We start from the raw sequence: 144,179 nt of genomic DNA on the forward strand, positions 1-144,179 counted from the left end.
TTTTTTTATTTTTTATTTTAGAGAAAGAGCGGGGGTAGGGGCAAAGGGAGAGGGAGACAGAGTCTTAAGCAGACCCCACACTGAGCTCAGAGCCCAACTTGGGGCTCAATCTCGTGACCCTGAGTTCATGACCTGAGCTGAAACCAAGAGTCAGACACTTAACTGACTGTGCCACCCAGGTGCCCCAAGTTCTTTAAACAGAGAAATCAAATCCCAAATCCAGCCAAGGAGAAAAAGATCTCAAGGGATATTCTCTTATCTCAAAAAAAAAAAAAAAAAAAAGCAAAAACCAAAACAAAAAAAACGGCACTCACTCTCAATCTTTCGAATGTGAGTATCTTTAGTCACTTTCAAGTATAGCTTTATTTTTTTCCCCAAGTATAGCTTTAAATATATTGAGAGCTTTGCTTTGAATAATGGTGCTGGATTCTCCATGGTGTGTTTCCCAGGCCATTTTCCTTGAATGTCAAATTGCTCAGGAAGCTTCCTTAGGAAAGCCTTACTTCCAGAAGAACCAATCCTTAACACTTGAGCTGAACAGAATAGAGGCTTGATTTTAAAGCATTTTGTCAAGTTCTAGCTGAATAGAAGGGACAACTCCCAGGGCCGTCTTTGAAGATCCAACTTTATAAGCAACTGGTTAATCAAAAGAAAGCTTAAGAAGGGAAGAAAGTTCATTGACATGGCTTCTTAATACCTATCTGGTTCCAAATAGCCAACATCTATATTAAAAGGCTAAAGTTAATAACTTTTTTCCTGTCTGTATCAGTCTTAAGATCTAGCAAGATCTACAATCCCCTAGAATTCTTTCAACTAAACTCTTCAGCAACATCTATCACCAATCCACAGCACAGAGGAGGGACAAAGCAGGATACAAAGAAACTAAAACAGCAGAGTCCCTCACCTTAACAGAGTTTTAAATTCATTGCTGCCATTTTAAAATTTGGATAGTTTCCCATAAATATCCAGATTTATGGCTTTTTTTTTTTTTTTTTTTTTTTTTTTATTGTAGGATCCAGCATCACTGGGCACTCATTTCAGTCTGGCAATAATTGATTGGCAATGAGTAGCTACTGCTTAATCCATGGACCAAACAATCTCCAAAATCCTTCCAAGAACAAAATTCTGAGTGTCTAAAAAACACTGTACTTAGTTGTTAAACTTTTCATTCAAATAGCATTAACAAAATAGAATTCATAAGTGTGAAGCTCAGAACACTTCTTTGAAGTGAAAGTGAATTTCAGAATTATGATTATTAAAAATGAGAGGGAGGTTCCTCTTGTACTAAACAGGATTACCATGGCAACAACACATTATCAGTAAGGTAAAACTAACCTATCCCATGATGGTCTAATCCCAGCTCACCTTTCCTACTAGTGAATGAACAATCCAATGCCTGGTGAATTCTGCTTCATAATGATAGGAAGAGACAACATCAAAGGATCATAAAGCAACATTGTTATGAATGCTTGGCCACCACAAGCCAGTTATCCTTGCGGTAACTCTTCTGATACCTCCTGTTTAAAACCCAAAAGATCAGAAGGATGCTGAGGGCCTGCTTTCATAATGTATATTCATACTGAAAATCAAGATTCGTTGTCCTGCTCCATGGGAGCTCACCTTCCTGAGCTCACCTTAGGACACCTGCGTTACTGTTTGACAAATGTACCATCCCAGGCCTTTGTGGAAGCCTGCCAGGCCCCACTACCAATGTGCTTACTGAAGGACATTTGAGAAGGGTGGCCCACTCAGAGTACTCAATCATGGTGAACAAGGCCAAGAAGGCCATCTTTGTCCAGGTTCATCTCTCCAGACCCCCAGTCTTGAACTGCAGCGTCTTAATGACCTCTTGCAGGGCCTCAGAGGTCTTATAGTCAAGCTTCTGAATTTCACTCTCGAAACTCTGCACACACCACCCCTTGGACCAAGGGTCCAAGGAGGCATGAGGAGTGAGGAAGAGCAGGTGGAGCTGACCAAGGTGGACTGTGGCCCAGGGCCAGGCCAGGGCTCCTGCTGCCATGAAAGAGGAGGCTGCCCAGTACATGGTGCTCACAGGGCTGGACACAGAGGCAGACACCCACACCAGGCACAACCTGACTGGCCACAGCCCCATCCAGCAGCACCAGGTTGGCTGAGCCTAGAGAGATGTGGGCCCACCTCATCATGGACCAGCACTCTGTACAGGTGTGCCCTTATCACCATGATCATAGGAGCATCACCTGCCATAGCCAGCTGGCCTTCATGTCTTCATGTTGCTGCTCTGGGCTTGCCTCATCTGGACCATGTGTAGCTGCCACCGGCCGACCGTCCTTGGAGCACCTTCCATCCTGCTCTACAGACTGGCACTGTGTGGCCTATACTACATGCGGGCCACGGAGCAGTGTCCTGAGCTCCCCACAACCCTGGGAGGAGTGCTGCACGGCGGCTGCCACCTCCGCACCCAGGAGCTCCTCCCAAGGGGAGAGAGGCGCTGGCGCGTGCAGGACCACCTTTAGGAAAGCGAAGCCCAGGCCACGCTTCAGGGCCCCTCGGAGGCCCGTGCTGCGCCAGGCCCAGCCTCCATGAGCACAACCAACAACACAAGCAGTCCCCTCATCACCGGCTACAATACCCACAGCGGCAGCGAGGAGGTGGTGCCGAGGCCAGGACTTCCTGTGCGGCTCTGGGAGCTTCCAGCCAGCACAGGCATCCGGTCACGCATGGCCTGTGCATCCCAGAGCTGGAGGAGGCCCAGCGGTTCACAACAGGACAGGGCGGGGCACTGCGGCTGCTGCGGGCCGTGTACCAGTGTGCGGCCGCCCACTCGGAACGAAGAAGTTTGACTTCTTTCCCTGGAAGTCACGCAGTGATGCGCCACTACGAGAACAAGCCCTACTTCGTTTCATGCATGCTGGGCCTGAAGAAGACTGAAGGCTAGCTACATCAGGAATGACCTGGTGCGGCTCATGGCTCTCTCCGGGAGGGTCCAAAACCCAGAGGACCCACAGGGGCATGAGGAGGCAGATGCTTGGGGATAGAGGAGTCACCCCCAAGAGAGAGTGAGGGCGACTAGCTCCACCTGCAAAGCTGCTTCTGTCTGTCCCTGGCCCTGAGTGTATATCCGCAGCAGGTGGCAGCAGGTCTGGCAGCTCGATGACCCACCACTCAAGGAAGCCAGCAAACTCTGAGCCCACACATTCCCTCCAAAGCTAGATGCACATGTCGTGGCAGTCACCCTCCTCTGGGCTGCAGCTGCTTCTTAGGGTTGGCTTCAGGCCTGTTGGGTGTAGAAATATACTTGGGGAAGAGATTGGGGATGATTATTGACCTATCCGAGGTGCTGGCCGGCTTGCTGTCCTTGCATCCTGCTGTTGGGGCACAGGTCCATGGTGTACTCCATGGTGCTGCATTTGGCCAAGTCCCCCTGGAAGTTCCAGGCTGGCTGTTCTCTGTGTGAGTAAAAAGCATTGTTCCATCCAGTGCTTGGTTATGTTGTGTTTTCCTTGGTGACTCTGATACCAGGATGCAGTGGACAGACGTGTTTGGACGCTATCCTGGGTGGCTGGCAACTGTAATGATCTTTCCTATCCCCCATGTCCTTGGAGTCCTCCCCTGGGATTGATTACTGGTAACACAGTGTTCTGGACGGACTGCTAATGGATACCTGGGTTTCGTTTGGGTGATAAAATATTGTCTAAACTTAGATCATCATGATGGTTGCACAAGTCCACAAATATACTAATAGATGACATGGTAACGGTGTTCTTTGTCGATAAGAATTCACTTCAAACTCGCTAAAAGAGTGTTTCCTCTAACACTAGTTTCAGTACTCTATTTGCTGATCCACCAGAGATAGGTTGGATGTCAGCTTAATGTCATCTCAAGCCTCATTTTATCTACAACTAATGCAGGCTGGGAATGCAATGTCAGGCATTAAGCTTAAATTTCACTTAAATCAGATATTTCATTCATTTTTTTAAAGATGATTTAAATTTTAGCATACTGCTCTTTTAGTCCTCTTGATAGTGTTGTTTCTTCTATTAAATTACTAGGTCCATTCAGAAAGGGAGAAGCGAGAGATGACTATATCCCCAAATACTTTCCGTTGTTCAGCCCAGAAGATGGATCCATTTTACCCCTAGTCTAATGGTAGTGAATGTTGTATGAATGTGGAGCAGAGTGGTACCTCAAACATTGCTACTGACTTAGCAGTACATTGCTATTAAAAGCAGTACATAGGGGCGCCTGGGTGGCTCAGATGGTTAGGCGTCTGCCTTCGGCTCGGGTCATGGTCCCGGGGTCCTGGGATCGAGCCCTGCATCGGGCTCCTGGCTCAGCAGGGAGCCTGCTTCTCCCTCTCCCTCTGCCTCTCTCCCTGCTCATGCTCTCTCTCTCTCTGTATCTCTGTGTCCTAGATGAATAAATAAAATCTTTAAAAAAATAAAAAAAAATTATAAAAGCAGTACATAGTTGCTATTAAAAGCAATGTACTCTTCCCTCCCTCCCATATACCTGCGGTCACTTTTGTTTGGCATGTATGCTCCATCACATTATTACAAAACTGTACCCCAGAGTACTGTTAACTCAGTTTTCTCTTTGTATCACTACATTCGATGTATTTTTCACATCAAGGTGTTTCTATAGACTGGACAGAGTTAGAGTTCAGCTTCTTCTAGCCAAAGTGTTTAAATTTGACTAGACAGCAGCAATTGCTTTTTAATCTAAGCAAACTGATCTGTCAAAGGCAATCAACTCAGGGAAGTTATTCCAGGAGGATCCTAATAATCCCGATGAATCACACTGCCCTATGTGAAACTCAGCTGCTGAACTCTTGACATAATGTCACAAGTACTTAGAGGAATTAATACATACAGCTGAACTCTATGTTGACACACAAACTCTAGCCTCTCATGCATAAGTTAATGATCACTGCATTTGGTCCAGGGAGGAATAATGTGTGTGGTGATGTCAGTTCATGTTTATTTTGTTTTTAAGATGTTATTTATTTATTTGAGAGAAAGAGAAAGTACAAGCAGGGGGACTGGGAGAGGGAGAAGCAGGCTCTTGGCTAAGCAGGGAGCGCCATGTGGGGCTCGATCCCAGGGCCGTGGGACCATGACCTGAACACTTAACTGACTGAGCCACCCAGATACCCCTCAGTCCATCTTTAATGATGATGTTACATCCCCTAGGCTTCATGTTGCATAATGTTCACAAGCAAGTATGTTTAATTCCTCTAGATGTAAATAAAGGTTTGTTGTGATTTTTAAAAATCACCTCCTATCTTTTAAACAAGGATTCCTACCCTTTTAAAAATGCTCCTACCAATTTAGGGCTTTCCTGTTACCAGGATCTTTAAGTAAATTTTCTTGTTTAATTATTGCAACAATAATTGAGAGGTCAGTAGAGATGGTAACATCATTTGTATCATTAGTAAGTCACAGAACTGAGACTCAAACCTCAATCTGATGGCTTGATGTTTTGAGGTCTTCCTGATGCTGTAAATCTTGTCTTTGGAGCTTTTGTTCTAGTGTTAGGATTACTAGGATAGTGTGGGATAGCATTGTGGAGAGTCTTGTCCCCAAATAGGGCAGCTCTGTCAGGCTCCCTCTGCTCCCCACAGCGAACCCTACCAAACTTAAAATAAGGAAACAGAATAGATGGGGAGGCAGCAGTAATGAGTGGGATCTCATGGAGGGCTGGGCTGAAAATTTTCCCTAAGTGATGGCACAGGTGTTCTTTGAGAATGACCTCCTCTTACAGTTGGAGGAGAACTTTAAGAGAAATAATGACACACACTCAATTCAGAGGGCAATGAAAGAGTCGATTGGCTAGAAGATAAGCTTGGAAGAATAATATATAGTAATAGTAAGAATAATAGTAGTAATATAATTGCTAATGTATACTGAACACTTAATATTTTCCACTATTGTAAGTGCTGTATGTATGTTAACTTATTCTCATCACAACCCTGTGAAGTAGGTAACTGTTACTCTGATGAAAAATTGAGGCAATTGGGGGTTGATTGACTTACCTGTGACCATGCAGCTAGTAACTTGGGGAAACTGATTCTCCAACTTGTGCTCTAATTATTGCATGGTAGTAATGATGAATTTGAAAAGACTTCCTGAGTTATGATAAATTTCATTTACTTTCCTGACTTAAGGACAATAACACGTATTTCCATCTCGGGCAATATTTCAGCCTCGAAGAGTCTGACTGACCCTTCCATTCGAAAACACCCAAAATTGATGCATAATATTAAAAGGAAAAAACTTTTTAAAACATGCTAATAAGCTGGCAAGAAAGTGAGGAATACTGAGGTGCCTAAAGTCACATGAAAATGTGGACCCACTGGGATCAAGCCCAGCATTGGGCTCCCTGCTCAGCGGGGAGCCTGCTTCTCCCTCTCCCACTCCCCCTGCTTGTGTTCCTGCTCTCACTCTCTCTCTCTCTGTCAAATATTTAAAATCTTTAAAAAAAAAAAAAAAGAAAAGAAAATGTGGGCCCAGTTCTCACTCTGATAATATTCAATGATCCTGTAGACCTTGATCTTTGATTTCTCATAGGATCATGGGGCCTGGAGACACAAGTGGCCTGAGGTGGGGAGTCTAATAGGAGACTTCAATGACCCATACATAGATCTACTTCCTACATTAGAGATAAAAAGAAAAACTAATTTCTTGGGGCATCTGGATGGCTCGGTCAGTTAAGTATCTGCCTTTGGCTCAGGTCATGATCTCTGGGTCCTCAGATTGAGCCTCGAGTTGGGCTCCCCACTCAGTGGGGAGTCTGCTTTTCCATCTGCCCCTCCCCCCCACCTCCTGCTCATGCTCCATCTCTCCCTCTCAAATAAAATCTTAAAAAAAAAAAATTTTCTCAATCCCCAGGTGCTAGTAGGGGAGAAAAAAAAAATCTCTCCTAAGGTTCATAACCACAAACAGACCTTTATTTGTGTTTCTATGTCCAAATTGACACCACTAGAGTGGTGCCAAAGAAACTTCAGGTTAAGAATATGGTTTAAAATTGTACTGGGTTGGTAATGCACTCAGATGCCTGGCAGAATCAAAAGCAACCCCACTCAAAAGGGGCCAACTGTAAAGTCAATTCCCAAAGAATTCCCACAAACTACCAAAGAATAAAATCTCAGAGCAGAGTATCACAAAACACATAAAGGACCATGAGTATAGGGCCATTGGAAACTATAATCGTGAGAATTAGACCCCAGAAGACACCAGATAGTGCAATTATGCAATAGAGAATGACAGGTGTAACCTGGTAGTATTTTGCTTCAACTGTACCACTTATCTCTTGCTCTCTATCCCTGGGCCTCTCTGATGTCAGTTAGGATGTATTCAGAAATCGACTAGGCACTCATGCACACACGTCTGGAAGTATGGAAGACTGCCTTCCCTGGAGCAACCTTTGACCAATGGACTATGAAAGCCAATGGATAAATGCTCTCATCTTTCACTCTCTTAGTGGACAATTCTGAGATACCAGCTCTTCAAAAGGTCCTGATGGCATTGAGTCCCAGTTGCCCACAGTGAAGATCAATCCATACGGCATCCTTATATTGGCTTTCCCTCCTTCCTTGTTTCCCTTTCTCCAATCTCACACTCCTGTTCCCTGAGTTCACTTCCCCAATAAACTACTTGCCTACTTGCCTGAGAATTTTAAATACGAATAAGGAACAAAAGACTAAAACATGAAAAGGAAGACTCAGAAAAAGAACGATATAGAACTTCTAGAAATGAAAAATAATTTTAACTTAAAATTTATATTTAAAATTTAAAAGATGGTTAAACAAAAAAATAGATGCAGCATAAGAAAGAATAAACTGGAAGATGAATCAATATTTTGCATAATGGAGAACAGAGACATAGCATAAAAAATATACAAAAAAATATACAAGAGATAGAAATATCGACATCTACAAAAGTCAAATTGGAATTCCTGAAAGAGATAGCACATGGATATAAATACAAAATATTATTATGTAAATTTAAATGAAAAACAATAAATGTTTTTAAAAAGTAAAGATTATTAGATTGGGTAAAAATAAATAAAATCCACTTATAAGTTGCTTTAAAAAGAATGCTGTGACATAAGGTTAACAAATAGTTGAAATCAGAAGGATGAAAAAATATATACAGAGTGCAGATAACCAAAATCAAGCTGATGTTACTATATTAATATCAGATAAAATAGACTTTTAGGACAAAAGGCATTGAGATAAACTACATAATGAGAAAAGGTTAATTCACCATCAGATACAAAAATTCCAAACCTAACTCTATACAATATAGCTTGAAACTATATAAAGCAAAACTTAAAAGAATTATAAGAAGAAATATATAAGCTGGACTTAGACATAATAGATATCTTTTCCCAATCTGTCATCTTTCTCTATGATGTCCTTCAAATAAAAGAACCTCTTAATTTTGTAGCAAGCAATTCATTTGAGTTGTTTGGGTCTTAAAAGTTTTTCTGCACCCTCAGGTCATATAGTCTTTAAATGGTTTTACGATATTATCTGTAAATTATTTTTTTGCATTTTTGAGAGTTTACATCTGTTTTAGCAGCTATTGTAGGTAGTACCTAATTTCCACTTAAATTTTCTGATTATTGCTGATAAAGACAAATACTATCATTCTTATCTCCCATTAGGTCTAATTGTTGTTCTGTTCAATCCACTTATTTCTTATGTATGCAATCATATCTGCAGGTAACTTTATCTCTTTCCCATCCTGATAACTTTTAATTCTTTCCTTTACATAACATTAGCCAAACCTTCAGTATTATGTCAAACATTAATAGTACTATTGAGTATTCCTGTCTTGGGACAGATCTTGACGAGAATAAATTTTCCCCATTAACATGATATTTGCTGTAGAATTTTTGGTATACAATGTCTTTATCAAATCAAGGAAATTCTTCTAAATTTTGAATTTTGACAGTTTTTATCAAAAGGGGTTGAATTTTGAGGTGCTTGGGTGGCTCAGTCGGTTGGGCGTCTGACTCTTGATTTCAGTTTGGGTCATGATCTCAGGGTCGTGCGATCAAGCCCCACATCAGGCTCCATGCTCAGCGTCAAGTCTGCTCGAGATTCTCTCTCTCCCTCTCCCCCGACCCCTCCTTCCACTCGCGTGCTCTCTCTAAATAAATAAATAAAATCTTTTAAAAGTGGGGGGACAGTTGAACTTCATCAAGTGCTTATTTCTGCATTTATTGATGTAATCATATGATTTTTCACCCTTATTCCAATAATGTTCTGACCTCAAAAACTGTTGACAGTCAATGTTTGTGGTTTTAGGTTACTAAATTTGTGGTAATTTGTTACAGCAGCAATAGAAAACTAACATACAATATGTGATTCTCATAATTTTATATCTCCTTTATAAATTGTAGCAGAGAATGGTTAAGAAACTTGCCCAAGTTCACATGGCTGAGGAGTCTGGCTCCTGGTTAAAAACCTATGTGTGGGGCGCCTGGGTGGCTCAGTTGGTTAAGCGACTGCCTTCGGCTCAGGTCATGATCCTGGAGTCCCGGGATCGAATCCCGCATCGGGCTCCCTGCTGGGTGGGGAGTCTGCTTCTCCCTCTTCCCTCTCGTGCTCTCTATGTCTCATTCTCTCTCTCTCAAATAAATAATAAAATAAAATCTTTAAAAAAAAAAAAAAAAAAACCTATGTGTGTAGGGCGCCTGGGTGGCTCAGTTGGTTAAGTGGCTGCCTTCGGCTCAAGTCATGATCCCAGAGTTCTGGAATCGAGCCCTGCGTCAGGCTCCCTGCTCGGCGGGAAGACTGCCTCTCCATCTCTTTCTGTCCCTCCTCCTGCTTGTGCTTATGCTGTCAAGTAAATAAAAATAAAACCTTAAAACACACACACACACACACACACACACACACACACAAACCTATGTGTGATTTTTCAGATGTGTCTATGGGCAATTACAAAGTCTTTACCTGGCAGGCCTCATGGGAAAAAGGCCCCTACCCAGACTTGGCACATAGCCAGGGCATTGCAGTCTCTGAAGGCAGTTGCAGTCAACAACTCAAGACTCCCCTGCCCACTCATGCTCTTCATATAATTGCACTCCTAGCCTGGTGCCTTCATTTCCGGGTCTACCTGAGGCCTGGGGCAGAAGCCTTCTTCAGATGCTTCTGCTGAGTCCTCCTTTTGAGGGGCAGTGGGGGACACCTTCAAAACAGTTTGTTCCACTTTGACTTCTCCACTCCTAACCCACCTCCTTCACCCTCCCCCCAACCATAGGGTCCATAAAATTGCTAGAGCCTTCAGTTCAAGGCTCCCACAAGAGTGGGACATCTCCCATGTCTGTGCTGATGCACCTGACCGTGGATTACTGTGACTTTCCATGAGGGAAATGTAACAGGGGGAGTCAGTGCCTTCTCATTTTAGACTCATATATAACCATCCCTGCAGGTGATTAAAGGCTTTCATTTTTGATTTTGATTAAACTCTTTCATTTTTGTCTTGGTGCATTAATCAGCTATTCTAATATCTTAAGCTCAGCTCAGCTAATAGTAGGAAAGCTAGAATTCAAATCCAGGCAAGCTCTGCTCTACTGCCTCCCTTTGTGTTAGACCACTCTCATCCTGGGCAATAGAAGTTGACTAAAGTATACGGAGCAGGTAAACTCAACAAGAGTTGTGATGGGTCGGATGTAGAAGATAAAAAAAGGGAAAGAATAAAGGACGACTTTTTGGTCTTTAGCTAAGAGCAATGAAGTAGATGGTGGTGCCCGTTTGCTGAGACAGGAAAGATTGGGATGGGGGTGACAGGTGGCAGGGAGACAGTGGGAAAAACAAGAGATCCTCTATGGGTATATTTAAGGTTTCAGATTCTTCATAAATATCTAAGTGAAGGTGTCATGTAGGCCACTCATGTGGAATTTTGGAATCTGAGTATCAATTTTACTTTTTTTTCTCTATTCCTAGATATTAGGAAAAGAGAAATATTGTGTAAGAGAATACTGTGCGGGCACCACCTTAAGTTAGGCACTCCTCCCCACTCCTCCAGTAAGCTCTCAGAAAGACTGAGATATTGCCACTCTGCCGAGAAAAATACAGAGCCATCTTCAAATATAGTTGGTATATGGACATAATAGTCTCCAAATTATGGAAACTACTAGAACAGAATTCTCAAGGAATGACGAGAATCTAGAACTGAGCAAACTAGTAATTCACTAATTAAAAATCTGAGAACGTGGGGCACCTGGGTGGCTCAGTCGTTAAGTGTCTGCCTTCAGCTCAGGTCATGATCCCAGGGTCCTGGGATCAAGCCCCGCATCAGGCTCCCTGCTCAGCTCCCTGCTTGTATTCCCTGTCAAATAAATAAAATCCTTAAAAAAAAAAAATCTGAGAACGCAGCGACTGCTATACACTAGCCTTATGTTATTAAGTTTATCATTTTTAACTTGATTTTCAGTCATTTGTTCAGTCAACAGGGTGATCAATTTATTTGTCCCCTAATCTAGACAGCAATTTAGTAATTCAGGCCAAATATTTGAAGTTCCTTGGATATTCAGTTTATGTTAATCCCTTCTTCCCCTACACTAATACATTTCTGTGCTGGTTTTTACACTTAATCATATGCTATACTGTGCAGTTTCAAAATATGCTTTCCATCTGCCCAAACGAATTTTATTTCCTTTGAGGGTAAGGACTATGACCCAGTCGCTAAACCAGTGTTGAATACATTTAAGGGAATTTGTTGAATTCATTCGTAAAGTTGTCTCCGCTAACTGTATATCCAGCACTCACCTAGGATGACTCGCCCTCCATTTCACTCAAGCTAATTCAATTCACACAAGTATACACTAATAGTCAATATATTCTCAGTTTATAGTTTTAATGGTATTACAACATTAGATTCATATTTCCAAGCACCAAGTATGCTTGAAATTGAACATTTTTATAAAGATAATAAAACTTAATGACTACCCATGATCTATGATCTGACAATACAGCTGTTCTTTTTCATCTTGAGATGGTAAAATACCCACCCTAGCTTACTGTGGCACAGTGGGAGAGAAGAAATATAGTCCTATTAATCACTCTTAACTATCAGCTTATTAGGTTATAGTTTCCCAACAGGCTTGTCTTACATGACTGTTAATAGGCTGCAGGTGTTTTTCTAAAAGAGTCTTTTTATAATGCAGTTATGTCATAAAGAGACGGCATGGAGTAAAAGAAAAACTGGTGGGCTAAGAATCATAAAACCTAGGTTTTAAATTCTAGTACTAAAGGAGCCCCGAAGCCTGAAGCAAATCACCACCTCTCTGATCTCCACAATTTTCTCATCTGTAAAATGAGAGGATTTATTATAAATGAAATAAATGCATTTGTGCCATTTATACCAGATCAGTAGGCAGGTAACCATAACCCAGGACCTAAGAATTTCACAAAGGACATTCTAACAGAAATCTCTCTACATTAAAATAGCTTAAGCTAAAGTGTAAAATTGAGATTTGTTACTAGTTAACTTTAAAAGTAAATTTTGTTACCTAACCACTGGGGATGTGCACAGGGACAGAGGAGTTTGTTTCATATGAGAAAAACAGTGAACTAATACATGTTAATATGCCTAAATTGTGCTGAAAATAGCCAAAATTTTACTTTTAGCTAAAAATTTTTAAGTGGAAATTAGGTACTACCTACAATAGTTGCTAAAACAGATGTAAACTCTCACAGAGGCAACTGTTCTACATACATTTTGCAATCGATGAAAGGGTTACATTCCAAAAACTTAAGTCCATTTTTGGAAAACTTTGTAAATGGAAGCTAGGTTTGTAGCTTAGCCCATGAGAGTATAAATGTTGACACAGCTGGACTATGTAACAATATTAAATGCTCAAATTCTGGGTCCTGAGAATGGGGTTTGTGTTATGTAGATGAGTTTCCTCCCTTGCTCTTGGAAAGAAGACTCAAGTAAGCAATGATTAAAATTGATTTACCTTTGTCACACCCTTCTACCTCTAACCTTTTTTACATTCTGGTAAGGCACACAGCTCTAATCCTGCTGCTGGCACAATGCTGTCCAATCCTACCTACCCTTAAGTTTCAACAGCCCTTCCTTGAACCTTCAAATAGTAATTCTACAACCATGGAGCAATTGACAGACATTTCAACAAATAACCCAGAAAATGTTACCACTCTTAAACTATAACTAGTGTTGAAAGAGACCATCTGTTACTTATAAAAGCAAAAATATTAGAAATCTATGTTAAAAACTTTAGAGACATACTCAAATAAATGATACATTCATACAATAGATTATGCCAAAATTTTAAAAAATGTTTAAAAGTTAGTTGTAATGACATAGGAAATATACAAAATATAATGCTGAATAAATAAAGATACTTAATGCTATGTTCTTTATGAAGTCAATTATGGAAAAAAATGCATTAAGACTAGAAGCTAATAAAACTTTTGGGTAGTAGACTTGTAATTTATGGCTTCTTCCCAGTTAATACATGAATCCATGCTTTCCAGATTTTCCCATATCAAATAAGCATTTTTAAAAAAAAGGCAGGGGGGCCCTGGGTGGCTCCGTCTGGTTAAGCATCTGCCTCCGGCTCAGGTCATAGTCCCAGGGTGCTGGGATGGAGCCCCGCATCAGGCTCCTTGCTCAGTGGGGAGTCTGCTTCTCCTTCAGCCTTTCACCCTGCTCATGCTCGCTCTCTCTCTCTCTCTCAGGCTATCTCTCACATACATAAATAAAATCTTTAAAAAAATTTAAAAAAAAAAAGGAAAATCAGAGAAAAAAGTATAAATTCAAATAAATCTCTAATTAGAATTTTAGAGAGCTATAAATAGTGCCAATTATCAGGCAATGTGGAAATAGAGCTTTGTGAGCAAAAGAGCATTCCTTTCTTTGTTTGCAAGAGTTTAATTAAAGACTTATTTTGTGTGCATGTGTGTGTGTGTGTGGTTTTTTTTTAACTGAAGGTCCCTTACTGGTCCTGCTTCCATGAGTGGCTGCCACCAGGGGGAAAGGGGAAGGGAACCAAGCGGGCAAGGAGGGGTCATCTCCACAACATTCTATTTATGCACAGAACAAAACAGACAAGCAGAGAGTCACTACTGAAGTTAGAAGTTACCAGCATTGGAAAAGGAACAGGTGGGGAATTGGGGTGTCTTAAAAAAATACAGCCCCCCCTCACCAAACTGGGGTGCCTCAGGGCGGGGGGGACTTGGTCTGCTTCAACCCAAGAGGAATCAGATCAAAAGTGGTTTGGGAAAGCTAGAACCGTCAGGGATGGAGGGAGGAGGAAGGTCCGGGGGCCAGGGGGCCGTTTGTCAACTGGGCTGAAGGGATTGCCCTCCCCCTGCTGGGATCCCCCCAGCCCCTCAGGCCTGGCAGGAAGGGGGCAGCCTGCAACCCCCATGGGCAGGCCTGGGGCTGCCAGGCGCTCCAGGCAGGGGGCTGGAGGGGGCTCACAAAGGCTTGCCCTCTAGGGAAATAATGGCACTGCCCCCCAGCTTCTCTGCCAGGGTGCAGCGGTCCTTGACTCCTCGTAGCAGTTTGCTTGTAATTCACGCTTGATCACCACCAGCTTCTTCATGATGGCACCCTTGGAGCTGGCATGGATCATTCTGCTCTTAAGGGGTGCAGACTCAGGTGCCCAGAGAATTAACACCAGGTCTTCCTTCCTGGTCTCCTTGGTCTCATAGGTTGTGTCATAGAGGGCACAGTGGCAGGTCTCGTCCGGTAGTCTCTTGACAAAGGTGGCACGGGGTGGTCTACAGTCTGGCCCACATCCCCTACCAGGACCTCCTTGCCCTGCTCCAGGTAGGACATTCTCGTCCCGGCTTAGGCAGAGGAGTGCTGCGTTTCTCACCTCCTCTGGTGTTGAGGACTTACGCACTTACCCTCATGTCACCAAACACCTTGAAAACCAGACTGCCATTTCAGAGGCCATGTTTCTGAAAGCGAAAGGGAGATAACAAGGAGAGCCAGGAGAGAGGAGGGCCACTGCCACTGCTGCTGGAATCTGGCTGAAAGAGACTTATTTTCAGTTAACCACATTATAAAATATTAAGTTTTGTGGTTATGAAAATATTGCTTATTGCTACTGCTATGGCATTTTTATAGATCCAATAAAACCTATTTACTGATGCTTACTTCCCTTGATTAAAGAGACCAGTGTTTCTTTTTACATGAATCACACAGAAAATAACACAGGCATGGGATTTTGACAAACAGGAAAAAAAGGTTATATAATGAAAAAGTCTTCATCCCATCTTACAATGCTTTCCCACATAGAGCAGTAATCCATGGCCCAGAAATCAGTCTTGTGTAGAACTGCCCCACGTATATTGTATTTATACACTAATCACTCTTCTATACACCTTATTTCACTTAACATACTTCAGAAACATTTACATATCAGTATGTATAAATCCATTTTATTCTTTGTAAATACTATTTAATATTCTACTCATGGCTGTAATTTATTAGTAACCCCTTACTGATAGACATTTAAATTATTTCCAGTTTCTCTCTATAACAAACAAAGCTTCAGGGAACATACTTGTACAAATATCTTTATGTACATGAACAAGATTATCCATAAAATATATTCTTAGAATTGTCGAGTCAAAGAGTATATGTACATTTAAAAAAAATCTGACATTGCCAAATTGCCTTCCAAAGAATTTGTACCAATTTATACTCCAGGGGAACATTTCTGATCAACACAGATTCTTTAAAGCATATTCCAATGCTGTCATTGGCCAAGAAGGGGGAAGCAGGGGGTAAGAAGACAGTAGACTGAAGAGCATGAATATTCAGTCACTGAAAGAAGTGGCTTCTCCTCAATTGCAGCCAACTATGCCTTCTAGGAATCAGTGCCCAATACTGTTAGTGTCTTGATCTCTCAAAAGCCTAAAATCTAGACTTCTGCATGAAACCTCCAGATTTTTTAAATGTTGACAACTCATTTTAGATTTTTAGAATTGGCACAACAAATAAAACTGTGAGTGGAAATCATCTACTGGGCCTCCAAATTGTGACCTATGCTTTAAAGCTTTCATTTCTGCCCCCATATCCAACCAACAAAGACTGTCATGGCTGTAGGCTGCATTTAGCATTATGTTTTAAAGTGGGATTTCCTTAGATTACATTTTATTTCTGGACAAACTAGAAGATTTTATGAACTACATCGTCACTATTCCCTCAAACTATGGGAACAATTTAATCTACTCTTGCCCCGATGTTTTTATTAATCAGTGTCCTACATTATGGTCCTTTGCCCTACATTTTTATTCCTTTAGAGTGCTGCGTTCCTGTTTTCTCCATTATATGGAACCACTACATATTTTAAGGGCAGAGTCATTTTCCTATGAGAGTAATCTTTTACCCAAAGGGGATAAAAATCTCTAGTCCTTTTTCTATACTACTGTGCATTCAACATATCCATCTACTTATAGAAGAAATTGTGGGAATAGAGTATATTAAAAAGACTTGTCTCTCAAATAGTATTTTTAATCTATAAAACATATATTAACTACATTCTTATAGTTAAAAAATAAAGACAACATAAAAAATAAACCCTGAAGTTGCTAAATCTGTATCAAAAAATATTCAAATTCAGGGGTAAAATACCATGAAATTTTTAATATTTTATTATCTCTTCTACATAAATACTTGCAAAAGGACCAATCTGACAAAGCCCACTGTACTGCATGATTATAAACAGAAATGTTTGTAAACACTAAAATTAGAAGCAATATATGAGGTCAGTTACCTCACTGAAAATTCAGAAGGCAACAATCTCTTATACAAATGAATTTTGAAAATCAAATTTTAAAAATTATTAGCTTCATTTATTGTAAATATGCATGTCTTAATTTTAAAGCTAACTGTCATTTTTAAAGAATTCCTAGTTTTAATATTAATTTGCTCAGAAATTCTTTTTATATATAATATATAAATATAAATATATATTCTATATAAGTGAATATATATGATATATAATATATAAATATAGATATAGATATACCTGCAATAACAAAAGAAGACCAAAAGGCATGTATTAAAGAAGCTTTATAATGTAACAAAGCTTTCAATATATATTGAAAATATGAAAGCTACTCATAGGAAAAAATCTGCATGAATCATTTTACCAACATTGATGCCACTGTGTGTAATTTTACCAACACTGATGACTGTGTGTACTTTTAGTTTCCAAAGGCAAAGTCCTAGACACTACAAGTTCCTCTGTTAGCACTTCTAAATAAATGAGTGTTCCTACTTCCCTCTAAAAGGTATACTGTAACAACTCAAGTGTGTCCTTCCAAAAAGAAAACTGATTAGATCACCCTAAAATTTAAAAACCCAAAGCTCTGTATTAGGCACATCATTTATCTCAACATTTTAATCATGAAAAATAAACAAGAATAAAAAATTACATATTTAAATTGTAATGTGCACACTGGATTACTTCCTCAAATGTGTTATCAGAACTCACAGATAAAACAAAAGTAATAAAAAGATTGTGTTAAAATATTACATTTAATTTTACCTAAAATATAAATTAAAATAGGGCATAAGAAAAACTTCTGAGACCACAATACATATATGGAAAACTGACCATTGAAAGATGCAAATAATTCATACAATATAAGCTTTAATATATAAATTAAATGTCATTTCATCAGCTGTTAGTCACATCAGTCTAAACTTTACCTTATATATTAAAATATTAAAAAGCTAAAAAACATCATTGCAATATAGATTCAATATGGGAAAATACGTATTTGTGGCTTTATACACAATCTAAATTAATCCATTCTATACAATAGTTTTCCAAAATATAAACGGCACTTTACATGCAACAGAACATACCAGGCTGGGTGTCCTAATATAATTTAATATATAGGAAAATAAAGAGAAAACACCCTTTTAACAAGACAGTTACATAGTGGAGGTGGAATGTAGAATAAGATTTTGCCTTAACACAATCTTGGGTAAGAGTAAAGAAATATGAAAAAGGACAATTTCTACTACTTTCAATTAGCATTTTTTAAATTGAAGACTACTGTGATTTTTTATTTTCTAACTGTATCACAAACAGAAAACATGGAAGGGAGGGGAGAAAGCGTGATCCCCTTTATGAATTTTAAACATCAGCCCTGCTGCCTATGGGCTGCATTTAGGCTCCTTTTCTGTTGACAGTTTCCTAAATTATTTCTGCCACTCTGAGTTGCACATCAGTAATCCGATGAATTTCCCAGACTCCTTTACGCCATTGTGTAACCATAGCTGCCACAATGTAATGCCACAAGAAGTCTGTCCTTGAGTATTTCTTTACTTGGGTATTCAGGTAACTTGAGCATGTTGATGCTTTAAAAGAAAAATATACCACCATTAAATGGGAAATCTATGAAATTTCTGATTGTTTTGTGTAGCAGTGAAAACACTACTCAAAATTAACATAAAACCACCCTCTCAAATTTGCATTCAAATTGGAAAACCCTGAAGTAGTATTTAAAAAGAAAAAAAAAAAAAAAACTGCTGCATTGCAGTTTCCTTTAGCATGCAAATGTAGTGGAATAAAATAAGTTCCTTTCAGCCTAAAATAAATAAGCAATAAGGGAATTTAGTTTGAAGTGATGGTGTAACTCAGTGATACTTATGACAGTATAACTTCAGTGATACTTGAACTACATTCAATTAAATTATAGGTAGGTAGTTTCCTCCAATATTTTCCCTACCAAAAAAGGGAGAGCAAGGGATTATGTTGGTACTTATTTATCAGTGATTCCAAAACACTGAAAACAGGTTACTGTTGAGGTTTTCCTCTCAATGCAGGAGTAGTCAGACCTTTAATCATTCAAAATTAATCAAGACACTTCACAATGCATTTAAATGAACAATTTAACATACCATGTGCTTGAAGTTGGTAGGAGATTTGGAGTATATGGCACAGCAGCAATTGTAAAGTTCTGCAATCCACTTCCACCCATGATATTAGCAAATCCACCATGTGGGACCCTGGAACTAAGAGTTCATATCTTAGTAAGTTGTAATCACGGAACAAAAATCTTTGTGATAGATAAAATATATTCAACTCTAGGGCACTGACAAGGTAACATTTTTGGTTCTGCAAAACTCCAGCTCATTATTAAAAGATGCTTTGTGGCCAGTTAGCATGCTTCCATGGAGACTCTCCTCCACATTTCTGTAAGCCATACTGTGCTTTCACTTGGCCATTGCACATAACTCTATTATTGCAAATAGCATACCACATGTACAATTATTTTCTTCTATGTGTCTCTCGCTACTCAACTGGGACTAATTTGAGGACCATATCTGTATTTGTACCCCTGGGGTTAGCAAAGTGACTGGCATCTAACAGACATTCATTAGATATCTGCCAAATACATGAATGTTTGCTTGATTAATTCAAGCAATATAGAAGCTCACAGACATAATCCAAACAATTTCCTGTATGTGAAAAATATCTAGGGTCTGATGGGGTTCAGGGCAGGCCATCCCCAAATATACCACTAAGGCATACTGATTATTTCAAATTAAAGTTACTTAAAAACAACCAGTGCAAAAAGGACACTTTAACCTTCCCCTGTCTCCCTGAAAGCAGGAAATAAATCTCCCATGTGAAAGGTACTCTCCCTGTACCAGAAGGTAAAGAAACATCCTATGACCAGAGATAGGGAATTCAGGGCTGAGAAGACTATAGAAACAAACCTCATTACTTCTTCACCAATTTACTATCCTAAGCATAAACTTCTTTGTCTTTTCAATTCCTCAAAAATGTATTGTCTCTTTGTCTATCAGGTATAAATCCTGCTTACTTTGGTCACTTCTCTGAGACTCATATTTCTATGAGCCCCAAAACATATGGATTAAATTTGTTTTCTACCTGTTAATCTGTCCATGTCAAATTAATTCTTAGACCAAGAAGAATAACTTTAAAAGGTAAAGGAAAATTTTTCCTCCCCAAGAGGTCAAAGGATTTTTGTTTTGTTTTGTTTTTCACTGTGGGAAAACTAGAATATTCTTTATATTTCTGTTCCACAGATTCACAGTATCAGATGTATCTTTTTTAATGTCACCTAACATAAACATAACAAGACCACATTCAAATTCAAAAACCCTAACAAAATGCATAAACAGTACTAGAAAATTTAATCTTGGGTACATGGCTACAGAGAATATAATTGCAACTTCCTAAATCCTATTGGTCACATTTGAAAGACATTATTTCAAATTAGCTTTTGTATGTATCATGATTAAACACACTGATCCTTTAAAACATTTTGTTTTTAAATTGAGGTGCTATGGTGTTTTTTAAATAAGAATGATGACTAAAAAAAAAAAAAATTTAATGTATAGGTACTAAAGGTATACTCAAAATCAGAAGTCTGACTAGTATTAGAAATGTCTTCTAACACAGTATTCTTAGTACAAAGCATAATTCGGTTCATTTAAAAAAACAACAACAACTGTTGAACCTTAAATAGCCAAAACAATCTTGAAAAAGAATAAAGTTGGAGGTTTCACAGTTTCTGATTTCAGTACTTAAACTACAAAGCTAACTATGGTTATGAGAACAATGTAGCACTGGCATAAGAGGGGATATACAGAAATGGAACAGAATATCCCAAATAAATTCTTGCATATATGGCCAAATGATTTTCAACTACAGTCCTAACATTCAATGGAGAGAGTGTGTGCAGGGGGGAGAGGCAAAGGGAGAGGAAAAGAGAATCTCAAGCTGACTCCCCACTGAGCACGGAGTACAACATGGGCTCTCAATCTCACAACCCTGAGATCATGACCTGAGCCTAAAATCAAGTCGGATGCTTAACCAACTGAGCCACCCAGGCACCCCTAGGATGACCATTTTAAAGAAAAAATACAAAAACTAAAAAAAAAAAAAACAAACAAACAAAAAAACCCCAGAAAATAATAAGTATTGGAAAGGATATGTAGAAACTGGGACTCTTATGAATTGCTGGTGGGAATGTGTAAAATTTACATCAGCTGTGGAAAACTGTATGGCTGTTTCTCAAAAAACAAACACAGAATTAGAGTATATAGCCCAAAGAATTGAAAACAGAGACTAAAAAAGATTATTTGTATATCCATGTTCATAGCAGCATTATCCACAAAAGCCAAAAGGTAGAAGCAACTCAAGTGACCATCCATGGATGAAGGAATAAGCAATATGTGGTATATACATACAGTGGATTATTATTTATCCTTAAAAAGGAATGAAATTCTAACATATGCTATAATGTGGATGAAACTTGAGGACACTAGGCTGAGTGAAATAAGCCAGTCACAAAATGACAAATGATGTATGGTTCCATTTATATGAAATACCTAGAGTAGTCAAATTCATGGAGACAGAAAATAGAATGCTGGTTGCCTAGGGCTAGAGGGAGGGAGTATGAAGAGTTAGTGTTTAATTGGTACAGTTTCAGCTGCAGAAGATAAAAAGGTTTGGGAGCTGGATAGTGGTGATGGTTGCACAACAATGTGAATGTGCTTAATGTCACAGAACTGTACTTAAAAATGGTTGAAATGTTAAATGTTATGTACTTTCTGCCACATACACTGTAAAAACTGTGGAAAAATGCACCAAAATTTTCTGTTTAAAATCATAAATGATGGGCGCTTGGGTGGCTCAGTCATTAAGCATCTGCCTTCAGCTCAGGTCATGATCCCAGGGTCCTGGGATCGAGCCCCGCATCGGGCTCCCTGCTCCACGGGAAGCCTGCTTCTCCCTCTCCCACTCCCCCTGCTTGTGTTCCCTCTCTCGCAGTGTCTCTCTCTCTCTCTCTCTCTGTCAAATAAATAAATAAATAAATCTTTAAAAAATATAAAATCATAAATAATATGTATACATTCACAGGGGAAAAAATAACAATCCAATATAAATAAATCTCTAAAAAAGAGTTTTATTTTATAGCTAGGAAGTTGTTTGGTTGCTATTAAATGCTTTACTGATGAAATGCCTGAGCTTACCTTAGAAATCCAAGTGAGTATTAAAAGTCTTGTTAATAAACACTAATTGCATGAGCAATTCCTACTTAGGGCAAAAGAGTAGCTAAAGAAGATCTGGACATGTGTGTAAACTGAAATAAAATTCAACATTAGTCTATGCCTATTAAAAAGGCAACCAAAAATGAAAAGGGATAAAAAGCCAAGCTGTTCTAAATTTCCTGTAGAGGTAGAATTAAAAGTAAGTACACCACTTTATCAGGGTAAGATGAGAAAATGAGACTTGATACCGATTCTTACACAAATTAAATACAGTATTTCAACATCTGAATGATCAATCTAATGTTTTTCATGTCACCAAATTTTGAAAAATAAGCTTAAAAATCGAAAGATTTCCCAATTTTAAGATCTAAATTAAAATTATACTGTAAACTGATATTCACAAACAATCTCTGAAACTTTATTCCTCTTCTTCTAAACTACAAACAAATATGACTCGGCTCCATACTTGAATAATCAGTGAATCTTAAGATCATGGCTCATCAAGCTTAAGTATGTACGAGAAAAATAAATGAAATGGTCTTTGGTTGATATTATGACACTTGGAATTATACAATGTAAAATTACAGTCAATAAAATGACATACTTCTATTACATACACAAAGAAATCACCAAGTCTGATTTTCATTATTCTTAAGGGGTAACGAAACAACAGCGCAGTAAGTCATTTAATTAAGACGATCTTATAGACCAACAAAATAATGTTAGAACATAAAATACTTAAAAATTACTTTTGGCATTGATTCTTGGTTCTAATAACTGGAACACATTTGACTTTCCAGTAAGGTTGCACTAAACTAAACTATGGACACAGAGTAAGTGAAATTTTAATATCTAAATATAAACAGATAATCAGAATTTTCCAGAAAGTGCTATTGAAAAAAAAAAATACAAACTAAGTTTAGAATGGCAAATACTATACCTACACTTAAGTCTAATTAATTGAAAGTTAAGGTTTAAAAAAGCTTAAAATTTACTCAGTCTGAATTCAAAACAAGGGCTCTGTAGACTTAAGTGTTGAGTGGCTTCTTTGGCATGATGGGAAAGCTTAGCTCTGTGTTGTTCCCCTTAGCTTCCTTGGCTTCTATGTTTTACTCACATCCCTCACCTCAGTTTAAATGGATTCACGAGCTACACTTCATGACCAGTTAAATAATAAACAGTGCAATTCTTTTCAGTACTGCTAACAGTGACTATATGATTGACCTGGGAGAGGCACTGTGTATTACAAATACAAGAGCTTTTTATTCTACAAGAGCAGCAACTTAACAGACATTTTTAGTTCCAGAGAACTTGAGTAATTCTAATTGTTATCTGCACTTTAAAGACTCATACCAACCAAATCATGGTGGTGGGGATATAACGATCCATTAAATGGTTTTTAGATATAAATCATTTAGAAAACAGTAAGAGCCCTACCTCAATACATAGACCAATATAAAATCCAGATGGCTTAAAAATTGGAAAGTAAAAACAGGAACTATAAAAAGTTACAGAAAAAAAATGTAGATAAACATTTAATCTTGGGAGTGGGGAAGGATTTATAAAAACCACAAAGAAAAGTACTGATACTCAACTTACAAAATTAATACTTCGCATTTTATACATTTTATAAAGTAAATTTATAATTGAAAATACATGGAAATCTGCATATTTAACTTAATGAAGTTAAAAGGCAAATGATAAACTGGGAAAAGTATTTGCAGAGTTAATGTCCCACATAAATAACATTTAGAACTGAATTTTTTAAAATGACAATAGGGGCACCCAGGTAGCTCAGTCAGTTAAGCATCTGGTTCTTGATTTCAGCTCACGTCATGAGATCAAGCCCTGTGTCTGGCTCCATGCTCAGCGGGGAGTCAGCTTGGGATTCTCTCCTTCTCCCTCTTCCTCTCCACCTGCCCCTCCCCTGGCTCTCTCTCTCAAATAAATCTTTAAAAATAAATAAATAAATGACAATAGAATACCTAAAAATTAAGACAGGCAATAAAAATAAATATAGAAGAATTATATAAATAAAAAATTATATAAAAATAGAAATGAGGGCGCCTGGGTGGCTCAGTCATTAAGCGTCTGCCGTCGGCTCAGGTCATGGTCCCAGGGTCCTGGGATCAAGTCCACACCGGGCTCCCTGCTCAGCGGGAAGCCTGCTTCTCCCTCTGCTCCTCCCCCCCCACTTGTGCTCTCGCTGTCTCTTATGCTCTCTCTCAAATAAGTAAAATCTTAAAAAAAAGAAGAAAGAAAAAGAAATGATTACATCCTGTACTGAGAGTAAAAGGAATAGGCCCTATCATTCCCTGTTGATATGAATGCTGGTATCTTTCTGAAGGGTAAATGAACAATATGTATCAGGTTATAAAAATTTATATACTTTCATATCCAAAAATTTCCCTTCTAAGAATTTTTGCTATATAAATAATCAAACTAGCCCACAAGTGTATAAGTGCAAGAATTCCTTATTTGTTTAGCATTATTTATAAATAGGAAAATTTAGCAATTAAGGACAGTATCAATGAAGGAAGGTCCATAAACTGAAGAATAGGTAGCCATGAAAAAATGATCTATAAATGGAAAAATTTTTAATAATATATGGCTAAATTCAAAAGCTATAAAAGAGGAACAATGTTTTTAAAAAGTAGAAATTTATGGGGCATTTGGCTGGCTCAGTTGGAGAAGCATGAGACTCTTGTTCAGGTCATGAGTTTAAGCCCCAGGTTGGATATAGAGATTACTTAAATAAAACTTAAAAAAAAAAAAAAGTAAAAAAATTTATGTATGTGGGAGAAATTCTGGAATCTCAAACACTTGAGATTAGAAGTGATTTTTTTATTGAAATTGTCTAATCCTACATAGAATATATAATTTTTAATTCTTTTCATTAAATTACCCATATCTCTGGGTATTTCTTGGCATTAAGAAGCCAAAAAAACCATAGCACAACACTAAAACAAGGTTTTCTTTCATATCTTTAGCCTATAATCTGTGAATATTCATGTTCTCTCTTCTTTTTTAAGATTTTGTTTTTAAGTAATCTCTACACCCAACATGGGGCTCAAACTTACAACCTCAAGATCAAGAGCCTCATGCTTTCCCAACTAAGCTAGTCAGGTACCCTGAATGAATACTCATGTTTTATTTATTGTGTAAAATTAGATTATAGTGTGACTCCAACTATTTTTCTAATTATGTAGTTAAAGGACTTAGAAAATAAAGCAAAATGTTAAAGTATTATCTCTGAATAGTGGAATTACTTAATGGATTTTCATTTTCTTCTATCTATATTCTTCATTTTCCAAATTTTCTATAATGGTTATGGACTACTTTTAAGATAAGAAAATACTGGGGCGCCTGGGTGGCTCAGATGGTTGAGCGTCTGCCTTTGGCTCAGGTCATGATCCCAGGGTCCTGGGATCAAGTCCTACATCAGGCTCCCTGCTCAGCGGGAAGTCTGCTTCTCCCTCTGCCTCTCTCTCTCTGTGTCTCTCATGAATAAATAAATAAAAATCTTTAAAAAAGAAAAAGATAAGAAAATACTGGACTTTACATATATATTTTATAGAGATATACACTCACAATTATGTTTTTAAAATAGAAAAAATAGAGAAGTAAATACACAAATTGTTTATAATAGTTATTGCTGGCAGGGAGTAGTGTTCCTTATTTGTTTTAATTTTATGTGTGCCAACTTTTCTAGAAGAACCATGTACATTTATAATGGAACAAATGAACTATATTTCCATAAAGAGGAGGGCACAGATGAAATTCTAAGATGCTAAGAATGAAAATCAGATTTTTTTTTTAAACATCTTTCAGAAATGTAACTTAAAGGAGGTTAAAATACTAGTTTGCTAGTATCTATGGTATTTAATCAGTCCAAAAGTAGACTTTTCAAAGATATGTGGTATCACAAATTATTTTTTAGGCCATGAATCTTGAGATTTTAAAATCTGTTAAGAAGGGCGCTTGGGTGGCTCAGCTGTTAAGCTTCCGACTCTTGGTTTCTGCTCAGGTTATGATCAGAGGCAGGGCTGTGGGATCAAGCCCCACATCAGGCTCTGCACTCAGCACAGAGTAAGCTTGTGATCCTTCTCTCCTTCTGCACCCCAGTAAATAAAGAAAATCTTTAAAAAAGTTGGTAAGAACTGGAGAACAACTGCTGAGTACGGATATTATGTGTCATGTGTATGTGTGTGTGTGTGTGTGTTGTCCAGCAACACACAAATATTAAAAATTTGGCACTACCATTGACTTACCTACAGAATGAAGACAGAATGAAAAGATTGCCAAATTATAAAATACAATATATATGCTGATTGTCCTGATTGGAACAGTTTACTTTTTTATACATTAATATACATTAAATAAACATTTGAGCACTACCACATATTTTATCGTTAATAGCTAAATAAATCTTTAATACCTAAAAAATGGAAAGGGAAGTGGAAATTGACAGTTCCAAGTTGTAATGCATTTTGGTTGTTTAAGCCATCAAAACTGCAACACATTAAATTCTTTCCACATTAGCATAAAAACACTTCTTACCTGCCAGTAACAAACTGCAAGAGAAGAACTCTCTCCTCTGGAGTAATGTCTTCCACAACTTCCCAGAACCACTAACAACAACAAAAAAATTTAACTCATATTTCAGAGTAATTGTAGACTTCTTAATACCCAAGAAATATGTAATATTCATAAACATATTTTATTCTATGAAACTCATTTATCAAAAATGCTTTCATACAAAGCTTTCATATGCAATATTCCGAGGAGAAGAATTTAGGGAAAAATTTTACTTTGTTAATTAATGTAGGTTTTCATCCAATAGTGCTGAAAAGCTTATAAAATTAAATGGCAAACTTAACTTCATTCTAAGCTCTAGAGAGATTTTACCTGAATAACTGGATCTTCTCTTTCATAGCCACTTGTGTATTCTGTATTTCTTATCCAATCACTCACATCAATTTCTGGCATGCCAGAAAGCAGTAGCTCCTTTGGGGAAGAAGAAAAGTATTTCATTAATCTTCATTATGAAAAAAAAGCTATTACATTAAAATAGCAAATTTGCCTTAATTAGAAACTAATCTCATGTAAAGCTGATTTATTTTTGTGACAGTTTCTGCATGTCACCAATAACAAGAACTCTTCATATTGATAATCTCAAATATTGCTGAGATGTGGAAATGTCTCCACATGATACAATTTCATTAAAAAATGAGACAAATAGATAAACACATATGCAACAAGTTTACATTTGCAGCAATTTTATGAATGTTATTATATTTGGTTTATGTTTAATTGTATGAATTTGTTAAATTCTAAAGAGACCATATATGCTCAACATGAAAATGATAACAAAGACCTGAGTAAGTCCTGGGTTAAGCAGAGGAAAAGATCATCAAGAAACTCTAGTCACTAGGAAAAAGGAGTAATATAATAAAAAGCAGTAAAATAATAAAAATAGTTTTTAAAAAAACAGAACAGATTCAGGCTTTTCAAGAACTCTATTTCGGAATGATTTGGATCCTCTAAAGCCAACATTCCCCAGTGTGAGAAAAAAATGCAATTTCCTAATGACTTTTGGTAGTCTTTTTTATGTGAAGATCATCACACACAGTATTAATCAAATAAATAAAAATGAAATTAAGAATGTCAAAAATACTTAACATTATGTTTTCCAAGAGAAAAGAGAACATGGAAAAAGCTTGTCCAGATGGCTCAATGAGCCCGTATCTCACGACTGGATGTGTTTACACAGACAGATAAGGCAATGACTATACTACACTTAACCAAATACTGACAAGCCACATCAGAAGAGTTTGTTGTCACAGACATAGATACAATGTGGTTCAAAATCACGTCTCCTACAACTACTCATACATACACCTGACTAGTACGGAAGTGTGCTCTGAAGAAAATTAATGAAGGCTAGTAAGAGGCTCTGACAACTCTTGTAGTTTCTAAGATCTATTCAGAGTCTACAAGGTGCTCCCTTTTTCAACAGATCTGAGGCTGGATTTTCTTCATTTAGTTCAAGCAAACAACATATTACAACTGATTATATGTAGAAGCAGATATGAGAACCTACTTGTCTTCTATTAAGTAGATATTAAATAAACCTACAAAAATGTAAAACAATACCACTCTTCCCACTATTTTTAGCTTTATCCTGGAAAATGCAATTTTCAATTTTTAAATGCTCTTTATATTACTATGTAATGGATTGTTATTTCTACATTAAGTAAATATTTTACATTTTTTATTTCAAATGCAATATATATCAATTAATATAACCCACATGAACAAAAACATTTGTTGTAAAGGTGTCCTAAAGCCAAAAAGTTTGAGAACTGCTGGCCTAGGGTATATTTTAATCCTCCTTTCCATAGTATTATAAAATACTTTTACTAGATGGACATTCTGATTGTCTCCATTTTAACAATCCAAATATATTCTCCACCATTCTTTGCACTATTCTGAGCCCCAGGAGACCAATTCTTACAGACTGGCTTTCTTGCCTATCAGCTTTAGGTTGGGTTCCATCACTGGGAAACAGGCAGGATTCTGGAGGTGAGGATATTTTCTGCTGCCACTTTGCTTCAGCACATCTTTGCCGTAGCCATGTATCCTCAACTATAGCTATTATCAGATTCCCCCTCATTGGTACTTCAGGCTCTCACTGGGTCCTCGCAATACAATAGCTCCCCACTCTTACCCACAATTTCGCTTTCTGTGGTCTCAGTTACCACAGTCAACTGTGGTCCAGAAGCAGATGATCCTCCTTCTGATATACCGTCAGAAAGTCAAGAGTAGCCTAACGCTAGGTCATGATAGCTATGTCATTCCCCTTACTTCATCTCATCACATAGACATTTTATCTGACATCATCAGAAGAACAAGGGTGAGTACCACACAGTAAGATATTTTGAGAAACCACATTCATATAACTTTTATTATAGTACTTTTTATAATTATCAGTTTTTATTATTGTTGTTGTTAATCTCCTACTATGCCTAATTTGTAAATTAAAACTATACCCTAGTATGTATATTTAGGAAAAAACATAGAATATACAAGATTCAGTACTATCCATGGTTTCAGGCATCTACTGGGGGTGTTGGAACAGATTTCCTCTTGATAAGGAGGGATTACTGTAATTCCTCCACCTGTCTCTTCAATTCTACGGATGATAAAGCTTTCCACAGTTCCTAGTCTGTGGATGCCTCACCATACTCTTGTTATTCTTAACACTGCCACACCTCTGTAATAGTCCCTTTGTTAAAGTTTCGATTTGAGCCATCTGGGGAAATTCTGTTCCCTGGCAAGACACTGATACAGATCTGCCTAAAGGGAGTAGGGATGAATTTTACATATTTCTTACAAGCCATGAGAGTTTGTTTAATCCTCTTCCCTTCTAGACTGGGGAAGATAAGCTTTTAATAATGTTAAGTACGCTTTCATTATTAATAATTATGAATAAAAATGAGACTATATTCTCAAGAAATTTGAAGCATTTCATGAATATCATATTATTATGACTTTTGTGAAGATGAAAGATCTTTATTATCCCACTTAACACCTGGGCAAAAAAAAAAAATTATTACACTGACTAAAAACAAGTAGATGAAATGGAATTCCACAATAAAAAGAACATATAGCAAGAGGATGTCAAGTCGCAATCAATAATTTATTGTTTTTTAAAAATATGACAAAATAAATGAATTAGTCTGCTGGAAATGGCTATAACATATAAATCCCATGCGAACGGCCAGCTATGGAGCCATGCAAATGTTCACAGCCATTAGCTTACCCAGTGTTCATATGCCTCAATGTGTTAATACCAGATGCACATCTAGCTTAGATGTCTGTGCCAACTTTTTTAAAAAGTTTCCTATCCTAATGTAGCACAGCCCTCTATGAAAGACATAAAAAAAGTCATACAAAAGGTTCTAAAACCAAGTCCCATTTGTAACTTATGCCTCTGAGAGAGTTTGGCAATACTGATGAAGACAGACCAGGCTCTAGGTCACAGAACATGGGTTCCCAGTCTGGCTCTAACACATACTCTATGAACAGGAGGAAGTTCTGCACCTTCTTTGGATTAGTTTTCCTCATCTATAAAATGGGAAAATTGTACTTGTACCAGAGGTCTGTTGTGAAAATTTTAAAAGTTAATCAATATAAAGTACTTGGCAAATACTGCATTTTTAATAATAATTTTCATCACTGCATAAATCAGGATCATGCTGACAACACTGCTCTTCCCAAATAATCCCTCCATCTCAATCAGCTCAACGTAGTAAAGCCAGAGTCTAAGATGAGGAATCCTGACCTAACTTCTAATAAAACCACAACTGAAAACTTAACTGTAGCAAACCTAAATATGAAAGATAAAGGAATAAAGAAAGCTTTTAGAAGAAAACATGGGGAAACACCTTCATGACCTTGGAATAAGAAACAGGTTCTAAAACACAAAAAAGGACACAAAAAAGATCCATTCATTAAAAAAGGAAAAAACAAGTAACAAACTGAACTGTGTTAAAACTAAAAACTTTTATTCATTAAAAGATACCAGAGCAGAAGATATGCACAATATATAAATAACAAACACTCCTATAAAGAATCCTATAAATCAGTAACAAAAAACCAGAAAACACAATAGAAAAATGGACAAATTACTTGAGCAAACACTTTTAAAAACAGAGTACAAGTGGCCAGTGAACACATAAACACACTAGGAAAATGAAACACCACTACTGATCCACAAAAATGGTAAAAATGAAAAAGACAGAAAATATCAAGTGCTAGTGAAGATATGGAATACCCAGAACTCTCATACCTATTGGTGGGAATATAAACTGACACACCACTTAAACTATTTGCAAATATCTACTATAATAGAATAAATGTACACCCTATGTCCCAGCAATTCCACTTCAAGAATGCATACATATATCCTCCTAAAGACATGTACTAGAATGTTTGTAATAGCACTATTTCAAATAACCCAAAGCTGAAAATAACACCCACCAAATGTTCATCAAGAATAGAATAGACCTCTCTCTCTACATATATATATACACATACACACATACACTGACACAATGAAATACTATAATACAATAAAAATGAACAAATTACAGCTTCATGCAATAATATGTACAATTCTCACAAAAAGTTGAGCTAAGGAAGGCAGATCTATTCTAGGTGACTGTTCCACTTACATTAAGTTCAAAAATGGGAAACCTAGTCTTTGGTATTTTTAGAACTCAGAAGGGGAAGCCTGGGTGGCTCAGTCCATTAAGCATTGGACTCTTGTTTTTGGATCAGGTCAAGATGTCAGGGTCATTAGATGGAGCCCCATGTTGGGCTCCATGCTCAGCAGGGAGTCTGCTGGAGATTCTCTCTCTCCCTTTGCCCCTCCCCATTCTCAGGTTCTCTCTAAAAACTAAATAAATAAAATCTTAAAAAAAAAATAGACTGATGAATCACTGAACTCTACCCCTAAAACTAATACACTATGTGTTAATTAACTGAATTTAAATAAATGTAAAAACAAGAAAAATAGTAAAATAATGTTAATGGGGAAAAAAAGTCTGAAGAGCGGTTCCGCATGAAGAGGGATAGTGACTGGAAAACGACAGGAGTGGACATCTTGGGGTGCTAGGACTTCTCTGTTTCTTGATCTGGGTGCTGGTTTTATGGGTGTAGTCAGTCTGTAAAAATTCATCAAACGATACATTTATGATGTATATACTCTTCTCTACATACATTGTGAATCGATATCATAAAACCTAGCAGTATCAGTAAATTAGGGGGCAAAGTTTTTGTAAAATTCTGTTTTGAACGTCACAAGGCCAATTTAGTACAAGTATAGTACAGGAAAAAGTCAGCTTTCAATCATGTTTAATAATAGTTCATAAGTACTCCTCCATTTTTAAATGCTAAAAATAACTTATTGCTATGCAAAAACTAGACAAGTCTATACTAAACAAAATCATTAATCTTAAACCTAAAAATGCAAGCAAAAAAAAAAAAAAACCCCTCAAAACTGACATTTAATGAAACTAAGTCACAATGGACTTCAAAATTAACTTGCAAATTTTATTCACTACTATACTAAGATATACTATGAATGATAAGCCAAAAATACTGGTATATTATGTAAAAATTAAGAGGTATAAACCAGTGTACTTATTCAAAGTTTTATTTAAAGTGAAAAGCATTGGGGAAAACTAATTTTATGGGAAAGAATAAAAACCAAAGGATACTTTTCCACTGATCTAAAATTTATTATTCTAAATTATACCTTTTTAAATAAAAAATTAGCTATACTCTGTTTAAAACAGTGGGGGTACCTGGGTGACTCAGTCAGTTAAGCATCTGCCTTTGGCTCAGGTCACAATCCCAGGGTCCTGGGATTGAGCCCCACATTGGACTCCCTGCTCAGTGGGGAGACTGCTTCTCCCTCTCTCTCTGCCTCTGCTCATGTACTCTCTCACTCTCTCAAATAAAAATCTTTAAAAAAAAAATACTGTGTTTAATTAAGGAGTTAGACAACTCAAGAGTTTGAAAATAATTTATTACCAATCATAAGAGAGAAAAAGGATATGCGGGAAAATGTAAACATAAAGCATATAAAATTAGAAATCCTGTTAGGCCATAGTAAAAGGCAGGCAAATCAAAAGTGCAAAACACTTATTAGAAACTAGAGGCTGACAAAGAAAGGACCCCACAGAGATTTAAAATGGAAAATGACAGAATTATATATATGGTAAATAAGAAGCTAGAGAAAATTAAACAAATACAAAAGGAAAAACCCCCTAATTCTTCTTTTCAAAATGACAAGAAGTTAGTTATCATTATCTTGTACCTCATATGGTCAAATAAAAAATTCAGAAGTACAGTTGATTCTTGCCTGAACAATGCAGGGGTTAGGGACTCTGACCTCATGCAGTCAAAATCCACGTGTTAACATTTGAATTCCCCCAAAACTTTACTAATAGCCTACTGTTAGCCAGAGGCCTTACTGGTAACATAAACAATAAACATATTTTGTATGTTATATGTATTACACATAGCCTATTCTTAGAATAAGGTAAACTAGAGAAAAAAAACATTATTAACAAAATCAAAAAGAAAGGGCATCTGGGGTGGCTCAGTTGGTTGAGTATCTGACTTGGTTTGGGTTCAGGTCATGGTCTCAGGATTGTGAGACTGAACCCTGCTTCCGGCTCCACGCTTGGCGTAGAGTCTGCTTTAGATTCTTTCCCTTCTTCCTTCTCCCTCCCCCTCTATTCCTCCCCAACTTGCATGCATGTGCAGCTCTCTCTCACTCTCAATAAATCTTTAAAAAAAAAAAAAACAAAAGGAAGAGAGAAAATTTATAGTGTTATACTGTAAAACATCCATGTTTAAGTTTGAACCCACACAGTTCAAACATGTGTTGTTCAAGGGTTAACTGTAATATGATTATTGCTTTTGAGAAGACTGGCCTTCAACATCTCCCATGTAAAATACTTTGAAAATGTATTCCATTTTTGTTTTCATTTCACACTAAGGAATTGATACTCTGGTTATTAAGCAGAGAAGCACAATCACACATCTTGTAAGAAATCTCTAAATATGAACATTAAACCATAATGTCTTATTATCCATTATTTTATCATAGTACTCCAAAATTATTTCTGAATTATAGCAACTGGAGTTTTGTGTTGTTTTGTAACCACAAATGAACTGATGTTTTTCCTTACCAATTCATATTCATCAAAAAGCTGTATGAGGGAAGGTGGAATGAACATATGAAAGCCCTGTAAAAAAGCATTGATCTGAGGCTGAATGGCTCTTGTCATTCGAAGTTCAGTAACGAGCTGAACATACTCCGCCTATTAAAAAAAAAAAGTGATTTTTTTCAATTTCACATACTTAAGATATTGTTGATATAATCATTTCTCATTTAAGAGGTAAAGGTTTAGAATTAATTTGGCACCATCATTCAAATAGCTCAGTAAACCTATAATCCACCAATCACTAACTACTTAGGCCAAAATCCTAGGAATCAATCACCCATGATTTCTCTCACACACTGTATCAGTGAGTGCTATCAGAACTACTTCCAAAAAACATTCTCAATCCGATCCTGTCTCACCATCTCCACTACTACTACCCTGGTCCCAGCCATCATCATCACCTTCACCTGGATTACTGTTAACATGTGGTGTCCCAGTTGCCATTTTTGTCTCTGTACTGCTTCTTCCATATTAAGTATATAGATATATATTTTACATACAATTTCATATATAATTCAGATCACATCACTCCTGCTCAAAACCCTACAGTGAGGGGTGCCTAGGTGGCTCAGTTACTTAAGCACCTTTCTCCCTCCCTAAAACAAAGCAAAACAAAAAAACTCTACATTGACTTAATTAAGTAAAAGACAAATTATAAGGCCCTAAATGACCCAGCCTTTGCTTTGCTCTCTCATCATTTCTTTCTTCTCTCCCCCTTGTTCATTCTCTATATTCCCCAAACATAAGCTTGTTCAGGCCTCAGTGTCTATGCTTCCTCGTGTCTCTGACTGAACTATCTCATTAGAATGTAACCTCTCTGCAGGCAAGGGCTCTGTTTTGTTTTCTAGTATATATTCCCAGCTCCTAAAAAACTGGCTGCCCTTTGTAAATGTTCAACAAATATCGGATGAATGCATACATTCAACAAGTGCATTTAATACAGACCTAGAACTTGATAAAATGGGTCACTTAAGCATAGTTATTTGATTCTGAATTAAAGTAAACTATTTTTACACATTTCATTTTAAAATACATCATCACAGAAAATAGTGTCACTTAAAATTTAACTGGTAATAAAGCATATATTTTGGCTCAGACAAGAATCAATTATTATATTTATCAATCAACTCTATCAATTGTTATCATTTATATATTTTAAATTACATCTAAGTGAAACTTTGTGACTTAAAAGCAATATTTAGTTGTATATAGTTCTTTATATTTATATTTAGTTAATTCAATCAGTTAATTCCTATTACTTCCTCACACATTCTTTTTTAAAAATTAATTTCTACAAGTATATTAATCTTTCCTTACATGTTCCCTTCTATTCTTCTAATATGGAATATTATTCTAATATTCCAAATATTTTCCACATTTATTTATTTAGTTGTATATAGTATAAAGCTGTATATAGTTCTTACCTCCCAGGTATGAATGTTCTAAAGAGAGTAGAGAAAGCCAATTTTAGGTTCCTTCCTTTATTTTTTGAGGGGGCACTAAATCTGAAGCTCTGCCCCAAAACACTTTCTAACTCTACATCGGGGGGGAAAAACCCACAAGTGCTGAGCTACAAAGTTATATATAACCACTGGCTATGAATTCCACATGGCCATCCATGTCAAAGCTATAGAAGTGTCATGGTGGCTTCCCCATAGTTCTCCCCAAGCTCCACATAGCCCCTTGTGCAATCTAGCACAGGGAAAGCTGTCATCTCTGCTATTCAGTCTACTCCCACGCCCAAATCACACTCCCTACCACCCACAAGTTTTTCTCCACTGTACAGGAATTATCAGTTACTACATTTAGGTAGTTACTAGAGAGAGGGAGACAAAAATGTGTGCCAAACAATCAAACAGAAACATAAACTAGATTTTCACGTCCAAGAAATAATATATATAGCACACTTCCAAGTGATAACCAGGAGTGATTTCAATATTAGCACATCATTATCTTTTACTTTATGTCTGCTCTACCTAAACTTACTCAACTGCTACAATTTTTCTGCTCCACTCATTCACTCCTGTTTAAGATGCTATATGAGACCCTATCTTCCCTTAGTAAGAAGAGCTTTTTCCCAAAAGGTTTTGCTCTTAGAATCTTACAGTACTATTCAATAATCATTGTTCAAGACCTTAAATTATAAAGCATAAAAGTAAAAGATTTGCGGGGCACCTGTGTGGCTCAGTTGGTTAAGCATCCAACTCTTGATTTCAGCCCAGGTGCTTAAGATTCTCTCTCTCCCTCTCCCTTTGCCTCTGCCCCTCTCCGCCCTTCCCCCACCATTCAGATGTGCATACGTGCTCTCTCTCAAAAAAAAGGTAAAATATTTGTGAATTGCTCAAAGTACACTTTACCAATTTTAATTGGCCATTGCATTCCATATTTACCAGAGTAGTACACATTCTGTTTTCAATCAGTTAATTCCTATTACTTCCTCACACATTCTTTTTTAAAAATTAATTTCTACAAGTATATTAATCTTTCCTTACATGTTCCCTTCTATTCTTCTAATATGGAATATTATTCTAATATTCCAAATATTTTCCACATTTATTTCTATAACTTTGATCCATAGTCACTGTACACCAATTTGTGGAAATCAGCTCCTTCAAATACCAATTTTCATATTAAGTTAATTTAAATGTGGATGAATTTTGGTCTAAATCATTTCTCAGAAAAATAATAAAATCCTAGCCATCACAAATCCTGTTGAGATGTTTAGTAAAATAAAGTTTTCCATGTAGCTGAAATATAACTGTGTTTAACAGAAGAAAATATAAATCCAACTGAGCTAAAATGTTTCCCTGCTTCCTTAAACACTGTACATCCTCAAATAGAATAACACAAATTAACATTTTCTTGATGATACAATTATTACTATGAACATCCACTATTATTACACACTAACTTTTTGACTATTCATACTGTGCAGAAATATACTGGCTGCATTCCCATTATCCATACAGGCATCCAAGTGACTCACCTCCCCACACTTTATGCTCTGCATAACTACATCAAGTATCTTACATGCTTTAAAAAGGAAACAGTGGATATGCAGATGACAATCAGTCCACAAAACACTGGCATAAAGACTTGCACAATTAAACATTAAACATAAACCAAACCTAAACTATCATTTTCTTTTAAGTTATTACAAGAGATTGATATAACTTGGGTCAGGGGATCTTCTTTTATCCCTAACAGATGGCATATCCTAGGAGTCATGTTTGCTCCCACCTGAGTTTTGTTGTCTATTCTTTGAAGGCATAAAATAATACCAGATGCCAAATAATTAAATTGAAGAATTAATCATATTAAAGAATCCTAGTACTTGTACTGGTGAAGTAGTTACGTTATTAGAAACCTTCAGCACAGAAACAAACACAGCAACAAAAAAGAGCCTTAGCAACTTTTTTCTGGCTTAACCTCTGACCCTTGTAACTGATATAAAATAGGTAAGTAAAAAAGAAACTGCAAAGCGAAAAACATAAAAACACTGAATTTACAGAAACATTTACAGAATTTACAGAAACATTTTGTTTTAATAGTCTCTAGTCTTCTGAATTTGTGGAGTAAATAATATTCATCTCTCAGAAATCTTCCTTAAAATTTTAACTTCTCTTCAGGCTTTGAACCTAAATTATGTCTTCTTATGAGAAATGGTGGTGATATTGAAAATAAATGCATTTTTAAGCTATTTTTCTTCTTGAAAATCTTCTTTCATTATTTCTTGAAAGATATCTAAATAAACCATATTTACTTAAATAATAGTTAACTTTTACTAGTGAAAACAAGACTTTCTTTTTTCCCCTCCTCTAAGCAGAGGAATAAACTGGGCCACATTTGTAAAACAATTTGGAATAGTTATTTTTTTAGTAATTAACAGTCTAAATGGTGTTATTATTGACATAATTCAATTTACTGTTTGAATATAAAAGCTTCTTTCCTGAGTTTATCCACTTATTACCGCTCTGGTACATAAGAGTTGTCAATGAAAATTTTTCCACTGAGAACTCCAAAGGATAACCAGGTTTCTCTTGTAGGAATAAGCAGATATACCAAAAAGGCAAGAAACTATCTCATTTTCTCCACCCTCACTGCCTTTGTCTTATAAAATCCTCATGCATGCTCCCCAGACCAATACCACAACCACCTATCAGTTCCCTGACTCCAGTGTTGCCCCATTTCAATTCATTCTTCACACTCCAAGCTGAGTTTGTTTTTGTGTGTGTGTTTTTAAGAAACAGAATCCATTGATGGAACTTGCCTCTATAACATCTACAATCATCCCTACAGTCTTCAGAATAATTTTCAAATTCTTAATTGTGGATACAGTCCTTCAGAATTTGGCCCCTGTCTACTCCCCTCATCTTTTACCACTCATTTCTTTGCAAGCTAAGATCTACAACTCTGATATACCTGTGGTTCCCTGAACACATCATGCTCTGTCATCCTTAACTTCCTCTAAGCCCAGAACATTTCCTTTTCCCCCTCCTTACTCCTATCTGACCACTTAATGCTTCTCCTCTATAATTCAGCTTCCATACCACCTCCTCCATTCCGTGATATCCTGTCTTACCCACTGCTCTTTCCCTCCCAGCCTGAATGAACTTCATGATTAGTACTGTAAAAGTGTTAGCATTTAAGGCTCATGTAGCTTACTCTTCAGTTCTAGGAGATAGAACTGAAGATATAAGAAAATCTGTCACTTCTAACTCAAATTTTATGGTCCATGATTCCAGCTTTCGGTCAAGAATAAAAAAAGAGGGGATGCCTGGGTGGCTCCGTTAAGCATCTGCCTTCAGCTCAGGTCATGATCCCAGGTACCTGGGATCGAGTCCCACATCAGGCTCCCTAACTCAGTGAGGAACCTGCTTCTCCCTCTGCCTGCCACTTTCCCTGCTTGTGTTCTCTCTCTCTCTCTCTCTCTCTCTCTCTCTGTCTGACAAATAAATATATAAAACCTTTAAAGAAAAAAAAAGTGAAAAGTAAAAGCAAAACTTTTAAAGGAAGATGAAAATACTATTTAAATGTAAATGCTCAGCTCCTGGCAATTCAGTCATTTTCAAAAGTGAAACCAGAGTTTAGTTTTATTATTTTTTAAGATTTTAAAACAAATTGATAATAATATTAAATTTAAAAGAGCATTATATTTCAAATGTGGAATGTACATATATTCTTCTGCCTACATCATTTGTGTTTATTTAATGTACTCCTTTTTAAACAAAGGTATTTTCATCTATTTGATTTCCCTCTATAATTACCAAAGCCTTGGATGGGAGACCAAAGCCTTTCCATAAAAATTCGGAATAAATGACTCCCCCATGTGGAGATCAGCTTACACAGATTTTCTCGTACTAACAAGCTTGGTAACTCATTTAAGCTTCAACATGCTTACAGATTTTGAAGTTGAACTCCAAATGTGACAATTATAACTTTATACCTATAGAGATAAGTAAGTAAATGGCTAACCTTAACGTAACAAAAAAGTTCATGAAAGAAATGTATGTTAAAATATAACAAAAATCTCTAAAAATTGAAAATTTTACTTGTAAATTGAATAACAATCTTAAAGCAAGTGATCAATTTAAGATGCAGGTATGTTTCTAAAGATTTTTAATTTTAAAAAATTAATCAGGTTGCTTACTGAGTGAGCATTAAATGTTTAAACATCAACAATTTGATATACAATTATACTTGACTCAAAAAAAAAAACAATTATACTCGACTCTTTCTGGTAATACTAGAAAATTATTCTGAAAAATGTTTACATCACAAAAATGAAAGCTGAGGAGAATTAACATATTAGTGATCGAGATCCTGCTTTTATTACCCAAAACTAATCATTAAAAAAAAAGGTTCAGCCTATAATCAACCAAACAATTAGTTACTATAGTTAAATAAAAATGTATTTAACTTAGAAGCAAAAGTTTCAGGCTCTTTAATATTACAACAGTAAGTATTCCAGTCTCAAACTGGACTCACAATGAAAGGTCCACCCTCAATGCGTGTATACTCTTGATATTATTTACTATCTTCCTTCTTTCTAGATTTCACTGAAAGACAAATGCCAAAGAACTAATAAAATATGTCTTTTTAAAAATCTACACAAAAACCACGTAATAATGGGAGGGAGAGCATTAGGAGATAGAAGTACAAACATAACCACACATCATGCAGTTGTTCATGGGTCTTTCCCCTTGTCATAGAAAACCTATCCGAGAGAGTGACAAGTCCACTCACCACAGCATTCACAGATAACAATCATGTTTGAGTTTCTCTGGTGAAAAACAATCACTTTCTTATAAAAAAAAAACTCTATAACTTCATTACCCTTAATTGAGAATAGGTCTCCAGTGTAAAATAATAAATGCACTATAGGATACACAATCTAATAATTAGAATATTTTAAAAAGTATTTTCATTCACTGGCAAGCTTAATACATATTTTAAAAATAAAGCATTTTACTTTTTTCATCTTCTAGAGCTTAACATGACTCTGTATTAAAAATCAAGTAAGATCTTCCTTAACATGATTAATTTTGTGAAGGAAGAACATGAGACCTGAAACTAGGAGACCTGGGTTTTGGCCCCAGATTTACCATCAATTCTTTAGGCTTCATTGTCCTCATGTGTAAAATGAGAGGGCAAACTAAAAAACATCTAAGTATATATGTGCAAAAACTTAGCTTCTGATCTTATTTTCAAAAATTAAACTTCATTTTTTTATATGTATAGTATCTAGAAGTTGCAAAAAGTAAAACTATATAGCATAATATAACTTTCCAATACCCTGTACATATCTCAAACTAAGAGCTTCTTTTTTTTAGAGCACTAGCCGATAAGAACTAACTTTCATGTTGTGGTTTTCAGTCTGCAAAATCCTAGTAATGATCCTGTATGGGAGCTATTATTATCCCAATTCTACAGAATAGAAAACTGAGGCTCAAAGAGGTTAAAATGCAGCCAAGTCTCCTGGTCTTAAAAAAAAAAACAAAAAAACTGTATTTTACTAAATCAACGGACATTATTCCTTAAAGTTAGTTGCTTCTGAAGCTGTCTTGGAATTATAATACAACTAATGGAAAGGAAAAAGAGGTTAGTCTTGTTTAACCAGAAGTTGCTACTGGTAAATGACAGAAGTGGAGTTCCCACACCAAATCCCACACCTGACTCCCAATTTCCTACATATCAAAATATGACATAAAACTGAATTATATATTAACCTATTTTTCAACAGAAAACATATGCCAAAATTTAAAACTAATATGTGCAGCTGTACGTCAATTATTTCTCAATAAAACTGGAAAAAAATTCACAAACAGAAGATAGAACAATAAATAAAAAGAACCAAGTTATAAAGCTTAAAAAAAAAAAAAATCAAGTTCAGAGATCTAACAGATTTACTGGATCCCAAAAGCATGTACAAAGTTTAACACAGGAAATTCTTCTTTTCTCTACTGGAACTCTTAACATCGTACTTCAAAAACATGAAACAGTGACTAACGCAAATATGATTTTGATGTAAACTTCTACATCTAATCTAATTTTTCAATAAAGAGATGCCCAATTTATACAATCGACTGAATTGTGCTCTAGGCTGCTTCAGGAACTGCCTCAGCTATCTACACAACAGTGAAATGATCCTTTCTAACTCAAAAGTTTGATATTTGATGTTTTAGTTAACTTAAGTATTTCATCTGTCACAAAATGTTACGAAACTCTGTAACAGCACAAGTTTTTCTAGCTAGTGTCAGGAGGCTACAGTAATCAGCAAACTATCAGGGCCAAGTTACAAACAATGGCTAAGATAAATATTCAAATACTCACTTTATTATTTTGTGTCACAAGAATACTTCCACCCCCAGGTTTCAAAGGCACCTCTTCCATTGCTCCAAACACATCAGTTTCAACAGAAAAGGTTAGCTCTAGACCCAGATCACTAATGTCATTATCTAAAATCCACTGCAAATTTTTGGCATATTCTGGATCAATGGATGCCACATCTTGGTAATTTACAGGAATACCTAAAAATGCAAACACATAGCAGTTATATTCTAAATGTCTCTGCCTTTCCTTGTTTGTTTAATGGTAAAATACTGCCCTCTACAGATATTCCATAAAACTGCAAAATATAATCCAATTCACAGCATGATTTAAGTGGAGGCCAATTCCTGGATTTGGAAGTTTGTTAATTTAAACTTGTGGGGTTTTTTCCACATTTTTATAATGTAATCTTTCTTTGAAATAGCTATACAGAAAAATTATTATATACTTCAAAAAGTGCCAATTAACTTAGGTATATTCATATTAAAATGCACTCTTAGCATAAACATTACACACTAAAATGTTAATTTTTTTAGCAAAAACATAATTTTTTTTTCTCTACCTCATAGGCTCCCAAATGCCTTACATAGTTTCCAACTGAAATAAAAATTACCTCAATCAAAATGCCTCCACTTATCTATTTAGTTTTTCCTAAAGATTCTAAGAAAAACACTTCAAATAAGTGCCTCTGGAAATAACAACAGAGCCATACCAAGAATGTGCTTATAGAATGATCTTGTGAAGTAAATGTTGACAAGCTGCCTGTGGTTCAAAGCTAATCCCAAGATCTGTCCAGCAAACCGGAAATAGTTCAAGTGATCGGGATTTACATAGGAGTTGCTATTAGGCTGAAAAGTTGTTCCTATTAAAATAAATACAAAATAATTTATTTCTAAGAATCTAGATGCAGAAGAAAGATCATTTCAATGAAGAAACTGAATTTGAAATTTTCACTCTTTTTGCTCCTTATGGAATAGAGCACTACAAGAGAATAACTAAAATTTTAAATGTACAACTGTTCATATACAACTTCAGCAAAACCAAGGTTACATTATGTATAAACTTTCACCAGAATGTTCTTTGTGAAATATATAAGACAATGGAATTGTCAAAATATAATCATTAATTCACACATACTTATGAGAGTAAGTCTTTGCGGAGAGAAAATTACTTTTAACTGAAAGTAGTTGGAAGATGTGTCAAAGAGATTCTGGAAATAATATATTAAAAGATAATATACATAACATGTTTTCCTCAGCAATGTAGAAATACTAGGCTGTGAATTAGGACAGGCATTGTTTCATTCATCTATACATGCCCAGTACAGATTTTCACTACTTTTTGCTCCTTATGGAATAGAGCACTACAAGAGAATAACCAAAATTTTAAATGTACAACTGTTAAGTGATGAACTTGATGCCTTTTAACAATTATCAGAAAATCACCTAAATCCACAAGTCAACCAATTATTCCTCACAACAAATAATCAACTTTATTTTTCTTAAGATTTTATCTGAGAGAGAGAGAAAGAGTGCGTGTGCAAGCAGGGGGAGGGGCAGAGGGAGAGAAAGAATCTCCAACAGACCCCCCCCCCTTGAGCCTAGTAGAGGCCAACTCAGGGCTCAATCTCACAACCTGAGATCATGACCTGAGCTAAAACCAAGAGTCTGGACACTTAACGAACTGGCCACCTAGGTGCCTCACAAATAATCAACTTTCATTAAGTACCACTGAGGTATAAAAGTAAAAATGGCAAAAGCAATAGTTACCAATTACTGTCAAAACCTAGTATGATTTCACTTATATGAAAAAAGGTCTGGAAATAGTGGTGATGGTTACACAACACTGTCAATGTATTTAATGCCAGTGAATTGTACACTTTAAAGTGGTTAAAAATAGTAAATATTATGTTATATATTTGATCACAATGAAAACAAAAGTCTAAAAAAAAATCTAGTGCAATGGAAAAACCTAATACCAAGACTTCAACTTTATAAAAGAACTCTTTTTGTACTGTTCTGTGATGATCACGAACTCCGAAGACAACTGTCATTCTTTCAACAAATATTTAATGAGCTCATGCTATTTACTACTCTTCTAGGCACTTACACTAAAAGAAAGAATAAACTGCTAAATCTAATGAAATAGGATCCAAAAATAAAATAAAGGAAAAGTAGAAAGTTTGGGAAAATGAGATGTTTGATCATTTCGTATACATATTTTGACAATGATTCATTTTGTTCATTGAGGGTCTTTGATTTCTCGCTCCTGGCACTAAACTACACTGCCATGACCAGTTTACTTAGATATAAGGTACAACAGTGGAAGCTTATGGTTGAACGACTTAAAAGGGCTACATGAAGCTAGTCATTCACTGTCAAGTACCTTTTGAGAATAATTCCCAGTCATGGGTAAGACTGGGTATTAAAAGTCAAAGAAAAGTTTTGTGAGATGAAGAAAAACTTCAAAGACTAACATTAACGATAATTCCAAAGATATAAATAATCTAAGAATAGTCACAAATATTTTTACCTATTAAAATAGTGAATGTTTAGGGCGCCTAGGTAGCTCAGTCGGTTAAGCGTCTGCCTTTGGCTCAGGTCATGACCTCAGGGTCCTGGGATCAAGCCCCGCATCAGGCTCCCTGCTCAGTGGGGAGTCTGCTTCTCCCTCTCTCTCTGCCCCTCTCCCCACGTGTGTGCACATGCTCGCTCTCTCTCAAATAAATAACATCTTTAAAAAATAATAATAAAATAAAATAGTGAATGCTTAGGGTTACTGATGAATCAATCAGCAAAGATTTTTGATGACTCAACTTTCCACCCCTAGGTCTGTAATTTATCATTCCTTTGCTAAGTACTTTCTGGGAAATCTAGGTTATTAAAAAGAACAAATAAGGAGAAATTAAAAACAAAAAATAAATAAGGAAACAAATAGGGAAAAAAATATTCAGGAGAAATAATAGTTTTTAATTTGAAAACTACTTAAAACAGAACACAAAGTTTAGGTTCTGTCAAAGTTCAAAATAAATGTAACTGTGACACAGCTATTTTCATCACCTCAGAAAAATCTTAGTGAACAAGAAAATATCATTTTCCACATAATAATAGCTTCTAATAATTATTTCTACTTTCTATATTTCTTAGGCACCAGGCAAAGCATTTTTTACATAACGGCTAACTGATTTCTCTCTCACCACATTACAAAACATACATTATCACCATTTTCAAATGGAGAAACTGAGGTCCAGAAAGGTTACACTTATTGGCCCAAGATGATGACAAGAGGAACAGAGCCAGGACTCACCTCCAGTGTAAGACCAAAGGCCAAACTCTACAGCAAGCATCTTAATTTAATTAGAAAGCAAGTTTTAAAGAAATCATTATAGACATGAGGACTACCCAGACATTTCCCACATTCAGGAATTTTTAATTCAAAATTTTAATGTAATTCCCTTCGTGTCAATTAAACATAAGAACAAGGAAATATTTCACCAAGATTTTAATTTATAAATACTGTAATCCCAAAGAGAAGGCTTACAAAAAGGACAAATCACAATCTTTATGAGCTCTATGCTTTAGCATATGCTCTACTAATATATTCATAGTGTGAGGAATTACCTTGACTCATAATTCCACATTACATCTGTTTTTCAGGGATGAAACTAAACAGACATAGAATAATGGACTATAAAGAAATGAAATAAATCTAACATATATGCTCTAATGCTAAATCTTGCTTCAAAGATTAGGCCTAACTAAACCCAGCACCTCATCAAACTTGTCATAAAAACAACAAAGACACCAAATTCACCTCAGAGCAAAAAAATCAGAAGTTATAAATTAAAGCAGAGAGTCACATATCCCTAAGTAACTTCAAAGACACCATGTGTGAATACAAAGGTGAATACCTACAGCTCCCTAGCATCCCTGCAGCCCACCACCCCCTTGACTCTCTCCTAAAGTCATCCTTCTTATTCAATGGAGATCTGTCTGCCGGTTTGGTTGGAGATAATCAGAAAGTACAATTAATGATGCACTCTCTCCTTGTTAAAAAAAAAAAAAAATTAAACACTGGGAAAGAAGAGATCTTCAGGAAATAAAAGCAACTGTGTAAAGCATTTAAAAACTGAAATCCCGCCTTCACTTGTATGTCTTTCTTAAGTTAGAGAACTGTCAAGTATTCTTCACACAGATGAGGCGGTAACCATTTCCATTCAGCCTACAATATCAAATCTGAATTGTGCAGGTCCAAAGGACCATTTCAACAAATAGTTTATTTGTATTAAAAGATAATAAGAGCTTTTTAGGTTTTAATCTTTTAAAAGGACTGAAAACTAAGTTACTATAAATAGATTATAACTTAAGATTTAACACCATGATTTCTAGACTGTTTTTTATATGACCAATAAATTTTAAGACTTGGAAACTCAGAAAGGGTTAGCAAATTTTAATTTTTCCAAATAAGTGTTTTTCTAAGTCCATCTACTAGCATTACTTCACAAAAGGAAATTTTACCTCAAAAAAGTAGTCTAAGGACAATGTTTAAGACTGTATAAATTTAGTTTTATTTTACAAAGGACTGATGAAAACTTCGTGGAGTCAGCACTGGCCCTTGAGACAAATATCTGAGAACCAACTATCTAGAGGAAAAAATGCTAGACTGAATCAGGTTCCACTCATGATCCTACCACTCATTAACTGTGTTAACAAACCTCTGAATTTCAACTTTCTTTTCTAGGAAATGGGACTATGCCACACCTAGCTCACACGATTACTGTGGGAATCAAAGGATAAAATGCACTGCTGTAGTTGGAAACTATGAGAGCCACAGAGAAAGTCCTGTAGACTGTACAACTTACCATCAGCTGACTGGGTGAACAATGCATAATCAGGATTGACGATCTCATTAGACAGAATATCGAACCACTCACGCACAACACCTTGACCCTGAGTTCAAGAAAATAAAATTAAGCATCAACAGAAATACATGGGAAAATTTTTTCTGAGTAATAACAAATTAAAATCATTTCAGATGTCTTCCATTATCGGTTATGCAGCACACTGCATCCCACTGCATCCCCATCTTTCACACCGGGTGGCGCCCAGCACTGATCTTTATGCCCACCATGCCTTCTTCTCCGTGGAACCGGACAGCAATTCCTTGCTTCAGCTTTGCACAATTTGCTCTTGACACAACTTCACAGCTACTCCTGAAAATAGAATCTAAATATACAGCATTGGTTAATTTCATGTATGAAAACTTACAGTAACTACTATTTGGGGCCTCACACACATCAGTTTCTTAGACATACCTCTGTGAACCAGCAGGATATCATTTTCATTCACTGGCCTGTGCACCATGTCGGAATCTGGCTGTCCTGAATGCAAATGTTCATAGAACCACTCACAGCGATCTTTAAACGGCTAACCCAACAAAAAACGGTAAAATATGTTGGCAGTTACCTATCAGATTACTTCATGAGCCTGCTAATGCCCTTTCTACAAATAATCATTCTTAAACCTTTATTTATAATAAACAGTTCTAGATAATGTTCTGACATTTCAAAAACTATTCACAAAAAGGTAGATCTTAGCTGAAATACTCTGATTACGAAGAGTATATTTTTTTAATTCCCATTTTAACAGAAAAGACTTGATAAATCAGGTTATATCTAAACTTAATTATCAGATATGAATTGACACAATTTACTCCTAATCTCTTTTAAGCCCAACAATGCTTGTAAGAATGAATTCCCAAATCCAGAAAAATTACATTGCATGTTATATTTAATTTTTCATGAAAATAGTCTTCTAGATCTAACTTTTTTTTTTTTGAGAGAGAGATAGAGAGAGAGAGAGAGAGAGAGAGAGAGAGAGAGAGAGAGAGAGGAAGAGCATGTACAAGAGCTCCGGGAGGGGCAGAGGGAGGAGAGGGAATCTCAAGCAGCCTCTGCACTGAGCCCAGACCCTGACACGGGGCTGAGATCATGACCTGAGCTGAAACCAAGAGTCAGACACTTAATTGACTGAGCCACCCAGGCACCCCTATCTAACTTTATTCTTACTTCTATCCTTTGAATATGTAGTATAAACCTTGACAATTGGGGTATTTTTTCTTATTTTAATATAAGTGCCTGACTGAAGCTTTCATTGCCAAGGCAACCACTTCAAAGAGGCATCTACTTCAAAGATGGCTATCTCAAATAAACGGAATGCCAGCCACATAACTTAATAAAGGGCCAGGCCACCTTCCCACAGGGAAGCTCCTCTGTTTTAGAAATCTTGGTTGATTTCTATAACTGACCATTTGGCCCACTTGTTATTCTTCCTCTTCCCATGCTTTAAATTCCCGCTCTTAATGTTTTAAATTCACCAACAGTGAGCTTGTGAAACCCTAGGCTCCCACCTCAACCCCAATAAAAGCAGAACCTCAGGCCCATGTGCGTTATCATGCTCGCACGCACACACACACTCTTCCCCACTCCCTCACCTCCACCATGTGTGCTGTGTAATACCCAGGTCCCATAAGTAATAAATCTTTATTTTTTTCAGTTTCCTGATGGTTATTGCTGAAGGGCATCTTGCAATCGTAATAAGAACCACAAGGGCTGGTCTAGGCACAAGACTGGTTATCGAAAGGCTGAGATCAACACACAACAATTGGCATAGTTGGCAGGACTGCATGATTGCCCTTGAATTAACCAAGGGGAATGTCTTCACCTGCAACCTCTCTACTAACTGCCAAACTCACCATCTGAGAAAGGAGCACCTTTAGCTGGGGGTCTGCCATGCTGCTATGTGCTTTCACACATTGCCTGTCATGTGTTGCCTGCAATATCCAACCTAAAAGGTCACAGCCGCCATAATAATTCAAGAATCTCCCCAGAGCAGCATGATCAAGGCCATATGATCTAATGAGATGATCAGACTACTAATTATAAAGGTCTTAATTGACTATCAATGTGTATAAGGGACCTCCAAAGCCAAGGAGAGCAAGGCAGGGTGGACTAGACTGCAAGGCTACTGCCACTGCCAAGGAGGGTTCTGGGCCAAAGGTAGATAGAAATGATTCCTTAGGTGAGGAGAATGGGAAATTTCCACTTGCAACCACTGAATCAAGTGGGTTGTGCCCAAATCACATGTCCTAACCCAGAAGTGAGAAATAGCCTTGCAAGTGGAAGCCAATGGCACCATGGAGGGAACGTACAGCAGAGGCCTACAGTCTGTATCACCACTTCACTCACTACCATTGCTACTTGTCCCCTGACCCAACAGGATACTATGGGTCCAATCCCTGGTGTGGTATAGCTAAAAAATTAATGGACAAATGTAAATGTCCTGAACAATCTTAAGAACCCTGAGAGGCACACCAGCTCCTTGATAAATGTAAAACCCCATGGGTGCTTCCTAGGTGTTACTCAATTATGCATACAAAAATGCCAAGGCTCTGGTTTATGCTCCAGAGGCCTAGGGACTTTTCCCAAGACCCCGTGTATATCATGCTACTGAAGGCAGACTCCAATCCAGGAGAGGTCTCCTGAGACATCCTGAAAAGGAAAGCAGCCACCTACGAAGAGGGCTGACAGTGATGTCTTCCAAAATTTTCTGGTAACAACAATTTTCAAGTAAGATTCAGGTAACAGGATAAAAACAAGAAGTAGAAATTGAGATCAAAATCTATACCTTAACTGAAATTCAAACCTTCCTTAAATATTTTATGCAGCAGGCAGGAGAGAAGGGAACTAATTTGTTATTGCAGGTTTTCTTGGTTGTCTGGATCAGGCTCTTAATTGTTACTCATGGCAGCTAAAACGCATCAACTGGCTGCTATCTCTAAAGACCCTAAAATCCATAACTTTCTTAAAGATCCATCTGGACTATAATGCTCATTCCTTCTGAGATAGCACATTTTCTAAGCCCCCTCAGCTTTCTACCGCACAGGGGCATAACTACAAGCACACCTCACAAGGTGTTCCTGCTGCCAAGGGAAGAGCAGACGGGGTTATCGAGGCCTCTCCTGAGGAGGAAGAGGGAATTGGGAAGACAACAGTTGCTAAAGCCACTGATACTCATACCAGAGCCCTCCCTCTCCTCACCTGGATATACACTACCTGGCACTGTACTCATCCTTCCATCGCAGTGATCACTGCTAAGGAAGAGGAAGAAGGAAGAAAGCCCATCTCCTGCTGCACAAAATTCCCACAGTACAATGGGTACATCATTTCCATGACCACAGTGATCCAAATAACCCCTTCCAACCTGAAGAGGACTCATTTGACCTTGAGTCCAGAGAATTACTTTTACAAGGCACTCCCCCAATTACAGAGTGGCACTACTACATTTTATTGTGACCTTGGAAACCATCGAAAAAGCCCTAGAACTCCTAGGAGAAAACTTACATCCTTTCTCTGTCCCTTGAAGATGTAAATCCTTCAATGTCTTTGAAAAGTAAACACCCCAGGAGGTAACTAAAACTCTGCCCATGATTGCCTGAGACTAAAGGAAAAAAAGAGGGGAAAGAGGCCTTTTAAAACACAAAATGCTATAAAAAGCTCTTTTGCCCAAATTCTAGTCCACAGCCTCCTTAAAGATTATTTGTTAAGGACAAATACAAATCTTCAAAGTCTTCTCCACAGGTATTAGTAAAAAGCTTTAGCCACTGGAGCAGGCAACCTTAACTTATTCTGTCTGCCAATCTGGATTCAGCTGTTATTTACACACTAGTGAGTTTTATATTGTACCTGATTCATGACGAGAATGCTGGAATTGAAGCTATAGGTCTCTGTGTCTGTCTGCATGTTTATGCATGTCTATGGATATGTTATATATGTGATTTTCTTCTCTCAATCTTCCAGATGGTACTGCCAAAATTAATTTGTAAAAGAACTCTATTTAACTGGCTTAAAAATAAGCACTTATGAATTAAATATTCTTAAAACTCAAAAATACTGAAACTAACCCAAATATTTTTTTTAAGATTTTATTTATTTGAGAGAGAGAGAGAGAGAGAGAGAGAGAGAGAACAAGCAGGGGGAGGGGCAAAGGGAGAGAGAGAAGCAGACTCCCTGCTGAGCCCAGAGCCCAATGCGGGGCTTGATCCCAGGACCCTGGGACCATGACCTGAGCCAAAGCAGATGCTTAACCAACTGAGCCACCCAGGTGCCCCCAAAACTAACCCTAATTTTTACAAGTTCATATGATCTGGGATAATCTTTGGGAAGTAAAAGCTAGTTTAAATTTGGTGTAATTAAAAAAAAGTAGGTCTTTGGATATATATATATTTTTTTAATATAATGCAGATTATATGTAATTAATTTATGTATAATAATCTATAACATAATTATATTATACACATATAATACATATTATATGTTAAATACAACAGAGATCATATTAATATAACTAATTATGCTAAATAAAATGCAGATAAAAAACATATTCTACCTGGGTTTACTAGTCAAATAAATTCATGTTATCTCTATTACAAAATCTGTCAGCAGGAAAAATAACTTGGGATGATGCTACCTAATGAAGTTTTTCATGGTCTAAACATAATTGCTGTGATCAAGAGATTTAAATAAATGTTTAATGGGATAAGAGTTTCTAGGTGAACTTTTCAGCAATAATTATGTGTTATGATATGTCTACTTAAAACCAGTTTCTAAAATTTTTGTTAACTTCCAGCCCTAGAATTTTGCTAAGTTAAATGAAGGCAATTCATTGAATGTCTAAATCATTCCAAATAAGATAAAATACTGAAACAGTAATTGCAAAACAAGTTGAAGTTTACCTACTTTTGATCACTTACCACAGAGGAACTAAAGATATTTGGGTCTGTTAGTACGCATGTCTTGTGACACACTGAAAAGCTGCACTATGAGGAAATGTATGTTGATAGAAATTATAAAATATACTCATAAATTTGCCAGTGTAAAGAATGCTGGTGTAACAATTCACAAATTTTACTTCTTGCTTTTCGTTAGAAATTAAGGCTTCTAAGGGCTAAGAATTCTAATTAACATATGTAATTACAACTACTAGAAATAATATGGGAAACATCTCTGCATGCAAGGAAAGTAGGATGTGTCTTTAGCTAAGAGAAAGTATGAGGTATGAGGATGTATTTTTGTTAAGGGAAAAGAAAGTAAATTTGTCCTAAAGTAAAACTGGTTATTCCAGAATGAGAAAGACAAAATAAAAGACAAAATGGTACAGAAAGTTGAGAAGAAACAGAATTTTACCTTGTGTGGTTGAGTTAGCTAAAACAGAATCGCTGTTATAAGGGTTTGTTGTTTTTTTATAAGCTTTAATACCAATGCTATGCTTACATAATTTTCTTTCCTCTGCTAAAAGGACAAAGTTTTCTTGGGAGTGCTGGTTGGCTCTTGAAAATAGATAATGAAAGGTTTTGCCTTGAGGCACCTGGGTGGCTCAGTCAGTTAAGTAGTTGCCTTCAGTTCAGGTCATGATCCCAGGATCCTCTGATCGAGCCCCGCATCAGGCTCCCTGCTCAGCGGGGAAGTCAGCTTCTTCCTCTCCATCTGCCTCTCTACCTGCTCATGCTCTCTCTCACTTAAATAAAAAAATAAAATCTTAAAAAAGAAAAAAAAAGGTTTTGCCTTACCTTTTAAGTAATCTAGCTAGAAAACAAAGATTCTGTGTTTTATCAAAATAATTAACCTGTGTTTCATGTTGTTTTAATCAGGTCTTTGATTACTTAAGCAAACTGAGTCTTCTCAGTATTAAAGGAGCTGAATTTTGCTCAGAACTATGTAATCTTCTGTATATGCCTTTAAAATCTTTTGTCACTTTAAGTAGATAATTAAGTATTGTTTCATAATTATCTGTGATCCTATTTACTCAAGTGTCCAAAACCCTTTGATGTTCTTGACTAAGTTCCCAAAATCAAATTCTAAATAAAATCTTTTTGACCTGGAAATAACTGTGGGAATTTCTAGAGAACCCTGGAACATCTCAAAAGATCTGTTCACTCTCTATAAAAAGAGAAACATTTAACTAATTAGGCTTATTTGATAGGCAAAATTATATGAGAAGCACTGTCAAATAAGACATAACGCTAAACCTTCCTCATGGATATCTTTTGATGGATATGTGCTATTAATGTAAGTGTTCCAGAAATTCTATCAAATTCCTAAAAATCTTTGGATTTTTGATGATACAAAATGTTATCAGTCATCACTCCAGTTATCATCTTAAAATGTGTGTCTAAGAAACAAATTTCCTTGTCAGCTGTGTTATAATTAACTCTCATCAGATCTTTAAACATGGGCATTTTTAAGTCTTTTATCATTTACAGACAGTTACTGTTTCACTCTGATGCTTCTGCACAAATGCTTCATCTTCAAGAAGATTCTTGGAAAGGACTCTGACAAGCCCAGGTTCCTGGTAATTTTCAGATCATATACTGAACTGGGTAAGAAATGACAGAACTCCAAGGAAAAACTAGATTCATAAGACTGATACCAGAAGATCAAGATCAAGAATCACTAGGACTGGGTGAACTGATGAGAATGATTATAATTTTTTACGAGTTTTGTTCGAAACATTGCTGGTTCTTCCAGATTTAAGGAAACTTTTTCTCTTAAGATAGCTATGACTTAACAGCAGTTTGGTAAAGTATACCTTTGTGAACCAAGATGAAACAACCACTTATTCCCCCCCCCATCTGATCCCTCCAGAATCTGGAAACTCTGTGAGTGTTCTTCTATTTTCACAGCAGTATAGTTATTTGCATCATTTCAGTGGAGAATCTGTACTCCTTGTACCAGGACACAACTGGAAACACTGGTCACATTACCAAGGCTTTGAATGGAATGTCGTATTTGAGAGATATGCCCAGATTCAGATATGACCAGACAGCTTTAAAAAAATAAGGCTGACTTTATGGAACCAATTAAGCCCCTTAGGAAAAATCAGTCTAGGACCTTATTTATAGGGTTCCCAGCAGCCTTACCATGTGAGTGAGGAAGGTCACTTCCTGGCAGGCCCAGGATATCAGAATATTTTAAGAACCTCAAAAAATGAGGAATTCACCCAAATCTATAGGTATTATAGATAAAGTCTGACATCAAGTCTTTGGTTTGGCTTCCTAGCCTTGAGCAGCTTTTAAAAGTTCAATCTGAGACTCCTTATGAAAAATTCCAGCAAAGCTGACTTAAGAGAGTCTACAGGATCAATCGCGATTCATGCTGCACCTATATAAATAAGCAGGCCAAGTTTAAAGAGACTGGACTTATTTTACAAACACTTTAGCCTTATTTATAGCCTTATTATATCTTATCTCTGATAGAAATGAGGATGACTATATACAGAACAAATTATGTTTTGGTAATACACCTTTGTGGATATCAGATTTTAGTGCTTTTAATTGTGCTTGGGGTTTTGTTTTTCACCTGTAAACTAAACCAGATCATGAATTCTAGTTGCTTCCAGTATTTGGCTACAACTCTCCAAACTAACACTTCCAATTTTTCTCTCACCCTTCTGACTTGGAATCACTGAGAACTTAAAAGTGCCTTTTTCCTAAAGCCATGAGAGGCAGAATGAAACAACTTGATATAAACTTCAGAGAAATCATCACAACACCTCAAAGACAGACAGTCTTTGTGCCTGTTGCTGAGTGGGCAATAGAGAGTTTACCTGAACACCTGAGGGCATCAAGAGAAAAATTCAAACTGCAAAGCTGCTTTGAGCCTAACATCTTGAAATCCTGCCCTCAGGATTCAGATTTGGTTTATAATTTACTCCGACCATTAGCCTTTATTTTTCCTTTGTTTCCACAGAAATGCCTCTTATTAAATACCTGATTTCTTGCAAATACAGGCCTAACTTTGGGAATCCACTTGCAAGACCGCCTCCTGAAATGAGATACAACTGTTTAATTAACTGACCTATTTTCATGGCTGGACCTTTCAAGTTTGGGACAATAGCTACAGACTGGATTTCAGACTACTACCTGTATAATTATTAAGTTTTGCTATTATAATTCTATTTAGGTGTGCACATTCTGGGTTACAACATGCCCTGCAATGGACTTTTAGCATTATTATCAGCTACCCAGACAGTTAAGGTCCTCACCATTGACTCTGATGCCTCAGAATGAGCTGTAAACACTGACAGTTGTTTGGGTTTTTTTCCTTTTCAGAATGCAGGTGCCTGACTTAAAGTCTGATTGCTGTGCCAGCCACTTCAAAGATGGGCTATCTGGAGGAGGGAGATTGGGGCAGGGGTAGGGGGCAGGACACACCGCCAGCCACAAAACTAGATAAAAAGCCAGACCACCTCCCCACACTGAGGTTCCTTTGTCGTAGAGATGTTGGTTAATTTTAGTAACTAACCATTTGGGCCATGTTTTTTCTTTCTCTTCCCGTGCTTTAAATTCCTGCTCTTATGTTTTAAATTCACCAATAAAGAGCGAGCCCTCAAAACCCTAGGCCCCCACCTCAACCCCAATAAAAGCAGAAACCCCGGCTCAGGAATGCTCAGGAGTGCTCTTTCTCTCTACCCATGATATCAGTGTGGCCCCAGGTATGGTGAGTAATTTCCAGGTCCTGTAAGTAATAAACCTTTATATTTTCAAAGTCTCCTGATGGTTATTGTTGAAGCATATCACTCAGAACCACAAGAGCTGGTCCAGCCACAACACTGGTTTTTGATAAGCTGAGAATGACACACAACAGAATACATACGGCAACTAGAAAGGAACAATTACCCTGTTTTCTTCCTTTCCTCCACCCTAAAAACTGAAAAATAAGATCTCCTGAACAGCAAAGAAGTCTCTATCTTTTGGTTATTTGCCAGGCAAGCAAACTGCAAGTGACTTGTAATTTTTATGATTAATCACTAAGTACTACATGCCTAGTAAGTGCCAACACTGTTACTGCAGGTAACATAAGAGCTTTAAAATCTCAATTTCATTGTTAAAAACTATTTAATACAGCTAAAGAGGTAAGACTAACATAGAACAAACAATATGTATATAATATCAAGTTCTAAATGGTGAAGTACAGAGTCCCACTATCGTGGTACAGTGCACTAAGAATTTAGAGACTGTGGAGATGAGGAGAGTACAAAGCTTTCAGGAGGTCACAGTTTGAACCAGGACATTAAGCTGGGTAAGACTTGCTCAAGCAGGGAGAGAAGAGAGCACACCAGGCTAAGGGAGTCAAGGAAAAAGGCACATAAGGTAAAACTGTGTCTCCCTGGAAGATGCAGTGAAGATAACTGCCATAACCACAGTACTATCCCTACACAGAACAAAGGGGCTTTGAAGCTTAATAAACATGGTTTGGAATCCTGGCTCTGTCACTACTAGGTCTGTGATCTTAGGGAAATTACTAAACCTCTCAGAACTTTAGTTTTCCCATCTATAGAATAAGAAAATTATTTCAAGGGCTAACTGTGAGGATTAAATGAAATAATGCAAATACAGAACATAATAATAATTACAATCATTAATTAGCTAACAATTATTAAAGCACCTATAAGCCAGGTACTGTTTTCAGCACTTTACATGCATTTTCACATGTAATCCTCACAACACTATGAGAAAAAGGGCCTTGTATCACCCCCACTTCACAAAAGAGAAAAATGCAGTACCAAGAGTTTAAGTAACATGTGGAAATACTCAATACCCAGAATGCTCAGTAAGTAGGTCTTCTTCTTATCACTCAGAACAATGTTAAAATTATTTAACATGACAGGAAAATGACAGGAAACTTATTCACCATTTTAAGTTATTAAACTGTATCCTTTATAAAATGTGAACCAAGAAATAAAAGCAAATGTCACTTTTTAAAGTAATTCAAATGGAACATTAAAACATACACAATGTTACCTTCAAAAGCTAGTAAGATGTGTTAAGATCAAAACATCCACACACATTTATATACACCTATAAAGCCAAAGGGCATGTTTTTGTATGTAAACTTTCTGAGTACCTGCATTTCCATAAAATAATTCGCAAAACAAGACTGATCACAGAGGTAGCTCTTAGTAGCATTTGTACAGCAATACAAAATGTCTCTCCCTTTAACTCAGGCCACCTGAAAGCCACCAATAGAAGAAGAAATCAATCCCTTACCACAGGTTAATTGTTTTTGTTCTTTTACACTTTGTTTTTTTTTTTTGTGAACTGCTTCCAAGTTACAGGAAATTTCTAAGTATAATAGAGTACAAAGTATTTTTTCCTTGATATGAGAGTAAGCTGCCAACGTGATGTCCAGTCACCCTTAAATACCTCAGTGTGTATTTCTTATAATCAAGAGAATCCTACATAACCAGATACCACCAAAATCAAGAAATTAACCCTGATACTTTACTATAGCTAATTCTTAGACCCCCGTGTCAAGCTTTGCCCGTTTCCTAATACTTCCTTCACAGTGTAAGTAAGAATGGCACTTAGTTGTCCTGTCTCTCTCACTCTGGTACAGTTCTTCAGTGTGTTAATTTTCATGACCCTGATTGATACTTTTAAAAACTGTAGGTCAGTTATTGTGGAGAATGTCCCTCCACTGGAGTTGGTCTGATGTTCTTCTCATGATTAAAGTCGGGTATACATCTTCAGCAGGAATATCAAAGAAGTGAAGCCATATTCTACTCAGTGCATCCTATCAGCCGGCACGCTGATATGTCTGTTTCGGTCACTGCCAAGTTTTCCACTGTAGTTTTTCATCTTTGTAATTCTTAAGTATTCTGTGAGTAGATACTTTGAGACTGTAAACACACCCCACCCCTCATCAAACTTCCCATTTGTTAATTTTTTCAGTATAGTACAGACTTACGGGTTCCAATTTTATTTACAGTATTTTGCCATCATAATTTATTTGGATGTTCAAATTGTTCAGCTTTGGCCAGTGGAGTCCATTCAAACTGGTTCTGCATCAGGCTGACATAATCCTATCACTCTCTGAACAACTTATAATAAGAGGTTCCAGGCTAATTTGTACTTTCCCTGACCTGGCCCTGAAATTAGCCATTTCTCCGAAGGGCCCTGGTTAACTGAGAACAGGCCAAGAACTGGGTGCCAGGTTTGCTATATCTGTCGATCTACACTGAAAACTTTAGGTTCACACTGATTTCTAATCCAACAACATGGTTCATTCTATTCTCCTCCGTTCTGTAACTTCTTTCTCCAATAGTGAGAAATCAAGCTCCCATAATAAGTATACTTACTTATTTGATGAACTGCCGCACCCTGTATATAACCAATCACCTGTCACTGACATGGACACATTACTGAATGGATGCCCTCTACCCTACTCGGGCTCTGTCAGTCTACCCTGAGCAACTGTCACCATCTTCTACACTGGACATCCGCCAAATGGTGCTCCAACTCACATACTCTACTACACAGACAACCTCCAACCCCCACACTAGGCCACCACTATGCATGTGAACACCTTTCTCACCCTGGTCAGGCAACAAAACCTCCTCTGTGGGTAAAAAAAAGGTGGATAGCTTATTGCAGATGCTTTTGACTAAACTGTTCAGGAAGGGAAGAGGAAAACAGAAGTGAAAAGCAGAGATAATATTAAGAATAACAAACTATCTCTTTCAAAAACTAAAAGCTTCTTTCACATACTATCTCATTTGCTCTAGAACAGAGTCACATAGTTTAGATTAAGAAAATGAATTTAAAAAACAGACAGACTCTTAAATTCTGGTTCTCCCACTTGGTAGATGAATGACTTAAACAAGTTGCTTAATCTCTTCAGTTAAAGAGTACCTATCTCACATGATTGCTATGAAAATAATCCATGTAAAGCAAATAAATGTATGGTAAGTGACCTAAAATTAGCATTTAATAAAGGTAAGTTACTATCTCTACCTTCTCTTTTACATTATCATTTTTAACAGATGCCAAAGGATAACCATATACATCTGTATAACTTTATAAAAATTAGTTCTTAGTTTTCTTTTAACTTCTGAATGGGTCAGTGTCCCCAAAGACATTTAAAAACACTTATAGTATCTATCTTACGACTACTAACCAAACCAGAGCCTCCAGTCTATCTTACACTTTGGACAAATTATTTCCTAAAATTTTGCCAAGGTCATATCATTCTCCTGAAGCAAAGTTATCAGGGGCTGCTAACAGCCTAAAAAACAAAGAAGATTCTTCAATCTGACAATCAAGGCTTAACACAGTGCGACCCCAACCCACCTTTCCAGAATTATATGTCATTCCTCACCTACACAAAATTTCTGCTTCAACCACTGTAATTTTATATATACTTTTCCATTTACAAGCCCTGGCCTATATCTTGACTAGAATGTTCACCCTCCCCATTTACTCCAAGCAAAATTTTGCAGTGCTTTTCAAGGTCCAGCATAAAATCCACCTCCTCTTCAAAATTTTCCTTGACTATACAGCAGCAAGGTCTTCCTCCCTTAAACTCCTAAACAACCAGGTAATAATGTAATTAGTATTTTATAGGTACATTTATTATCTCCCCTGCTAGAGTGAATTAAGATCTTTTTGGAGAAAAGACATATGCTTTCTATCTCCAAATAACTACCACTTATTGAACATATATGCCAGTTACTATTTAAAATTTATTCCATGGGGCACCCGGGTGGCTCAGTCATTAAGCATCTGCCTTCGGCTCAGGTCATGGTCCCAGGGCCCTGGGATCAAGCCCCACATTGGGCTCCCTGCTCAGCGGGAAGCCTGCTTCTCCCTCTCCCACTCCCCGTGCTTGTGTTCCCTCTTGCTCTCTCTCTCTCTCTGTCAAATAAATAAATAAATAAAATCTTTTAAAAAAAATAAAATAAAATTTATTCTTCACAATAGCTTTGTGAGGTTGGTGTCATTATGTCTATTTTATAGATGAAGAAAGCAAGGCTCAAGGATGTTGGAAATGTGCCCCAAATTACATAGCTGGTAAGTAGCAAAACAAGCTTTTTCCTAGCATGTTTCATGAAACATGAGATATGAGGAATGAACCTTGCTGGGGAAAAGACTCTCAGGTTAAATAAATTTGGATAATTAACAAAGTTAAAGCACTATTTTTAGCAGAGGGTTTCTCAAAGCCTTTTAACAAGTTGCTGATATGCTTTATAAATCTCCAACAGGGATATTATATTTTCCAAATGCATTTGGGGATAAAATCCTTTTCTCAAGGACCATCAGCCTTACAGGACTAATGCTCCAGTAAACTCATTTCAGGAAATGTGACAATGTATTCTGTTGTCTTTGCACACAGTGGGCACTCAATACACACTTCCTTTAAGATAAAAAAGTTCTCCTCATACTAAAGTAACATACTGGGGGCACCTCGGTAGCTCAGTTGTTAAGCGTCTGCCTTCAGCTAAGATCATGATCCCAGGGTCCTGGGATCGAGCCCCGCATCAGGCTCCCTGCTCCACGGGGAGTCTGCTTCTCCCTCTCCCACTCCCCATGCTTGTGTTCCTTCTCTCGCTGTCTCTCTCTCTGTCAAATAAATAAATAAAATCTTAAAAAAATAAATAAATAAAGTAACATACTAATGTAATTCCACATACTAAAGAATAAGGTAATTTCACTGCTCTTATAGCAGGAGGTCTCAAGTATAATAATTACTTCACTAAACAGTATTCAAATTAAAAAACTTAACTTTCATCAGACAGAATAAAAACAAGATTAAGAGAAATCTCTACCTGTGCTTTGATGATATGCATGAATCTTGACATCAACTCAGGACATTCAAGGAGGAAGTGAAAGTGATCAAATATAATTTTGGGATTTCTAAAAGAAAAATATAACTTGTTTAAATGGACAGGAAGAATGAGTTGCATTAAGTGAAATGCAAATTCAGATATACAGATACTGAAACAGAAAAAAAATATTAATCCACACCTACTATACTTTTACTTGTCATGTAGTATTTTTTGAATAGTAACAGAAATAACATTATTTTTGTTGAGATAAAAACTATAAGTAAAGAAAGGAAGTCTACAAGCGCGATCCATGAATCCAAGAAAGCCTTACCTATTAACAAAGCATTTTAAAACTTCATCATGTTTGCAGACAAATTCAATGAAACGGGGTGAAGTCATTCTGTGGGAGATAAAAAATACACAGAACTTGGTGATATAGCAAATTTGATAACTATGCATAGAACTGGACTGGCTTCTAGACAGAGAAAAAAAAGGATCTGGGTTTGGACTAAATTTGAGAAACTGAGGCATGCCCAATTTATAAGATTAAAAAATATATATATAACTTTTCTTTAACAGAGGATATATGCCCAGTGACTTTTTAAAAACCTTGAAATTTTATTTTATTTTTTAAAACCTTGAAATTTTAAACGTCTCTGCTCTAGACATTTTGGATACATAATTAAGTAATCCCATACAAAGTGACATTCACCATTCTACATGTTAGTAACTTATATAATGCCTAAAACTCAAATATTTTAAGAATAGTATATTAAGTGTCCTACAATAAGATCAAAACAGAACCTAAAATCAACAAACCATTATTTGTTGTTACTGAAATTATAAAAAAATCATAGCTTTTCTTCATCTATCAGAAAAGGAAATAATAAGCAGAAACCTTCTTACCCTGGAGGCATCTGACAAGAACAGCACATGTAAAAAGCTTGAATGACAGCACTTAGCCGGTTAGCTGTCATAGAAATAACATCCTGACAGTCTGCACTGGCTTCCTGTTTCCCTCCAAGAGCATCTGGTTTAGATTCCCCTGTACCAGTGGATAGATTTTCATAGCTCCCAGGTCCTGGAGGTTCAAATGGAGGAATGGAAGTACCATCTTGATCTTGGCCTTTTTGTTTCAGTAAAATAGAAGTGATATCCGTTGAGTCCTTTTTGTTTTTCATCAATTCTGTAGCTATTAAAACTAGCCATTCATCTAATGAGTGCCAAAGCAATTCAAGAGGCTAGGAGAAAAAAAGAAGTGTTTTCAAAACATCATTCTTAAATTCCAAGAAAAAAAAAACTCACACAGCCAAACAAATAATATAAAAGAGAAAATTTATCCTAGATACTTCTATTTTCCCATGTTAATGTGATAGCAATGCCTAAAAGTAAGTAACAAAAACACATGAATGCCACATAAATAACAATTTCTTTGCTTATAGCAAAAATTTAATTTGCATTTATTTATTCCTTGGAATAAAAAGATAAAATTAAAATCTAACAAAAAAATTTATAAGCAATCTTTCCTCTTTTAAAATTTTCAAATATTTAGCTTTAAAAACATATACTACTTTTATATATACAATCCCCCAACCTTTACTATATTCAAGTGTTAACAATTTTCAATTATAAATCTTTTCTCAATTAAAAAAATAGGAATTCCTAAAAAGCTTAATAAACAGCTTAGTTTTGGGGTGCCTGCCTGGCTCAGTCAGTGGTGCATGCAACTTGATCTTAGGGCTGTTGAGTTGGGAGCCCCACACTGGATGTACAGATTATTAAAAGAAATAAATAAACTTTAAAAAAAAAGTTTACTGTGCTCTTTTCTTTACATGCAATTCAGGTTTTGAAAATGTATAGTATGAAATTTAAAAATATGATGTAGTATTTATACATATATACACATATATACATGTTTTCACACTCATATACACAAAATCCATCTCTAATAACTAGCAACTATCAAATACTGAATAGCAAATTCTTAATTCCAACTAAAGATTAACAGTTTAAAAAAGAAAAAGGGAGGGAGAGAGTAAACTATTTATTTCTACACTATTTAAAATATTCCTTTTAAGAATAATGAAATGTCTTTTGTAAATTAACAGCAAATGAAGTCTCCTTTTTAAAATATTATGTAATCACAAAAGCTACAAAAGGACTAAGTACTGAAGAAGATGACATATATGCATTATCCCTAATAATTGGTAATTTTTAACAAGGAGAAATATTATCAAGATATGCTACCAGGGATCTAATATACAATATCATGACTAGTTATCAATACTGTACTGCTTACCTGAAAGTTGCTATGAGAGTAAAGCTTTAACGTCCTCACCATAACAACAGGCAAATGGTAATAATGTGAGTGAAGGATGTGTTAACTGATCTTATTGTGGTAAATATTTTGCAGTACACACGTGTCAAATTATCACACTGTACACCTTAAGCTTATGCAATGTTATATGTCAGTTATATCTCAATAAAACTGGGGGAGGGAGGGTAGGACCTACTAGAATATTTTTAACCCCAAATAAAAATTAAAAGTTATCGGGGATGGGGGGGGGCAAGGATAGCAGTTAAATGTTCCTTCATTCCTACACTATTTTAAATATTCCTATTGACACCAAGATCATAACCTGTAACCAAAGGCAGACGCTTAACCAACTGAGCCACCCAGGTGCTAAATATTCCTATTGAGAACATAAACTGTTTTTCTGCAAACGAATGTAAAAGTTAATCTTACTTTTTGTTTCTTACAGGATCACAGAATGCTACAAATTAGACCATGTGCTTCAGAAAGACCCAGTCTACAGTACTTCAATCAAAAGAAATAATGCTACTTTTAAAGACTGAAACATTAAAATCTTACTTCATGGAAACAGATTCCACAACTATATCTGGAAGTTTAGGAAATATTTAAATACCTGTTCTTCCAGGAAATTCTTTACAATGATTTTCTAACAAATTCCTCTGCTATATGTTCAGCCTTTCTTCAGGTTTCCAGAACATTCTCTTTGAGAATATTTGACTTACTGAATTTGCAAACAATTAAATCAGCCCTAAGTCTTCACCATAACATTAAACCAAAAAGCAGAAAACAAAACAAAATAAAGCAAAAAGTCCCCACTATCACCAACAAAAACCTGCTTCCTTCATTCAACAAATATTTAGTTAGTACCTACTAGGTAACAAGTAAGCAGAGTAAGAAACTAATTATACTCTCTCTGAGGTTGAAATAAGCACCCCTGCCCCCGACAAAGAGGGCTTTTCCATGGTTAGGCAAAGCAGTTGGGAGATTCAGGGTCCCTGAGCTGCTTAAAGGAAGGGCAAGAAGCACCACCAGCTGCCATAAACACTGACATGAACCAAAAATGTCTTAATTCTCCTCAGGAGCAAAGCAAACATGCTGTAAAAGATGAAAAAGAACTTTTTTCATCAGCAAAACTTTTAGTTTTACATCACAAAATGAATTTCCAAAACAGAAAGAACAGGTGGTAATGCAAAACTTCTTGAAACAAAAGGCAAAAGGAATAATTGGCCTCTAAATAAGAAGGGCTAAAACCTAGAAAATCAACACACTGGATAGAGATTAAGCCTAAGGCAAGAAATGATAACCTGCTGCTCACACAAATGAGAGCACTGAGCCTGAACCAACAGCAATCCTATTTTTAAATACTGAAATGTGTAAAAATTAAAGGCAAATTTTGAATAATCCAGAAATAATTTTTTAAACCCAGATGTGTAAAAATGATAGTTCTAGAAAGTTTTCAGCAAAGGAACACAGCAAAAATTAAAAAGAGAATAAGGGAAAAAAAGTAGAAGTCATCTTAGGCCTTTCTTTTCTCTTTTTCCTATCTTTTTTCATTCACACATGCATTAAAACTAAATTCCAACCTCGAGGTATTTTTCCCTAAAGAGTTGTCTCTTGGAAGATTTGTTCAGAAAGTTCATGCCTCAATAACCAAAAGAATACTGTGAAAATAGCTTTAATTTCTAACTGTGGTAGCAGCCACAGATAAAAAGGATTAAAATAATTTTTTAAAATTAAAAATAAGCCATTGCAAAGCTTATCTATGATGCTTTCTATATCTATAAATAATAATAGAAAACTTTAGATAAGATACAAAGCAACATATATATCAACTATTACTGAAAAATGAGTCAATGACTATGGAAGCCATTAGTAGGCTTCTTGGCATTGTGAAATATTGCTTCATTTCGTATTACTGAATGGTCTTCACTACAGAAATATATTCTACACATAGTAACAATGTTATGACAATCATACACAGTTCTCAAAACATTTTAAGATGTATTTCAAAACTATAACATATAATCTCAGACTTGTTGGACAATTTTAAAAAATTTAAGATCCATATACCAAAGTGAGATACAAATTTGACAGGAAAGTATTACTAACTTAAGTTCTTTAATAGTAACTTGAAGTTTTCTGTTAGTCTATTCTCAATTTGATAATGTCAAATGTTATAATCCAAAAGGTAAGATTTTAAAGTTAAAAGTTTCTCAATCTCTCCTGGCTTCCAAATTTTTCCCAATTATAACTCTATGAAAGTGTTAATAGTCACAGCTTACTATTCACACACACGTACGCACGTACACACAGAGCCTATCAAGATTCAGGAAACCTAAATTGTCTTCCCCATGCTCACATTGCTTCAATAATCATAACTACCTTCTCCTTCAGATGCCCCAAAGTTCCCAAAGCACTAGATAAAAATCTCTTAACACTGAAAAAAACTGCTAAGTGTTAAGATTAACTTAAAGGATTTATAAGATAAATCAGAAAACTAATAACAGGATGTTAAACAATTTCACCTACTAAAACCACATGGCCTATAAACCCACTCATTCTTAATGGAAAACCCATTAGTTAATCCTAACAATAAAGTGACATGTTAGAGTACCTAGTTAATGAAATGGAAAGTAGGGATCAATTGCTACCTTAGACAAAATGTGGTAAAAATTAAAATGGTATTTCCAGTCTAGCATTGCAGGAACTCAGGAAATGGTTATGATCTTTACAACTCTGAATCGCCCCACAATGAATAGAAGACTTTATATAAATAGACGACAATGTAGTTTTTCTTTTTTATCCTTGTAAGCTGGAGAAGCAGATCATTTTGTCATCCTCCAGTCTACATTTAATTCATAAAATTATATGAAAGAGACTAAGTTTTTAATAGTAACACCTAATGTTTTTTAAAAAATTAGGTGAGTTATGGGTGCCTGGGTGGCTCAGTCGTTAAGCGTCTGCCTTCAGCTCAGGTCATGATCCCAGGGTCCTGGGATCGGGCCCCGCATCCGGCTCCCTGCTCCGCAGGAAGCCTGCTTCTCCCTCTCCCACTCCCCCTGCTTGTGCTTGTGTTCCCTCTTTCACTGTGTCTCTGTCGAAAAATAAAATCTTTAAAAAAAAAAAATTAGGTGAGTTTTGTTAATAAAAATATTTTACCAAAGTGAAAGGTCAAAATTTAAGAGAAAGTAAGTGGTCAGAGGCAAAAGAAGTTGTCAATAATGCAGAAAGCAATAACTTAAGAAAAAAAGGAAACTAACAAATGAAATAAAATAGAAAAAAGAACTTTTGTTATTATACATGTCATTGATATATGACAATCAAAATGGAGTTCAGCTATCATAAAAGAAAAGCCCAAAGAAAACCAGTGACACCCTTTTCTACTGTTATACCTGTGCTGCTGGGCTAGACAGAAACTAACATTTTAAATCAAGCATTAAATTCCTATACAGAGGCTACGAATTAGCACATTACTTATTTTCTGATATCATTAGGAAACACACGGCAGACTTAAATTTTAACAAAAAAATCAGACAATAGTAAATACACATCTACACGCAATTTGGGTAATAGTGACTGTACCTACACCTAATTTGATTTTCTATTCATCATTACAGATAAGTAGAAAGGATAAGCAGAAAATAAAATCAAGCCTAGATTCAGTAACTAACAGCATGGGCCACACCAGAATACATTAAGAACAACTGCATGTAATGTGAATGTTTAAGCAGTAAAAGTCACCTAAGACAGCACTGACAAAACAGTAGATCAGTAATTAGATTCAAATTTTGCAAAGACAGTAAATTATCACTCCAAACTAGTTTTGAAGAAGTGGTATGTGAAAAGCCAAAATTTGAATTGCAAGAAGATGCATAACTGACTTCTTCCAGGAGGTGGCACAATAGGGGAAAATAAAGGAGGAAAAATCTCTCTCTCTCTCTCTCTCTCTCTCTCTCTCTCTCTCTCACACACACACACACACACACACACACACACACAGCTGAAAACTCTTTCCTACACTAATTCTTTAAAAAACAGTGAAGCAGACAAACAGATGCAAGACACTTACATATACCTTTCTAAAAGCCTCTCATACCTATTTTAAGTTATTAAAAAATCTACTAGTGTCAAAATGCTTACAAAGCACTTATTTGTGTCTGCCAAAAAAATTTCCATGTAAGAAAAAAAATCATTTAGCATAGGTCATTAGTTTTACTCCAAATTTTACAGACAGTAAAGCTGTCAATCATAACTAGTTTTTGAGGAACTGGCACAGAAAAATATTTATATCACTTTTTGGATAGATAACCTATATTTATACTCAAAAGACTAAAGAAATATAAGCCTCTGTGAACCCAAAAGCAAATTTTATACGATGAAAATCTCTTAGGATAAATTACCTTTAAAAAAATAACATGAAAACAGTTACAAAGTTACACATTTATCCAACATCTGAGTTATTTAAAAATATAATGCCACAAAAAAAGCCTTAACAATAGCAATTATAGCCATGTTCATTTTGCTTAATTCATAAAATTGTAATTTAATTTGGGTAGCAACATTGTCTTGGGTCTTACAGGAAGCAGCTAAAGCAATACAAAATACTTTAAGAAAATATGGGGCACCTGGGTGGTTCAGTTGGTTAAGCATCTGCCTTCAGCTCAGGTCATGATCTTGGGGGTCCTGGGATGGAGCCCCGCCACGGGCTCTCTGCTCAGTGCAGAGCCTGCTTCTCCCTCTGCCTCTGCCCTCCCGCCACCACCGCCCCCCACCCCGACTCATGTTCTCTCTCCCTTCAAAAAAAAGAAAAGAGAAAGAAAATATCTCAATGATTTTTCCTTGAAGTGATCTCAAGAATTAACTGGTAGTAAACCTAGGAAATGAAAGTAATCTTACTTCAAAAACACATACACAGACACACACATACCACACATATGATAATAACCTCTAAATACAAACTAGGTATTTTCAGAGGGGAGGTGGGTGAGGGGATGGGTTAAACAGGTGATGGGGATTAAGGAGTGCACCTGTCATGATGAGCACCAGGTGATGTATGGAACTGCTGAATCACTACATTGTATACCTGAAACTAACATTAACACTGTTAACTGGAATTAAAATAAAAAACTTAAAAAATAAATGGACACAAGGGAAAAAAAGAAAACTAGATATTTTCTTTCCTTCTTAATAAGATTTTTTTAAAAAAAAAAAGCATGATGGCTGCATATTGTCACATTTAAAACCTTTAATCCGATAAAAATGTAGATTCAAATAATAAATATCTTTACCCTTTAGAATACAACACTAATGGAATTAAAATGTTAGTTGTAAGAAAAATACAGAAAACTCACCACTTAAGATTGCTGCTGATTAGACAGGAACGAAAAGGGAAAGGTGTGCCTAACTTAAAAAGTGGTATGAGTATGAATCAAACTTTGTGAGGTTTCTAATGAATGCATGTTTTATCAAATTCATCTCTTTTTCAATTATCTTCCTAACAACATCATGTACTTTTCTGACCTTGAACACCTGGCTTCTTGGAGTTTTATTCCCGTTGTAGCCCAAATCGATTCCATTACTGGGAGAGGATGGACCAATTCGAAAGACATGACAAAATATCCTCACAATCCTTAAAAGGCTCTTCATTTGAGCATCATAATTACTAGATAGGCTGAAAATAAAAATTAAAATATGAACAGGTTAGGTGGAATAAAACTAGTTACATTTTAAAATACTTAAGACCTTTTTGTTACAATGACCATGGGTTTCCTAACTAGCAAAATTCCTATCATGATAGGGTTTGAATGTTTTGTTTAATAGGAAGTTGCTATACATTACTTGAATTGCATATGAAAGAATCATTAATGTTTAAGCAACCAGAATATAACTGATAATCAAAGCTAAAAATATGAAGAAAAGCACCACTGTTAAACAGTTTCTTGAGGCACCAACTTAAGGCAATCTCCAATTTCCACTTCCAAAAGTATACATGTAAATTACACTGAATCTTTAGAAATCTGAGAACATTTCACAGAGAAACAATGATAGAAATGTTATGCTCTTAAGAGCATAACTTAAGAGCATAAGTCAACCCACAACTCAATTGAAGAAGCTGAACTTTCTACTCTACTATCCATAACCTCATTTCCCCACCTCTCCCCAGAACAGTAACCAATTGTTCAGGTACAGTAGAATATTTACAAATTGAATAATCTTAAAGTTACTATCAGCAAGGGTGGTTCTCTACATAATGGATAGTCTTATGACTCTACATAAATATAGGATATACATCCCACTATGAAAAAAAAAAAGAAAAACTCAAATCCAATTGACTATAATATAGACCTTCTTTCACAAATGAAAAAGCCCTTCAGAATCCTATAGTGCCTGGGGATTGTTCATCATTACAAATATCAATCAACTACCCTTCCACAGAGAAACTGTAGGAGTTAGGCTAAATCTTTACTGAATCTAATGACAGATCTTAAAAAAAGTATTCGTTGGGGCGCCTGGGTGGCTCAGTTGGTTGATCAACTGCCTTCAGCTCAGGTCATGACCCTGGAGTCTCGGGATCGAGTCCTGCATCGGGCTCCCTGCTCGGCAGGGAGTCTGCTTCTCCCTCTGACCCTCCCTGCTCTCATGCTCTCTCTCTCATTCTCTCTCTCTCTCAAATAAATAAATAAATAAAATCTTTAAAAAAAAAAAAGAATGTTATTCAGCAATAAAAAGAAATGAGCTATCAAGCCAGAAAGACCTGGAAGAATTAAAAAAAAAAAAAAGATTGCTTTTTCGCACAGGGGGTGGTTTTATTTTGAAATCTCTAACATCAGTTATCTTGGTTTTGGTTTTTGTTTGTTTTTTAAAGATTTTATTTATTTAATTGACAGAGAAACAGCGAGAGCAGGAACACAAGCGGGGGAGTGGGAGAGGGAGAAGCAGGTTTCCCGCTGAGCAGGGAGCCCAATTTGGGGCTTGATCCCAGGACCCTGGGATCATGACCTGAGCCGAAGGCAGCCGCTCAACCAACTGAGCCACCCAGGCGCCCCTCTAATCAGTTATCTTGTATTACAACAGTTGCTCAAAAGCAAAAGCAGAGTAAAGAGTTACATAAACTTTTGGGCAGAATGGTATGATTGTCTTTGTATACGATAATTATCAAAGCTTACCCTATCTTTCCCTAAGTGTATTTTACTTAGCTCACTAAAATTTTCCTCTACGATATTTTTAGGTATCCTTTAACATTAAAAAAAGTTAAGGATTAAACTGAGAGTTCTAGAGGGGAGGGAGGTAGGGGGATGCATTAGCCTGGTGATGGGTATTAAAGAGGGCACGTACTGAATGGAGCACCAGGTGTTATATGCAAACAATGAATCATCAAAAACTAATGATGTAATGTATGGTGATTAACATAACATAAAAAAAAACTTTGAGAAAAAAAAGTTAAGGATTAGGTTGATGGGGAAATGGGCAAAACAGGTAACAGGGATTAAGAGGTACGAACTTCCAGTTATGAAAATAAGTCAAGGAGATGAAAAGTACAGTATAGGGAATATACTCAATAATACTGTAATAATGTTGTATGGTGACATATAGGGACTATACTTATGGTGAGCACTGAGTAATGTACAGAATTGTTGAAACACTGTGTATCTTGTACACCTGAAACTAATATAATGTATGACAATTACACATCAATAATAATAATAAAAAAAGGAATTAATAATGTGGAAATAGCAAATGCCTACTTTTAAAAGTATTCCAGTGTGATAAGTGCCAAATAGAGGGTATTTTCTATCCTGGTGACATGTGAACCCAAAATTTTCTGACATTTTCACTTCAATATTCATGTTGTTTCTCATTGTAAGAATAATGAAATTGTTAAAAACGGTCAATAAAAATTAGCTATCAGTTACAAGTGTTAGTAAATGTGACAGTTACTGCTATCCATGCTGTACTGAACTGGAACAGCTCTATCACATTAGCAAAACTTGTTTTAGTAACTTTGAATCAAATGTGTATAGAATTACTACTTTAGCTTGTACTGATTTTTATGTATTTGTCTTTATGAAGTGTTTCTAATTTTATATCCTAAGATTGATGAGACTGACAAAATAGAAATGTAGTTTGGCTGAACTATTTCCTTCTTTGTGTTGTGACTCTTGGAAAAGTTAACTATGATGACTCTCAAATTCTTCCATGAGAAAGAGGTGAATCTCACTTTCCTCTGCAAAATTACCATATATATAAAGATTTAAGTACCTGATCTAGGAAACACATCATGAGTTATCTTAAGTATTTTCTTACACAGTGGAATCTGAGTATCACTATCAATTATTAATACAGTCTAATAATTTTATTTATTGTACCCTTTAAACTTCTTCCAAGCTGATTCACTGGATCTAAAAAATGTTATTTTTCACTTTACAACCAGTCAATTATCTCTCTAGTATTAAACAAAAAGATCATAAATCCAAACTTCATTATATCCTTCTCCATTTGATTATAAAATGATAATTTCTTCCCAAGCCATGAGGTGTCTCAATATAAAAGTTTTAATATTGGTTTCCTAATGCAAAGCCCTATCAATATACTTACCTTTGGTTTACATAAGAGTATACTTTCATTCAGTGTCTCACTAAACAAACAGCTATAATTTGTTCATTTGCACACTGATAACTATCTTTGTCTTTAATCAAGAGTATACAGAAAGCAAGATAACTCACTTATTTAGTGAAACAACATTATGTGCAAAAGGGCCTTCAGTAGATATTTATTATCTTTAGTAAATATTCCTAGAATCAGTTAGACAAAAGCTATCAACTTTTTCAAAAATAAGCTAAATAACACCTCGGGGCACCTGGGTGGCTCAGATGGTTAAGCGTCTGCCTTCGGCTCAGGTCAGGATCCCAGGATTCTGGGATGGAGTCCCGCATGAGGCTCCCTGATGCTTGGGAGCCTGCTTCTCTCTCTCTCTCTCTCTCTCTCTCTCTCTCTCTCTGTCTCTCATGAATAAATAAATCTTTAAAATAAAAAATAAATAAATAACATCTCAATTATCACTATATATTTGAATCAGTTTCCTTAATTAAAATTTCTATTAAAGTATGTAGCCAAAATTATATCACATTATGGGTTAAGACACATAAAATGATTCACAAATGAATAAACAAAAGGGAGACAATTTGCTAAAGTACCATGAAACATAAACTGGCAGAGGGGAATAATTTATATTTGAGATCCTCTTAAGACTCTACATGGGCAATTGTGAGGTAACAGAAAATAAATATACTGGTCTCTGCTCCTGGTTGCTGGCACAGAGTTCCTAAAAACCCTCATAATTTCTTAAGTGATAAGAGCACTAGGAGCATCTTTTGTCCTAATATTTGGTCTTTGACCCCATTTCCTGACACAGAGCTCCTAAATCCTTTGTAATTTCCTGGGTGACAGCAGTGTCTTTTGTTCTACTGAGGTGACACTTTGTGGGCTCCTGGATGAAGCCATGATTAGAAGCTTGGAATTTCCAGCGCCACCCCACATTCTCCAAAAAGGGGAGAGGGCCTGGAAATGCAGTTAATGACCAACATGCCTACAAGATAAAGCCTCCACAAAAAGCCCAAAATACGGGGTTCGGGGAGCTTCCAAATCTAAGAGGAAAGAGGTCATGAGAACCTCTGATTTGAAGTGAAATCAGACAGAAGGTGTGGGTAACCTGGGGACCTACTACTTGCAATTGGCATCTGAAAGTGGGAGCAGTCTCATAGGAATGAGCCCTTAACCCATGAGACCTGATATATCTCTAGATGGACAATTGTCAAAGCTGAGTTAAACTGTACACCAGCTAATGTCTAAAGAATTCTTGGTATGGGGAATAAAAAACCCACACATCTGGTGAGCACGGTAGAAGTGTGAGAGTAAAGGAGAAACGCCAGGATTTCCCAAAACAGTAAACAATACAGTAAATTCTAATAAAATACTAATAACCAATACTCGCTACCAATCTCAAAAAAAAGATACTTAGAGCCCCAAAATGGCCATAATTAACAGATTTCACAGAGCATACAAAAAGTAGCACTGTAAGCAGTGAGGCAAGTACAGATTGGCAAAATAGTTTTAAAACCTGTTATGGTCATGGCTCCTTTTCTCCCATTCTATTTCCATTCCACTAATCTCCTTGTTACTTTTAAGAGCTAGATTGTAACCCAGAATCTGCTCTCTATTAGTGAGAATAGGAATCCTGGTTCTTCTATGTGTTAGCTTGGTAAATGGTTAAACTTCAGTTTTCTTCTATGTCAAATAGAAATACCTACCTAAATAACAAAATTACTGTGAGGTTTAAATGAAATAATGTATTTGAATGTTCCTTAGCTAGTGCCTGGTTAATAAGTATTAAAGGTAAACTTAAAAACATAAATACATAAAAAGAGAGGCTTTCTCATTACTGTGGAAAAGCAAAAAATAGGACAAAGATTTAAATAGGAAAAAACAGGTAAGTTTTCTAATGTAAGAAATGTAGAGTACTGGGGTGCCTGGGTGGCTCAGTTGGTTAAGCGTCTGCCTTCAGGTCCTGGGATCGAGCCCCACGTCAGGCTCCCTGCTCAGTGGGGAGTCTGCTTCTCCCTCTGTCCCTTTCCCCCACTTGTGCTCTCTCTGTCTCTCTCAAATAAATAAAACCTTTAAAAAAAAAAAAAGAGGGCACCTGGGTGGCTCAGTCGTTAAGCGTCTGCCTTCAGCTCAGGTCATGATCCCAGGGTCCTGGGATCGAGCCCCGCATCGGGCTCCCTGCTCCGCGGGAAGCCTGCATCTCCCTCTCCCACTCCCCCTGCTTGTGTTCCTGCTCTCGCTGTCTCTCTCTTTCAAATAAATAAATAAAATCTTTAAAAAGAAAGAAAGAAATGTAGAGTATTTATAATAACCAGAATCATTATCTCTGGCATTTTTCCATTTATATAATCATCATCATCATCTCTACTATGTGCCAGACAATATGCTTGGCACTTTATAGTACCTTACCACTGTATTTTTACAATTCATTAAGAAGGTATTTAATACCATTTTCCAACAAGGAACTAAAATCCTGACCAGGCTGTAAATTAAGTATAGGGAGAGATTTTATCTGTTTTCTTCACAATCACCTACCAGATGGCCTGGTGGATAGCAGGCATTCAGAAACATGTATTAGATATATGGGTAGATGATAAAGGGAAACTCAAAACAGTTACTTGCTGAAATAACACAGCAAATAGTGATATCTGGATTTAAACCTGATTCTGGCTGACTCCCAAGCCATGCCTTTATTTAGTATGTCTGAATTGTAGAAAGTCCTCATCAAATAAATGGATTAATAGAAATGACTAAATAAAACAAGAGCATTATATAAAGCTGAAATTCAATGAATTCCATAAACAGAACCTAAAGTAGTCTCAAAGTAGAAACTGAAAAAAAAAAAAAAGCAAATGGTATAGTGAGTAGAAATGCTGAAGAAAGACGTAATGGATAAAAGAACACAATGGGGTGACCCTGGTATCATGAAGGGTAAGGGGCCTAGCAAAGATCCTTTTAAATAAACAGTATAGAGTATGATTCTGGTCTGAAGGAAGACAGAAACAAAGGGCTATCATAAGGGATTCAACCATGTAGCCAATTTATAGAAACAGCATGGAGTTGGGAGGAAGAAACGCCAATTGCAACCACAGAGAAGAGAGAAGAAAGACTGTGACCCATTCTAAGACTGTCAATGTCTTAAGGGAAGTGAAAAGAAAACTGCAAAGGGGAAAGCATCCAAATTAGAATTAGGCCAAATTTATAAGCTAAGAAAAAACACATTAACCACTTCTAAATGACTGTTCATTCCTTTTTTAAGATTTGAGAAAGAGAACATGTGTGTGTGAGCACAAGCAGGGTGAAAAGCAGAGGGAGAGGGAGAGAGGGAATCCAAAGCCGACTCCACACAGAGCATGGAACCCAAATAGGGCTCAACCTCACAACCCTGAGATCACAACCTGAGCCGAAATCAAAAGTCAGACACTTAACCAACTGAGCCACCCAGGTGCCCCTAAGTGGCTGTTTATTCCTAATTGGGGCAGCTAACCATATACAGTGAAGTATAGTTGCAGGAAAATGCAATACATATAAACACAAGTAATATAAAGGCATTACCTCCATGGATATAGCAATGAGCCATTAAAACTATAGCATCTTTTGGAAAGAATAAAGAACTGAATGAAGGGGGACAGTTTAGGGCAAAAACTTTATAAGGGATCATGAGGGTATACTGAGAGGCTGAACAGCAGCCCACACACAGAGTTCTATAAATTAGTGATCAACATTCCTAAACTATTTTCTTGGGGGAAGGACCAAAAAAAAAAAAAAGAGAGAGAGAGACTCCTAAACTTTCTTGATTATTCTTCATGTATATTTTACTTAGGACTAACCTATCATTTTATAAAATTTTAGACACTTAGGTCCAAATCCACTTAAGTAACTCTCTACTTTTAATCCCTCTAGAGAAACTAAAGTCTCTCAGTAATAGTTGATTGCCCTGGTCTTTTAAAATGAAACAATAATAAATCAGCAAATTTTTAGAACATCTTAGCACTGACAAAAACATCGAACAAAATAAACCATTCCCAGAAAAGCCTGAAAGGAGACAAAGGTGACAGATACTGCTACCTGCTGATTTGCTTATATTTTGAAACACTTACCTAAGCAGTTTATGCCCATTTGTTGTGGCAACTTCAGCAAGGCTTGTTAGAATCTTTAGGTATTGACTTTCACTTTGCTGAGACAAATGTTCCAGAACTTGCCGCAACTAAATTTTTTACAAATAAAAAAATGTGATTATACAATAATCCATTAAACTTTATCAAGAAATTACATACCTATTAGTTTAAAAAGTATCCCAAAGCCAATTAGCTGAAATCAAGTCCTTTACAGTTATTTTGCCTTGCATAAATTCAAAAGCTAATATAGACATGATATAAAATCCTTTCAAAATCACCCAGTAAAAAAGCAATGAAAAATGCAAATAGAAATCACCAAGTTCATTCACAGAAATTTAATTCCAAACTTCTAAAATATAAGAGAAGTATAAACTCCACAATTTTTCAGAGTAAAGCTATTATAATATAGAACTCAATAAACAAGTGATTACCAATGATATTATGATATTCCTCCTTAGATTATTTTCCCCTACCTATGGGGGAAATTCCAATTATTTTAAGCAAAAATCAAAGACCTCGGGGCGCCTGGGTGGTTCAGTTGGTTAAGCATCTGACCCTTGGTTTCAGCTCAGATCATGATCTCAGGGGTGTGGGATTAAGCCCCAGGTTGGCTCTGGGCTCAGTGCAGAGTCTGCCTGAGAGTCTTTTCCTCACCCTCTCCCCCTGACCACCCCCCAACGCGTGCATGCGCTCTCAAATAAATAAATAAAATCTTTAAAAACAAAACAAAGACCCTGAGGGCAGAAGACTCGTAGGGCTAACTATCAGCACAAAGTTTATTAGTATATAATTCATACTTTCCTATAATGCAAACAAATTTGAATCATTAAAATATTTATAATACTAAAATTACTAGGCACATTTTAAAATGCCATATATGCTAAACATGAACAAAGCCTGTTCATTTACAAGCTACTAGCACAATTACTTACCATGTTTTCTCGGAGATCTTCATTCTGTGTCATTTGAATAATTGTCTGGAAAAGCCTAGGGTGATACTGAATTAATACTTCACATGTCTCTCCATAGCCACCCTAAAAAAAAAAATTGTTTTTAATTATCTAGGTTTAAAAGAAGTTCCTAATGTAAATTTCCTCTACACACCAGTCTGACACTAAAGGTGTGGGTTTTCCACACCAAGCAACTCTCCAACTCTCTGTGGACAACAACTAAGTGTCATTAAAATTTAATTCAATTCTGACGCTAACTACCCAGAGTTAACACAGACCCCACAGGTTAGGAGCTCAGTCTCATAAAAGTGTCCCCACTTCAGAAGCCACTCACAAGTCCATGCCCCCCATACTTCTAACTAACCAGCTTTAAGTCAGGAGTTCCCATAAACCACCCCCTCAGGTTTGATAATCTGCTATTTGCTGTTTGATAACAGCTCACAGAATTCAGAGAAACACTTTATTTATTATAAAGGATACAACTCAAACAGCCAAATGGAAGAGATGCACAGGGTAAGGTATGTGGGAAGGGGCACAGAGCTTCTATGCCCTCTCTGGGCATGCCACCATCCCACAACTTTGATGTGTTTGCCAACCCAGAAGCTCCCTGAGAACCCCACTGTATACAGGGTTTTTATGGGAGTTCCATTACATAGGCATGATCGATTAAATTATTGGTCACTGATGACTGAATTCAACCTCCAGTCCCTCTCACCTCCCTAGGAGTCACATGACTGGCTTCCCAGGCAATGAGCACCATCCTGAAGGTATCAGAGGCCTTAAGCCACCAGCCATCTCATTAATGTACAAAAAGACATTCTTATCACTCTGGAGATTCCAAGTGCCTGAGAAGCTCTTAGGTTAGGAACAGAGACGAAGACCAATATATATTTCTTATATAGTATAAGATTATCACAGTTCCTTTAAAAGATCGTATTCTTTAAAAAAAAAAAATTATATTCTTTACAGAATAAAAATCTTTGCATCCACCCTCTCATTTGAGGAAAAAAGGTGATTTTACCAGTCTCAGTCTCTATTATAAAGGGCTAAGAATATACATTAACAACATACCTGTACACATAAATCCAGAGGCGTTACTCCATTTTTATCTGACAGATATTTAGCTCCTCGTAACAGAAGAATCTGTGCTGTGTCTCTCTGACCATGACTGTACAGAAGTAAAACCATGTTAAAAAAATTTTTTTTAATTTAAAGTCTTTCTCTATGAATTATGGACAATCAATATGAATCAAGAGAAGACTAACAATTTTTTAAAAATTGAGAGGAAGATCTGAATTACATCCTCAAAATCCAGGAAAACATTTCCCAATGTTAAATCATACCTTCACCATGTAGATAGGAAACTGACCTATTAAATCTTAGAATTGAACTTAGAACACATTACCTACAATAAATCATAACATTTGGGGATAAACAGCTACTACTCGGGCTTATGCTTCATTTTTTTCTTTCAATCATTTCCAACCCTCTTCCTACCACACCCATCCAAGTCTCTAGACTTCTTAGTCAAAAAAAAAACCTCAATATTCAAAACAAGAGTATATTTTATGGCACTTTAATACTTGGCAAAAAAATAAATAAGAAGGAAGGAAGGAAGAAGAAAATACAACTATCAAAATAAGAGAATGGGGGAAGGGCAGGGATTAATTATCCAAAAATACTATCTAGCTTTCAACCTTCATTTTATCAACCCACTCAGTTTGGCTTCTGTTGACAGCTATTTAATCTGATCTAGAATGAACAACGCTCTTATCCACATGCCCATTCTACTTGTTCTCTTTCTAGTAGGAGTAAAATTAGTAACCATCTTTCTTTCAGCTAGGAGGAAGCTAATTTGAAGACCTTAACCACTAGACTCTAAGTCTCATTATTCAGTGAACTAATCTGATCCAAGATACTCTAGACAATAAAAAATAAAGTTACAATCCACAGACACTACAGTGTGAAGTTAATTTTACAAAATGCCCAAAGAAGTCATACGGTTTAGAAGAGTATCTGATCAAAAATTTCTATTTTGTAGATGACAAAAGCTACTAACTCAAGCACAGGTGAAACTAGAACTCAGATCCCCGTCTTCCAAAACAAGACTCTTCTACGATACCATTACATCCAAACCGGTATGTCATTTCCCAAAGAGAAAGACACACAGATTTCTCAGAAAGTTAAAAAAAAAAAAACACTCATTCTTTACCACAAAATGACACTGCATAAAGTGTAATTTATAACCAAATGGCATTAAACAATTTAAAATTTTTAAATTTAATAAACCCTACTATGAATTTGAGGGCAGATATTACAGATATATCACTCTCTCAATACTTTATTGTCATACTGATTACTTAGCTTATTACAAATATCAAGAGGCCAAAACTGACTTAAGAACAGTACCTAATTTATTCCAGAAAACCAAGAAACCAAGTAAATCAGCAATCTCTCCAAAAGCAACAGTAGGTAGTTTTACTACTGTACATCAAAAAAGTTTTGGGCGCCTGGGTGGCTCAGTCGTTAGGCGTCTGCCTTCGGCTCAGGTCATGATCCCAGGACCCTGGGATCGAGTCCCACATCGGGCTCCCTGCTCAGCGGGAAGCCTGCTTCTCCCTCTCCCACTCCCCCTGCTTGTGTTCCTGCTCTCGCTGTCTCTCTCTGTCAAATAAATAAATAAAATCTTTAAAAAAAAAAAAAAAGTCCTCATCAAGCATCATTTGTCATTAAGCTGGGAGTACTGGTCAACACATTATATATTAAAGCTAACAGCAAGAGTTTACAATTAACACCATTCTATTCTTCGTAATACCTAAAAATGAAAGCTAAGTGAAAAGAAACTAACTTATTAATTTATTTAGAGAGACAGTGTTATCTTTGCTACTACGCTTGGTTCTGAAAAACCTAAAATTACAAAGCTAGTCTGTTCAACTTTAATAACATTTCTTCTATAATTACTTAATATCCATGTGTCCAATCTTTCCAATTAACTATAAACTTCTTCAGAATATATCTGTTCCATAGCACCAAGCACAGTAGTTGGCTTATAACATATATTCAATACATATGTTGAATTATAGTTTTTACCTTCAGGTACCATTCATTTGACAAATAAGCATTAAATAAGGTAGTGTACTACAGGGAAAAAAAAAAAAAAAGACCTGAATCACAGTTTATTTAGGATCTACTAAATGACAAGCATAATGCTCAGTTCTTTGTACAAAGTCTGACTTAATCCTGACACATAAAATAAGTATTCATTCCATTTTTCAGTTGAAAAAACCATGACTTGAGAAAACCACAGTTACTCAAGATCACAGTTACATGACGGAGGAGAATTTGAATCTAGGTCAGTCTAACTCCAAAATCTTTCATCTATATATTATTCAACCAAGATGAATAAACAGAGTTTGCCCTCCAAGAGTAAACAATTTAGTACTCAAGAGAGTATGGTACAAGGTGCAAGGGGATACATGCTATGAGAAAAATAAAATGGGGATCACACACAATGGACAGACAAGATCACCATGTACAAATGGGACACTGTTGAATATATGTGGTTTTAAAAAGTCTCCAAATAATTTTATTTATCATATATAGCAAAAAGGATAATTATCATGAAGGAAAAAGAATACCATTTTGACATTTTTAGAAAACTGGAGTAATTTCTAAAACTACATTAAAATCTCATCTACGATCAGGTAACCTTTCATTTCAAAAATAAATTAAAAGCAAGAAATAAGAACTAAAATATATATAAAATCTGCATAACCCGATTAGGGCTTCAAGTGCCTCACCTACAATATTGCATGACATTAAGACTAACCTATAACAGGGGCGCCTGGGTGGCTCAGCCGTTAAGCGTCCGCCTTCGGCTCAGGTCATGATCCCAGGGTCCTGGGATCAAGCCCCATATTAGGCTCCCTGCTCGGCGGGAAGCCTGCTTCTCCCTCTCTCACTCCCCCTGCTTGTGTTCCCTCTCTCGCTGTGTCTCTCTCTGTCAAATAAATACATAAAATCTTTAAAAAAAAAAAAAAAAAAAGACTAACCTATAACAAACTGCTCAGAGTGTTGCATAAAAGATTTTTCAGTCCAAATAAGCAAAAATTTGCCCAATGAACAAATATTCTTTACAATTCAACTATTTTTTTTTTTTTATTGATTGAGATAATAGTCCCTTCAAGGAAATGCCAATGCATTCTCTGGAAACTAAGTTGGCAAAGATTTAATAAGAAAGCTATAGTACTTCTAACGCACTTAGAAGTGATTTTTCAAGCACTTTCAGTCTCCTAATTTTAGGCTGAAAGGATATGATCTGAAAACTTGGCTAAAGTGCATATAGTACATATACTGCAGTATTTTTCTGGAACAACTTATAAAACAAAGAGACCATATTTTCTAATAGTCTTTCCTATTCTAAAGTTTACAATTTTGAGTCTTTGGCACGTTTTATATGGCTTTGACTGTGAACTGAAAGGAGTTGCTTGGCAGTAGCTACAAATCCATGTTCAGAATCACACCTCTTTCTATTTCTCTACTGCAGACGTCTGTAATTACATAAACATCTCACTAATTTACTGTATCTACATAATCCCAGCTAAACCTCACTGTTCCTAATAGAAAAAAGTTATCCCAGATATAGAAAATACTTGAAAATCATTATACATCCAAATCTTTATTTAAGAACTCAGGGGAATGGGAAGCATACAACTGAAAATAAAACCAATCTAGCAATTTAAAGACTTGAGGCATTTGTAAATACTATATAAAAATCCTAGGGGTGCTTGGGTGGTGCAGTTGGTTAAGCAACCAACTCTTGGTTTGGCTCAGGTCATGATCTCAGGGTCATGGGATCAAGCCCTGCATTGGGCTCTGCACTGAGTGCAGGGTCTGCTTAAGACTCTTTCTTCTTTGGGGCACCTGGGTGGCTCAGTTGGTTAATCATCTGCCTTTGGCTCAGGTCATGATCCCGCGGTCCTAGGATCAAGCCCCGCATCGGGCTCCCTGCTCACTGGGGAGTCTGCTTCTCTCTCTCCCTCTCCCCCTGCTCATGCTTTCTCCAAAAAAAAAAAAAAAAAACTTTGTCCCTCTCCCCTCCAAGCACTCATACTCTCTGGCTCTAAAATAAATAAATCAATCTTAAAAAAAAAAAAAGTTCAAAAACTAGGGTGGCTCAGTCAGTTAAATATTTGATTCTTGACACTGGCTCAGGTCATGACCTCAGGGTCGTGAGATCAAGCCCTGAGTCGGGCTCTATGCTGGGCTTGGAGCCTGCTTAAGATTCTCTCTCTCCCGGGCACCTGGGTGGCTCAGTTGGTTAAGCGTCTACCTTTCTCTTAGGTCATGATCCCAGGGTCCTGGGATAGAGTCCCACGTCAGGCTCCCAGCTCTGCTTCTCCCTCTGCCGCTCATCTCTCTCTCTCTCAAATAAACAAATAATCTTAAAAACAAACAAAAAAAGATTCTCTCTCCCCTCTCTCTCTGCCCCGCCCCCCAAAGAAGTCCTAAAAACAAAGCTGCCTAAAAATGGGGGTGGGATGGGGGGAATCATTGTGTGCCTATAGTACACATGAAAGAAAGTTAATGAATTATGTATTATGCAAAATACCTAGAGGAAAAAAGTGGCTGGGAAATAGTTCCTGTCATAATTTTAGGTCAAAATCAGTTTGAAAATGACTCATTCACAGCAGCACTACATAATTAAATATGGCTCAGAATAAGAATTTAAGTAACACAAAGAAAAAAAAAAGAAAAGGTCTGTATGGTGAAAGAAGAATCCTATTTCTCAGAATAGAAATCTTGTATAGCAATAAAACAGGACAACCATACTTTGTGCTCACTGAGGAGTGGAGAAGTATGCTACAGTTTGGTAGGCACTTACTAATGACTAAGTGCAAAATACCCTGCCAGATGCTTTCTATTATCCATCTTATTTAATTCTCACTATAGTCCCACAAGCCAAATAGCAGCATTTCCATTTCGTAAACAAAGAAACAAAAGCTTCAGAGGTCAAGAAACTTGACTTAAGTTACATAGTTTTGGGGCTAAAATTTGAACCCTGCCACCAAGGCTCCTTCTCCTATATATCTCATTACTTTTGGAATGTAATCCAGAATTTTTAAAAAAAGCATATGATATATCTAGTAATACCTCTCAACCAATAAAAACTTACATTAAGGTTTTTTTTAATTTAATTTGTCTATAGGGTCAACTTGTTCTGTTTCCCACATTCCTTTCCCTTTTTATTTATCAGAAAGAATACACTGGGAAGAATTTATGTTTAATGTATACCTATATCTAGATACCACAAATAAAATTAAAAGATGCCTACAACAAATACCATATGATTTCACTCATATGTGGATTTTAAGAAACAATACAGATGAACATATGGCAGGGGGAAGACAGAGAGGAAAACAAACCATAAGAGACTTAAAAATAGAGAACAAACAGGGTAGATAGAGGGAGGTGGGTGGGGGATGGGCTAGATGGGTGATAGGTTTTAAGGAGGGCACTTGTCATGTTGAGCATTGGGTGTTGTATGTAAATGATGAATCACTGAATTCTACTCCTGAAATCAATATTGTACTGTATGTTAACTAGAATTTAAATAAAAATTTAAAGAAAAAAAAGTCTGCCTACAAATGAACCATGTTCCATATCTATCATCCTGCTAAAATGATAAATTTATCATTTCAATTTTAATCAGACTTGCCTATCTCTGTTCAAAGAAATCTAATATTTGCTAGAATGAAAGTTAATGATGGGAGGGGTGCTTGGCTGGCTAAGTCAGTGGGGCATGCGACTCTGATCTTGGGGTTGTGAATCTGAGCCCCATGATGGGTGTAGAGATTACTTAAAAATAAAATCTTAAAAAAATTACAGAAATAAAAGTTAATGATGGGAATATAATACTAACAGAAAGTACTTCTAAAAAACTCTTTTACCATACCTCTATGCTCAGACTAACCATAAGAATATCCACGTTCGGCACAACACTAATATACCTACATTTAACTATTATACATGCATTATTTTATAAAAGATACTTCTCAAATATGTAATTATAGCAATTCATTCATTCAAAAACATTTACTAAGCATCTAAATGCAAAGCACTGTAACTACACATTGACTATAAAGTGGTGAATAAAATTCTTGCTTTTATTGACATTTCAGTCTAGTAGGAGAGATACACTATAAACAAGTAAACAAACAATTACAAAATACAAAGTGTTATAAAAGAAATAATTGGGGGGCCTGTGGGTGGCTCAGTTGGTTAAGCATCAGACTCTTAAACTCAGGTCTTAATTTCAGGGTCATGAGGTCAAGTCCCACGCTGGGCTCCATGCTGGGCTCCATGCTGGGCATGGAGACTACTTAAAAAAAGAAAGGAAAGAAAAGAAAAGAAGAGAAAAGAAAAGAAAAATGACTGGGATGCCGTGAAAGAAAATTTGGGAGAGGCCTACTCAGACTGGTCAGGAATTGCCTTTCTAAAAAGTAACAATTAAGCAGTGACATAAAGAAAGAGTCAGCCATATAAAAAGCCAAGGTAAGAGCATTTCAGGAAAAACAGTATGCAGAAAAGCCTGCTGGAAAGAGTCCCTTGCATTTGGTGAACTCAGAGAGCCGATGTGTCGGAAACACACTGAGCTACGCCGAGGTCAGACCATGCAGGTCTCACAGGCAAAGGCAGACTACGTATTTTATTTGAAATGCAACAGAGGCACTGAGAAGTTTTAAATACAAAGTTTAAACACAAAGTGACAAAAGCTGATCTTTTTTTAAAAGATTTATTTTGAGAGTGAGAGAGAGAATGGCATGGGGGGGAGGCAGAGGGAGAGAGAAAGAGAGAGAGAGAAAGAATCCCATGCAGACTCCATGCCGGGCACGGAGCCCGGAGCCCAGCTCAGGGCTCAATCCCACAACCATGAGAACATGACCTGAGCCGAAATCAAGAGTCAGATGCTCAACTGGCTGAGTCACTCAAGCTTGAGCAACCCAAGTCAATTCATTTTTTTAAAAATATCACTCTGGGGGCGCCTGGGTGGTTCAGTTGGTTAAGCGACTGCCTTCGGCTCAGGTCATGATCCTGGAGTCCCAGGATTGAGTCCCGTAACGGGCTCCCTGCTCAGCAGGGAGTCTGCTTCTCCCTCTGACCCTCCCCCGCCATGCTCTCTCTCTCTCTCAAATAATTAAATAAAATCTTAAAAAAAAAAAATCCATATAAAAGATCACTATGGCTGCTCAGGAAAGGATAGATGGGAAGGAAACAACAGAGAAATCAGGGAGACCAGTAAGAGACGACCGCAGCACTCTAGACAAACGCTAACAATGTTAACTAAGGTCATTTCAGTGAGTCGGAAGAAGAGATTCAGCATATATTCTGAAGGTGGAATTTACAGAACTTACTAATAAATTCCAAGTTCAGGGTCAGAGAGAGAGAGACAGAGAGAAATTAAAAAAATAATGATCTAGTTTCTGGTTTAAACAAGTGAAAAGATAACAGTACCAATGACCGAGATGAGAAAAGGTAGACACAAGGTTTGAAAAGGAAAATCAGAAGCTCTGTTTTGGACACATTGACATCTGAGATTCTATAAGACTTACAAGTGATGATGTAAATCAGGCAGGTGGCCATTCAAATCTGAAGCTTCAAAGAAAGGACTGATCTAGAGATAACCCCTCAAGATAGGATATGATTTCAGGTAATCAAACAATGACATTATTCATAAATTCAGGATGCCATGGAAAGAACTGGTTTTCTAGCCAAGCAACCAAAACATAAGTATAATTTAAGAAAATGGTTGGATTCAGATAGCATATAGAAGTCTAGAGATCCAAAAGTCCTTATACTCTAATTCAAGGTTGTTCAATGATGATTTGAAGCAGTCTAATAAAAGTAACATCAGAGACCCTAAAGATAAGCTAAACAAGAAAAGAAGTAGATCTTTTAGGTTAAAACAAACCTCCAGTAAAATGATGTGTAACAGAAAAAAGGATAAGAAGAGGGGCACCTGGGTGGCTCAGTTGGTTATGCGACTGCCTTCAGCTCAGGTCATGATCCTGGAGTCCCGGGATTGAGTGCGGCATCAGGCTCCCTGCTCAGCGGGGAAGTCTGCTTCTCCCTCTGACCCTTCCCCCTCTCCTGTGCTCTCTCTCTCATTCCCTCTCTCTCATTCTCGCTCTCTCAAATAAATAAATAAAATCTTTAAAAAAAGAAAAAGGATAAGAAGAAAAGAGCTTTCTGGAGAACTCCATATCTGCATTTAAGAGCCTAAATAAATATTGCACTTCATATAATCTAAACCAAAGACAAGAAACACTGGTTTACTGTAAGCTGCTTCTAATTGCAAACTACATTTATGTAACATAGTATTTATACATGTGGGTGTGTATGTATGGGGTGGAATATGTGTATGATTGTTATGTTGTTAGCTCCTTATGGACTTAGGTTTATTACTGTATCACTAATGCCATAATATATGGCACACACTGAATGCTAACTATATGTTTGCTTATTACATGAATGAACCAACGAACAAAATATATGCTTCAAGAAAATGAATGAAGACAAAAGCACAAAAACAACTTAATGCATAATTTAATATCTAACAAGACAAATTCAAAGATTTTTTTTTTTAAAGTTACAAATCCAAAGAAAGCAAAAACATGGATGGCTCTGGTCCAAGACACACTTTAATAGTTTATCCCTCTGGAACTGACCTAGTACTTAACAAAGAAAACTACGGAAATTACTGGATTATAGAGATGTCTTTTTTCATTACGTATTAAGTAATTAGTCTAAAATATAAATAATCAAGTAAATCAAAAGCTCCCACCTATAACATATAAAAACACTGCCAATATAATAGAAAATGCTTTTCCTTGTGCAGTTAAGCGAGCACAGTATTTGTGGGAAAACAAGAGAACTTTAGAAAATATACAGAAATGCTTGTGTTTGGAAATGTAATAAATACATTAATGAGAGCATCTGGAAATATAAAATATCCTACCTGCAAGCAAAGTACAATGGAGTAGCTCCAGATACATTTGGCCTGTTAATATCAGCACCACTGTCTAGCAAGCACTGCACTGTCTGGAGGAAAAAGAAACAAAAAGTAAAGCCAGAGAAGTCAAAGACACAATTATCACAATTTAAACAGATATGAGGAATGCTCCTGCCACTACCTGAAATTTTAAGTAGAACAAGTAGGAACATGACAATTATGATGGCTGAACTTCTTCAACTTTTTGGTTAACTCTCTTGAAACAATGTATGTGGAATTATCAATGTAATATAACCTGTGTTAACCCAGGAAGGCTCTAGAAAATCGCTGACACATGTAGCTACCAAGGACTTGAGATATGGCTAGAATAACTAAGGAACCGAATTTTTAATTTTATTTTACAATAATTAAGTTTAAATAGCCACATATTGCTAGTAAAGTTGACACAGCTCCTCTAGATACTTGAATTTAGAAACCAGAATTTTGCCTCTAAAAACAAAAAATAGGTACCAGAACTATCACTTTCTTAAACTCAAACATAATTATTAAACCTAATTATTAAAGTTCAAAATGTTAAAAAGCTAAGAAGTCCTTTCGCTAGTAACAGTAACCAGTTTCTGGTAACTCAGTTTCTCTGATAGTATCATTTATACATACTCTGTCTCCTAAGCTCACTTCTGCAATCATCTGAGTCATACTAAGAAAAAGCAAGTTAATGTAAAATCACATATTCGGTAACTAGATATATGGAATGTGGCTCTCCAGATAAGCCTTAAAAAAAAAGAAAAGAATCTCTTCTGGTTTTATTCCTTTGATCTTCATTTGGGTTTCTCCTGCAAAAAGGAAGAAAACATGTAAAAAACCCAAAAGTTTTTGGAATTACACTGTTTAATATTACTTTTGGACTGAACACATATGTTCATTATTGCTGCTCTAAAACCTAATACAAGGTCAGTAAAATAATAAGACTATAAGCCCACAAGGAACAACAGGAAAGAACACAACAGCATACAAGTCAGTAAGTTTTGGGAAAGTGGCAAGCAAGTGGAGGAACAGAAGCCGACTTAGCAAATCAAAAGCAGCTGAAGTCTAAGTGCCTCCAACACACCACCAAATTCTCCCTGTAGAACACACATACAAAATACAGGGACTGGAAGTACCAGGTACCTTCTAAGACAGAAATAGTTACAAAGAGCTCTAAACAGGAATATTAGTGAAAGCCTGTAAAAGAAACAGCCGGACCTTACCACTGGACCCTTTCTCCCCATGCCATAGAGTTAAGCCACTATCTCTCCCTACACTGTCTCAAAATAGTGAGGTTCATCATCTGGACAAGTGAATAGGGAGGCTCTAGACTGACAAGCAAGATACCTAGGTAAAGCAGAGATAAGGAGCCATGATGAACACAGTTAAGTGAAAACTTCCAGCCTCTACATTCCACTAGGCTCCCAGAAATCCAGGAGCCAGGCTAAACTTCAAAGAAATTCCCAAGTTAAAAAAAAAAGGAAACGGTACTATCTAATGAATTTTTCTTGGTAGAAAATAGTCCTGAAATATTCTGTAGGAGCATATAGGAAAGATTACTAATTCATAGAAAGAGAATTGAACAAAGCCAATTATTAACTTTAAGAAAAAGTCACCCTAGATAGAAAATGTTATAATGCATTACTTGACTCAGCAGTAAACAATAGTTACCTAACTATATATACACCTAATCTTTTCTGTCAAAATTTACAATTTAATTTTAGAAATGAGGGAGAAGGCATGGGAAGAGGATTTAAATGAGTTAAATCCTCACTCACCAGGACAAGAAATGATTCAGCGATATCTGAAAGTTAAGAGCAACGGAAGCATATTATTTGGAAATAGATACCAGAAGGAAAACTAAAAGAGCTGAAAATTGTTGCCTGGTGTTCACGACTGGACAAAAAAGAGGGGTTTAAGGGACTATCGCTATTTATTGAAAAGATTCTGATAAAAGTGAAATATTTTAAGATATTGTATTCGTGTATTACTACTTGAATTCACTTCTAACCCAAGAGAAATAGAAACACTGTTACATAAAATTTTATTATCAGCTCTAGAATTCCTCTAAACTGAGGACAAGTGGTCAAGCACAGCTTTCAAATATAAAATATTATTTTATAAGACAAGGCCTACTTGAGCCTTTTGATTATGGCTTTCTCCTTTCTGAATTTTGGCCTAGAAGTTGTGTCTACATGGCCCAAAACACGAATGAAATGGACAGCAGCAATAATGTTCATTAGCTGTTATAGAAATTAGACAAAAAGCCGTAACTCAAAAGGCTCAGGAGAGATGAAAGCACTATATATACTGAAAATATATACTAATATGCAATTAAAACCAAGCAATTCACATAGAAGCAAAATAAATTATTATTATTATTATTATTATTATTAGCTTAAAGACTTTTTTTTTTAAGTAATCTCTACACCCAACGTGGGGCTTGAACTCACAACTGCTAGATCAAGAGTTACATGTTCCACTGACTGAGCCAACCAGTTGTCCCAGAAGTAGAAATAACTTATTAAAAAATATACTATGCATTTACAAAAATTATATAGTTGCTAAAATACATAACGATATAATATGAGTAACCTTAACATGTGCCTGGACACTGTGCTAATAAATTTAATACATCCTGTGAGAAAACATATTCTCTCTACTCTTAAAGTAGGAAACTGTCCAATATTCCCCCCCCCAGCAAAAAACAACAACAAAAAACTATTCTCCTATCCCTAGATAATCTACGGGGGGGGGGGGGGGGAGTCCTTCCTCCATACAGTATAAGAAACTGCTAGGAAAGATCCTTAAAAGAAAAGCATTGAAAGGGGATTTTCATATGGCTTCAAGAAACCCTTGAGAAGAAACAACACACTTTCAACAGACTTCATGACCCTTCAAGTGATAAAACAATATTCTGAGTGGAAAACTAATGTGCAAAGCTAATGTTTGGGTCAATCTCAAAAGTCATTTAATTGAAGGCAGTGACTAACCAAGACCACCTGTGCCCAATACACTGAAAAATTACAAAGCAAGAAATCCAAGGCAGATCTATTTTATCAATGTCAACTCGCTAAATAACACTGATCAAAGTAAAAAGGACTAGATATTCAATATTAAAATTACAAGTAAAAATCTGAGTTGTGGTATTTCTACTTGCTAAAAGACAAAACAACAAAAACAGCATCTTTATCTTTTATTAAAAATAATTCTGATATGACTTGACAGCAATGCACAAATTACTTACCCACTAAGAAAAACAGCCAACTCACTAATCAATGACTGGTTTACATAGGTTTTTCTATAGTAACCTGTCCACCTAAACCTATCAAAACTTTGAAGTATTATATAACATCTAGTAAAAATCATTATTATCCAGTTGTGTCTAAAATCACAGTAACAGAACTATTATTTGCTCACATTTCCCAGAAGTGATTAAAGGAGAATTCTAACATTAGAATAAATAAAATTACTCTGAACATAAAAATACAATCCAAAATGTTAGTCTATCTACCTTTGTGCCTCAAGGCTGAATCCAATGAAATGTTTTTGCAAAAGCTTTCAATTAAGTTTGCGTGGCTGTCCTGTAATTCTCTGGATGAAAAGCTTGAATGCTGACTAAAAGGTATCAGGAGAGCTGACTAGAATGTAGGTAAACACTGTTCCTTACCAAGTTTACAATTTCAGTAAAACATACAGTCAGTTCTATCAAAGACAGTGTATGTAATACCAGTGTCAAACAATTCTTTTAAGTTTCAGGAGCTTAAGTATACTCTAAGCAGGGTTCAACTGTCATTTTATATTGTTTGTGAAGCTTCATATTTAGCTATATAAATTTAGCAACATCTAATCCCGCTGTGTACTCTAATTTACACAAACTGTGACTAAACCATTCAACAATTCGCTAAGGTTTTTAAATCCAAGTTATTCTAGGAAAACAATAATCAACCATTTGTGGCAATTTAACACATTAACAAATCTTAAAGAACTAATAACAAAGTCACCAAAAAGTAAGTTCAGTTTACGGCCAAAAAAATTGGAGTCAATTATATCCATGTAGAATAATATTAGGTTTTACCATACTTTCTAAAAATGAGATTAAAAATCAAGTAACACACTGGTCCTAGCTTACTGCACAAGACTAAATGAATTAAGGGTCCAGATAGAGTGCTCTCTGTACTTGCCTTGCAGAATCACATCATACACATTAATAATGGTGGAAAGAAGGAAGGAAGGAAGGAAGGAAGGAAGGAAGAAAGGAAGGAAGGAAGGAAGGAAGGAAGGAAGGAAGGAAGGAAGGAAGGAAGGAAGGAAAGAAGGAAGGAAAGAAGGAAGGAAAGAAGGAAGGGAAGGAGGGAGGGAGGGAGAGAGGGAGGAAGTAATAGCACCAATACTCTTATTGCTCTTAAGTGTCTTCCAAAGTGTTCACAACACTTTACTTAATTACATAAACAGTAAACAGAATATACCATAGGAGGTAGGTAAGGGCAGGGGAAGAAAAACTTGCCAAAGACTGTATAATAGGCCAGCTGAATAACCAAACTCTGAAGTGATTTTTAAAATCAATATCCCAAGACAAACCATAATTTTGCTTTTGTAAAGCTAGTAACAACTGACCTAAGGAAAGTTATAAAAAAATTAAATCCTAAGGAGTTGTTATGCTCATTTCTTTCATCTGATCATTTTTAAATAGGAACAAAGTAGTTTAAAATCTATTGGGGCACCTGGGTGGTTCATTTGGTTAAGCAACAACTCTTGACTTTGACTGTCAGGATCTCAGGGTCATGAGATCTAACCTCACGTAGGGCTTCGCACTGGGCGTGCAGTCAGCTTAATAAGATTCTCTCTCCCTCCCCCTCTGCCCCCCCACCTCTCCCCCACCCTCACCCCCCCATCTCTCAAAAATAAAAAATAAAAAAACTCATAGTGCTATTACGTTGCAAGGACATAAAATGGTCAAAATGCATTCTCAACTACCCAAACCACTTCCTTTCAACAAGACCTTTATCTTAGTTTACCTCTAACAAAACCAACACATCTATATGAAATCACGGCAAAGATTATTCAATTTCTTAGTTAAAACAAAACTGCATTTTTTTTCTAAATTTTTTGTCTTTTAAAAAATACTGTAAATCTGAACAGCACTTCTTGTTATCAAAGCGAAAATAGCAGTACTCAGTTACAAATTCTACAAAGCTTTAGAGCTCTTAACCAGTTGATCAAAATCTTTTCATGTGCTCCTGAGATTTATCCTAAAGTGAGATTAGAAAGTAAATTTCAGAGGATTTATATCTCTTTAATTTGAAAAGTGCTAATTAATACCTTTTAAAAATATTTTTTTAAGATTTTTTTATTTATTTGAGAGAGACAGAGAGAACATGGGCAGGGGAGGGGCAGCGGGAGAAGAAAAGAGACAAGCAGACTCCCTGCTAAGCAGGGAGCCCAACTACAGGGCTTGATCCCAAGACCCTGAGACCATGACCTGAGCTGAAGTCAGATGCTTAACCAACTGAGCCACCCAAGCACCCCTCTTTTTAAAAATATTTTTTAAATGGAGCTTCTTTCACCCTTTAAAGTTTTCTATTTTATTTTGTAAAACATATATAATCAGTATGCAAGCTTTTAAGCTTAAAAATAAATCTTGAAACCTATATGCACTGCTACATGTCTATATGGAACCAAGTTCTGAAGACCCTTTAATGAATCTATGCATGAACTGACTTTGAGAAAATGAAAAGGCGTCAGTAGGATACCCGACAAAGCATTTTATACTCAGTGTTCAGCTTATGGAAAGATATACAAAGAGTTAAAAAAAATCAATAATCCCTATCCTGTAATAATTTATCATATCTATGCTCATCCAATGAGATCTGAACATGTCCCAGAAATACATAAGTAATTTTAAGACATAGGTAATTTTAGCACAACTACCAACAAAGATTTTTTTGTTGGTTTAGCGTCCAGCCTGGACGCTAAAAGATAGACTAATTTTTCAAGATTCCTTCTTGCCTTGAGGAAGAATTAAAGAATTAAAGATGCATACAAAGATTCATAAAACACTAAACATACTCTTTTATCTGTTCATGATCCTCACAGATAACTATAATTGACCAAATATAATAGAATGGAATCTCACTCACCAACACAACCGACCACAAGTCAACATGGCTTTTTGTACCCTTCCTCCTCTACTACATCTGCAAAACCTCACTCTGTGAAACTCATCATGGCAGTGAAGTCAGACACCCTTATAAATCTTTTGAGAATATAATTCTTCAAAGGCATCTGACTATGAGGAATTCTCCCTTACTTCACCACACCTGCTTTAGGTTGTAAACCATATGGAGTATATTATACTCATACTTAACTATTCTTCAATAACTTTAGAAGGCAATTCTAAATTTTTAATGCAGCCTGTAATGCACATGTTTTGAAATAGGGTTTTCTTAGTAATTCTTGTTTCTTCACTGGCTCAAGGCAGCTAAAATTAGTTTTTATAGATCACTTCTGATCTGAATCCCAGTTTTTTGTACAAAAATTCTTGGCCAACAGGTAGGATTTATAATCTTATTATATGACACTCCACTCCTGTTATGGCAAAGTGTTTATATTAAAGTGGGTGCTTTTCTGTCCTATAACAACTACCAGCAGGACTCATCCTCTGATGTGCAACCATTGTTTAAAAACCTGGGCCGTTCAAGATTAGGACATTTCAGATCATTTTTTTTCCACACAGAGTACTTTTTAAATGAATAGTGCTAACTCTCAGAAAGTAAAAACTAATGAGAAGGAAATACTCCTTGAAAACACTGGGTTAGTTTTCAGATGATAAAGGACAAAAAATAAAAAATAAAAATGAACAACTAGTTTTCAGAAGAAATTCCAGGGAAGAAAAAAAAATTCTATATCCCTCCTCTTATGCAACTCATTAAACGTAAGACAATGTTACTCTTGGCCTCACTATCTTAAAGAAGTGCAATACTCTGAATTATAATCATATATAATGCCATTTAAACATGTAGCATCCTACATCCTGAAACCAGATTAGGAAAAAAGTGTTTGCAGAGATGAAAATCAAGATTCCAGTAGGAATTCTCACAACACAAATATACGACTCAGAGAAAGTGTGTCCAAAACAATACATATTGGGCACCTGGGTGGCTCAGCCGGTTAAGTTCTGCCTTCGGCTCAAGTTATGATCCCAGGATACTGGGAGCAAGCCCCACACTGAGCCCTGACATCACATCGGGCTCCCTGCTCATTGGGGAGCCTGCTTCTTCCTCTCCCTTTGCCTGCCACTCCCCCTGCTTGTGCTCTCCCTCTCTCTGTCAAATAAATAAATAAAATCTTTAAAAAAAATACATATTAAAATAAACACACAAATTTCTGTCTCTTTGCAGTTATTGATGACGATTTTTTTGTTTTTGGCTGATTTTTGTTGTTGTTATTGTTATGGTTAACAAGTAAATAAATTTCTATTAACAACAATGTTAAATGTGAAAAAAAAAACTCAAAAGTAACCAGGACAGGAAACTATAACAAAGCAGATTTTAAATTTTAAACTAACAATTTTTATATAAGGTAGCAGTCTCCTAATAAAAGAAAAACTATTAGCAACTTTTAAAGTTAAATGTTTGTACATGGAGGAACAGGAAAGTACTGACGTAAAACAAATAAATGATCTTAGAAATCTAAGTAAGAAAGAAAACAACCATCACTCTAGTCTTGCATCATATTCCAAGACAGCAGAAAAATATGATAATCCAAGCTGAAATATTTAAGCAATGTCAGTGCTCACTCTCTTACCATCTAATCCCAGTAACTGAGGCATAATGGTAAAAAATAAAATATAAAAAAGTTATGTGATAATAAGATTGAGCATTAAGAACATTATTAGAATTACATGTGATGGACATTGAGGAGGGTAATGTGCTATGGTAAGCACTGTGAATTGTGTAAGACTGACGAAGCACAGACCTGTACCCCTGAAACAAATAATACATTATATGTTAATTTAAAAAAAGAAAAAAAAATTACATGTGAACACACATTTAAAATTTTAGTATATTCAGCTATCAAAATCTATGAATCAGAAATAAATTTGAAATCCAAATACTTTAAACAGATTTAAAAGCACTATTTTCTATTCTTTTCATCCACAAAGAATATATATTAATCATAAGTCCATATGATGCAGAAAATGTTTTAAGATTTTGCTACGATGCTTCATGTTCCCAATTATGCACAGTGAAAAACTTTTCATGAATTCAAAGTTTTCAAAAATAAATACATGCAACTTAAAGTCCTCATGGCTGAATTTACCGTCTTGTGACCGTTCTGGCAAGCCACATGCAGTGCTGTCTGCCCCATCGCATCCTCAACATCGACGTCACTGACGTGTTGTACAAGGTCATGGAGTAGTTCTGTCCGCCCATTCACAGCCAGCCAGTGTATCTGTACAGCCATTTAGTTACTTAACATTTGTGCAAGGAGTGTCTCATAAAAACAGCAGATAAATAATGCTATTATTTCTCAAACGTGAGTATGATACACACACTAAAGATTTAAATAGAAGCCCATGTTTTCCTATTTTTTATATGGGGAAAATATGCATCAAGATGTAGATTACACCAGCATGTACTTCAAAATCAAGCATTTCATGGATCACAACAGTTAAATACCCTAGACTTAGGATCACCAAATACCCTGCTTCCTAGATGATCCTGGACTCTATGCACAGCTTGTCTCTAAAGAAAAGGTACTGGATACTTTTCCTTCCCCAGAAGCAAACATGAATAAAAAGGTAATTAACACAAAAGACATCATATTCTTTACTTCTTGTTATTTTCCAAATAACTCATGTATCATACATACATAATAATACACAGGGAGGATAAAATACTTATAACTCTACCACTCAAAGATAATCAATGTTAAAACTCTGGACTATGCTATCCATGCATTTTTCAATTGACTGTATTGTATCATGAAACTTGTTTTAGGATGGCAGCTTAAACACATGCATCGACTTCTATTTCTTCCCCAAACACCACTGAAATGACAATAAAGAGTACTTTCCTTAAAAGACAGACCCATTACGATATAGATAAAAAGATACTATAATAGCAACAAGTTTTGCAAGTTAAAAGCTTTTGTCTGACTTGTCAGAACAAAAAACTGAATCCTAAACCAGTAATAGAAAAAGCCAAGGAAGGTGACTCAGACCACTAAAATCCCAAAAGGCTCAAGAATCCGTGATAAGCACCTTGCATCTCTTGAAGTAGGGATGAAAACTGGTGGATTTAGACCCTTATATCTCCAACCCTCCCCAACTCTTCCAGGCCAATAACTGCCCCTTCCCAATCAGAGAGAACACAAGAGGCTTGAAAACAATCTCTAGTAAGTGACACCAGGCACAATGAAGCAAGAATATCACACTGTAAAAGGGAGACAAAGTCGTTTACATACTGAATACTGAAATCCCAAAGAATTCTCCTCTAACATCCAGAATGCTAACACCCTCCTGGCAATTGTTAGAGCTTTCTCTGAGGAATCTAACCAGCTTGAGAGTAAATGTCTAAAGAAATTGATATAGGGAAGGATCCAAAAGGCAAATGCCCAAGAGATCACCCTACACTGAAGCCCATAGTGAATAAACCTCATTCATTCAAACTGGGCTTTCAAATAGCTTTTTCCAATTCCACCAAACATTTGACAAATGCATCTAGTTCAAAAGACAAAATACAAAAAAAAAAAAAAAAAAAAAAAAAACTAAGGGAAAAAAAAAAGCAGAGAAGGAAGCATGAATATTCAAGAAAAAAAACTTCAAAAGAAAAAGCTATTATTTAATACTCTCATAGAGGGGCGCCTGGGTAGCTCAGTCAGTTAAGCATCTGCCTTGGGCTCAGGTCATGATCCCGGGGTCCTGGGATCAAGCCCCACATCAGGCTCCCTACTCAGCAGGGAGCCTGCTTCTCCCTCTGCCTCTGCCGCTGCCCCTGCTTGTGCTCTCTCTGTCAAATAAAAAAAGAAAAAAAATACTCTCAGAGAGAAAACATACTGACTGCATCCTTCAAACAAGAACAGGCTATTATTTTTTTAAAAGGACAATGAAAAGCAAACAAACTCCTGAACTTAATACTCTAATAGAGACATGCAAACTCAAAAAAGATTTAGAAGAGAATATTGAGGAAGCCTCCCAAGAAGCACATAAAGGCAAAGAAATGGGAGAAACAAGAGAAAAGGTAAGAAAATTAAAAGGTTAGCCCAAGAGGTCCAATATTCAAATAACAGGAATTCAAAAAGGAGAGAACAGGCAAAACAGAAGATTGAAATCATCAAAGAAGTATTTTACGAAAATTTTTCCTGAGTTCCCATTACATTCCAGGATGATAACACCTCAGTGTTACCCAGCCAAATGGATATAATTAAACCATAGATTTAATTATAATTAGATAATAATTATAATTATATAAATTAGACCTATAACCCTGAAATTTTAGAACTCTAAAGACAAAGTAGGTTCGGGTGCCTGGGTGGCTCAGTTGGTTAAGCGACTGCCTTCGGCTCAGGTCATGATCCTGGAATCCCGGGATCGAGTCCCGCATCGGGCTTCCTGCTCAGCGGGGGGTCTGCTTCTCCCTCTGACCCTCTTCCCTCTCGTGCTTTCTATCTGTCATTCTCTCTCTCAAATAAATAAAATCTTTAAAAAAAAAAAAGACAAAGTAGGTTCAATAAGTTTCTAAAAAGGAAAAACACAACAGGTTTCATAAAGAGTCAAGAATCTAAATGGTGGGGCACCTGGGTGGTGCAGTCAGTTAAACATCTGACTCTTGGTTTTGGCTTGAGTCCTGATCTCATAGTTATGAGATCCAGCCCCACATCCCTCTCTGTGCTCAGTGAGGAGTCTGTTTAAAACCCTCCCTCAGGCACCTGGGTGGCCCAGTTGGTTAAGCTGCTGCCTTCGGCTCAGGTCATGATCCCAGGGGTCCTGGGATCGAGCCCAAGAGCTCCCTGCTCAGCTAGGAGCCTGCTTCTCCCTCTCCCTCTGCCTGCCATTCCCCCTGCTAGTGCTCTCTCCCTCTCTCTGTCAAATAAATAAGTATTTTTTTTTAAAAAAAAACTTCTCTCTCTCTCCCTCTGCCCTTCCCCCACCCCATGCAAACACTCTCTCCATCTCTCAAATAAATCTTTAAAAAAAAATCTAAATGGCATCAAACTTCAAAACTGAAAGCTAGAAGACAATGAAGCAACGCTTTCAAAATTCTAAGGGAAAACAATGTGCAGCCCAGAATCTTATTACCAGCTAACTTATTATTAATGATTACATAATCAGACTCAAAATTCAAGTAATGCAAAGTATAAACGAATTTACTTCCCATTAACTCTTTGTCAGTTAACTACTGGAAAATGTGCTCCAGCAAAGTGACAGAATAGTTATCTGCAAAGACAGACACAGAATCCATATAAAAAAGAACCCAAAACAAGAGAAAGGCAAAAGGAATCTCCGGAATGATGGTGAAGAGACGTTCCAAACAAAAACTGTGAAGGAGGCCTAGAAATTACCCAAACCAGCTTAGAGAGGACAGAAGTCTCCATAAAAGACTCCTTTCAAAATTAATCAAGAAGATGAAAGACACTGAATACTTATCTAGAGGATATTTACAAAGCTCAGGTAAAGTTTCACAATGAATTAATAATAAGTACTTAGAAAAGTTTTAAAAAAAATTTAAGCTGCAGTAAGACAAGAAACAAAGACCTAGAAATTAGAAAGGAAAAGATAAAATTATCTCTACTTGCAGATGACATGACCATCTACATAGAAGACCCTAAGGAATCTACAAAAAACTCCTAGAACTAATAAGCTGAGTTCAGCAAGGTCACAAGAATACATGATAAACACACAAAAAAGGAATCGCATTTCTACAAACTATCAGTGAACATGCAGAAACCAAAGTTAAAAACATCCTATTCAGTATTGCTCCAAAGAAAATGAAACTTAGCTATATATATACACTTAAAACATGCACAAGATCTGTATGGTAAACAGTACAAGAGGTAAAATTTGATTTACAAAAAGAAATCAAAGACCTAAATAAATGAGGAGACATACTGTGTTTCCAGTGAAGATATCAATTCACAAAATGATCCATACATTTAATACAATGTCAGTAAATATCCCAGCAAGGTTTTTCTGGTCATAGTCAAGTTTATCCTATAAATAAGTTTATTCTATCTATAAATTTCTGGCTAAGAAACCAGAATAGCTAATATAATCCTGACATAGAAAAATAAAGTGGGAGGAATTACTCAACCAGATATTAAGGCTTACTATTTAGTATATAGCTACAGTAATCCAAACTGTGGTATTGGCAAAGGGACAGTCACATAGATCCCTGAAACAGAATTAAAAACCCAGAAAAAAGTCCATATAAATATGCCCCATAGATTTTTGAGAAAGATGCAAAACCAATTTCATGCAGGAAGGACAGACTTTTCAACAACAGTGCTCGACTAAGTGGACTTGATGAGCAAAAAAAAAAAAAAAAAAAAAAGGGACACCTGGGTGGCTCAGTTGGTTGAGCGTCTGCCTTTGGCTCAGGTCATGATCCCAGAGTCCTGGGATGGAGTCCCACATTAGGCTCCTTGCTCAGTAGGGAGCCTGCTTCTCCCTCTGCCTGCCACTCCCACTGCTTGTGTTCTCTCTGACAAATAAATAAATAAAATCTTAAAAAAAAAAAATGAACCTCAACTTAAGCATCACATCTTACACAAATATTAGCTCAAAATAGATCACAGATTTAGATGTAAAGTATAAAATAATAAAAATTTAGAAAAAAACCTGAAAACATCTTCAAGATCTAGAGTTAGAGTTCTTAAACTTGATACCAAAAGCATAATCCATAAAAGGAAAAACTGATATATTGGCCTTCATCAAAACTGAAAACTTTTATACAAAAGATCCTATTAAGAATTAAAATGGCAGAGCACTGGGTGTAATATGCAAACAATGAATCATGGAACACTACATCAAAAACTAATGATATAATGTATGGTGAGTAACATAATAAAATTTTAAAAAAAGAATTAAAATGGGAAACTAGAGATTTAGAGAAAATATTTGCACATCACATACCTGATAAAGGATCCTTATCGTCAGTATATAAAGCACTCTCACAGCTCATGAGTTAAAAGTAATCCAATTAAAAAATGGGCAAATGACATGAATCGACATTTCACATAGAAAGATATACAGATAGCAAAATTACTCAAAGAATACAAAAATACTAATTCAAAGGGATACATGCACCCCAATGTTTATAGCAGCATTATCTACAATAGCCAAACTATGGAAACAGCCCAAGTGTCCATCAACTGATGAATGGATAAAGATGTGCTAGATATACACAAGAGAATATTACTCAGCCATAAAAAAAGAATGAAATCTTGCCATCTGCAGTAACACAGATGGAGCTAGACAGTATAATGCTAAGTGAAATAAGTCATAGAAAGACAAATACTACATGATTTCACTCATATGAGGAATTTAAGAAACAAAAAAAAACAAGAAAGGGGAGAGGGGAAGGGACAGGGGGAGAGGAGAAGGGGAGGGGGGAGAGGGGAAAGGCAAACCAAGAGACAGATTCAGAAACAAACTGACAGTTACCAGAGGGGAGGTGGGTAAGGGGATGAGTTAAACAGGTGATAGGGATTAAGGAGTGCACTTACTGTAATGAGCACTGAATCACTCTATTCTACACTTGAAACTAATGTAACACTGTAGCTTAACTGGAATTTAAATAAAAATTTTAGAAAAGAAAAAAAAGATACACAGATAGCAAAAAAGCACATGAAAAGATGTCAATTAGGCAAATGTAAATTAAAACCACAATGAGATAGCAACTACACACATATTATAGCTAAAATAAAAAACAGTGACAACATCAAATGCTGGTGAGGATGCTGAAAAACTAGAGGACTCCTATATTGCTGCTGAGAGTATAAAATGTTGCAGGCACTCTGGAAAAGTTAGGTAGTACATTTTAAAACTAAACATGAAACTACGACAGAATCCAGCAATTTCATCCTTGGGCATTTATTCTAGAGAAATGAAAAGTTTTACATCCACACAAAAACCTGTACATTGTTTACATTTATAGCAGCTTTATTCAAGATAGCCCCAAACAGGAAATGACCCAGATGTCCTTCAACAGGTAAATGGTTAAACAAACAATGGTACCTCTACACCAAGGAATACCAGTCAGCAATATGAAGGAACAAACTATTGATACATACAATAACCTATGTCAATCTCCATGGAATATGATGAATGTACAAAAGCCAATCCTAAAAGGTTCCATACAATATAATTCCATTTATATAACATTCTTAAAAAGACATAATTTTAGAAATGGAGAACAGATTAGTGGTTGCCAAGGGCTAGGCATGGGGTGAAGGGGAGGAAAGGTGTGGTTACAAAGAACAACACAAAACATCTTTGTAGAGTTGGAAATGTTCAGAATATTGACTATAGTAGTGGACACATGGACATACACAGGTAATAAAACTGTATAGAACTTACTATACATAGACACACACAGACAAAACTGGGTACAAATAAACACGTAAAACTGGGGCAATCGGAACAAGACAAACTATATCAGTATAAATATCCTGGCCATGATATTATACTATTTTTTTGTAAAATGTGACCATTGAGGGAAACTGGGCAATATATAGAGGGCATTCCTCTGTATTATTTCTTACAGGTACATATGAATGTAAAATTATCTCAATTTTTTTAGAATGCCATTATTAACGACATGAAAATCAAAATGCTATGTAATAAAGAAAAGTATAGCAAACTATTTGGCCTATGAACAGTATGTATATAACTTTTAACAAATCAAAATACTGAAAAATGATCTAATTAAAATTACAACTATATTGGAAAGGTGTAAGGGAAATGTGCTTATACATGATGGGATAAGGGGAGGTGGGGCTGAAAAAGAGAGCAAATAACCTTATCTTCCATAAAGTCAATTGGTGATGCCTCAAACTGAAAAATCAAAAAATAGCAATACTAGCATTTATTTAGATGTGAGGAAACAATATTTTACATCTATTAAAATAGTTGAGAAGAGCTAACTACAGAGTTAGAAGTTTATAGAGCCTGAGGAAAAAGTCAAGAGAATATGTCCTTTTTGTGGGGTGGGATCACAATATAGATGTGTATTATTGAGGTATAATGTCATACAGTTCAAATGCCATACAATCCATCTATTTAAAATATACACCTTAGGGCGCCTGGGTGGCTCAGTTGGTTAAGCGACTGCCTTCGGCTCAGGTCATGATCCTGGAGTCCCGGGATCGAGTCCTGCATCAGGCTCCCTGCTCAGCGGGGAGTCTGCTTCTCCCTCTGACCCACCCCCCCTCTCATGTGCTCTCTCTCTCACACTCTCTTTCAAATAAATAAATAAATAAAATATACACCTTAGTGGTTTTGGTATATTCACAGTTGCGCACTCATCACCATAATCAATTTTAGAACATTTTCATTTCCCCAAAAAGAAACTCACTACCATTAGCAGTCACTGCCTATTTCCTCCCTTGTCCTGAGAGAGATAGGTAACATACAAGTCTCATCCTGATTCTGCACCTGCGTAAATTAAGTCAACATTGCCTGCAGTATTTTTTTACTGATGTTCTTTTGCTTTGTTCTCGTATATCTCTGTTAGAGGCAATGAATTCTCTGACAGTTGTTGGGGGATGATATAGGCAGCATCAACAACCAAATATTCCATCACTCCCATTTCTTCACTTTTATAATTTTGCTGAGTTCAGAACAAACTGACTTAAGTCTAATGACCTCACCCCTAACAGCAATATGTATAAGGCAGGGAAAAGTCTACGAAATCCTACCATGATTTTATGGTTTATGGTACTGAATGACAGCCTTTGAAGACACCAATACTTTGAACTGCTCTTTTACTTGTCACTATCCAAGGGCCATCCTTGTGCCTTAGTAATACTCAGGATAGATAAGCATAAAACGTACTTCATTCAAAAAGCACACAGGAGAGGGGCACCTGGGTGGGCTCAGTTAGTTGGGTGTCTGCCTTCGGCTCAGGTCATAATCCCAGGATCCTGAGATCAAGTCCTGCATTGGGCTCCCTGCTCTGTGAGGAGCCTGCTTACCCCTCTCACTCTGCCTGCCACTCCCCCTGCTTGTGCTCATGCTACCAAATAAATTTTAAAAATCTTTAAAAAAAAAAAAAAGCAGTGGGAGAGGGCACCTGGGTGGCTCAGTCGGTTAAGCTCAGGTTGTGATCCCAGGGTCCTGGGAACGAGCACCATGTCGGGCTCCCTGCCCAGCAGAAAGCCTGCTTCTCCCCCTCTCTCTGCCGCTCCCCCTGCTTGTACTTTCCCACTCTCTCTCCCCCTATCAAATAAATAAATAAAATCTTTAAAAAAAAAAAGTAGTGGGAGAGTGATTTTGAAGGTGAACGTTGGAAGGGCAGGCTCTCTACTGGATGTTCTTGAGCACATCATCTTGGGGGAAAAAAAGCACATCTAGAAGCTAAAGATCTGGAAAGTGATCTCTGTAACTATCTATGCCAAAGACCTTTGGGAAGTCTCCATGAACCTCCGGGGTACCCAAACACCAGTTAAGCTCACCACTCTAATGTAGCATGCCTTCTTTCACCTCCAAGCCTTCACGAATCTATTCTGTAGAGCCAGAACTCTCTTCCCCACCCCTCTCCCAACCCCACAACCACCACTTTAACCAGTCTAACTTCTGTTTGTCCTTCTGGCCTCACCTCATGTGATATGTCCCTGGGATGCCTCTTCTAATGCCCTAAGTTAGGATGGGTCCCCTGCCAGACTTCCATAGCATCTCCTTCTCCTATGTTGACATTCATTACCCTGTGTTACCACTGCCTGTTAACTTTCCAGTCTTCCTGTAAGGAAAAATAAGATAAAAACATGGAGGGAGGCAAATCATAAAAGATTCAACTACACAGAACAACCTAGGGGGGGGTAGGTGAGGGGATACGCTAAATGGGCTTTAAGGAGAGCACTTGTGATGAGCACTGGATGTTGTACGTAAGTGATAAATCACTAAATTCTACTCCTGAAACCAACACTGCACTAAATATTAACTAACTTGAACTTTAATAAAAACTTGAAAGAAAAAAAAACTTCCCTGTCTTCCCTTTAAGTTTGGGGACAACAAGGACCATATTCATGGCTCTACCCCACAATAGCAAAGTGCCTAGCACATAGTAGGTATTCAAGAAATTCCTGTTGAAACAACAAATGAAGACTCTTTAAATTTGACTCTTTAAATAGATGCATTAATAATATTTTAGGTAAAAAACTTTTCTACTCTACTTCTCCTGAAGTTCAGGAGTGAAAGGGAGAAGTTAGCAGATAAAAATGTATGTGATTAAACAGATTATGTTAATACTGAACACCTTATCTTGCCTGTACTAGCGTCCTAACGATAGGTCTATGTTAGTTCCATACTTTTATAATCCTCAGTAGTAGCTACCATATCACTAAGCATCTTGTAAATATTCATTCTACAGTTTTTCTTTATAGAGTAGATGGCATTATGTTGTTAATATATAAAAAAAAATCGGGGTGCCTGGTGGCTCAGCTGGTTAAGCATCTGCCTTCAGCTCAGGTCACGATCCCAGGGTCCTGGGATCAAGCCCCGCATTGGGCTCCCTGCTCAGCGGGGAACCTGCTTCTCCCTCTCCCTCTGCACCCCGGCTCGTACTCTCTCTCATTCTGTATCTCAAGAAAATAAATAAAATCTTAATACACACACACACACATAAAACACAATCTAGATTATCACAGGAATTGTGGGTTCCATATAATAACGATTGAGCTTATTCTTCATCTTTAATAAGTCATTCACAGAGAATAAAGCAAATCTTAGAGAAGCAGTTTTTTTTATGCCCAGTACCCCCACCTTCATTTTAGTTAGAAAGCCTTGAAAACTGGCATGATATGTAAATAATATTCTTTATCCCCAAATTAAAAGATTCAGAATCTACAAATACTACCAAGAAAGGTAAAAAAAAAAAAATTTTCAAACCAAGAACAGGCTCTTAACTACAGAGCACAAACTGATGGTGACCGGAGGGGAGGTGCCTGGGGGGACGGGTGAAACAAGTGATGGGGGTTAAGAGCACACTTATCATGATGAGCCCTGAGTAATGTATGGAACTGTGGAATCACTATAGTGTACACCTGAAACTAATAAAACATTGTATGTTAACTATACTGGAATTAGAATTAAAAACTTAATAAAAATTTTCTTCAGCTTTATTGAGTTATAATCGACAAATAAAATTATAGGATATTTAAAGGATACAACATATTGATTTGATAGGCATCATGAAAGGATTCCCAACATCCACTTAATTCACACATGCGTAACCTCACATATAGGAAGGTAAAATTTAATATATAAAATTTGACATCCACGGGGCGCCTGGGTGGCTCAGTCATTAAGCGTCTGCCTTCGGCTCAGGTCATGATCCCAGGGTCCTGGGATCGAGCCCTGCATCGGGCTCCCTGCTTGCGGAGAGCCTGCTTCTCCCTCTCCCACTCCCCCTGCTTGTGTTCCCGCTCTCGCTATCTCTGTCAAATAAATAAATAAAATCTTTAAAAAAAAAAAATTAACATCTTCTGTCACAACTTCAAAATAATTTCTCAATAATCACATAATTCTATTTTATATCTACTTCTAAAATGAATAAAGCTCCATTAAATAATGACAATTAATATTTTTAGATTTCATGTATAGAACTCTTGAATCACTATATTGTACATCTGAAACTAATATAACAATGTATATTAACTATACTGGAATTAAAATAAAAATAAATTTTTAAAAATGTTTGTATTTCAACAATCTCTTCAGAAATATCCCACACTACCTCCAAATAACATCTATATGGATCAAAAATATATTAACTTATTTTTGAAAAGAAAGTGACAGCAAAATGGATAAAAATACTAGTTTAGGTAAGATATAACAAGTCTGAAAGATATAGACCAAAATATTAACAGTGATTATCTCTGAGTGCAGAGGATATAGTGAGTGATCATTCCATTCATTACCTTTTTCCTTTCCACCTAGCCATCCAATTTTTCTGAAATGTACATATTAAAATAATTTTAAAGGACATAATAAAAAATAGCTCTCCTATAATGAACTCATAACACAGCAGACATGCTCCTAAAAAATCACCTGAAAGTCCGTGACAAAAGCTGAGGAAAAAGGCTTCAAAATAAATGAAAGGTCACAAACAAAAAGGAGAAAGGAGAAACACAGCGAATCCATAACTTCTCTTAATACAGTAGAGAACTATGTCTCAAATCTTTCTACAGAAGCAACCTGCAGAAACACTTGTACTGCACTTTGCATTACTATAACCTTCAAAATTATTTTCTAGAAGTATTTTAAAACTCTCACATAAATTCTTAGCACTTACTGCTGTAAGGCCTTCATTATTACAAATGTTGACATCAGCACTGTACTCTAATAATTTACTCATGCACTTCTTCTGCCTGAAAAGAAAAAAGAGACAGAGATAACTGGTATAAGAAAAATATGCAAATGACAATTACTTTACTGAAATATTGACTACACTCAATACTAGTTGATGGCCAAGTATCAATCTATAGGTTTTTAAACAAATGTTTTAACATTTGAAATAAAATGAAAAAATTGTGACATATAAAAAATATGTAGCAGTGTATACAGTATTAACATATGGATAAACTACATTTGTAATACTATATATGCTATAAACAAAATAGATAGTATATAGAGTTTGTATGTGTATGTGTTACCATTCCCTCAATTAGATCATAAATTTCTCATGCCATGGGGCGCCTGGGTGGCCCAGTCATTAAGCGTCTGCCTTTGGCTCAGGTCATAATCCCAGGGTTCTGGGATCGAGCCCCGCATCAGGCTCCTTGCTCCATGGAAGCCTGCTTCTCCCTCTCCCACTCCCCAGGGCTTGTTCCCTCTCTCGCCATCTCTGTCAAATAAATAGATAAAATCTTTAAAAAAAAAAAAAATTCTCATGCCATGAATTGTGTATTTCTTTAAAAAACTCAGCATTAAGCATAGCTAGGTGCTCTCAATGAAACTCAATAAAACTTTATTGACTGATTATTAATTATTCAATCCTTTAAGTTAATAGCTAAAATTTTTATTAACTGAAAAGATCTTTTTAAAAGGGAACAAATTACGTTTCTAGCTTTGGTTTTTGTATCTGAAATGAAATTAAATGTCATTTAAAATCAGCATTACAGTCAAAGAAAAGAAAGAAAAAGTTCTGAGAAACTTTTAAGTTCAACATTTATAAAGCTTATCTAATAAACTGTTCTGAAAAACGCAGGAAATAAATCTTCAATAATCCTGAGACAACAGACCAGACAGCCCTATTAAAATGAATACATTGTTCAAAATATGTATATGTGTGCCTATACCCATATTGCTGGATTTCGAAAACATCTTCAAAAGCCTCTTAGACCACTTGCCTATTGCCAAAACAAACACTTAGGTGGAAATGGGCCAGGGAAATAGTCCCAAGGAGGTGTTTAGAGGGAGCTGCTGAAGAAAAGCAAAAATCCATAATGCTTCCCAAACCAAAAATGAACTGTAAAAGACAGAGAGCAGTATGAGAGAAATGTATCCTTTTTTTCTCATTTAACAATCATTACTGATACTTTATAGAATCTCAGGATGTCAAAACAATCCACTAAATGAGCACTTATTCTGCCAAGAATTAGAGCTAAAATATCAATTAACACATGGGCTCTGTCCTTTATGAGGTCACAACCTAGCCCAAAATATAAAGAAAAAAATCAAGTTTCAAATCTGACCAAACATGCAACCTAAGAATACAAAACAATTCTGAAGTCTTTTATTTTTTTAACAATCTCATATAATCATGAGCAACACTGGATCCTCCCGTACAGGAAGCAACTATGTTCCTGCCCAGATATTGCAACAATTATGGGAAGCTTATGGTAACCCAAATGACATAGGGGCAAATCATCCTAGTGCTCTGTGGTAGCTCAATGGGTCTTCTACTGGGAAGGAGGGCAATTCAGTACCAGCGCACCAAGCACTACCGGTTAATGAGAGGAGTGATAAAGCAGGCCAGGAGAATTCTACTACTCATCTAACAGTAAAACTGAGGGAGCAAAACAAAAAACAAACTCCCAAAAATGGATGGACAAGCAAAAGGGGCATAAGTCCCCTGTGACTTCCGCTTCAGCCTAGACAAATTTGGACTCATAAAGAAATTATAATAAAAAGCTATTTCTGAAGACATCAGAAGCTACAGGGAGTAACATGTACTCAAGCCACTCAGCAAACATTTATGGAGCCACTCTAAGTTGTACAAGGCACCCCAAAACAAAGACTAAAACAGTCAAGTATTGAATATCACAACCTTTATAGAAACAGAAAGGTATCCAACTTGGATATCATGTTAAGGTTACAAACTCTTCTTATTTCTTCTCTCCTCACTGACTTGCCATGTGAATCAAGCAATTTCTGTCATATTTCTTCACCTTTAAATATAACAGTCTCCAACTTAAATGTTCTCACACCCCCACCCAAAAAAAGATAAATATGTAAGGTGATAGTGATGGATGTGTGTACTAACTAAATGAAACGAATCCTTTCACAATGTAGATGTCTATCAAATCATAATGATGTACGCCTTAAAAATCTTACAATTTTGTTGGTTATACCTCAACAAAGCTAGAAAAAAAAAGTAATGATCTCCTAAATGACTTAAGTCTGACTACAATGGCAATAGACATTTTATCCCCACCGTGCACCAATCTCTCCTTTCACTTACAGTCGTTGATCTACAGTACTGAGATATTTCTTTTTTTTTTTTAAAGATTTTATTTATTTATTAGAGAGAGAGAGAATGAGAGATAGAGAGCACAAGAGGGAAGAGGGTCAGAGGGAGAAGCAGACTCCCTGCTGAGCAGGGAGCCCGATGCGGGACTCGATCCCGGGACTCCAGGATCATGACCTGAGCCGAAGGCAGTCGCTTAACCAACTGAGCCACCCAGGCGCCCCCGAGATATTTTTCTATGTGTAACTTTTTGAAAGAGATTTGTCACTAGTCTACCAACCCTTGGGATAATGTATCTAGAAGTGAGATCAATTCAGCAAGGAATGAATTCAACAAGATCTATGACCTTGGGTGTGACACCCTACAAACACCACCAGTGTGGCTAATTATTATAAAAATAGTTGTTTAATTAGCACATTGTTACCTTGTTACCTATCAGAACAGTGGACAACTGCTTCACATGCTAAATCAAAAACTGGATCAGACCAAACAGGGTCAAAGGAGTATGCCTTTTCCCCGTCCAACCTAGATATCACTATGGTCCTTATATTTTCGGTTCCACTTTAATCCCTGTATGTAAAAATTTGGTCTCAGAATGATGCAGTACACAATTTTAGCCCCATATCTCAGTTAGGCATCTCCCTCAACTACCTAGAATCTCAGGTCAAAACAAGAAACAGGGGGAGATGGGGGCAGGGGAGGGACAGAGAGGGAGAGAGAGAGAATCTCAAGCAAACTCCCTGCTGAGTGTGAAGCCCAATGTGGGGCTCGATCCCAGGACTCTGAGATCATGATCTAAGCCAAAATCAAGAGTTGGATGCTTAACCGATTAAGCCTAGGTACCCAGGCACCCCTCAGTCCAACAGAATTTTAAGACATAAAAAAATAGGGGCGCCTGGGTGGTTCAGGTGGTTAAGCATCTGCCTTCGGCTCAGGTCACGATCCTGGAGTCCTGGGATCAAGCCCCAAGCTGGGCTCCCTGCTCGGTGGGAGGCCTGCTTCTCCCTCTCCCTCTGCTTGTGTGCTCTCTCTCTCTGTCAGGTAAATGAATAAAATCTTAAAAAAAAAAAGGTAAAAAATAGTAAGTAGAAGCAGACACAGAGATGTGACATCTGAAATTCTCAAAAATAAGGGAGAAAAAAAGCCATAAAAAGTATAGTAGGGTTTAAAATACCACACAACGTGCGCCTGGGTGGCTCGGTTGGTTATGCGACTGCCTTCAGCTCAGGTCATGATCCTGGAATCCCGGGATCAAGTCCCGCATCGGGCTCCCTGCTCAGCGGGAAACCTGCTTCTCCCTCTGACCCTCCCCCCTTTCATGCTCTCTCTCTCTATCTCATTCTCTCTCTCTCTCAAATAAATAAAATCTTTAAAAATATATAAAATAAAATAAAAAATAAAATAAAATAAAATACCACAGAATGGAGCACCTGGGAGGCTCAGCTGGTTAAGTGGCTGATTCTTGAGTTTCAACTCAGGTCATGAACTCAGGGTCCTGAGACAGAGCCCCATGCTCAGCAGGAAGTCCGTCTGATATTCTCTCCCTCTGCCCCTACCCCCACTCTATCTCTCAAGCATCTCTCTTTCTCTCTCTCAAATAAATAAATCTTTAAAAAAGTAAAATAAACCAGCATAGAATAACATAAAGATGTAAATAATGAACATCAGAGTTATCAGGAAAAAGCAAAAATATATTTACATTTTAGAAATACTACTTTTATAAGGGGAAAAATTATTTAATAAAAAATTTCAAAAGGAAGGGTAGTAAATACATTATTTATTTAGAAAACTTTTTGTCATAATTAAAAGGAAAAATAAGTTTTGGTACTGAAAGGAGTAAGCTATCCTAATTTAGAAAGCTTACTACAGTATAGCCCATTCTCAAAAAGATATAAATAAGCTGGGTATATTTACTCTGTCTTTAATTCCATTAATAAAATTAACTGAACAAGCGATTTGGAAAATAAGGTATGGAAATAGATGTGAAAAAGAATGAGCAGGAAAAAGGACACCAAAACAAAGAGGGTGACAATGATGCCTTTTAGAAAATAAAATATCATTATAATACAAGTAAAAATGAACTTAAGTATATTTTCAAGAAGAAATATTAGTAAACAATTGTTAAATATGATAGTTATTTAAATATTGAATACAATGACCCACGACCCTCTTCCCAAGGCAAATACTGGTCAAAAAAAATCACCAAATCAAGAGAGCCTTGAATACTGTCAGTCATAACTGATAATACAACTTAAGTTACTCAAGGGACAAAATATTTACCCATTTCTAGCTGCCAAATGAAGGGGCGTACAGCCTGAAATATCTTGATAGTTAGGATTTGCTCCTTTCTTTAATAGCAGGACCAAGCATTCCACCGAACCACAACTAAAACAATATTAAAAACAGTTCAGATACGTTCATCAGTTGACATACCTCAATTAAAAAAACAAAAAGCTCTACTAAACACATTTTAAGGTCCATTATTAACCTACAATTTGATTTAACTTCTGTCATAAATATTAAATATCCTCTACTTTCAAGAAGGTATATTCTACTATGAAAGCTATGAAGTATTTGAGATGTTCAAATAAAGCAAAATAAAGTATTAATACATAAAAGAAACCACATAGTACTCTCAATTCTTTGGCCTTCCAGAAGCCAAATTTATTATGAAAAATTAATTTTAACATATCTACCTAAGTCCTGAAAGGAAGTTAGATATCAATTAATTGACTGATTACATACTGGAAGATTATGGATTAAAATCATTCTCATACCTAAGTAAAAAATGTAAAGCCAATGGCTTCATGTGCAGTTAACATATAAAATTTCATACTGGTAGGATGAGAGAAAATTTTCAGTGAATGTACCCTCTCAAGTACATCCAGGAAAGACAACCTACTGATCTGACCTAGAACAAGCTAAGATAGTAGATGTGAGACTTGAGTCTGATCTCAAGGTTGACATATCTAGAAAAAGAATGCAAACACAGCATACTATGCTCTAAACAGAGTAAAGAACCATTCAGCAGTCTGTTCTCATCTCTTCCCATAACTACTGTGGGAAAACACTGATCAAAAGCTTACTGATCACTGTGCTAGACCAGACTTTAATCCAAAATATCCTCCTCCTTACTTTGCTGCAATGTGAAGTAAGCTTCTTTTCACACGTCCAAATGCATAATTGACATCAAACTTTGAATTTGATAGTAGCTCAGAAACAGACCTAAGCCAAAAGAAAATTAAAAGAATCGGTATGTTAAAAAAAAAGTTTTAAAAAACATAGTAACTTGAGCTAATTGCCCTTTAGTTACTCTAACCAATTATCCAAGAAGTTCTGTCCCAGGTCAATCAAAAAACAAAGCACTACAATCTAAGCATAGCATGGTAGCCAACAGTTTCATCCAAAAAACAACTGCACTGGGGTGCCTAGGTGGCTCAGTCAGTTAAGTGTCTGACTTTCGGCTCAGGTCATGATCCCAGGGTTCTGGGATGGAGCCCTGTGTCGGGAATCCCTGCTCAGTGGGGGGTCCGCTTCTCCCTCTCCCTCTGCCGCTCCCCCAGCTTGTGCTCTTTCTCTTTGTCTCTCTCTCACTCTCTCTCTCAAATAAAATCTTAAAAAAAAAAAAAAAACTGCACTGACCTATAAACTGGTGTTGAAGGTTTCCTCACCTGCTGATCTCTATCTGCTCTGAAGATACCTAAGTTGGCTTCAGTTCTCCCTAGATTCTTGAGAAACAAAGAGAGTTGGGCTACCTGCTCCCCTTGCAAAAAGTATAGCCTCCCTATATTAGTTTTGGCCAATTAAGAAAAATCAGATTTAAACATGTTTTAGTTGTATCACACAGGAAGTTTAAAGCAAAAAATTATTTATATTTTAAACTTGTTTCAAAAGTTTCCTTGTCACCTTATTATACTAACTACTCAATGACTAACCACAGCAGAGCTGCCTGCTACAAGTATAAACATCTCATCACCCAGCCAGATAACTATATCTCATATGCGCCCTGTAAAGAGTGTCCACACTATATCAATAAAAAGAACATCAAAGCAGAACATTAGGAAGTTAGCTGTCCATCGGCCCTAACCTTTTGCAATAAAGATCAGTAGTGATCTCTAACTGAAACCATCACAATGCTATTCTGTCAGTGACCAACCAAATAACTGACTTAATATCTGATAATTCATTCAGAACATCTCTTACCATAGAATTTTACAGTTGAGATGGATCTTAGAAAATCTTGGTTTTTATTTCACAGACAATAAACTATAAAAAAGGTTAAATAACATGTCACGGGACAACATCTATGTCCAAACTGTGTTTGTGCATGTATATGTATACAACATAGGGTAAATTCATACTTCTCTTGTTTTTGTTTTTGTTTTTTTTTAGTTTTTAGGAGGTTTTGTTTCTTTCTTTTTTAAAGCAGGCTCCACATGCAGTGTGAAGTCCAACATGGGCTTGAACTCATGACCCTGAGGTCAAGACCTGAGCTGAGATCAAGAGTCGGATGCTTAACCAACTGAGCCACCCAGACGCCCTTCTTTTTTATATTTATACAAAAAGCATAAATTTGAAATAGGCACTCACCTATGTTGATCAGCCATAACCATTGGCATTAATGTATAAACAGCAGTTTCATTATCTGAGTAAAAAACAAAACAAAACAAAAACTAAACAAAAAACTGAAAAAGAATTTATGTCCTATGTTTTTCCAAAGGGTGAAACTTAAAACTACCTCAGAGTTTTCATAATTCCATATAAAAAGTGAGAAGAGGAGAAAGATTAAAGATAGTGTGGAATACCAGAGGCATTTCAAAATCTGCAACAATGCAGAATTTCTTATCCTAATGCTAGACCCCTTTACTTCATCACCTAAGTGCCTAGCTTCTGGATTTGATGGGGAAAATGAGACCTAGTATTTTCTGTAGCTTTAACAACAGAAACTTCTTTTACTTCCAAAAAGTGTTTACCGAGTTCATGTTTTATCAAACTTACATGTAGTTTGGGGGAATTTTAAGCATACATAGCAATTATAGATATATATATACTAAAATAATTTTTAAACATTAAACATACATAATACTTGCTTCTTACAATATTATAACAAAGGGAATTATTTTAGAAGCTTTTACAAAACAGCATTAAAATCTTACTTTTCCACATTACTTTACACTTACGCACATTTTCCTTTATGTCTTTTATGAAGTTCACAGAAATATGATCCAAAAGAAAAGGTTAAAAGTCAACAATATCTATTTAGACTATACTTATATAAATTTCAGCTTTGTTTGGATTTTTATATATTACTAATGGTCATTTCAATTCAATGCATTTTAGAGGTTTATGGGTTTTTTTAAGTTATTTACAGAGAAGTAACTCTAACAATTCTTAAAACATTAATGCCAATGCTAAAATTAAAGAGTTTTAGGAGGAAAAAGGGTTTTTGCATAGTATCAAAGTATCTCCCCAAAATACTAATTACAAAGGAAAACAGTAAATTTACAGTGGAGAACTCAGCAGATACCATCTTGATCAACTGATAAAGGGTAATATCACCAGATATAATACATATTGATATCATGTAATATCATGTAGCCTCTGATACAATCCACCAAGAACAGAAAAAAGATCAGACAAACCCAAATTAAGGGGAATTCCACAAAAATACCCAAGCAGTCCTCTTAAATAGTCTCAAGGCCACTAAATACAAGAAAAGTTTGAAGAACTATTACAGTTTGGGGAAGCTAAGGAAACATGGACGACTAAATGCAATGTAGTATCTTGACTGGATGCTACGTTAGAAAAAGAACATTAGTGAGAAAACTCATCAAATTTTAATAAAGTCTGTAATGCAGTTAATAGTATTATGATAATGTTAATTCCTTAGTTTTGATAAGTGTACTATGGTTGTAACAAAATGTGAACATTATGGGAAGTTGGGAGAAGGATGCATGGGAACTGTGTACTATTTATGCAACTTTTCTGTAAGTCTTAAATTACTTAAAAATAAAAAGTTTTATCAAAAGAAGAAAAAAAGAATTGTTATCATCAAAAGAGTCTTAAGAGATGATCAACCAAGTAATAATATGTGGACTCTGGGTACTGATCCAAACAAATCAACTGTAAGAAGATGTTTCTGAGAGAAGAAAACTCAATAGGGACTTGATGATAATAAAAATCATTGTCATTTGTGTTGGCTCTACCAATAGTATTGTGGTTATGTTTGAAGAAAGCAGTTTATATATTTAGAAATATATACACCAAAAAGAAGGAAAAAAGTTATCAACATTTCTTCACATCTTTGTTCATTACTTCACTATTTGTAAGTACATCCATGAAAAGCAATTTAGTCCTAGAACTATTCTGAAGTTTCAGCACGCAGATGCAACAACTCTTTTGATACAAAATAAAAAAAATCCTTGTCCTAACAGCCCACGTTTTAAACCATTATCGCACAGGCACTGTTCTAAACGCTTTACATGCATCATCTCTTTGATCCTCACAACCACTTGATGAAGTAGGTACTATTATCATCCCCATTTTACAAACGAAAAAACTGAGCACTAAATTAAGTAACAAGCTGTGTGATGGTGGCATTAAGTCGTTAAGCTTGAATTCAAACCCGGCTGATTCCAGAGCCCACACAATAAAAATCTTACAGCACACCCAGTATACTACATATAGTAACCAAAAGGTCTACAATACAATACTTAGTCCTTTATGTGCCATACACTCTAATTTGTTTTATTCTCTTCTATTTCCTTTTTTAAAATGCTGACTGCAATAAATTGTTCTCATTAACTACCGGTGAGTCACCACTAGCAGTTGAAAAATACTGCACTAAGCCTCCCTGGGCATGGCAACATTTTTTTCTCTCTCATATGATACACGCCCCAATAAACATCTGAACTTCCAAACCATGACAACTTCATTAAGTCTCTCCATAATAAGCAAAGTCATAAACAGGAAGGACCCTTATTTTTAATTTAAACTTATAAATCAAGTTTGTGCATAATTTTAAGTGAGCATAAGCTTCGCATGGGTTTTAATAGGGTGTTTATTTAGACAAAATTTAGATATAGATCTCACTTTTTAATTCACATATAACCCTATAAAAATATAACTCACATACACCAAATGGTATGAGGAAATAAATATAAGCACAACTACGATGCTAGAAGGAGACTATCCAGGAAAAGGTATACTATGAAAGAAGAGAATACAATTTTTCCTCACTTGCTTCCTTCTCCACGCTCAGGAAGACACCTTAAGAACTAGGTATATAATTAAAGTTTTCAGAGTGATAAAAAAAAAAGTTTAATCTCTCACTTTTTCAGATATGTTGGCCATTTGATTAGTTGATAAAGTCCCAGAACTCTACAATTAAAAGGAAAACCTTGAAGAACAGGGAGCTCAGATTCATTATAACATATACTATTTCTCTTTAAACCATCAAATAGGAACAATTTTTTAAAAACTGATTATCACCCTAATCATCATTCAAATATATGCTAAGATGGGTTCAAGTTCCATTATCTTATGAAACAAGCTACATTCACTGTAAATTCAGTAATTTAAGACTATTTCTTCCACATAATCAAACAATATAAACCAATTTTTAAAGTCCACTGAGAATCCAGATCCCGAGTAATTTATTTTTCTTCACTTCCTCTCTCACAAGAATATTCCTATGTTAGCCCTGCCTAGGATGACTCAACAGCCTGCACTCCATTATTTAGTGATTATACTTAGTGGTAATACTCAGGTTTTCATCATCCCAAAGAAATATAAATGTGCTCTACCAGAATCCAATTCAGTCAGTCAAATCTGCAGTTTAATCCTATGCAACAAAATTTTAGAGTAAAAGCTGATTAAAAACTTTCTAACCTTAATAATGTGTTCCAATCAGATGCTTATTAATCACTGAACTCTAACATGGCAAAATAAGTATCTGAATATTTTCTAAATTTAGAGAGATCTCAGAACTTTTGTGCAGTCTTTAAAATGCAAGCACAACAATCTGGATTTTTATAACACATATGCACTTGAAAGAGCGAATCTCAGAGAGTTCAAAAAGAAAGATCCATCAGAACTTAGGGACTAAGACAAATTAAAGGAACAAGATGAGCAAATTCATTATAATTAAAAAAAAAACAAATGAAAGCCAAGATGCCCCTTTTGCCTAGCAACATGGGAAAATGTTTCATTTTTACTTACTATTCTAGTTTCCAGGGACTCTCAAGACTGTTGGTGGAACTTTCTAAAAAGTAAGTTGAGAGGTTGATACTCAGGGCTTTAAAAATGTTGACATAATTAGATCTGTAATTCTTCTTCCACTTATTAATCCTAAGGAAAGACTTAGAGAAAGACTAAGACTTAAAAACTACAAAGCTGCTCCTCATAAAATCTATTATCAAAACAAAAATTAAATTCAGTATTTGTTACATGTATCCTATGAAAAGCTGCAAGGTCATTAGGCATATTTAAAGATATTTTAAAAAGTGACGTTTTCTAAAAGCAAAATAAAAGACTATATACAGTATGATCTTAATTTGGTAGAGAAAGACAGAAAAAGTAATAGAAGGAAATAAAATACTAACACTGTTTATTACTGAATGGTAGAATAACCGGTTTTTTAATTTTTCCTCTTGAAATTTTCTACAGTGAAAATATATTACTTAATTTTAAGACCAGGAAACATTACCAAGGTCTTCTAAACCATATTTTTGTAAAAGATAGTGGGATATAAACTAAACAACACAATTGCCAAGTCAATGAAACTGCATGCTGTGTTCTTCACTAACCTATACCAATAATTTGTGGAAAATGAATGAGGAGAGCACTTAAGAAATGGACTCAAAGGTAAAAGTTGGAAAGAAAACATAGAAAGTAGAAGTTCAAGTCTATAGTTACTAAAATCATAATTATTTTCAGTCAACTACTTCATACTAGCAAAGTACCAAGTAGAAAATTATTTTTCAGAAAGTCACGCAATCATCCCTATTCTTAATCCTAAATAGAGACTAGGGGGAAATTTTTTCATGAAAATATCCACAAAGTTCCCATTCCCACATTTATTAGGTGGCTCTCTCCTAACGTCTCCTATAACCTACAAATCACCTCTCCAGCAGCAATTCAAAGAAAGTTTTGAAAAGTTAAAGATACACTAATACAATGCATTAAAAAAAAAAAAAATCACCAGCCTTAACCTACTACCCTTTCTCTCACTGGGGCAAACGGAACGGAAAGCCTCCTAGAGGCAGCAAGGCCACCTCCCGCTGCCACTAAAACGTAGGAATTCGTGAGGCTGCAAACGAAACGGCTTTATTTCTCACCTTCTTTATCGCTAGTGCTTCCTTCGCCCGTTCTAAAGAAACCCTGGCACAATGAACTAAAATTCCTGAACTACAAGGATCATGCCTTATTTCTCTTTGTGGAAGGGCCCCAACCCACACTTGTGTCTGATGAATAAATGAAGAATGAAGACAGGCAGGCATAATTTCAAAGTGTATATATATACATACGCACAGTACTTTAAGAGTACATACTTGATATTTAACACCCTTTTATTTGTTTACTGTCAAAATATCAAAATACAGTACTCTCCATTTCCGAAAAGAAAAGAAAGGTTCCTTAATTCCCGCTCTGCAGCTTAAAACAGAAATACTTTCGGTGCATCTCTCTAGCCCCGGCTAGCAACGACTGTACAATGACCCACAACTGTAGTGTTTTCTGAATCCGGGTCTCCGCCATCCGACTGGTATTTCTGCCCCTTTGCCAACACCCCAGATCGACAGTCGGGAGAGACATCTGCCTGCTTCTTCCAGCACGCGGGCCCGCAGAGCCCAGACCCTCCAGCAAACTCCCACCTCCCTGGGTGGGAGCGGCGGTCGAGGGGCGGCCGGGGGTTCCAGCCCGGCCCCCCCCCCCGCTAAAGGAAGTAAATGTGGGCGTTTTCTCGGCTTTGGGTTAGTTTATCCACCCGACATCGCCGCAGCCCGAGCCCCGCCCCTGCCACGCCACTGCTGCCCCAGACACCCCTAACCCCTCGCCCAGCTCACCGTCGGGCAGCTCGACTGTGCGCGCGCGGCGCAGCGAGCGCGTCAGGCGGTTAAGCTGCTCCATCGCTCTCTCCATCCTCGGCGCGCCCTCCGCGCCCACTCCGCCGCGCCGGCGGCCTCCGCGCCTAGCCCCCTACATCCCGCCCCCGGCCCGTTCGACGGGCGGAGGGATCGGCTCGCCCCGACTAACGCCCGGAGCTGCACGGGCCGCTCGAGGCCGCGTCCTCCGCCGGGGGTCGGGGACTGCCGGACCGACCACTGACGGGACACCCGCCGCTGCCGCTCGCGCCCTTCCTGCCACCGCCGCCGCTTCCCTCCCGGTTTCGCACGGCCTTCTGGGAACAGTAGTTCAGAGCCGGCGGACTCGCGCGCCTGAGGCGGAGCCACGCTGGGTGCGCGGGTGGCTCCGCGCTCTGACCACTCAGACGCCGTGGTAGAGAGGTGAGTGCGGGAAGCGAAGCCGAGACTGGGCGTACCCTCAAGTTCGTGGAGGGATTTGGCCCACGCCCTCTCCGGCCCGCCAAAGTTGTACAGGAGAGGAGCAGCTTCTTTTAATTCTGTCACTCTCTTACATAGCAGGTTGGGGTTTTGCAGTTCTTAAAATAAATCCATCCTCCTCTTCATTCTAGTTTCGGTACATTTGTTTTCCAGATGCATGAACTGCCGAAATAGTATATTTTTATATGTCAAACTTAAAAAAGAATAAACTCAAACAAATGCAATGTAGAATACACATTTTCTCTCACTGCAAGTAGCTTAATTATCTGTCTCCCCTTTTGGGCGACTTCATGAGGGCAAAACACCAATCTATCTTGTGTCTTGTACTCCCATACTTACCACCTGACAAAAAGAAGAAACTTTAAGGAAGATCTAGATGATGACACCCTGAAAGAAAATTTTGGTTTCTTTGGTACAGTGCCGAAGCGTAAGGCGATAACAGATCCCAGTGGGGAATCCAGACTTTGACTTTGTGAGTTGCAAAAGACAATACCAACAAAGTGTGGAAGAAATGAATTATGAGGAAATCAGTGGGGAAAAATCGTGTTTGTCAGCTCTGCACAGAAGTTGAGAATAAGCCAAGGTGAAAACAAATTTGAGCAGCTGAAACATGAAAGAATCCAATCCAGGTAAATACAAACCTGGCTACACGCTGACAATGAAAAGTTATGGGAGGAATTTTCTTGGATGTTGAAGTAATAAAGAAGCAAAGAGCTTGGACTTTCTCAGCTTCTCCTTCAAAGAAGCAAAGTAGTTCCTGCAATGAATGGGCACATGTGTGTTGATATATGTTGGCTGACCAAGAGAATCTCACCTGCCCATCCAGGATATGCAGGGGCAGATGGTAGCTGGCATGGTGTTCCCTGCCAGTGCCAACCTAAATCAGTTTCAGACTGCAGCTACTGGTCACTTTTGTCATCACTGCAACAGGCTCAGAGCAGACCTCCTAACTAGTTAGTTCAGATGAGACCTAAACCAGTCTAACAAGATTGGGAGGTCAAAGCTTCAAAGGAATCCCAAATGCTACAGCCCAGTCTGGGTCATGCCCAACCCTTTGCAACTCCGTTTCAAATGGAAATGCTTTAGCCTTTCTTGGCCTCCCCATTACCATTCAGATCAAGACCACTACTGTAGAGAAGTTAAAACCTCAGTGCCTGTTATCACTACCACTCCCTAAGCTGTTACTCCATATAAATTATTTCCAGTGTCTGGTGGGCATCAAGCCTGAAAGTCTGGGTACAGGGGCAGGATTGCCCAATAGTCTCCATAGGGGGCATTGTTCCCCATGCTGGTCATTCTTCTACACAGGAGCAGAAGATGCTGGAAGAATGCTGCTATAGATTGTCAGGTCTAAATTCTGCAACATGATGCAGTCTCTTAAATAGCTCCAAGGTGTATGAAGCTACAGTACTATTACAGGATTATCACCTCCTGTCCAGTAGAATTTTCTACAAAGATAGAAATGTTCGGGGAGCCTGGGAGGCTCAGTTGGTTAAGCGTCTGACTCTTGATTTGGGCTCAGGTCATGATCTCAAGGTTGTGTGGGCTCAGGTCATGATCTCAAGGTTGGGAGATCAAACCCTGTGTCAGGCTCTGCTCTGGGTGTGAATCCTGCTTAAGATTCTCTCTCTCCCCCTACCCTTTGCCCCTCCCCCTCAAAATAATAAATTTAAAAAACAAAGATTGAAATGTTCTATAATCTGCGCTGTCTAATGTTGGGGTTAATGGAAAGCATGAAATCAGCCATAATACTTGGCTTGCTAAAATGTAACACGGAGGCTGCTGGGGGTGATGGAAGGTTTCCGAGAAGGGTGTAGGCCTTTGGAATGCGGAGGCCTGCATGACCACTCTGCGGTAGGAATGCTGGCGAGGAGTTGCCTTCCCTGAAGCTTCCTTAGCCCAAACAGCCGCCCTGTGATCCAAGAGACTTATGCATTGTCCCCTAGGCTATGTTTAGCAGAACTCGGAGAACACACAGATTAGCATATCATATCTTTCCTGTAAACAGATCCTCCTAGTTCCAGTAAGAACCCTCGTCACATATCACGTGCTTGAGAAAAGGTGATAACGATTTGTGATTATCCTGAAGGACCAATAAAAGCGGGAGCAAAGAAGCGCCAAGGGTCTTCGTCTCAGAGCGTTGACACCCTTGCCTTCTCCTCTCGTTCCTTTCATCCGTTGATACAGGGATTGCTGGCCATTCCCAGCAGTCTAAAATAGTAGCCACTAACCAAGTAGAGGTACTGAGTGCATGAAATATGACTAGTGCAGTGAATTTTAAATACATATTTAAGGGGCACCTGGGTGGCTCAGTTGGTAAAGCGTTTGCCTTCGGCTCAGGTCATGATCCCAGAGTCCTGGGGTTGAGCCCCACATTGGGCTCCCTGCTCAGCAGGGAGTCTGCTTCTCCCTACCCCTCTGCCCCTTCCCCTGCTCTTGCGCACGCTCGCTCACTCGCAAATAAAATCTTTTAAAAATAAATAAATATGTATTTAAATGTAATTAATTTAATTAATTCATTTAAATTAAATAGCCACATCTGCCTTGTGACTACCATATTGAACAGGGCAGCTTATCACACCAAGAAGGAGAACAACAACAACAGAAAAACCAAATTAGCTGAAGAACTGAAATTTTCTCGCTTGTCCTGTGGAAGTCAATACCAAGGATATCAAATGAAAAATTTTAAAAGGTCATTTTTTAAATCAAAATTCTATTATTAAAGTGTAGAGTTTTTCACTTATAAGAATCTGGATTTTTTTTCTTGAGGCAAAAAAAAAAAAGAATCCAGATTTTTGGGGCACCTGGGTGACTTAGTCGGTCAAGTGTCCGACCAGATTTCGGCTCAGGTCATGATCTAAGGGTTGTGGGATCAAGTCCTGCATAAGGCTATGCACTGGGTGTGTAGCCTGCTTAAGATTCTCTCCCTCTTCCTCTGCCCCTCTGTACCCCTCTCCCTCTCTAAAAAAAAAGCCAGAATTTTCTGTGGCCCCATTTCAACTTTCTTTTTTCTATTTCTGAATTTTTTTTTCTCCCTGGAAATTGGTTTTATTGGAGATACCCAAGCTTAAGTTTCTCCATTTGAAATAAGAAAACAATCAATTTGACAAAAAGCAGGAAGAGGGCAGGGGGGTAAAAAAAAGCAAAGAACAAGAAACATCATTGTAAAAATAAAACACAAAAATAAGACGATAGGAATCAGTCCAAATATCCGTGGCCATAGTCACAGATAATATAAAAGAGGAAACCTTAATGGTTAAAAGACAGAAGTCTCATATTGCATGGAAATATAAAACAAAATACTTATTTGCTATTTCTAAAAGACCACCATTTGGGGCACCTAGGTGGCTTTGGCTCAGGTTATGATGCCAGGGTCCTGGGATCGAGCCCTGCATTGGGCTCCCTGCCGAGAAGGGAGTCTGCTTCTCCTTCTCCCTCTGCCCCTCCCCCCTGCTCATGCTCTCTTGCAATCTCCCTCTCAAATAAATAAAATCTTTAAAAAATAAAAATAAAAAAATAAAAGACCACCATTTGCAGGAGACCCTCGTTTCCAAGAGGAAATGGGGAAAAAGATATACCTAATAAGTTTTAAAGAACTGGTATTGTTATGTATCAGTCCAGATTCTCGAGAGAAACAGAACCAATAGGATGTGCGTACATATATAGAAAGAGATTTATTATAAGGTATTGGCACATGTGATTATGGAAGCTGTCCAGTTGAAAATCTGCAGTGTGGGCAGGGAGGCTGGAGACCCAATAGAGCAGATGGTGCAGATCAAGTCTGAAGGGAATCTGCCAAAGAATTTCCTCTTGCCAGTCTTTTCATTCCATTCAGGCCTTCAAGAGACTGGATGAAGTCCACTCACATTATGAAGGGCAATCTGCTTTACTCAGAGTTCACTGATTTAAATGTTAATCTCATCCAAAAAGATCCTCCAAATGGACACATAAAGTGAACCATCACAAACACTATTAATATTAGCAAAATAAACTTTAGAGCAAAAAACATTATTAGAGTCAAAGAGAGTCACCAAGAAGTTTATAATAGTCCTGAATCTATACCTGACAACATAGACTAAAAAAAATCTACACTTGACAGAATTACAAAAATAAGTTCTACCACCAATAGTAGATTTTTTTAAAGGTTTATTTATTGGGGCATCTGGGTGGCTCAGTCGGTTAAGTGTCTGCCTTCGGCTTAGGTCATGATCCCAGGGTCCTGGGATCAAGTCCCGCATCAGGCTCCCTGCTCAGCAGGGAGTCTGCTTCTCCCTCTGCCCCTGCCTATGTGCTCTCTCTCTTGCTCACTCTCTCTCATTCTCTCTCTAATAAATAAATAAATAAATCTTAAAAAAAAGATTTATTTATTTATTTGACAGGGGTAGGGGCAGAGGGAAAGGGAGAGAGAGAAACCCAGACTCCCTGCCAAGCACAGAGCCCAACACAGGGCTCCATCCCACGACCTTAAGATCATGAGCTGAGCTGAAATCAAGAGTCAGACACTCAACTGAGCCACCCAGGCGCCCCCCCCCAACTCTTTAAAGATTTATTTCTTTATTTTTGGGGGGGAGAGGAAGAGAGAATTCCAAGCAGACTCCCAGAACAGTAGATTTTTAATACCCTTCACTCTGTAACTGATAGAGCTAGAAGAAAAAGATAGATAAGGAGATACAAGATTCAGAAAATTGAAATACAAGCCTCATCAAGGGCATGTGTGAAACATTCACTCCCCTAACACAGAAGGACTACACATTCTTTTAAAGTACCTAAGTTACATCTACAAAAACACAAAGGGCAGTAGTGCTTGTCTTCCAAACAGTATCAGTCAGGGGCAACTAAGGAGACCATAAGAGAAGCCAGGCTAGGGTAGGGTGGTAACCCCAAGGAATGGAGTGGACAGAGGCAGCTATCAAAGGAAAACAAAGAAGGCTGTGGGTCAAGAAGGCAGGGGACACAGGAACCAGAAAAACTAACTGGAGCTGAGCCAGAGGAAGCAGCTATAGGTCTCATTAAACCACACTCTCTCATTCAGTATGCAAGCAACAGAGTTTTTATTTTTATTTATTTTTTTAAAGATTCTGTCTATTTGAGAGAGGGAAAAGAGTCACCCCTACCTACAAGAAACAGAATATTTATTTTATTATTTATTTTTTTTTTAAGATTGGCTTACAATATGGTTTCTGCCCCAACTACTGTTTTGTTTTGGTTTTTTTTAAGATTTTATTTATTCATTCGAGAGGCAGAGACAGAGCACAAGCAAGGGGAGAGGCAGAGGGAGAGGGATAAGCAAACTCCCTGCTGAGCTGGAAGACTGACATGGGGCTCAATCCCAGGGCCTGGAGATCATGACCTGAGCCGAAGGCAGACACTTAACCATCTGAGCTACCCAGGGGCCCCCAGAATTTTTAAAGTTCAGGATCTGGGGGACCTGGGTGGCTCAGTTGGTTAAGCATCTGCCTTCAACTCAGGTCATGATCCCAGGGTCCTGGAATTGAGCCCCGAGTCAGGCTCTGCACTCAGCAGGGAGTCTGCTTGTCCCTCTCCCTCTGCCTCTGCCCCTCCTCCCACTCAGGCTCTCTCTCTCAAATAAATAAATATTTTTTTAAAATTTTTAAAAAATTAAAAATAAATATATTCATTATTCATTCAGAGGTATGTATTGAGTATGTCCCACGATCTAAGCACTATACCATATATCTTAAATAATATTTTTCAAATAATTACACTCATGAATATACAATTACAACTAGAGAGAAATGCTCTGAAGGAAAGGAAAAGCATTCTGTGATAGAATGAAAACATTTAGAAAGACTTTCCCAAGAAACAGACTTTTAAGCTAAGAATCAAAAGACGAATAGGAGATATCTACACACAGGAGAAAGGGTGGTGAGGAACATTCTGGATGGAGAGAAAGGTATTTGCAAAGATCTTGGTGCATGGAATGTTTAAGAAACCTCAAGAAAGTTGTCTTTCAGTTATGTAACTAAGAGCTAAGGAGTAAAAGGGAGTACACTGTGAAATGACACATGAGAGGAAGCAGTTCACACTAGGCTTTGAAGGCCATGGTAGGACCTTTGCCATAACAGCAGTGGAAAGACATTAAAGAATTATAAGCTCATGGAAGTAATATGATCAGATCCATCTTCAGAAGGAAAAAAATCACCTAAAGTATGAAGAATGGATTAGACTCATGGTAGAGTAGATAAGGTGAGACTAGTTAGGGGTACTAGTCGGCCTAAAAGAGATGAAATTGTCTTTTGCACTAGGCATGATTACTCTGTCAGTAGAGAAAATAGGCTGGATTGAGAAATATTTTGCTGATAAAATCAATAACAACTAATGATGGATTGATATGGGAAATAAGAGGTGGCTCATGCAATTGCATAATTGATGGTACCATTGCTTGGAACAGAAAACACTGGAACAGACCCAACTATATATATATTTTTAAGATTTTATTTATTTCTTTGACAGAGAGAGAGACAGCGAGAGAGGGAACACAAGCAGGGGGAGTGGGAGAGGGAGAAGCAGGGTTCCCGATGAGCAGAGAGCCGGACATGGGGCTCGATCCCAGGACACTGGGATCATGACCTGAGTTGAAGGCAGACGCTTAACAACTGAGCCACCCAGGCTCCCCTAGAACCAACTTAAAGGAGGAGATCATGTCATGAGAGTTTGAAGTATCTTTGAGGTAGTGAAGTGGGGATATCAGGTAGATAATTGAACATATATGGCTATTCTGGGCTAGAGATAAATATTTGGAGATATCATGTATAGATGGTGTTTGAAACCTGTTAAGAGTATAAAGTAGAAAAAGAAAAGAGTATAAAGTAGAAAAGTAGAGTTAACTTGTCCAAGATTGATCCCTGCAGGTTGACTTCCCAAAGGGAGAGCAATCTTTGTGAAAAGCTCAATGGAAACTGGACAAATCTGAGTGGTAAAGGTAGTCTATCCCAGTAGAATATTGAGGTGTTGGATCAGGGTGTGCAGGAGCGAAGAGTAATAGAGAGGTAGCTGGAGTGGGATATGGGGTTGAGAGAAGGTTTTCTGTTTTGTGTTTTCAAATAATCAGATAATCGAAGATGTCTTAAACACTCTGGTTGAAACTAATTGAATATTCCAGAGAAAAAACAAAGTCTTAGTCCAGTAAGGCTGCTATAACAAAAATCACAGAGAGTGGGTGATTTAAACAACAAACAGTTATTTCTCACAGTTCTGGAGACAGGAAGGTCAATATCAGGGTACCAGCGTGGTGGGGTTCTGATGATACCCTCTTCCAGTTTCAGACTGCTGTTTTCTTGTACCCTCACATGGGCCCAGAGAACTAGAGAGCTCTGAGAGGTTTCTTTCTTAAGGGCACTAATCTGGTTTACAAGGCTTCATCCTTATGACCTAATCACCTTCCAAAGACCCCACTCCCTAATGCCATCACTTTGGGGGTTAGGATTTCAACATATGAATTTTGGAGGAATACAAACATTTGGTCCATAATAAGGAATAATCAATGATGTAAGATCCAAAGCACAGGAAGCTTTGTAAATAAATCAAACAAATGAGAACTGCTTAAATGTTCAACAATAAGAAAATTGTTCAATAAATTGCAGTATGTTTACATAATGCAATGTTTTGCAGCCATTAAAAATGGTTTGTATGGGGGGGCACCTGTGTGGCTCAGTCGTTAAGCGTCTGCCTTCAGTTCGGGTCGTGATCCCAGGGTCCTGGGATCGAGCCCCACACTGGGCTCCCTGCTCAGCGGGAAGCCTGCTTCTCCCTCTCCCACTCCCCCTGCTTGTGTTCCCTCTCTCGCTGTGTCTGTCTCTGTCAAATAAATAAATAAAATCTTTAAAAAAAAAATGGTGTGTATGGGGGCGCCTGGGTGGCTCAGTTGTTAAGTGTCTGCCTTCCGCTCAGGTCATGATCCCAGGGTCCTGGGATCGAGCTGCATGTCGGGCTCCCTGCTCTGCAGGAAGCCTGCTTCTCCCTCCCCCACTCCCCCTGCTGTGTCCCCTCTCTTGCCCTGTCTCTGTCAAATAAATAAATAAAATCTTTTTTAAAAAAATGGCATGTATGAGAAAAGGATAGCACTGATCCTGGGAAGGGCAAGGTGGGAGGGGTGCTCTGGGGATGGAAGACTAAGTGACAAGGGCCAGCAATGAAAAGGAGACTTACCACTGTATACCTTTGCAAATCTTTCTAATTTTGACCTCTATAAATTCATTTCTTATGCAACACTGTGAAAATAAACATAGTAAATAATTTTAAACAACAAGAAACAATGATATATATTAAAAGTATTAATAGAGGGGGCACTGGGGTTGCCCCCAAAACATTCAGTCTCCCTGTTCTTTTATGACAATCCTTATTTAATTTTTTTCCAAGGTAGAGGATTTTAAAAATTTTATTAAGGAATTTTTTTTACATAAAAGTAAGGAAAAGAGCAAAATAAAACCCAGTATAATTATCACCAAACCAATCTTGTTTTGTCAATATTCCCATTTACTCCCCCACCCTCACACTGGATTACTTCCCCCCCACCATGGGATTTTTATTGGGGGCTGGGGGTGGACATGCGGGTATCATTAAGTTCTTGGCACAGGAGCAGGGGTATAGGAAATTTTAGAGCCCCCTCCCAGGGCACAGCCACAGAGGGGAGGGGCGGCTCTCCTGGTATTCAGAAGGTAGTGTTAAGCTGCTCCTTCACTTTGTTGAAAGTCTCCAAAAACCAGTTCCTGGTCTTCACAGGAAGGTCACTCTGCCTGATGCTCTCAATGACTGTCTGGGCCTTGTCCTCCAGGGCATTACCAAACTCCTTCAGTTTATCTGGGATGCACTCCAAGGTTTGGAGGTTTGTGAGGCCACCTGGGCCAGGGCTGGGCCTTCCAAAACCATCCACAGAACACCACCAAAACCGGGAGAGACAGGATGAGCTTCCTGGCTGGGCCAGAGAGACGGTCTGGATCAGTCTCAGGACAGCATGGGGTTACACTGGATTACTTTAATGTAAATTTCAGACATCATAGCGTTTTATCTGTAAACATTTCTCATGTATCTTTAAAAGATAAAGGACTCCAAAAAATAATTATACTACTATTATATATAAAATATTTGCAAAAATACATTGATATTGTCAAATATCTGGATGATGTTCAAATTTTCTCAATTGTCTTAGACATATCTTTTATTTTTAAAGATTTTATTTATTTATTTGAGAGAGAGAGAGAGGACGAGCAAGAGGAGGGGTAGAGGGAGAAGCAGACTCCCTGCTGAGCTCGAGGGGACATGGGTCTCAATCACAGGACCCCAAGATCATGACCAGAACCGAAGTCAGATAGTCAACTGACTGAGCCACCCAGGTGTCCTGTAGACATAGCTTTTCAACTGAAGTTTAGTTGACATGTAATATTATATTGGTTTCAGGTGTACAACATAGTGATTTGACAAATCGATATATTACCCGATGCTTGCCCGATAAGTATAGTTACTGTCACCATATAACCTTATTACAATATTAATAATATAATTCAGTAAATTTCTGCCTTTTTTAAACATTCAGTTTGGATTAGATAAAAGATGTCAGTGAGTTCGTGTCATCAGCAGCAGCTTAGTCCCAAATTTGATGCAAATAAATGTTTATATGCAAGGTGAAGGTGGACATACAATAAAGAATAAGACTTTTTTATTTTACTCTCGAGTTCAACTTCTAGAAAGTCCTGACATGTGCAAATATGATAGTAATACGTGGCAAACTGTGGAGAGTCCTTCAAGTTGTACCAAAAACCCTGGAGATGTGAGGGGGGAGAATGATCCCTTCACAGCAGGGAGGGAATGGAATCAAGGAAATTTTCATGCCCAAAAGGAGGTCACATTAACACATGGGGAATAGAAACAAGCAGGACAATCTGATTAACAGCAAATAATAACAGCTGATAATTGTTGAGCATTAATAGCTAATTTAGCTGAGGCTTAAGGGCAATTGGAAAATTAAGGCTAACATGTGTTAGTCAGATTTTAGTTAGCCTTGATGCTGTGTGTAGGAGCTTGAGGCCAGTTCTGCAAGCAGCGAGGAGCAACATAATTAGATGGTAGAAGAGAGTGGCAACAAGTGAATGAGTTAACAGGCCCTACAATTATACAGGTGAGTGGAAACAAAGCACTGTATTAAGGTGGGAGTGAAGGAAAAAGATGAATGTGGGTACTATGGATTGACAGGATGCAGAATCTCTATAGAATCTAGAGGGGTGGCAGACTAGATGGGAAAGAGTTAAAGACGACTCCAAGGTTAGTGGTAATCAGGAGTAAGTCCTTTTGAGGGAGAAAAGCTTGCTCAAAAGTTAAAACTAGGGCACCTGGGTGGCTCAGACGGCAGTGTGTACAGCTCTTGATGTCTGGGTTGTAAATTTGAGCCCCACATTGGGTGTAGAGATTACACACAGCTCGGCAGGGAGTCTGGTTCTCCCTCTCCCTCTCTGCCTCTCTCTCTCTCTGTGTCAAATAAATAAAATCTTTAAAATAAAAATGAATGAATGAATGAATGAATGCATGAATAAATGAGTTTATTAATACAATAGGATGGCCTATGGACCCCCAAGGGAGGAAGCACCATTAGAACTCTCTGGTCTCTGTCAGGTTTATCTTTCTAGAGAACAACTTGAAACATTCGCTTTCCACCTCAGAATCTACACAGTTTTCCCCATTCTCCATAATTTAAAGTCTAAACTTCTAAGCATGCTATTCAAAACCTGACACAGTTTGTTTTCAAACCACCTTTTTAGTCTTTTTTAATAATTGCCTGCATTTATTGAGCACTTACTGCAACCAGGATTTGTCCTAGAGGGAAACAAGCTGGGATTAGAGTTCATGGGTCAATCCCTACTAACCATGTGTCTTAAAAAAACTTCCCCAACCCCTGGTAGACTTCCTTTTCATCATTTGCAAAATGGGAGTAACTACAGTATCTGTCTTATTTCACTTACTTCATTCTGTATTTCACAGTAGGAAACATAGTTTCAAAACTTACAGCTTTCCTTGATGGACCATTCTCAGACCAGGGTGCAGGGTCAAGCTATTTTAATAGGCTGCTCTCTTAGGAACCATGTGCATGAAAGATGTTCCCCAGAATATAGGAGCCAAGAAATACAAAATAATTTGGCCAATACAGAGGATGTGGACTTATTTATTCAACTCTAAAAGTCTGTGTCTGGGAAATAACATCTTTTTTTTTTTTTTTGGCACATCCTTGACATCTATTCTTCTGCAATGTTCTATAAATGTTTTGCTTCTTTTGTTTGTACTTCCAGCCTTGCATTTATCTCCTGAATCCTTCTTCATTTTTAGCATTACCATGCCCCCAGGAATTCTCAATTAATTTAGTATCTTAGCACTTGTTGCCTTTAGGAAAACAGGTAACTGAACTGATCTACCAGATCTCTTCTCCACGATAGCCACTATGGAAGACTGTGCCCTCTCACCACTCTCTTGATCCAAACTGGCCATTTGGGACAGGGTCAAGAATACTTGATTCGCTTCTCCACTCTGAGCCTTGGAGGTGGTACATTTCATGTTATCACGGGAAGAGCAGAACTTGAGCTTATACCTTTATTTTACCTGGACACATATCACAGCTCCAAAGTCCTTATGTAACCTCAGCTCTCCCTAATTAACCATTGACTTCTGTGCCCCGACCTGCTTCCTACCTAATCCCACAATTACAGTTTACCCCAACCCCTGCATTTCAACATTTTGGGCATTGGTTCTTCAAATTACATCTATAACTTAGTATGTCTATAGCATTCACAAAGGCAGGGCTTGGCTTCATGTGGAAATCCTGGCAGAAAAACAATAAAGATGATTGGATCTATCTTTTCTTCATAATTACCTAAAATGTGGATACCTGGGAATGCATGTATATAGATTTAGAAATAGAATGTAGCAAATCTTTGATGCTTAATGGTACTTTCTTAGCTGATCATTAAATCAATTGGAGAGGGGTGATTTTTTTTTCATCTTCCTAAAAAAAATTTATGAAGAATCTTTAGTCTCTTGGAATTTCAACACAAGAGATCCAGTTATACTTCCTAGGTCATTACAGAGAAAGCTTTGGTGGGATGGGGGCAGAAGGCAGATAAAGGGGGAAGTGGGTGCTCTAAACCAGATGCCTGAGAAATAGGGGAGGGAGGGGGAGATCATCTGCATTCCTATGTTCAGACCTAGTGATACTTGGAAGAACTTCCTGTTAGAGGATTACATGGCCCTGACTCCTTCATTTTGGGAAGGAATTGTTCCCAAGAGCATTGAAGGGGGAAATAGGTCTGATTCTCACTGAGGGACTCACATGAGGCCATGTACTACTTAACAGTGATACTCAGATAAGTGCCACTAGGCTGGTATTACTCTATTATAGCTATTAGAATAGCTACTATACTATAATATTATAGCTACTATAGTAGCTATAGTATAGTAACTAGTCTATTCTGAATAACTTTTTATAATTGGGTTGATTATAACTTCAAACATTTTTGGAAGACATCATCAGACCGTAAGGCTAAAAGAAATTGCCTTTCATCCTTTTGACACCTCCTTATTTCTCCAAATTCCTATTTCATCATGTGTTCAACAGATGAAAGAAGTGCAGAGCCTTGTGTTTCATGCTAAAAGAGATCATGATAAATATAAGTGTTGTCCTAATCTATAAAAAAACATAACAAGTGAGAACTGGTGGTGGAGATACGGGAGAGGTCAAATACATGGCAGAAAACAGATTAAGACATGCACATTTTAATTCACTGAACACCTTTTTATTGTGCATCAGTTCCATTCCAGGTGCTGCTCTAGGTACTGGGGATATAGCAATAAGCAAGATAGATAATATTCCTATCCTCATGGGTTTACACTCTAGTAGAGAAAACTTAAAATACGAAAATAAAAATAAATAATGTGACATTTGCTATATAAAAGTGTTGGGGGAAAAAGGCAGAAGGAACAAGTATAAAAGTCATTAAGTGGAAAAGAGCTTGGGGTGTTTGAGGAATAACACAAAGCCCAGTGTAATTAGAATACAGTGAGCTTAGGAGAAAATGTAGGAAATAAAGTCAAAGACATATTGGGTAGGTAGAGATAGTCTGATGAACCAAATGGTTTGGATCAATGGAGTGATATAATCTCATGTATATTTTTAAAATATTTGCCTAGCTACTAAGTAGAGAGCGAAGTGTAGGAGCACAAGAGCACAAGCTAGGACGTCAGTTAGGAGACTGCTGCACCAACTCAGTAGAGGAACCGTGGTGGCTTGAAGCACTCGGTGAAAGTGGTGAGATGTATGTTTTTTGAGATTTTGCTGGTGCATAGGATGAGGGGCTTAAGACAAAGAGAGAAGTCAAGAGTCTAAAATTTAGAGCCTAAGGATTTTGGCCCAAGTTACTGTGTGGCTGAAGTTGCTATTTATCGATATGGAGGACACTGGAGGAGGAGCTGGTTGGGGCAGGGAAGAATCCAGAGTCCTTTACGTTTGAGATGCTTATTAGACATCTAAGAGGAAATGTCAAGTAGAAGGTAGATAGATGAGTCTGGCATTGAGGAAAGAGGTCAATATTAGATACATTCCATTTTTTACCGTACTTACATTACCTATCTCATCAGCATTGTAGTGTTAAAACCACAGAACTGAATGAGATCCTTTAGGAAATGACTGTAGATAGAGAAATTTGAGGTAATAAGCCATGCAACATGTATAGTTAGGAAGGTGTAGACAGATCTAACAAAGCAGTCTAAGAAGCAGCAGTGAGAGTTGGTAGACCAGAAGTCAAATGAAGAAAGTATTTACAGTGCACCTGAGAGAGTAAAAAGTCTGAAAATTGACTACTGAATGAAGTAGCATAGAGGTCATTTGTGTTCTTGGTAAGTGTACTTTCATTGGAGTGACGAGTGTGAAACCTGATTGAAATGGGTTTAATGAGAAATAGAACATCTTTCTTATATTGCTAAAGATAGTGTTAGTTCATATAACTCATTTATTTATTTATTAATTTATTTAAGATTTTATTTATTTGCGAGAGAGAGAATGCGAGACAGCATGAGAGGGAGGGGGTCAGAGGGAGAAGCAGACTCCCTGCTGAGCAGGGAGCCCAATGTGGGACTCGATCCCAGGACTCCAGGATCATGACCTGAGCCGAAGGCAGTCACTTAACCAACTGAGCCACCCAGGCGCCCTTCATATAACTCATTTAAAGGACAGTTTGGCAATAACTAGCAAAATTCAAATGAACATGTCTTTGACCTAGCAATTCACCTTGGAATTTATCCTGTAGATATGCTTGATTATGTGCAAAATAACATATGTAAAGGTAATTTTTAAAGATTATGGTAAAATGTATATAACAAAACTTACCACCTTAATCATATTTAAGTGAATGGTTCAGTGGAATTAAGTAATCCACCTTGTTGTGCAACCATCACCACTGTCCATTTCCAGAACATTTTTCATCCTACAAAACTGCAGCTCTGTACCCATTAAACAATAATTCCCCATCCCCCTCCCCCCAGCACCTGACAACACTCTTCTACTTTCTGTTTCTATGACCACCATCTTATACAAATTAAGTGTTAAATTAATTAAACAATAAGGCCATTAGACTGAGGTGGTTCTTATGTCTTAGCAGCCTATCTATGTAAGAAAACCAGATATTAAGACTGTAAATGTCTCAAGGTTAAGAAATCAAAACTTAAGGACAACCAGTCATGAACAGCCAACTAAGCTGTCCCAAATAAGGCAACCATTTAAGCTATAGCCTTTCAAATTTCCTTCCTTTGCTTCTATGTCTTCTCTATAAAAGTCTTGCTAACTAACTCCTGTTAGCGGAGAACTTCTAGCCACCTCTAGGTGGATGCTGCCCAATTTGAAAATATTTTTGCTCAAATAAACCTTAAAAAAATTTTTTTATAAACCTTAAAATTGTGATACCCTTCAGTTTATCTTTTAACAGTACTCATCCAACCCCTCCTACCATTTTCTAGATCCTTTATCCTGTTTTTTCTCATTATCTTTATCTCCACCTGACACATATAGTCATTTATCTGTTTACCTCCCCTCCATACATGCATGTATGCTCTGGGGTGCCTGGGTGGCTCAGTCGTTAAGCATCTGCCTTTGGCTCAGGTCATGATCCCAGGTCCTGGGATCGAGCCCCACATCGGGCTCCCTGCTTGGCGGGAAGCCTGCTTCTCCCTCTCCCACTCCGCCTGCTTGTGTTCCCTCTCTCGCTATGTCTCTGTCAAATGAATAAAATCTTAAAAAAAAAAAAAAAGAACGTATGCTCCTTGAGGGCAGGACCTTTGTTTATTTTTGTTCTTTGCTATATCCTTAGAGCCTAGCAAAATACTTGGCAAGTGTAGGAGCACATTATTTGTTGGCAAGAATGAGGTTCAAGGGGAAAAGCACTCCTATTCTAATTTCCTGGCTAATGGATTAGACCCTGACCCTGAGGATGTACATTCTCTAGGTGTTGAACCCTTAGTCCTTTGCTATTTCTCCCGAACTATCAGTTCTTAATCAGTACAACTTTTTTCTTAATGCAACTTTGATCCAATTTCTTATCTTTTGCCATGACTTTAAGTTCATAGTCCCCCTGTCCTTCCTCAATGACCTCCTGAAAACTGCTACTTCCAGTTCATCGATGTGTCCAAGATACATGAACATATTATTTCTTCCTCTGTGTTTACTAATATTATCCTCAACACACACACACACACACACACACACACACACACACACACACACACACACACACTATGTTCCTAGAGTAGAGAGAGATTGTTATTATTCACTTAAAAGCAAATAACCCTGCTATGGTGTCCCGTGTCCCAATTCTTTCCCCTGGAATGATACAACAAAAACCAGATATGACTCTACAAATACAGGGCTTATATTGTAGCAGAGTAATGCCCACCCCCCAAAAAGAATCTGGACATTTATATAAAAGAGAGAAGCAGCTGTCCCCTTCCCTACTGAAAGTCTTCTTGGAGATGGGATGGAGAGGATCCTGGATTCTCTTATAAACAAATCTCTCAGGGGAAAGATAAAGAGCATTGTCTTCAGCTTTACAACCCAGTGATGCCTCCATGGTTCTGGCTTTCACACCGCCCCCCCCCCCCCCCCCCCGGCCAACACAACTATAAACACATGCCTCTGTGAGGTAAATCTCTCTGGAAGTCTCTCATTATCTAATTAGTCATAAGTTACTTTTCAGTGCTTGCTGGAACCACGTTTCAGTAACATTTATACAGAAAGCTCTGGCTGTGCAGAAACCTAGAAATACTTTCTCTGCAGCCCCCACCATCTTCCCCTCCAATTTGCTAGTATCCAGCAAGGACCTTAATTGCAAGCATCAGAATCTTGCTCTCACTGATTTAAGCTGAAGAGTCATTAGGAGGCATACAGACAGGCTTGGAAACCAGGCAAGGAGGTCTGAACAGCAGGGTTACAACCAGGATCATTCCACAGAATGAATCTGACGTGACTGCTGATGAATGCCGGGGACCACAGCCACACAGCTACTATCCATCAGCTGTTAGCTGCTCACAGCAACTACTGGATGCCACAGCAGAACTTCTGGCCACTGCCACTACTACCATAAGAATGGATTAAAGAGTCAATTCTTTATATCATAGGTTTCCAGTATAAACTCTGGGGCTGGAACATCTGATTGGGTGAGCCTAGGACATGTGGTTCTGCCCAAGCGGCAAAGAAGGCTAGGAAAGTGAGTGTGTCATTTTAGCTTCTAGGGTGGAAAGTGAGCTCTGACTATAGCTTAAACATTTTTATGGGGAGTTGCCCCCCCAAAAAGAAGGGAGTTCTGATGCTGGGCAGCCACAAAAACAAGAAATGTCCGCTATTTGGCTATTTACCTGTGTTCCTTATCTCAGTCTTTATCTATATCCATCCAAATGCATACGCTAGAAATCATGGCAGCATCTTTGTATTGTTTGCCCCTACACCCAATAGGTCTCAATGCATCTTGCTGACCCTCTCCCCTTAAGCATTTCTTCTTTCCCTCCAGGTTTTTTTTTGGGGGGGGAGGGTGTATTGCATGCATTAGTTTAAAGTGTACAACATAATGATTTGATATATGTGTATATTGCAAAATGATTACTAAAATAGGTTTAGTTAACATCCATCATCTTACACAGTTATGATGAGAACTTTTAAAATCTTACTATCTTAGCAACTTTCAATTATACAACACAGTATTGTTAATTATACTAATCATGCTGTACATTACATCCTCCTCAAAGCTTTTTTTCTTGTAACCGGAAGTTTGTGCCTTTTGTACCCCCTACCCCCCACCAAGCACTTCTTTTATCTCCCTTTCACTTCTAACCCCATTACCATGGCCACAGTTGAGCCTTCATCATTTCCTCTGCAATATACTTCTTGGATATTTGCTATAGTATCCTGCTTGGTTACCTTGAACCAGGCCTTTACTCCTGCTCAGTCTTCCATACTGTTATTACACAAATGTCTTTCTGATACTCAATCATATCAGTCCCCTAATTAAAGTCTGTCAAGTGGTCTTCATCACATTCAGATAAAGTTCAGACTACTGGAATGGAATACAGGCCCTTCTGGGGCCCCATTTTCAGCTTCATCTTCTTTCAACATTCTGCTATATGAACCCTTCACTTCAATCATGACAGAATACTTGTTCTCCACATACATAGTTCTTTCTCACACATCACATCTGTGCATATACTATTGCTCCTCCCTGGAATGTCCTTCCAACCTCATTTACTTGCTTAAGTACTATTTTTTTTTAAGATTTATTTATTTATTTGACAGAGAGAGACACAGCGAGAGAGGGACCACAAGCAGGGGGAGTGGGAGAGGGAGAAGCAGGCTCCCCGCTGAGCAGGGAGCCGGATGTGGGGCTCGATCCCAGGACCCTGAGATCAGGACCCGAGCCAAAGGCAGATGCTTAACGACTGAACCACCCAGGCCACCCAGTACTATTTTTCTTTAAGACTCAGCTCATGCCTCCTCTAGATGAGTAGGGGCGCACTCTTTCTGATCACATAGCTTATTCTGTACACATATATCAGCTTAATCACCATGTGTTAGGTCACTTTACTGTCTGTCTCCCTTACTAGTGATTTCTTTGAGGTAGAGTCTTGCTACCTCTATATCCTCACTGTCTTAAATAATAAATATTTGGTGATAGAATTAAAAAACATCACTGGAAGCAGAAAAGAGTTTTCATTGGACTGATGAAACTGAGATATAAGTGGTTTAGATGAGTTGTCCAAAGCTATACAGCTAGTTATAGCAAAACTAAAAATATAATTCTTTTTTTTTTTTTTTTTAGTAATCTCTAACCCCAACGTGGGGCTTGAACTCATGACCCCAAGATCAAGAGTCCCATATTCCACCAACTGTGCCAGACAGGTGCCCCAAAATAGAATTCTTTTTTTTTGTTTTGTTTTTAGGGTTGTGGGGGGTTGGGGGGAGAGGCAGTGGGAAAGGGGGAGAGAGAATCTTAAGCAGGCTCCACACCCAGTGTAGAGCTTTTTCTCCTGACCCTGAGATCATGACCTGAGTGGAAATCAAGAGTTGGATGCTTAACCAACTGAGCCACCCAGGCACTGCAATTCTGTTTTTTTTTTTTTTAAGTTTATTTTTTTAGTAATTTCTATGCCCAACTTGGGGCTCTAACTCATGACTCTTGAGATTAAGAGTTGCCTGCTCTTCTGACTGAGACAGCCAAGCACTTCCCCCCCCAAACTAGAATTCTTAATACCTAACGCTTTATTCACTCTTCTCTACTACAACTTCTATTCTACAAGGCATTTTGCCTTTTACAAAAATCTCACTGCAGCCTTGATTCTGGAAATTTACCCCTACATATGGAAGGGGCCCATATGATTTTAAGTAGAAAATATTCAAAGATATTGCCCCAGAAGCAACTCTTATGATTAAGAGGCTATATAGCACCTTAGAAAAAGTTACCCAAATTGTATTAATTTCATATACACAGAAATTCTTTCCATCATAAAGTACTTAAAAGTCATTATCTTATAACATAGTCAGCTGATCTGCCTTAGAAATGTTTGAAATGATGGTACTTATGTGAAGGCAAAAATCTGGGTTTTCAAAAAGATAAGTACTGTATGACACTACTTATGTGGAATTTAAAAAAGACAAATTCAGAGAAACAGAGAATAGAGTGGTGGTTACCAAGTGTTGGGTGTAGAGGCCTCTTTTAGGCAACAGCCTTGAGCAATGGAAAGTAGAAAGGGTCAACGGCGGCCCCCTGGCTGAATACAGACAGGCCCATCAGGCAACCCACCTCAAAATACCCATAGGCCCTACCTAACCAATGGGCTACTTACAACCAGGCAGTTTCCAAATAAGGGAAAATTCCATACATCCCCATACCTTCTCACTTTCCCCCTTTAAAAACAGCCCCTACCCATTGCCTTGTGGCAGTCTGGGCTTTCCTACCTACACCTCCCTTGTGGTGTATTCAATAAACTATCTCCTTTGTTCTGCCTCAGGTGAATCCTTTCATTGCCTGCACCACCAGCTTCCACCTGATGGGGTTGCCCCACATTTTGGGGGCCCTCATCTGATTGGAAGTGATACCACATTGGGGAGTGGGGAAATTGAAGAGATATTGGTCAAAGGGTACAAACTTGTAGTTATAAGATTAACAACTTTGGGGATCTAATACTGTATCATATACTTGAACACTGCTAAGAGTAGATCTTAAATATTCTCATCACAAAAGAGAAATGGTTAACTATGTGATGGAATGGAGGTAGTAGCTAATACTATGGTGGTAATCATTTTATAATTTAGAAATATCTTAAATCAACACCCATAAACTTACACAATGTTATGTACCAGTTACATCTCAATAAGGGAATAAAAAAGCTGAAGCAAAGAAAAAAATCTGGGTTTTAAGGAAGCAGGTAAAATTTTAAGGCACTGACTTGTCAATAAAATGGTGTGGCTTTGTTTTATCACTCTTGTTAAGCAAGTCAGATGATTGTTTATATTCCCTCCAGTGCTTAGATGCTGTAGTTGTAGTAATTGCTCAATAAAAGTAACAGAGTAGTGCCTGGCTGGCTCAGTCCATAGAGCGTGCAACTCTTGATCTTGGGGTTGTGAGTGTGAGCCCCACATTGGGTGTAGAGAATACTTTATTTAACAAATAAATAAAATAAAATAAAATAAAAGTAACAGAAAGCAACTGATAGTCAGCCATGAGCATCGGGATGACCCAGAACAAAGTTGTTAGATTTGGGGTGTAAGGCTATAATTATGTAAGATCAGAGCAGAATCCACCATGACTAGAGGTCTAATTATAGCTCAGTACCATAGCTCCTGGAAAATTAAAGAAGTATTTCCAAATCACTACTGCCTCAGGGGTTTTATAACCTCAGGTTAACAAATTATCATACTTACATGGATTGCAGTAATAATAGGCAGTAAATATTTTCTTTTATCTTTGAAATTTCATCCTTTGTTTTGTTCTCTACACCAGGAAGGCTCAGAAACTTGTCATTAGAATGAGACAACAGATTTAGTCCTAAAATGTGTTTAAAAAAACAAAAAACCCAGGGGCGCCTGGGTGGCTCAGTCGGTTAAACGGCTGCCTTCGGCTCAGGTCATGATCCCAGGGTCCTGGGATAGAGCCCTGCATTGGGCTCCCTGCTCTGCGGAGAGCCTGCTTCTCCCTCTCCCACTCTCCCTGCTTGTGTTCCCTCTCTCGCTGTGTCTCTCTCTGTCAAATAAATAAAATCTTAAAAAAAGAACCCAAAAAACACAGGCCCAATATGGTGTCACTTAGACTAAGTTCCCAAACCAATGTTTAATATATAATCTAATTGCAATTTCAACCTCCTCCAGAAATGTACTCTTAACTGGCCAGTCTGGAATTTTTCAACCTGCATCCATGAATCTGCCACATGGGTCCTCTTTACTTCCCAGAAAAAGATGAAGTAATCTGCATAAGGCACTTAGACACTTTGCTTTTCCCCCTAAAAGTGGCCTCACCTGGAACAATCCTTTTCTTTTGCTAATAACTTTCTTGCCTCTACCCTCCTTCTATAAAAACCTTCCATTTTGTACAGCTCCCTGAAGCACCTCTCTACTTCTTAGATGGGGTGCTGCCTGATTCATAAATTCATTTAATCAAGCAAATTAGATCTTCAAATTTACTTGGCTGAATTTTGTTATTTAACAGACGCAACAGGTATTTTAAATAGAGGAGTAAATACCTATTTAATGACTATCACTAGGTCTCACATACAGTTAAGTTTAAAAATCAATTGGCAGAAAAACATTATATAACATAACATATATGTATGTAATATAATTACATATTCATACATTTATATATCAATATCCATTCATTTTTTTAAAAGTCACAAGGATAATACCCATAAAGTGGCATCAACTTTGATGAGAGACATCATATTGAAAGGAAAATTAAGGTCACATGCAGCAATTTATACTTTACATGTCTCTATATTTTAAGTTTTTGCCAAAAATATCCCAAGTTGTATTAAGTATTAATTTTTCCAGTTAAAACAACAACAACAAAAAACTTGTGACTTGCTAGGGCAGAATTTAACTCAGGGAAGATAAAGTTTCCCATGCTCTTAATAGCTCTGTTACTATGATACAATTATATTATGAGCATGTTTACATAACACAGTCTAGAAGTAATTCAATATGTATCTAGTATTTTATTATATAGATACAGTATAATTTTATTCATAAGTCTTTTATTTTGTTTCCAACCATTTAAAACAAAGTTAAAAACTTTTTAAAACTATTTATTTATTTGAAAGAGAGAGAGTGAGAGAGAGCAATCATGAGAAGTGGGGATGGGTAGAGGGAGAAGCAGACTCCCTGTTGAGCAGGGAGCCAGATGAGAGACTCGATCCCAGGACCCTGAGATCATGATCTGAGCTGAAGGCAAATGCTTACCGACTGAACCACCCAGGCACCCTAAATTTTTTTATTATGGAGTTTTCCAAAAACAAAATTAGATAACATATACATGAGAAACCCCCAAGTATCTATAACCCAGCTTCAATGATTATCAATTTATGGCCAAACCAGTTTTTCTAAATAAAAACTTTGCTTTCTCTACTTATATAACTTCTTTTTCTTTGTAATCATCTTTATCTAAAGATGAAGAAGACATTTCATGAATATCTGGATTCTGGTCCATTCACCATTCTCAAAACTTTAATTAACCTTTAGAATCATCTTCCATTAATAACATGGTTATTTATCAGAGTTTCACAACTATCTGGGGCAAACTTACTTAAAACCTAAATCCCCTAAGATTTTATCTGTTCCTGTGACAATCCAAAAATATAAAAATCCTGTGCAAAGAACTACAATGATAATTGTGATTTAAAGCTATCAGTATGCACTGACAGATAAAGAGTTGTGTAAAATAGAGGGGATCAGAAAAGAAAATAATTTGGGGAAATGAACTAAATTTCTTCCACACTTAACATTTTCTTTCATGATCTTTGGTTTTAAGCACCTTCTGGTTAAATGAAAATAAGCCAGGTGGCAGATGCAAGCCCAGTTCACTATTTCAGTGGCTCCACATGGCATCCTCCTGGAATGCTTTGCAAGTTAAAATAGTGTTCTTTTCCAATGCAAGGCAGAGTAGAACTCAGGGATCAAGACCATGCATTAGGCTGGAAAGCAAGTTAAATTGGATGTAATCACATGGTGTTTCAGTGCAATGGTGATTCAGAACCATGGACAGTGGTGCCCTCTTCTCCCTTATCCCTGTGGTAGATAGTTTGCTCCTACAGAAAGGCATCTGTTACTGTGTATTGGCAGTGGCTAGAGCTAAGGCACAGACAAGGTTCAGAGGCCAACTGCAGAGGCCAATCTGGCATCAACAGAGCCAGGCAGAAGCATGGTAAAGGCCTTAAAGTCCAAAGACAGAAATGCAGGAATCACACTCAGGGAAATAAAAAGTCAAATTTGAGGTCAAAAAGAAGGACTGGAGCATAAGCTAAGGCCAAATACAATGGAAAAGGGAAGGTATTCAAAATTGAGGACTAGAAACAGCACTTTCAAGTATAGAAGCAGGCAACAAGGTCTACACAACAATGCAACTAGAATAAGGTGTCCTTGCCTTTGAATCTGAATTCAATTCGATGCAAGTTAATTCAAATCCACAAGCACTCAATGCACACCAAGAGTGAGACAATGGTTTTAGGTAGTAATCCTGGTGTGGACAAATAAGAGTTAACAGATTTTCACTGCTCAGAGGCATAAACAAGATTGAACAGAGATGCTACTGATCATACCTGTGACCTAGGTCTTCTGGAGCCTCAAGATCTCGACATCTGGAAGCAGTACCTTAATTCACTATCAATTCCTTAGCACTAACTCAGAGAAGATAAAGAAAACAATGAAAAGAAGAATGAGGTCACTGGAAAAGGGGAAATTGATGAGTACCAACATGATTATCCCCACCCTCTTATTAGGTGTTTCATTTCAACACTAAACAATCTCTCTAGTCAAAAAGTGACTTCATATGGACCTCCTTTAGGAAGAAAACCAAGTGTATGTCTGTGTGTATGTGTACATGTGTGTATAAATTGAGAAATTTTGTTTTGATTTTATCCAAAACAGATAAATGGGTGCCAACACAATTGAGAGAAAGAGACAATTAAACACAGTATATAAAATTTTTTTCCACTCAAGAAGAAAAGCACCACTTAAGAGTAAGAGACTCCTTATACTCTTTTTAAATATACTAAATAAAGGATGGACTCATTAGACAAAACAATCCATGAATACAGTGGGTAAGATTCTTAACATCAGAGATTCCTTTCTCAGAGATTGACAATGCTGCCAACTTAGTGGGAAGAAACTGTAAATAGAAGTTTGAGAGTGGCAAATAAGCAAGCAGAAGTAGTGGAAGACCACATACCCACTTGATTTTGCTGCAACACTGGCATAATTATCATGGATGTAAATGTCATCTGGCACTAAGGTAAGTCTCTTCATCAGTCTTTACAATAGATTTGGTATGATGTAACTACATGGATGTTCTCAAACTTCTTCAGTGCTCCATGGGTACCTCTTCCAAATTTATGCTTTGTTGATTATAGAATACCTTCCTAGATAAGAAGCTTATTCTTTGTTCAGAGATACACAAAAAACTATACTTCTGCTTAAAGCACATTCAGGTCCTGCCTAATATCTAGGAAGATCAAGGGCCACACTTGGACCATAATGATTTTTCTTTCTGTAGATACCATGATTAGGGGCTTTGAGTGAACTTCTAGAATAGGGGTCAGCAACTTTTTTCTGTTGAGGACCAGATAGTAAATATTTCTAGGCCACATATTCCTCTCAATCACATAATCTCCTTTCTTTTTTAAACTTTCTTAACATTTAAAAATTATAAAAAACAGGGCACCTGGATGGCTCAATTGGTTAAGTGTCTGCCTTCGGCTTGGGTCATAATCCCAAGGTCCTGGGATCAAGTCCTGCATCGGGCTCCTTGCTCAGCAGGGGGCCTGCTTCTCTCTCTCCCTCTGCCTGACGCTCCCCCACTTGTGCTCTTGCTCTCTCTCTCTCTGTGTCAAATAAATAAATAAAATAAAAAAATATATATATAAACATTCTTAGTTTAAACAGACTACAAACTAAATTTGACCCATGGGATATATTTTACCAACTTCTGCAAGGAAAAAGGTCAGAAGATTAGAGTTACCTCACTTCAAGAAGAAGTAGGATGAGGGCACATTAATGGAACCAGAGAAACATAAGGAACTTCCAAAAAAAAAAAAAAAGTGATACTCCTTTTTTTTTTCCCAAAGGAATGCCATCTGTGTTTTGGTTTTGACAACTAAAACTAATTTGCCCCATGGAAAGGATATGGTTTGTCAATTCCACACAAGCAATGATGTTCATTGGAGTAAACTAGTAAGGAACACTTCTGACAAACTCAAGTGAAATACTCATTACCTCATATCAGCTATTTTCTTCCTCAGATCAGCTATTTAGGCAACAACTTGTTTTTGTTTTGTTTTTATAGATTTTATTTATTTATTTGAGAGAGAGAGAGAGAACGGGGGTGAGGGACAGCGGGAGAGGGAGAAGCAGACTTCCCACTGAGCAGGGAGCCTGATGCAGGACTTGATCCCAGGACCCTGAGATCATGACCTGACCCGAAGGCAGACACTTAACCTGGGTGACTGAGCCACCCAGGTGCCCCTAAGCAACAATTTGAAAGAAAACTTTCCTTCCATAATATGTAGAAAATATCTGTATGTGATGTGTTTGTGTATATATTTAAGAAATAGATAAAATGTATGTGCGTGTTTA

The 144,179-nt window shown here is 37.1% G+C and overlaps 1 protein-coding gene and 1 pseudogene across 3 annotated transcripts; both read right to left on the reverse strand.

Annotated features, from left to right (window-relative positions):
- Positions 1 to 13,759: 13,759 nt before the first annotated feature.
- Positions 13,760 to 15,282, reverse strand: LOC112819442 (cofilin-1 pseudogene; annotated as a pseudogene).
- Positions 15,283 to 17,503: 2,221 nt separating this feature from the next.
- Positions 17,504 to 118,624, reverse strand: HACE1 (HECT domain and ankyrin repeat containing E3 ubiquitin protein ligase 1). 3 transcript variants are annotated; one of them, XM_025863148.2, is made up of 24 exons: positions 118,310 to 118,624; positions 112,836 to 112,890; positions 111,381 to 111,470; positions 110,526 to 110,630; positions 105,849 to 105,924; positions 94,657 to 94,788; positions 86,317 to 86,399; positions 77,370 to 77,466; positions 76,281 to 76,382; positions 75,331 to 75,437; positions 68,150 to 68,300; positions 61,222 to 61,556; positions 60,647 to 60,715; positions 60,316 to 60,403; positions 46,968 to 47,079; positions 46,781 to 46,878; positions 46,515 to 46,602; positions 42,366 to 42,515; positions 41,657 to 41,853; positions 33,788 to 33,919; positions 26,928 to 27,026; positions 26,580 to 26,650; positions 18,894 to 19,007; positions 17,504 to 18,350 (listed from the first exon to the last, which is right to left on the reverse strand). In XM_025863148.2, exons 1-24 carry the CDS (start codon positions 118,383 to 118,385, stop codon positions 18,248 to 18,250), a joined length of 2,730 nt encoding a protein of 909 aa, XP_025718933.1. In that variant the 5' UTR covers positions 118,386 to 118,624; the 3' UTR covers positions 17,504 to 18,247. The 3 variants fall into 3 exon arrangements, with proteins under 3 accessions (XP_025718933.1, XP_025718943.1, XP_025718952.1); XM_025863158.2 differs by lacking the exon at positions 118,310 to 118,624 and adding an exon at positions 116,466 to 116,534; XM_025863167.2 differs by lacking the exon at positions 94,657 to 94,788.
- Between the last annotated feature and the right edge of the window lie 25,555 nt (positions 118,625 to 144,179).

The sequence above is a fragment of the Callorhinus ursinus genome, unplaced genomic scaffold (genome assembly GCF_003265705.2).
Source record: "Callorhinus ursinus isolate GAN/ISIS: 27379988/994484 unplaced genomic scaffold, GSC_fseal_2.0 scaffold6, whole genome shotgun sequence".
NCBI classification, from domain to species: domain Eukaryota; kingdom Metazoa; phylum Chordata; class Mammalia; order Carnivora; family Otariidae; genus Callorhinus; species Callorhinus ursinus.

Coding starts and splice junctions, on each gene's coding strand:
- HACE1 (XM_025863148.2), bottom strand. CDS start 118,385: ATGGAGAGAGCGATGGAGCAGCTTAACCGCCTGACGCGCTCGCTGCGC. Junction 46,603..46,780: donor TCCACGGAGAAGAAGGCATG/GTGGGCATAAAG, acceptor TCTTGAACTCAG/GGTCAAGGTGTTGTGCGTGA. Junction 18,351..18,893: donor CTACCAACTTCAAGCACATG/GTATGTTAAATT, acceptor TTTCTTTTAAAG/CATCAACATGCTCAAGTTAC.